The 144179-nt window shown below is 47.7% G+C and overlaps 1 protein-coding gene across 1 annotated transcript; it reads left to right on the forward strand.

Moving 5' to 3' along the window:
• Positions 1-9737: 9737 nt before the first annotated feature.
• CNGB1 (cyclic nucleotide gated channel subunit beta 1) lies at positions 9738-70933 on the forward strand. Its single transcript, XM_064273509.1, has 32 exons — positions 9738-10034; positions 12597-12654; positions 12926-12990; positions 13729-13869; positions 13987-14029; positions 14284-14320; positions 15852-15927; positions 16231-16270; positions 16674-16833; positions 17791-17866; positions 19442-19478; positions 28193-28355; positions 29636-29719; positions 37239-37326; positions 38233-38269; positions 45349-45511; positions 47044-47151; positions 47502-47659; positions 48784-48939; positions 49977-50185; positions 51248-51298; positions 51763-51849; positions 54259-54323; positions 55207-55329; positions 58502-58643; positions 59377-59536; positions 59959-60056; positions 60150-60233; positions 62881-62999; positions 63920-64066; positions 67868-68087; positions 70646-70933. The coding sequence occupies exons 1-32, from the start codon at positions 9738-9740 to the stop codon at positions 70931-70933; spliced, it is 3780 nt and encodes a 1259-aa protein (XP_064129579.1).
• The last annotated feature ends 73246 nt before the right edge of the window (positions 70934-144179 follow it).

A 144179-nucleotide genomic window follows, 5' to 3' on the forward strand; every position in this document is an offset into this window, starting at 1 on the left:
CCCCAGCCCCCCAGGCCCCTGGATGTTCACATGCTGCCTCCCAGGAAAGAGTGCCTGAGCCCAGCACCCACAGCCCTGGGGCCTACCCACCATCCTGGTCACAGTATTAGAGATGGACCTCCAAGGGGAGGAAACCTGGGAGAGCCAAGCTTATTTGCATATATTGGCATGTGCTTTGCATCCACTTGCCCCTGGTGCTGACAGGTTCTGGGCCCTCCACTGTGACATACAGGTCAATTTTTTCTAATCCTGCTTTAAGTGAATGTTTACAAATCAAGTCAGTCTCTCATACAAAACCTTCTATACACTTACAGGTCAAATTTGATTCCCCAGTTGCTCCTCCTCCCATGTGCCATACAGCCCCCAGGGCAGCATCCCCAGGTCACAGAAAACTTTCCCAGAATCAACTCCACTCACCACCCCACCCCCAAATTATGTTTAACTCTATTATAAAGTTATAAAATATAACAATACAGAAAGTGCATACATACATAATTTAATAATTTATTAAGTAAAGCCCCCATATCACTACCACCCAGGTCAAGACATGGGGCAATATTTTGGAAACAGTTTATTGGTTTCTTAAAAAGTTAAACTTGAATTTGCCATAGGATCCAGAAGTTCTACCCCTAGGAACCTACCCAAGAGAAAGGAAAACGCTTCTCCGCACAAAGATTTGCCTACAAATGTTCACAGTGACATTTATAAGAGCCCCAAAGTAGAAACAACCCATTTGTCCATCAGCAGATGAAGGGATAAGCAAACTGTGGCATATCCGTACCATGGGATATACTTTGGCAATACGAAGGCTCAAAGGATTGATACTTTGCTGATGATTCTAAGAACCAGTCACAAAAGATCACATATTACATGATTTCATTTACATGAAATGTCCAGAAAAGGCAAATCTGTAGAGATATAAAGTAGACGTGGTTGCCAGGGGTGCAAGAAATGGGGAGTGACTGCTATTGAATGGAGTTTCTTTTTGGGGTGATTAAAATGTTCGAAAATTAGTATATGGTGATGGCTGCACAACTCTGTAAGCATACTAAAAACCATTAAACTGTACACTTTAAAGGGGTGAACTTTTTTTTAAACTGTGGTTTGTTTTTATTTTTTAATTTTTATTGTGCTTTAAGTGAAAGTTTACAAATCAAGTTAGTCTCTCATACAAAAATTTATACACACCTTGCTATATACTCCTAATTGCTCTCTGCCTAATGAGACAGCAAACTCCTCTCGACTCTCCATTTTCGTGTCCATTTGGCCAGCTTCTGACCCCCTCCACCCTCTCATCTCCCCTTCAGACAGGAGATGCCAACATAGTCTCATGTGTATACTTGATCCAAGAAGCTCACTCTTCACCAGTATCATTTTGTATCCCATAGTCCAGTCCAATCCCTGTCTGAAGAGTTGGCTTTGGGAATGGCTCCTGTCTTGGGCTAACAGAAGGTCTGGGGACCATAACCTCTGGGTCCTTCTAGGCTCAGTCAGACCATTACGTCTGATCTCTTTACGAGAATTTGGGGTCTGGATCTCGCTGCTCTCCTGCTCCCTCAGAGGCTCCCCGATGTGCTCCCTATTAGGGCAGTCATCAGTAGTAGTCGGGTACCATCTAGTTCTTCTGGTCCTGGGCTGATGCAGTCTCTGGTTTATGCAGTCCTTTCTGTCTCTTGGGCTCATGATTACCTTGTGCCTTTGGTGTTCTTCATTCTCCTTTGCTCCATGTGGGTTGAGACCCATTGCTGCATCTTAGATGGCCACTTGCTAGGTTTTAAGACCAAAGGGGTGAATTTTTATGGTAAGTAAATTATATCTCAATAAAACTGTTGAAAAAAAGAAAGACATAGCCTACATTAAAAAGTGGCTAATCTTGATTTAGGAGCCCTGGTGGTGCAGTGGTCAAGAGCTCAACTGCTAACCAAAAGGTTGGCAGATCAAATCCACCAGCTGCTCCTTGGAACGGTATAGGGCAGTTTACCCTGCCCTACAGGATCTCTATGAGTTAGACTCGATGGCAACAGGTTTGGGTTTTTTTTGGTGGTGCAATAGTTAAGTGGTTGGCGGCTTGAACCCACCCAGGAGCTCCTTGGGAGAACAGATCTGGTGATTTGCTCCCATAAAGATTACAGGTTAGGCAACCCTATGTGGCAGTTCTAGTCTGTCCTATAAAGTCACTATGAGTCAGGAAGGACTTGATGGCACACAACTACAATCTTGATTTTCTTATGTTTACCCCCACACTCCAAAGGTGGTTAACAAAGATGTGGAGTCCCTGGGTGATGTAAATGGGGGGCGCTGGACTGCTAACTGAAAGGTTGGAGGTTTGAGTCTACCCAGAGGTGCCTCAGAAGAAAGGCTGGGTGATCTACTTCCAAAAAATCAGTCATTGAAAAGCTCCAGGTGCACCAGCCTCAGGACCTTTACCCTTGCTGTGTCCTCCGCCTGGAACACCTTTCACCTGAATCTTCTGACGGCTGGCTGAGCCTTTCTTGCTCTTCATGTCTCAGCTCAAGTGTCTACCTCTTTCCTGAGTACCCCATTTAAAGATGCCCTCAGCCCCAGGTCCCTGCCTTGACCGTTTCTTGCATGGCACTTAGCATAATTTGCAGTATATATACTTTTTAGTTTTTAATCTTTTTAAATGAGCTCTGGTGGTGCAGTGGTTAAAAGCTTGGCTGCTAACCAAAAGGTCAGCGGTTCAAACCTACCAGCTGCTCCGTGGGAGGAGGATGTGGCAGTCTGCTTCCATAAAGACATACTGCCTTGGAAACACTACGGGCAGTTCTACTCTGTCATGTAGGGTCGCTATCAGTTGGAATTGACTTGTCGGTGACAGGTTTGGTTTAGTACGGGAATCTTTTTTATGTCTGTCTCTCCATTGGAATGTAAACTCCATGAAGGCAGCACCTATGTCTGTCTTGCTCAATGTGCCTAGGCAGGCACGCTGCTGGACACATAGGCAGAGCTCAAGACATATAGTAGCCAATCAAGTATCTGCGGCTTTGCTGAACACGCTTCCAGCCTCCACCCCACTCTGGGTCCTGTCACCTCATTGAGCCCCTCCTCGCTGGTACCCTCCCTCACAGGCCCTCTGTTCCTCACAGCCCCTCTCCTTTCCTCACAGCCCCTCTCCTTCAGTCTCCCCTGTCGAGCCTGAGCCCAGGTCACAGGGTGGGCTCAGAGGCAGTCAATCATCCCACCGGTCCTTGCATCCTTCCTAGAGGCCCAGGGACCACAGCCATTCTGGCGGTGCCAGAGGCAGGGTGCTGGGGCCCTGTCGAAGCTACAGAAGGCTCCAGGCCAGAGAGAACCTGCCTGAGTTCTGGCATTTGGCTGGAGAGCCAGGGTGAGCCTCCTGCCACTACTGCTGAGAGTCGACAAGCCCCTGCCACCTTGAAGAGTTTTCCAGAATCGCAAGAGGACTCCATGCCAGCATCCTCCCACTAGCCATTCTGGGGTTCCGCCAAGGTGTGCTGCAAACCTGTGCCTCATGGGGCCCCTTCCCTCGGGGTAAGGTCCCCACTGGTCCCTAGGAGGAGAAGCAGCTGGCTCCCTGGGCTCAACCCCCCTTCTCCACCCGCACCCTTGTTTGGTACCTGCTAATCCTTTGCACACGGCCTAGCTGCTCCCAATTAATCCCTGCCATGTCTGAGAGGTCCAGCTATAAGCAGAAGGGAGAAGACAACTCCTGGCTGGTGGTCGGCATCTGAACAGGTAACTTGGGATAAGGTGGAGGCTTGACGGGACCCTGGATGGGACCCCCGTGATCCCATTCTAGCAAGGCCTTTACAAACAGGCAATGACGGGGAACACTGGGGCTTTTTCTCCCCCTGTGGGGCTCAAACTTTCACCTGCATCAGAATCTCCAGGGCAGCTTGTGAGATGCAGATTCTAGGTCTCCACGAAGGGTCTCAGGAGCCTAAGAATCTGTATTTTCCCCAGATTCCCAGAGGATTCTGAAAAGACTGGTGGTCGAAGCACCACGGTTCCCTTAGGCTGCTCCTTCTAGGTCCCCTTTCCTGCCTCAACCTCCCTCATCAGAGTAGAACCAGCAGGGACACAGCAAATAGGTGGGGGGGCCTACACAGTCTCAATCCAGGAGGAGATGGCTGTGTCTGGGGGCAGAAGAAAAATTGGAGTTGGGGAAGGCTTCCCTTGTCATTTCGGAAGGTTCAGAAACGCAAGCCAGAATTGCTGCCTGCTGGGAAACGGTCTGCAGAAGAGGCCAACAGTACCACCCAGGGTAGGTGCAGAAAGTCTGGAATCAGGCAGACCTGGGGACAAACACAGCTTGCTGCTTGCTGGCCGTGTTGCCTTGAGCAAGTTTATTGACCTCTCTGTGCCTCCATTTCCTTAGCTATAAAATGGTGATGAAGATACTTACTTTACTGGGGGTGGGATGTGAGAGAGAACTTGAGCATGATCATGGGTGGTGAGCTCTTGGCTCAGTTCTGGCTTGCAGGGAGCACTCACACGGGGGCCACTGGGGCTGACTGGGACTCTGGAATCTGTGAGCTCAAACATCAACCTTAGGCTCTACAGGTCTTGGAAATCACTGTGTCTACCCTTTACCGTGGGTCCCTGAGTGGCACAAATGGTTAAGTGCTCCACTGCTAACCAAAAGGCTGGTGGTTAAAACCTATCCAGAGGTGACTTGGAAGAAAGGCCTGGCAAACTCCTCCTGAAAGGTGATGGCCTTGAAAACCCTATGGACCAGTTCTACTCTGTACACATGGGGTTGCCATGAGTTGGAATAAACTCAACAGCAATGGGTTTTGTTTTGGTTTTAGCCCCCATCCACCAGGGAATTCCCCCACACATCTGTCACTTTGCCGTATGTGAGGGCTTTCACATTGCTGTGATGCTGGACACTATGACACTGCTCTTCAAACACGAGCAGGGTCACCCATGGTAGACAGGTTTCAGATGAGCTTCCAGACTAAGAAGGACCTGGTGGTCTATTTCTGAAAAAAACTAGCCAGTGAAAACTTTATGAATAGCAGAGGAACATTGTCTGATATAGTGCCAGAAGATGAGCCCCTTGGGTTAGAAGGCACTCCAAGTATGACTGGGGAAGAGCTGCCTCCTCAAAGTAGAATTGATCTTAATGACGTGGATGGAGCCAAGCTCTCAGAACCTTCATTTGCTGATGTGGCACGACTCAAAATGAGAAGAGACAGCTGCAAACATCCATTAATAATTGGAACCTGGAATGTATGAAGTATGAATCCGGGAAAATTGAAAATCGCCAAAAATGAAATGAAACACATAAACATTAATATCCTAGGCATTAATGAGCTGAAATGGACTGGTATTGGCCATTTTGAATCAGAAAATCATGTGGTCTACTACGCCAGAAACGACAAACTGAAAAAGAATGGCACTGCATTCATCATCAAAAAGATCTATCCTGAAGTACAACGTCGTCAGTGATAGGATAATATCCATAGGCCTACAAGGAAGACCAGTTAATACGACTGTTATTCAAATTTATGCACCAACCACTAAGGCCAAAGATGAAGAAATTGAAGATTTTTACCAACTTCCACGGTCTGAAATTGATCAAATATGCAATTGAGACGCATTGATAATTACTGGTGATTGGAATGTGAAAGCTGGAAACGAAGAAGGATGGAGAGTTGGAAAATATGGCTTTGGTGATAGAAACAATACCAGAGACTGAATGACAAAAATTTGCGAGACCAATGACCTCTTCATTGCAAATACCTTTTTTAGTAACATAAATGGAGACTGTACACTTGGACCTCAGCAGATGGAATACACAGGAATCAAATTGACCACATCTGTGGAAAGAGACGATAGAAAATCTCAGTATCATCAGTCAGAACAAGGCTGAGGGCTGACCTTGGAACAGACCATAATTGCTCATATGAAAGTTCACGTTGAAACTGAAGAAAATTAGAACAAGTCCAAGACAGCCAAAGTATGGGTTTATATATCCCACCTGAATTTAGAGACCATCTCAAGAATAGGTTCGACACATTGAACACTAACAAATGAAGGCCAGATGAATTATGGAATGACATCAAGAACATCCTACATGAAGAAAGCAAGAGGTCACTAAAAAAGCAGTAAAGAAAGAAAAGACCAAAATGAATGTCAGAAGAGACTCTGAAACTTGCTCTTGAATGTAGAGAAGCTAAATTAAACAGAAGAAATGATGAAGTGAAAGCTGAACAGAAGATTTCAAAGGGCAGCTTGAGAAGACAAAGTATTATAATGACCTGTGTAAAGATCGGAGTTAGAAAACCATAAGGGAAGAACATGCTCAGCATTTCTCAAGCTGAAAGAACTGAAGAAAAAATTCAAGACTTGAGTTGCAATACTGAAGAATTGTATGGGCGAAATATTGAACGATGCAGGGAAGCATCAAAACAAAATGGAGGAATACACAGAGTCACTGTACCAAAAAGAATTGGTCAAAGTTCAATAGTTTCAGGAGGTAGCATATGATCTAGAACTGATGGGACTGAAGGAAGGAAGTCCAAGCTGCACTGAAGACATTGGCGAAAGACAAAGCTCCAGGAATTGATGGAATACCAAATGAAATGTTTCAACAAATGGATACAATGCTGGAGGTGCTCACTCATCTACGTCAAGAAATTTGGAAGACAGCTACTTGGCCAACTAACTGGAAGAGATCCATATTTAAGCCTATTTTAAAGAAAGGTGATCTAGCAGAATGCAGAAATCATCGAGCAATATCATTAATATCACACGCAAGTAGAATTTTGCTGAAGATCATTTGAAAGTGGTTGCAGCAATACATCAACAGGCAACTGCCAGAAATCCAAGCCAGATACAGAAGACTAGGAATGAGGGATATCACTGCTGATGTCAGATGGATCTTGGCTGAATGTAGAGAATACCAGAAAGATGCTTACCTGTGCTTTATTGACTATGCGAAGGCATTCAACTGTGTGGATCATAACAAATTACGAATAACATTGCAAAGAATGGGAATTTCAGAACACTTAATTGTGCTCATGGGGAACCTGTACACAAACCAATAGGCCGTCGTTTGGACAGAACAAAGGGATACTGCATGGTTTAAAATCAGGAAGAGGGTATGTCAGTGTTGTATCCTTTCACCACACTTATTCAATCTGTATGCTGAGTAAATAATCCCAGAAGCTGGACTATATGAAGAAGAACACAGCAACAGGACTGGAGGAAGTGTCATTAACAACCTGTGATATCAGATGACACCAACTTGCTTGCCGAAAGTAAAGAGGACTTGAAACATTTACTGATGAAGATCAAGGACCACAGCCTTCAGCATTACACCTCAAACACCTCAACATAAAGAAAATAAAAATCCTCACAACTGAACCAATAAGCAACATGATGATAAATAGAGAAGAGATAGAAGTTGTCAAGGATTTCATTTTACTTGAATCCACAATCAACACCCATGGAAGCAGCAGTCAAGAAATCAAAAGACACCTTGAATTAAAATGTGAAAAAGCAAAGATGTCACCTTGAAGACTAAGGTGCTCCAGAGCCACACCATAGTGTTTTCAATCGCTTCATATGCATGTGGGAACTGGACAATGAATAAGGAAGATTGAAGATTTGACACCTTTGAGTTATGGTGTTGTCAAAGAATATTGAGTATACAAGGACTGCCAAAAGAACAAACGAATCTGTCTTGGAAGAAGAACAGCCAGAATGCTCCTTAGAGGCAAGGATGGCGAGACTTCATCTCACATATTTTGGACACGTTATCAGGAGGGACCAGTCCCCGGAGAAGAATATCATGCTTGGAAGAGCAGAAGGTCAGTGAAAGAGATGATGGCCCTCAATGCGATGAAGTGACACACTGGCTGCAACAATGGGCTCAAGCATAACAATGATTATGAGGATGGCGGGGGTCCAGGTAGTGTTTCATTCTGTTGTACATTCTGTTGTGCATTGAGTTGCTATGAGTTGAAACTAACTCAAGGGTGCCTAACAACAACAACGACAGGGAATTGAAAGCCGAGATAGGTTATGTCTGGCCCCAAATCATTTTTTGGGGGGTTGATCCAGGGATCAGACTATCCACGCAGAACTCTGTCCTCCACCCCAGTCTCTCATGGGAGAAGCAGTGTCATGGCGGTCAGAGAAGGGACAGAACTGTGAGCAGAAGGGCCCGCTGCATGGCGAGCAGCAGTGAGGAACTGAGCCCTGCACCTGCTCTTTTTAGCCTGGGCCCAAGGTCTCTGGCAGAAGGGAAGCACAGAGACAATCTGTCAGCTCTTTGGCTGCCATGGTTGAGGAAGCAATGGGGGCCATCTCTGCTGGACATGGCCTGAGAAGGGCCCTTCCAGGGCTTGGGAGTTTGGATACATTGACCTGCATGGTGCCTCCTGGGTCAGGCCATCATGAGGGCAGGGGCTCACCGTTTTCTGAAGATAAATGATACCAAAAACTGAACCCATTTACCCTAAGACTGAAATATCATAGGGAACCATGAAAAGGAGGTTTGCCTGGCATTTCAATCTTCCAAAAACAAAACCCACTGCCGTCGAATCAATTCTGACTCATAGTCAACTTTATAGAACAGAGTAGAACAGCCCCATAAGGTTTCCAAGGAGCAGATGGTGGATTTGAACTGCCAACCTTTTGGTTAGCAGCCAAATGCTTAACCACTTTGCCACTAAGGCCCCCATTTTATCTTAAAAAAAAAAAACAAAACATGGAAATAGGCTTATTTTCTTAAATTAAACAAAACAAATTATCCAACCATATGCTGGTCGTAGTGTTGTTCGTAGTTGTGTGCCGTCGAATCGATTCCGACTCGTAGCGACCCTATGAGACAGAGTAGAACTGCCCCGTAGAGTTTCCAAGGAGCTGCTGGTGTATTTGAACGGCAGACCTTCTGATTAGCAGTCAGGCTGTTAGCCACTACGCCACCAGGGCTCCACTCATAGTGTATATGTATGTACTCATTTATAATGAGATTGTGCTGCACAGGATGTTCCAAAATTATGTAGTCCTTTCACTTGATACCACATGATAGTCATAGCCATTTATTAAGCCCTCAGCGTGTGCCACTCACTGTTCTGAGTACATTGCACTTCTCAGTTCATTTGATCCTCACAATCACCCCATGATAGTAGGTATTATTAATATTCCCATTTTATAGACAAGCACACTGAGGCACAGACTGTTTAACTGATTTGCTCATGACTTGCTTCCAGAGCATGTATATCTTCCCACGTTAGTTCAAAAGCATTTGCTTCTTTCTTAACAGCTCCGTAATATTCCATTATATGAATGTATTGAAATTTATTTAATACGTGCCCTTCTTACAGGTGAACATTTAGGTACTTTCCAATAAGCAGTCCGCTTTGGTGGATATTTGGGTATCTTTTACTTTTTGCTATAACACTTTTGAAACCAACCTGTTTATACATATATGCGTATGAGCTTGAGTATTTCTATAGGGTACCTACTTGGAGGTATAATTGCAAAAGTCTTTCTAAAGATGAGAGAAAAGGGAAATGTATAACCCACACACACATACACACATACACAAAAACCGTTGCTGTCGAGTTGATTCCCACTCATAGCGACCCTATAGGATAGAGTAGAACTGCCCCATAGGGTTTCCAAGGAGAGGCTGGTGGATTCAAACTGCCGACCATTTAGCCAGCAGCCATAAATGGTGGGAGCAGCTGTGAGCACTCTGGGGAGGTCTAAGGACTCTGTCCTTTATAGGTATCAGGATGTTGAGCTGGGTCCAGAAAGCGCTGCCTCAGCCTCCAGTGACCCCTCAGAAGACCAACATGGAGGAAGAGGAGGGGGCGGAGCCGGAGCCGGAGCCGGAGCCGGAGCCGGAGCCGGAGCCGGAGCCGGAGCCGGAGCCGGAGCCGGAGCCGGAGCCGGAGCCGGAGCCGGAGCCGGAGCCGGAGCCGGAGCAGCAGGCAGGGCCAGAGCCGGAGCCGGAGCCAGAACTGGAACCAGAGACAGAGCTGGAGCCCGATACGGCCCCTGAGGAGACTGAACTACAGGATGAGCCCTTGGTGAGAAGAAGAGGGCAAGGAGGATCTTGGGCCACCTGCCCCCCGTGGACCTTCCACTGCCGAGAAATTGTTGGAGCCAGAAGGAAACGTAGAGGTCTCCTGGTCCAGTGGCCTTGCTGTGCAAATGAGAAAACAGGCCCAGAGAGTGGACAAGACTTGCCCACGACTAATTGTTTCTCTGTAAAAATCCAGATAAATACTTTAGGCTTTATGGACCATACTGTCCCCGTTAATTACTCAACTCTGTCATTGTAGAGTGAAAGCAGCCTTAGAAAATATGTAAAGAATGAGCATGACTATATTCCAAAAAAACTGTTTTGCCAGATCCGGCCAGCCGGTCACTGTTTACTGACCTCTAGAGTCTCGAACAGTGCCACTCAAAGTAGCCTCTTCAGGAACTGTTTGTAACCAGTCTATGATGAGATTAGAAGCTTGCACCAGAATGTAAATCTACTAATGTAACTAAGCACACTGCTTGGTTCAATGGATGTTTATTTTGTAGGAAGGCTTTCTCCATGAAGGAAGCAATGACTCGACTTAGTCATTGTAGACCAGTAACACTTGAAGACTGGCACTGGTCTATGGGCTACACTTTGAGCAGCTTTGCTTTACAACTTTCCTTCAGGTGCATGAGAACTTGCCAGTTCTGTGCCTCATTCATTCAGGAGCCTGATCACAACTAATTCAGCAGCTCAGTCACAGATTTTTATTTAGTTCCTCATTGATGCCAGGCTCTATGCTTAGTGCTGGGTGTATAAAGGTGACTAAGGGATTGCCTCTAGGAGTCAGCAAACAGTACCCAATCAGCTCATTCCACCAGGAGACCAAGGGTGATGAGGGGATGTGGTGAGCTACAACATTGGCCTCAGCTGTACCCTCCTGGGGGCGCTAAATAGGCATGCAAGACTGAGAATAAGGGAAGCCTCAGAGGAGGGAGAGAGTCATCTAAACTTTGGAGATTGGACACTGGTGGACAAGTGTTTCCTAGACACAGGGGTCTGGGCAGAATTTTAACTGGAAGACATGGGAGGAAGGCATTCCTGGCTAAGGAAAGGCCATTATGGGGGTGGTGCAGGCTGTGTTTAGGAAACGGTGGAATGCTCAGGTATAAGGCTTGTGCACATATGTCTGTGTTTGCACAGGCACACATGTGCATGTATATCTGTGTGCCTCATATCCTTGGTGGTAGGTCTGCGTGCGTATGTGTGCGTATGCATGCAGATTAGGTGTGCAGGCTTACACATGTGCACATGTATATGTGTGGGTGCACCTACGTGTGTACACACATACATTTATAAGTATCTGCACATGCATGAATGTGTTTGTGGTTTCATGCTGTGTGTAGTGTGCCAGTGTGCATAAGTGTGTGTATATGCGTATATTTCAGTCTGTGAATGTATTCACATGTATGCATGTGTACTCACACGTCTGTGTGTACGTGCATGTGTGTGCATATTTTCATGCCTCTGCAGGCATGTACATCCACATATTCTGTATCTGTGCATGTATGCACGTGTTTGTGTATATGCACATGTATGTGTGATGGTGCATATAAATGCAGGCATGTGTGTACACATAGTCCTGTGTCTGTGTATATGCACAGGTGTGTATGTGTGTGCATATGCAATTGCTTGTGTTTCTATGTGTGCATGCAGGTATATACATGTGTGTGCATCTTTGCATGTATGCATGTGTGTGTATATATATACACACACACATGCTTGCCCATGCCTGTGTGCACATGTATATGTGTTGGGGCCTGTATGCACATGTGTGTGTAATGTATGTGTACATGTATTTGTGTCTGTGCATGTGTATATGTGTGCACACACATATTTTTCTGCCTGTACATGTATACATGGATATATAGGCACAGGTTTGTGTGTCTGTGTGTATATGCATGTGTATGCGTGTATATGCTCGTGTTTGTGTTCCTGTGCAGGCATGTAAATGTAGGTTAGAGTGAGTATGCCCAGATTTGTGTCTGTGCACATACGCATGTGTATGCTTGTCTGTATATGTGCGTGTATGTGAGTGTGTATATGTACATATGTGCACCCAGTAGCAGCAAGTGTAACTGCAGAGAGGGGCAGCTGGTAGAGGCCGAACTCCTCCTGGCTACTAGAAGGGAGTGAAAGGCTTGGCCCAGGAGGCAAAGGAGACACCTGGTTCCCTCTTCCCCTCAGTTTGCCTAAGTCTTCAAAACTCTCCCCAACTGTTCTTCCCCCCTTCCAGAAGGCCACTGAAGCTCCCTGGAAATGTGATAGGTCTGAAAGGCTAAGGGGCCGCCTGGGTGGGGCATGGGGGGCACCTTGGGAGGGGGAGGGCATTAGCCCTGGATGAGGGACCCTGGGACTGGGAGGTAGGGAGTGTCCCAGTTTGAAGGCGAGGCCACCAGGATTTACAAAGACAACTGAGTGTGAGAATAGAGCTGTGTGTTTCTGGGGGTGGGAGGTGGGGGGTGGTGGTGGTGGGAATCCCTCCTGAGTAAGTCAGGGGCTATCCCTGCCTGAACCAAGAGGTCTTACTGAGGGCTTACATGGTCCTGTTTGAACCCTCCAGCCACCCGAGGAGCCATTCAAGGAGGAGGAAGTGGCCACAGCCGGCCCAAGCCCTGAGGGTGAGTGCTGGAAGCCCAGGCTGGCAGGGCAGGGGGCTGTGTTCTCCCCTCAGAGCCTCCCAGCAGCTCTCAGGCCCATTTCACAGATAAGAAAACTGAGGCTCAGAGAAGCTAAGGGTGGGCTCCTGGGACTGAACTGAGCTGGAACCTGGCCTTTGGGCCCACTTGGAATTCTCCTCTTCTCCCCTGCCTCTGACTTAACCTCCCCAGCAGGGTAGAATCCGGCTCTCTCTGAGGCCCCAGACCTAAGGTATAAGGGATTCTTTTCCAGAGACCCAGGAGGCCGCCCTTAACCTGCCCACTTCCCTCCAAGCCCAGGTCGCTGTGGTTCCAGAAGTGAACAGGTACAGCACAGCCCTTTCCTCAGCTCAGTTCCAGCCCTAACCTACTGAGGATCCATGGTAGGGGGGAAGCATACTGCCCTCAGGTCTGTGGTCATTACCCGCTGAAGACACTGGAGCACCCTGGGAATTGGCTAAAGGGAGCTTCAGGCAGAGGGTGGAGGTCTTCTGGTCTTCCAGAAGCTTCTCAGGGCTTATGTGAAACACAGGTATGATGTGAGGCCAAAGCTTCTGATTTTCCCAACAAGCCAGAAACCCACGTTTTTACATGACATCTCTCAGGTGGCTCAAACATGTCAGACCACAGTACGTGTCAAAACCAAGCACGTCTTAGGCTGGGGCTAGTCTTGTCTGTGACCCTCAGATTAAGGCTGATCAGCTTTAGCCACAAGGGAAACACCCCCAAGAAGCCTTCAGCCCTCCTGGGGAACAGGGTGTGTGGACAGCGGGGCAGAGTGCCCCTGGGCTGTGATCGGGGTGGCAGGGGATTACAGAGAGCACTCAGCTGCTCTGTATCATGCACTGAGTGGGCTGGGCTTGGAATGGCACCAGGCAGCTCTGACCTCATGGGTTGATGCCCCCATTTTCCAGAGAGGGACACAACAAGGTTCAGGGGAGAGGTGACGTGCCCAAGGTGACAGCGGAGGTGGTCTGGGGTTCAAACCCAGTTCTTTAGGATGCTGTGGACTTGGACCAGGGAGGGTCAGGGGAGGGTGAAGGGAGGTCAAGGCAGGCAAGTATCTCTGTCCACTGCAGTCCCCGCAGCTGGGTGCTGACCTGGCTCAGGAAAGGGATGGAGAAAGTCGTCCCGCAGCCCGTCTACAGTGGCGGGGCAGCCCAGAATGCCACTGCTAGCTTGAAGGACCCTGCTCAGGTACTGGGGCAGGGAGCTGAGGAAAGGTCAGGTGGGAGAGGGGCCGGCGGGAGCCCACGCAGCCTGAGCTTGAGACCCTGGTTTGGCCCATGTCTGTCTGTCTGTCTGTCCTCGCAGGCTGGAGCACAGATGCTTGGGCACTGCAGCACTGGGGGCCCAGGTAAGGCCAGGAGGCAGGATGGCTTTTCGGGGGTGAGGGATGAGGGTGCTGTTGGGATGGACCCAGCCCTGGGGGGGGGCGGTCCAAAGGGGCCAGAGCTTCTTATCTGCCTGGGCCTGGCTTTGAAGCCGGGTTTGTGCTGCGTTCTTGCTGCCTGCTCCAGGCAGATTGGGTGGGGTAGGGTGGGGTGGGGGTGCTCTGGCAGGCTTCCTGCTGCTGACCACCTTAATTTTCTGACTCCACAGGGTATGCAGATGAACCCAGTGAGGCCCCCAGGGCCCAAGACACAGGGTGAGTCTCCATCACTAAGCACTGGTTTGCGAGTCCCCAAGCCTTGTCTGTAGCGCGTGTGGTAGGAAGAGGAACGTGCCCAGGGCCGAGGGTTTTGGGTTTAGGAGCAGAGTCTTCTGCCAACTCAGTGTAGCCTTGGACATGCATCTGGAGTATTCTGGACCTCATTTTTCTCATCCGTGAAATGGGGATGATGGGCTCTTTCCTGCCTATGGTTTGTTGTGCTGACTTCTGGGAGATCCTGGTGGCAGATCTCCCAGAATGAGAAAAGACATGGATGAGCACCTCGCAGAGGGGTTTCATGGAGGTGGGCTCTGTGTGGAGTCCTGAGGCAGGTCCCGGACCACTGTGGGGGGCACAAGGTACTTGTGTTGGCCTCACAGTTGGCGACAACTTCTGACTTTTAGAGCTGGTGGAGGGGGATGCTGCCTGGCCAGTGAGGGTGGCAGGCAGGGTGGGGACTGTGGCAAACTGGGGAGCGTGTGCCCTGCCACAGGGCGGGGGGGGGGCCTGCAGAAGGGTCAGCCCAGGGTGGCCAGATCCTCCAGTTTTTCAAGAGAAGTTAGAAATATAGGTTTTTATGTAGAATCCTCAATTTTTACACATTGCCAACTAATTGAAAACTTTCCAGAACACAAGCCCTAAGGCTCTGTTTGCGATCTTCACTGGAAGTCCAGGGTCATGCACTTGTCTTCATTCATTCATTCACCAGACTGCTGGGTCGTTGAGGGCAGGGGCTTTTGACTTGGCCACTGTTGAATGCCTGATGCCCAGTGCAGTGCCTGCCATAGAGTGGGGGCTCAGCACACGTGGGATGAGCAAATGCATGCATGGATGAATATACACAATCCACATTCATTCATTCCTCCAGCTCACTCTCTATTTCTTTTGCTTCCTGGAGGCTGTCCAGTCCGGGGTCCCCATGGCCGCTCGGCTGACACTTGGGGCCATCAAACAGTTTAGGATGAGGGCACCCAGAGGACTTGCCGGCTTTCTTTTGAGCCAGACCCAAGAGAGGAGCTTCACTGAAGAGAGTGGGGCTCCCTGGAGGGCAGAAGGGTCAGGGACCCACCATGTATTCCCAAGACCAGCTACTAATTTGTGGAGCTCAGGCACCATGTTAAAAAGTTGTGAAAGATTTCAAGACTTTAATAGCAGAGCAGTATGGAAAGCCAGGTCCCCTTCCAAGCGTGGGGTCTTGTGTGACTGCCTGGTCTCATGCTCTTGAAACCGTTCCTCTCTGTCCCTGTCGCAAGAAGCCTCTGTGCTGCACTCAGGTTCCCAAGCAGCCCCCACCCAACCTGCTGCCCCAGGAGGCTGTGGCTGGTTCCAGAGCCTGGCCAAGCCCTGGGTCAGAATTTGAGAGCGGCCGAAGCTCCCCCATCACCTTGGGGCATTAGAGGGCATTCACTCCCAGGCCCCACTGGGCAGAATGGAAGCCAGGGGTGAGGAAGGGCTGCTCTAGGCCTGGGCTCCAGGGGTGTGGGCCCACTCCTCCAGGTCACTCGGCTGACCCCTAGCCCCTCCACAGGCCTGGGTCCTGGCTGCTTAGGTGGTTCGAGCAGAATCTGGAGAAAGTGCTGCCTCAGCCCCCAAAAACCTCCGAGGTGAGTTGGGGAGAAGAGGGAGCAGGCAGCTGACCACTGGGAGGGTTTTCTGGGGCCCCAGGAAGGACCTGCCTACCCTGGGAGGCTATCTGCAATTCCAGGACTCACAGAGTGGGGTGTGTTCCTCCTTGGAGGGGCCTTGAGGGCTAAGGTCTGTCTGTCTGGGGAGAAATGACTTTGGGGTGGGGGGTCATGGAGGGATAGAGCCCCCTGCCACCTGTCCTGGCCAGGGCTGAGCTGTCCAGGGGAGGGAGAGCACAGGGCTTGCTTTGATCCGTGGCCTGACTCCTGTTTATGATCCAGAGCTGGAGAGACGAGCCTGCAGATGCTGCCTTGGATCTAGGTACAGGGAGGGGAGCCTGGGAAGGGGCTGCCTGGGAGGGTCCTGGGCTGGGCTGGGGGAGAAACTGGAGTCTGGGGGAGTCTGGGCAGGACAGACAGACCTCAGCCCTTACCCAGGCTAGGGAAACATTTGGGTCTTCCCAAGGGCAGGTTGTTGGGGGGACACTGGAACCCCATTCCCAGCTCAGGCTGGGAAACCAGAGACCTGGGACAGACTTGTGAAACTCTCCCCTCCCTGGGCCTCAGTTTCCACATCTGTCTGATGATGGGGGTGGTTGGGGTTGGTTCCAAGGTGCTCCCTACTTAACTGTGTTGGCGCCTCAGATCTAGTCCCCATGCCCTTGAGGGGCTGCGTGAAACCAAGCTGTGGAATTGATCACCTCCTGCTCTCCCTGCTACCATAGAGCCTCCAGGAGCCCCCTTGGAAACAGAGCCTGTGCTGCAGGCCCCGGAGAGCCCCTCCCCTCCCACCCCCAGCCCCCAGGAACCGCAGGAGGAGCCGACTCCAGAGCCTCTGCCCAGCTTCCAGGCCTCCTCCCTGCCGCCACCCGGGGACCCTGCCAGGTGAGTCACCTGAATGCCACGCCTCCACAGGGAGCAGGATGCGGGCTGCCCCAGACAACACCCAACCTTCACAGAAGTTTTTAAATTACAGAAGTAACACATGCACCTGGGGAAAATTCCAGCAGCTTTATAGGGCCGATCCCCAGGGCAACCTCGTTAGCAGCCTCTTGTCCTTTGCTGGTTCTCTGTACACATAAACAAAATTACACATACGAGCATGTATTTCCCTTTAAACACATACTGGACGGTAGCAAGCTATAGGTACTGTCCTGCATCTTGCTTTCTGCACTTAAAAATATATCTTAGAGATGGTTCCATTTCACACGTATAGATCTACTTCATTCTTCCAGTAGCTGCATGATACTCTATCATATGGATGGATCAGCTTTGATTTAACCATTTGGTGGACATTTAGGTTTGTTTTCACTCCTTTGCTGCGATCGATAAGCTTTTACACGCACCATTTGGCTCATGTACAAGTAAACCTGTAGGATGAATGGCCAGAAATGGAGTTGTAGAGCCAAAGGATACTAACATTTACAGTTGGAATGAAAACCAGTTGCTGGCAAGTCAGTTCCGACTCATGGTGACCCCCTTTGTGTCACAGTAGAACTGCACTCCCTAAGGTTTTCATTGGCTGATTTTTGCAAGTAGATTGCCAGGCCTTTCTTCTGAAGTGCTTCTAAGTGGGCTCAAACTTCCAACCTTTCAGTTAGCAGCCAAGGGCATTAACGGTTTGCACCACCCAGAGATTCCACAATTCGGATAGGTATTCCCCACAGTGAGAGGGGAACCTGAGCCTTTGGCTGGGTCTGAGCAGCAGTCAGAGGCTTGCCTGGTAGCGGTGGTGCTGGTCTTTGAGGCTGGAGACGTGGGTTCTTGTCTGCCTCTGACCAGCTTGCTGTTGGCCTTGGGAGGGATGCCTCTGGCCTCAGCTTCCTCTCTCTCCCACCGCAGGTTGGTGGCGTGGCTCCTGCACAGGCTGGAAAAGGCCCTGCCGCAGCCGGTGATCCATGGGAAGGCCAGGGAACAGGTCAGTGTGGGGCTGGGGAGCTGGGGGGCTGCGATGTGGTGGTGGTGGTGGGAAGGGCCTTGGGAGTGCAGGGGAGGAGGGATGGTCACCCTGTGACCCTGGGGGTGGGGGTGGTGCACAGCAGGAAGGGAGCCTGCCAGCGGGAGCCCAGCCCACCTAGCCTCCTGTCTGCTCCTCAGGCATTCATTCCACACATGCTCTCTGAGGCACACATGCTCTCTGAGCATAGGGCTCAGGTGGGCTGGCCCTGCCCTGTCCCCCTGCTTCGATGGGGGAGGTTGGAGAGGATATGGAGCTTAGAGAAGAAGCCTCCAGGGGCATCAAGGAAGGCTTTCCAGTGGAGGTAGCCTCCAATCTGAGACCTGAAGGAGGGGTAGGAAGGAGGAGGGTGAAAGCGAAGGGCATGGTGTAGGAAGGGCCTTTTAGGCAGAGATCAGCATGTAGAAAATCCAGAGGCAAGAGCACCTGGAATGTTCTGGAAAGGAGTGGAGCTCCCAGGAAGCTAGCGGTGCCTGTGTGCCCTCCTGGGAACCCAGGGCTCTGACACTGGGTCCTGGGGCCTGACCATTCTCCCCTTGGGGACAGTTGGGCTTCTTCACAGATGTACCTGGAGCTGTAGCTGGGAGATGAGAGGCTTGGGTTTTAGCTCTGGCTATGTCACCTTGTCCTGGCCCTGGCCCTCTGGGGACCTCAATTTTTCCACCTGAGTAATGGGCCCAGGGTTGTGAGAATGCAGGAAAGGAATGAAGATATCCAGGAACAGGAGAGAGGAGGATCTTGTCTTCTGGGTCATGTAAGCCCCGGCCTGGCTCCTTTTTGCAGGTGCCCATGCTGTGACTCTCTGAGGCCACCCCTCTTTCCTCACCTGGCTAAGACTCAGGCTCTCAAAGTCCCCCCACTCCCTCGCCATCAATCCCCTCATTGGCTCTGGGCACAGCAGGACCCTCCTCCCCCTTTTGTGAGACAGCTGAGGCCCAGACAGGTGGGCCACTTGCCCCTCTTCCAGGGCTGGGCCAGCATGAAGTGCGGGGCGGGGGTTGCAATGGGAGGAGGGCAGGGGCTTCAGGAGCCCCTTCCTGCAGGCTGAGCCCTCAGACTCCTGTTCATGCGTCCTCTCCAAGTGGCAGAGGGAGAGCAGTTCAGAATCTTCCAAGAAGAGGTGGAGGCCTGGTGGCAGGAACACTCAGTCAATGGGGGAAGGAGGGCCGTGGAGAACAAAAGTGGGGTGGGGAGAGCGTGGTGCTGAAGGGGCGCCTTTGTGGAGGAGCAAGCCCCCAGTGAGGGAAGGGAGGAGGCCTTTCATACCTGGGGAGCAGAGGGGAGGGGCTCCCAGGCAGGGCCCAGCTAAGCAAAGGTGGCTGGAGCAGAGGGGACCCCTGCGGCAGGAGAGCTGAGGCAGAGAAGAGCCCAACCTGATGCAACAGGACCTCGCAGGGCATCCCAGGAGGGGGCTAGGGAAGCCCTCTGGCCCCTGGTGTATGGGGCGGGGGCGGGGGGATGGGTGAGGGTGGCTGAGGCTGGTGATGAAGCTGTGGCAGGGGTTTTTGTCTTCCTTTTCCTTTTCTCCCCATCCAGGAGCCTGACTCCCCTGTGACATGTGACGTGCAGACCAGTAAGTGATGCACTAGTGGGTCCTTGTGTGTATCTCAGGGTGGGTTGTCTGGTGTCCTCTGGTCTGAGTGGGTATGACCAGTGGGGCTATCCTTGGCTGGGCCTGGACTCACTTAGGGGGCCCAGTGGGGACCCCTGACGTGGAGCTGAGAGAGCCCTACTCTCGACAGCCTGGCCTCTGGTCAACCATCCCAGCTGCCAGAGCCCGGTGGCTGGTGGAGGCCCTTCCTGGACGCTGGGGAGAGACACTATGGGGGGCCTAGTGCTTCCAGTTTCTAGCAAGAGAAACAGTCCTGAGGCCAACTTGGTGGGCCCCCTGCCTGCTGGAACACCCAGAAAGAGCTCCCACCTTCCGCTTGGCAGCTGGATAAGTGGGTTTGCTAAGCAGGGTCCCTGGTGGATGGGCAGAGGAGAGAGGGGTGGGGCCTCCCTGGAGGAGCCAGGCCCCTGAGATTCCAGCCCCCTTGGGCTGGGACAGCCTGCCCATCACTGCAGCTGTGTTGAAGAAGTATGTGCTGCCTTTCGTCCCAGTCTCGCATCAGGAGTGAGGTTGGAACTAGGAGGATGGGATAGCTCCTGGAGTACAGGGGTCATGGCTGGGTGGAGGGGGAGCAGAATCAGCTCTTCCTTCATTTCAGGCCTCCAGAAAGGCATACAGTAGACAGGATATTCATTTATTCATTTGTTCAGTCATCAACAAATAATTATGGAGGGTCTGGGTGGTGTAAATTGTTAACGTATGCTCGACTGCTAACTAAAAGATTGGAGGTTTGAATCTACCTACAGGTGCCTAGGAAGAAAGGTCTGGCAATCTACTACTGAAAAGGCAGCCATTGGAAACCCTACGGTGCATAGTTCTGCTCTGACTCACGTGGGGTCACTGTGAGTTGGAGTCCATTCATCTGCACCTGGTTTACTCTTTGCCAACCCTGTGATGGGTTCTGTAGTGAGCAAATAGGAGTCAGGCCTGTGGGCGGTGGCGTACCCTGTTCCAGCCAGGACACAGGCTCCTTAGACCGTGGGCCTCAGTGTTCCAGGGCTGCTCACTACCATGTCTGCAAGGCTATGAACCTCATTAGGCCTATGTTGGTCACAGTGAACTCTGGGGCTGGGGTCACCCACTGTGGCCTGGAGCATGGACAGACAGCCTCTGGAGCTCGAGTCTGTCGGAGGCAGCGTGGGAGATGATGGGGTCCATAGTGATCATAATGACAGCATGAGGAGGAGGGTGCTACCTGGTGTGGCCAGTGTGCTGGCCTTCAGAGCAGGGCACGCTGTCTCTCATGGCGCCCATGGTACTCAGGGTCACCCTGGGACAGTGCAGGGCAGCCACTTCCTCTGCTGTTGGGGCTGGCAGGGGGCAGAGCCTGAGGCTTGTCCAAGTTGACAGGGCAAGTTCTCGGTGGACAGGACAGCGACTAGAGCCCACTGACCTGGCAGCAGTTGCTCAGGCAGGCAAAGACTAGAGAGGCTGTTACCACAAAGAGACCCTCCAGAGGCCACGGAGAACACCGAGGATGGGGTGTCATCCCCCATCTTCCTCCTTGCACCTCTGGAAGGAGGCAGGATCTCAGCCAGCACGCACAGGGCCCCCCCCGCAGCTCCTGGAGTGAGGGGGCCATGGCTGGGCGCTGGGGCAGTGTGGGGGCAGATGCAGTACAGGAGCCAGGGATCGGGGTGACGCTGAGGGGCTGGGGGTGAGTCTCCCTCTTCTTCCTGCTCTCTGCCAACTCCCCCAGCATTCATTCATTCACCCCCTCATCCATTCATTCCCTCCGTCTGTCCATCCAGAGGCCCATGTGTCTGTCTTCTCCTTTTGTTTCAGGGGAGGTGGCAGCTGGAGGCCTCTGAAACAAGGGAGAAGGGAGCCTGGGAGAGCGTGGATGGACAAACGGATGGATGGAAGGAAAGAAGGGTGCTCAGAAGAGAAGACCTGCATGGGAGGGGGAGGCGAGGTGGCTGGCCAACCCCCCACCCTACTTGAATAGGCCACCCCTGCCCCTCCAGATGCCCCCCGGCAGGGGTGAGGGGCCAGAGTCACCTACACCAGCCCCAGAGCCTCCTCTAGGGAGCCTGGTGGGTATGAAGGACCAAGACCAGCCACTTTCCATCAGCAGGAGGAAAGGCGTGAGATTTAGGCTAGACGGGAGGGGGACTTCTCCGCTGGAGGGCTGTGGAAAAGCCCCGAGGAGGACTCTACACACTGAGCCTAGCACAGGTCTGGCACAGCCAGTACTCCTCCGACAGCATTTCCCTAGAAGAGCTTCTCCTTGGGCCTGGCCACATGCTTACCCTCAGGGTCAGAACACCAGTGGACAGTGACAAACGGTTTTAACACTTAAATTGACATTAAAAAAGCATAAATTAACATATCAAACCTGCGATGCCATGATATTATTGCTTACCCATTGCCCGTAGGGTCAGTTCTGATTTGAAGAGTATGGAGAGTCTGGGAATCTGCATTTTTGAGAAGCACTCCCTCCCCTAGGTGATTCTGATGATGGGGGTGGGAGGCTGGGACCACACTTTGAAAAACATGAAGTTAGCGAGAGAACAGTGTTTGGGGCCCAGGGGGCAGGAGATGGGTGCAGGGCCAGGGAGAGGCAGAGGGATGGGGTGTCATATCCCAGGCCTGGATCTGGGGACCCTGAGGTCATACAAGAAGTTGCCAGGAGGACTTTCCCCACCTCCAGTGTTTGTTCAGCCCCAGAGTAATCTTTGTCCAGTTACTCCTCTGCTCTACTACCTTCAACAGCTTCCTATTGCCTACAGCCTTTGTTGCTGTTAGGTGACATTGAGGCAATTCTGGCTTATAGTGACCCCATGTACAACAGAACGAAACACTGACAGTCCTACACCATCTGCCAATCATTGCTATGCTTGAGCCCATCTTTGCAGCCACTGTGTCAATCCATCTTGTTGAGGGTCTTCCTCTCTTTTGATGACCCTCTGCTTTACCAAGGATGACGTCCTTCTCCAGGGGACTGGTCCTTTCTAATAACATGTCCAAAATACAGAAGACAGAGTCTCGTCATTCTCACTTCTAAGGACTATTCTGGCTGTACTTCTTCTGAGACCGATTTGTTCTTTCTTTTGGCAGTCCATAAAAAAACAAAACAAAACAAACCCATTGCCATCGAGTTGATTCCGACTCATACATTCGATATTCTTGGCCAACACCACAATTCAAAGGAGTCAATTCTTCGGTCTTTCTTATTCATTGTCCAGCTTTTGCATGCACGTAAGGTGATTGAGAACATCATGGCTTGGGTGAGGAGCACCTTAGTCTTCAAGGCGACGTCTTTGATTTTCAACACCTTAAAGAGTCGTTTGCAGCAGATTTGCCCAATGCAACGCACTGTTTGATTTCTTGACTGCTGCTTCCATGGCTGTTGATTGTGGATCCAAGTAAAATGAAACCCTTGACAACTTCAATCTTTTCTCCGTTTATCATGATGTTGCTCACTGGTCCAGTTGTTGTATGTTGAGTGTACGCCATACTGGAGGCTGTGGTCTTTGATTTTCATCAGTATGTGCTTCAAGTCCTCTTCACTTTCAGCAAGCAATGTTGTGTCATCTGCATATCACAGGTTGTTAATGAATCTTCCTCCAATTCTGATGCCATGTTCTTCTTCATATAGTCCAGCATCTCAGATTATTTGCTCAGCATATAGATTGGATAAGTATGGTGAAAGGATACAACCCTGACACACACCTTTCCTGATTTTAAACCACACAGTATCCCCTTGTTCTATCTGAACAACTGCCTGTTGGTCTGTGTACAGGTTCCTCATGAGCACAATTAAGTGTTCCGGAATTCCCATGCTCCACAATGTTATCCATAATTTGTTATGATCCACACAGTCAAATGCCTTTGCATAGTCAATAAAACACAGGTAAACATCTTTCTGGCATTCTCTGCTTTCAGCCAAGATCCATCTGACATCGGCAATGATATCCCTGGTTCCATGTCCTCTTCTGAATCCGGTTTGAATTTCTGGCACTTCACTGTCAATTTACTGTTGCAACCACTTTTGAATGATCTTCAGCAAAATTCTACTTTCATGTGACATTAATGATATTGTTCAATAATTTCCTCATTCTGTTGTATCATCTGTCTCTGGAATGGGCACAAGTCTGGATCTCTTCCAGTCAGTTGCCAGGTAGCTATCTTCCAAATTTCCTGGCATAGAAAAGTAAGCACCTCCAGCCCTGCATCTGTTTGTTGAAACATCTCATCTGGTATTCCATCAATTCCTGGAGCCTTGTTTTTCACCAAAAATGCCTTCAGTGCAGCTTGGACTTCTTTCTTCACCACCATCCGTTCTTGATCATACGCTACCCCCTGAAATGGTTGAAAGTCGACAAATTCTTTTTTGGTCCAGTGACTTTGTATATTTCTTCCATTTTCTTTTGATGCTTCCTGCTTCGTTCAATATTTTGCCCATTGAATCCTTTGATATTGCAACTCGAGGCTTGGATTTTTTCTTCAGTTCTTTCAGCTTGAGAAATGCCGAATGTGTTCTTCCCTTTTAGTTTTCTAACTCCGGGTCTTTGCACATGTCGTTATAATACTTTACTTTGTCTTCTCGAGCCACCCTTTGAAATCTTCTGTTCAGCTCTTTTACTTCATCATTTCTTCCATTTGCTTTAGCTCCTCTACATTTAAGAGCAAGTTTCAGAATCTCTTCTGACATTCATTTTGGTCTTCTATTTTTTTCCTGTCTTTTTAATGACCTTTGCTTTCTTCATGTATGATATCCTTGATATCTTCCCACAACTTGTCTGGCCTTCAGTCATTAGTGTTCAGTGTGTCAAATCTATTCTTGAGATGGTTTCTAAATCCAGGTAGGATACATTCAAGGTCATATTTTGATTCTCTTGGGTTTATTTTAATTTTCTTCAGCTTCAACTTGAACTTGCATATAAGCAATTGATTGTCTGCTCCAAAGTCAGCCCTTGGCCTTGCTTTGACTGATGATACTGAGCTTCTCCATCGTCTCTTTCCACAGATGTAGTCGATTTGATTCTTGTGTATTCCATCTGGCGAGGTCCACGTGTATAGGCGCCGTTTATGTTGTTGAAAAAAGGTATTTGCAATTAATAAGTTGTTGGTCTTGCAAAATTCTGTCATGCAATTTCTGCCTTCGTTTCTATCACAAAGGCCATATTTTCCAGTACCAACCCCTCTTCTTTGTTTCCAACTTTTGCATTCTAATCACCAGTAATTATCAATGCATCTTGACTGCATGTTTGATCAATTTCAGACAGTAGAAGATGGTAAAAATCTTCAATTTCTCTATCTTTGGCATTAGTGGTTGATGTGTAAATTTGAATAATAGTCATATTAACTGGCCTTACTTGTAGGCCTACAGATATTATCCTATTACTGACAGCGTTGTACTTCAGGATAGATCTTGAAATCTTCTTTTTGATGATGAATACAATGCCATTCCTCTTCAATTTGTCATTCCCAGCATGGTAGACCGTATGATTGTCTGATTGAAAATGGCCAACATCAGTCCATTTCAGCTCACTAAGGCCTAGAAAATCAATCTTTCATTTTTGACGACTTCTAATTTTCTTAGATTCATGCTTTGTACATTCCGTGTTCCAATTATTAATAGATGCTTGCAGCTGTTTCTTCTCATTTTGAGTCATGCCACATCAGCAAATGAAGGTCCTGAAAGCTTGACTCCATCCATATCATTCAGATCGACTCTACTTTGAGGAGGCAGCTCTTCCCTTGTCGTGTTTTGAGTGCCTTCCAACCAGAGGGGCTCATCTTCCGACACTGTATCAGACAATGTGCCGCTGCTATTCATAAGTCTTTCACTGGCTAATTCTTTTCAGAAATAGGCTGCCAGGTCCTTCTTCCTAGTCTGCCTTAGTATGGAAGCTCTGCTGAAACTGTCTACCATGGGTGACCCTGCTGGTATTTGAAATACCAGTGGCATAGCTTCTAGCATCACAGCAACATGCAAGCCACCACAATACAACAAACTGACAGACGAGTGGTGGGCCTACAGCCTAGTCCCCTAAAATCAGGAGCTGCTTTGTCTTTAGCATCAAGGACCACTCTTCCACATGCCCTCCCTCTCCTACCTCCAGGCATTTGCTCACTTTGTTCCCACCCCAGAATTGCCCTCCCCCCCCCTTTTTTTTTTACTGCCAGTTTGAGGAGCCCTGGTGGTGCAGTGGTTAAGGGCTTGGCTGCTAACCAAAAGCTTGGTGTTTCAGCTGCTCCATGGGAGAAAGATGTGGCAGTCTGTTTCCATAAAGATCACAGCCTTGGAAACCCTATGGGGCAGTTCTACTCTATAGCGCATGGAATCACCCTAAGTCTGAATCAACTCCATGGCAATGGGTTTGGTCGGTTTTTTGGGAAGAGGCCTTGGCCTCACATCTGTGCCCTGGGGCGTCTTGTTTGCAGATCCTGGAAACAGGGCTCCTTCCCCAGACCAGTAGCTGGCCTTCCCTGCCGGGGTCAGGACCCCATTCGATGGCCTGAGGGACATCCTAGGTTGGCAGAGAAGATGCTGGTCAAAAAGTAGTGTGCCTGTGAGGGGCTCCAGGGGCACAATTAACATTCCAGGTGGAACAGCAGTTTCCATGAGACCCTGAGCACCTATAGTGCCTCAGTGGTCCCACCTGTGACCTGGCAGTAGGAGAGAGGAGGTGGCGGGGGGAGGGCTGGAAAAACCCGGAGCACTTGACCGAATGCCCATGGAGAGGTGCTCAGCTCCTCTGCCAGGTCAGGTGGGTGTGGCAGAGTCTGTGCTCCCTGTCCATCCCGCCTGGCAGGAAGTGGGGACAACGTAGGGCCCACCCTGCAGGCTTGTCTCAAAGATGAAATGAGGCAACTCTTGTAAAAGTCTTGCTTACTAAACAGTGCCTAAAAACAAAAGATTAAGGCAAACAAAAGACTCGTAAGCAAGGGCAGCCTCAACTCTTTACACTGAGTGCTGGGTTAATCCATTACACAGTGGCCGCTAATGCCAGTGCTGCGCTCACAGGGCACGTTTGTCATTTGGAATTGCACGCCATTATTTGGTATCAGGAGACCTGGCGCTGCCTCCGGCTTCCTGTGTGGCCTTGGACAAGTAACCTGACCTCTCTGAGCTGGATTCCTGGTCTATCAAATGGGAGAGCACTGTTCTCACCCTCTGGGGTTGCTGCCAAAGCTAACGAGCTCACGGGCAAGGGGATGTTCTGCCCCCTGGGTGTCCCCTGCTAGGCCTAGGCAGGAACTTGCACCCCGAGTGGCTGCTTGGGGTGGAGATGCTGCACCATTGCTGGACAGCAACATGTAGCACCACACACAGCAGTCCCACTACCGGATTCAGGGCCACACATGGAGGCACCTCCCTGGTCAAGCCGTAGGCCATTCGCTGAGCCAGAGGCAGCCAGGATTGGCCGTGGAAAGGGCTAGGTCAGGATGCATTGGGGTCTTCCTCGGAGAGCAGGGGCTCCCTCTGTGACAGGAGGATGACATCTGTTGCCTGGGAGCATGGGGACGGTAGAGGGAGGTGACTCTAAGAAGACAGATGACCCAGTGCCTGGCCCATGGGAAGCATCCCATTAAAGAAAGCATCCCCTAACCTGTGTCTCAGGTTGCTCATCTATAAAATGGGAAAGAAGGAAAACAAAATGAGGATAATCATTGTTCCCACCTCAAAAGACTGATCTGAGGGTTGGTCAAGTTAATCCACATAAGCCACTTAGCACCAGGGCTGGCACGTAGTGTGCGTGCCGTAAATGTGGCTATTTATTGTTATTATTGTGCTGCACTACAAACAATAACCTCCATAATCACGGGTCACAGCATAGAATTCGAGACCAGCCTCCACTTAAAGTCACAGTTACTAAGTCATGCTCGGCCTGAGGGCCCCCAAGGCTCCTGAAGCTCTTTGGAAACACCTGGTATTCAGGCAGTCTCCTCTTTCCTCCCTAACAACTGCCTGCAAGTGGGCTTGGGTTCCTCATGAGACAACTCTGCACCTACTTCTGCCAAGCCCACAGCCCCACAGTGTTTTCATTGTTAGGGACCACTGTAAGCGGAGAAATATCAGAAATCACAGGCTCCTATTCACAGGTGGAACCACCTTCACCCAGAAAGCCAAATTCCCTTGGCTGGTGGAACTTCTAGGTCCTGGAGGGATAGAAAGTCTCTCAGGAGTGGGTACTGAGATTATAGGCATGTGGTATACTGTCACCAGGGGATGGCATCTGGAGAGCAGACAGTGAACAGGCTCTCTGCATCCCTTGGGACAATCCAGGCCACCCTGCACCTGGATATGACAAGGCAGACTCCAAGCCTGGGTCTCTTGGCATCACTTGAGTTGCTGTGATTAGAAGAATTTCCTCTAGTGGGGTCCTGAGCTGGTTGCCCTGGGTCCCAGTTGGCCCACAAGTATCTTTGTTTGACTTCCACACAAACCTCCCTGAAGGAGGCCCCAGTCAGAACCAAACTTGATCAGCTCTGGCTTAAGAGGAAAAAGAGGGGGGAAAAATGGGAAGAGACAGGGGAATCATTGTAGCCTTCAACCCATAGCTTTGCCCTGATTTGGTTGTTCACTGCCTTGCTGATAACAGACTTTCCCCCGCTGCTTGGCTGAGAGAGCACCCTGCTGGTGATGGCCAGAGTTCCCTCTGAGGGCCTGGGCTCACTCTTCCCTGCACCCCTCAGATGGCTCCTCCTGTGTTCCCCCGCAGTCAGCATCCTCCCTGGAAGGCAAGCAGAGCCCGAGCTCATCCTTGAGGAGGTGGACCCTCACTGGGAGGAGGCAGAGCAGGAGGAAGGCAGCGCCAGCCCAGAGGGCGCAGAGGAGGCTCTGGTTTACCAAGAGGAGCTCAGGGCCGTGGAGGAGATGCCCAGGTAGGGAGCTGGAAACACCCTGAAAAAAAAAAAAGTTATTGTTTGAGAAGACAATAGGCACATGGTGTGAAATCCCAAAGGCATGAAGGGGCACAGAGGGGGAACCAGGCCTGTCCCTCCTCCCTGGCGCCCAGACAGCTGCCCCTTCCTTATGGGCAACCATGGCTTCCAGGTTCTATGTGCACATCCAGAGACAGTCTGTTATACACAAGAGTAGATCCCCCTCTTTTTTAAATTTTTTATATTTTATTGTGCTAAAAACATATATCACATAAATTTTGCCACTTTATTTGTAAGTGTACAGTTCAATGGCATTAATTACATTCACAATGTTGTATAACCATCACCACCACCATCTATTTTCGAAACTTCTTCATCACACTAAGCAGAAACTTTATATCCATAAAGCAATGAGTCCCTTTTCCCTCTGCCCCCTGCTCCCCAGCCCCTGGTAACCTCTAATGTCCTATCTGTCTGTAGGAATTTGCCATAATGGATCAGTATTTAGCATGAATGGGATCCCCGTCTATTTTTGCACAAAATTTAGCATACCCCGTGCACTGTTCTGCACCTTGTTATATTCATTTAACAACGTACCTTGGGGTTTTCCCAACTTGGTACACAGAGATCATACTCATTTTTTTGTTTTTTACAACTATATAGTCTTCCGTCTTATGGAGGGACCATAATTTATTTAACCTGTCCACTGTTGAGGGACATTTTGGTTGATTCCAAAATTTTGTCACTAGAAACAATTCTGCAGCCAACACTCCTGTGTGTGTGTGTTTGCACTTGAACCTGAGTACAGCTGCAGGATAAGTTTCCAGGGGTGGGGTTCCTGGGTCCTAGGGGTGGGAATGTGCCATGTGGTAGTGATGGCCACAATGCCCTCTACAAGGATGTAACAATTTTCACTCCGAACAGCGGTGTTGGGTGACAGCTGTCCAAGCTGGGAGGGCGCAGAGTCTCAGACATGCACAAGCCCAGGGCCTCCATTGCACAGATGAGAAAACTGTGGCCCAGAGGGGCTCAGGGACTGGCCTCACGTCGCCACCAGGACAGTGGGGGCTGGGACAGTGAAGAGGCCTCATTGCTAGAGAGAACTCAGGGTTGCTTACGCGGTGCCCCACGTCTGAGCTTCAGGTGGGGCTCCCAAGGCTGGGTCTTGAGAGTGGGCTGGGGCATTCTGTAGATGGGCCATCCTACAGAAAATGGGGCAGGAGGTGGGCTGGGGAGCCAGCTGCAGGTGGACTTACCTCCTGCCTCTGATCCCGTCTCAGGGAGCTGCCCCAAATTAAAGAGGAGGATGAAGATGAGGAGGAAGATGGAGAGGACGAGGAGGAGGACGAAGAGGAAGAGCTTGAGTAAGGCATTTGTCCACCTGGTTCTGGCTCTGCTTGGCTAAGGGTTGCCCCAGGGAGGTGGGGCTCCAGAGAGGGGCTAGGACTGCTTTCTGCAGCTCAAGGGGTCTCCTTTTTTGTTCTGTGCTGTGTGCCGCTGTGCACTGACCCAAAGAGGCTGGGGAAAGTTGGGGAGCTCCCCACTGGTGCTTAAAATGTCTCAGGACTCAACCACCCACCACTCGACACCCCCTTCTCACCATACATACACGAGAAGGGAACCTCCATGAGGGTTGGGATTTCTGTCTTTTGGGTTCACTGCCATGTACCCTGAGCCCTGGTATACACAGTAGGCACCTAGTAAATGTTTGTTGAATGGATGGATAATGGGTGGTTATATACAGAGGCTTATGGTTCTCCTCTATTATTAACAAAGCCATAGCATAGGGATGTCCTTCCCCCCTACACCTCCCTGTGGTCCCATGGTTGCCTCTGATGTCTTCTAAGGCTTCTCTAAAACATAAAACCAAACCAATTGCCATCGAGCTGGCTCCGAACGTATGGTGACTCCGTGTGTCAGAGTGGAACTGGGCTCCATAGGGCTTTCAATGGCTGATTTTTTAGAAGTAGATCACCAGGCCTTCCTTCCAAGGAGCCTCTGGGTGGGCTCAAACCCCCAACCTTTTGGTTAGTAGCTGAGCATGTTAATCATTTACACCACCCAGGAACTCCTTAAGGTTTCCCTGGGGCTGCTCTATTGTCCATTAATGGTTGATGCTTCACCTACATCAATGCAGATTTCAATATTAAAACATGAAAATAGTTCCGTTAAAATAAAGGTTAGAAATGGAGATGAGGGAGGGGCTGTTAGGAATGTGGGTGAACAGAGGACAGATGGACCAGCCGACAGACATGCAGATGAAGAGTAGGCAGCTGCACCTGAGCCTGGAGTTAGCACAGGGAAAGGCTGGACCGAAGATGTAGATTAGGTCTGGTCCTGTGGGTGGGCTGAAGGAGGTGTCCTAGGGAGGGAGTGTGGGTGGAAGAAAGGGCAAGGTCAGAGAGAGGTTAGGCTCCGAGGAAGAATCAGTGAAGGGCTGAGGAGGAGCCACTGGTGGGGTGGTTGGAAGGCAAGGAGAGAGTGGAGCCCTGGAGCCAAGTTAGTAAGTGTTTCAAGGAGAAGGGGTGGTTCACTGTGTCAGGGAACAGTGGCTGGTGGAAATGGCGGGAGATTACACTGCAGAAGCAATGGGGCCAGACTGTAAAGTCCTTGGACTTGATTTCCTGGGAGCAATGGGGAGCCATTGAAGGTCTGTGACACAATCTGGCAGCTGTGTTGGGGAGAGATTGAGGCAGGGAGAGCAGTGAGGAGGCTGTTATCACAGATCAGGCTATCCGTCCCCTTGCCCTACCCCCCCCTTGCGTTGTTCCTTGTCCCTGCCACTCTGCCTACCCTGCCACCTCCTGCACTACACCCTTCCTCACTGAGTGTTAGGAGCATGGACATTGGCACCAGAAACCCCAGCTTTGCTCCTCTTAGCTGAGTGACCTGGGCAAGAGCTTCGCCTCGCCTCCGGGTGGGTAAGTGGGGATAATAGTAGTCCCCCTGCAGAGTGATGTCTTATGATAATGGATGTGGTAGGACCCGGCCTGGAGTAAGTGCCTTGTTAATGGTCACTCATGTTCTTGACCCCACGAGGGTCACTTTTGGTCCTGGTCAGGAAATAGTTAAATCATGAGGTCAACACAGAGCTTAGAAGCTGGAAGCCTACTCAGAGTCATCTGCTGTTAGTGCACACTTGTCCAGTTCACATGTAATCATTCCATCACAGTCTGTACTTGTTTGCCTCCAGTGATGGGGAGCTCATGACCTCCCAAAGGCTGTCCATTCCATCCAAGTGTACCTCTGACTTATGAGTCTATGTAGAGCATGTAGCTGAATCCCTCCTTCCACTAACCCTGTGCACCTAACACACAGACCAGGAAACTTTTTATTTGCCCTGCCCTTGAGCTGAATCACCTTGAAGGCCAGTGTTAAAACGAGCTCACACATATGCACATGTACTAACTATGCACATGTACAGAGTGCGCAGTACACACAGGTGCACACGCACGTATCTGCACTGTACACATACATGCCAGCACATAGACACAGACACACACACCAGGTTATGCATGCATACATGTGCAAGCATGCACATGCTTATAGCCACACATTCTGCGTATATACACCCATAGACACGTATTACATTCATACACTTGTTCACCCATACATGCACATACACAGGTACACAAGTACACACTTGCACACATACTCACACACACAAGCACATGCATACGGAGTTAGCTGCATACAGTGCAGCCATATCCATGCTCCTGCAAATAAATATTCCTCGAGTGTTTTTTTAAAATAATTTCTCTTATTTTTTTAATAATTTCTTTTATTTTTGTTGTTGTCGTTGAGAATATACACAGCAGAACATACACCAATTCAACAGTTTCTACAATTCAATGACATTGGTTACATTCTTCAAGTTGTGCAACCATTCTCAGCCTCCTTTTCCCAGTTGTTCTTCCCCCATTAACATACGCTCGCTGTCCCCGAAGTTTCCTATCTAATTTTTCGAGTTGCTGTTGTCAACTTGATCCCATATAGATAGATCTTAAAAGAGTGCAGTGCTCAAGGCAGACATTCTTTTTAAAATTTTTATTGTGCTTTAAGTGAAAGTTTACAAATCAAGTCAGTCTCACATACAAAATTTATAGACACCTTGCTATATACTCCCAGTTGCTCTCCCCGTAATGAGACAGCACACTCCTTTTCTCCACCCTGTATTTCCGTGTCCATTCAGCCAGCTTCTGCCCCCCTGCCCTCTCGTCTCTCCTCCAGACAGGAGCTTCCCACATAGTCTCATGTGTCTACTTGATCCAAGAAGCTCACTCCTCACCAGTATCATTTTCTATCCTACAGTCCAGTCCAACCCCTGTCTGCAGAGTTGGTTTTGGGAATGGTTCCTGCCTTGGGCTAACAGAAGGTCTGTGGACCATAACATCTGAGATCCCCCTAGTCTCAGTGGGACCATTAAGTCTGGTCTTTTTACGAGAATTTGAGGTCTGCATCCCACTGTTCTGCTCCCTCTGGGGTTCTCTGTTGTGTTCCCTGTCAGGGCACTCATTGGTTATAGTCAGGCACCATCTAGCTCTTCTGGTCTCAGGCTGATGTAGTCTCTGATTTATGTGGCGCTTTCTGTCTCTTGGGCTCATGAATACCTTGTGTCGTTGGTGTTCTTCATTCTCCTTTGCTCCAGACCAATTGATCCATCTTAGATGGCCACTTGCTAGTGTTTAAGACCCCAGATGCCACTCTCCAAAGTGGGATGCAAAATGTTTTCTTAACAGGTTTTATTATCAAGGCAGACATTCTTTACTAGTTAAACTAAACCATTTTTTGGTTTTAAGAAGACTTTGGGGGATGTTTTTGGTTTAGGTCAAAGGTTCATCCCCCAGAGTTTTTAACTCAGGGAACTTTTGGATCCCTGTTCCCAGGTTGGGACAAGAGTGTCCATGGTGGCAGGGTGAGCAATCCCAGAGCCAGAGAGTGTGAGGCCTGGGGCAGGTGGAGCTGAGCTGTCATGGGCTGGGGAGGCCTGCTCTGGGCCAACTTTGCAGAGGCACAGAGGTTACTGATGACGTTGAGTGCCCTGGAAACAGGCAGCTGGTCGCCTAGCGACCCTGTCTCTGCCAGCAACAGTTCAGCTTTTCCTAGCAACTGCTGCCTTTTGGTCCCCACCTGGCCTCCCTGGGGGAATTTCCGCAGAGTTCCCTGCACATCCCCATCATCTGATTAGAGTCAGGAAGGACCAGTGGCTTGTCTGCCACCAGCCAGACTGGCTCCAGCTCCAGAGCTGTTCTCACAGGCGTGGGGCTGGCTGGGGCTCTCCAAATTCCCCACTGCACACACTGCCCCATGACTGGGATGAGTGTCATGGCCCCCAGCTGAACACTGGCACCATGGGCATCCTTGCTGGCAAAGACAGCGAGACCCAAGTAGGTACCTGCTGCTCCCTACGGTCCCCTCTTTCCCTTCTTCCTTCTTGGGATACGGGGTAAGGGTCTGCGAAGGCAACAGTGAGGACCTTTTACCTGGGGGCATGGCCTGCTGGGTGGTTTAGGGGAGGCAGAGTAGGCAGGTCACTGCTCATAAACTGGCTACTGCCACTACCCCCCAGGCCTTTAACTCGGCCAGTCAGGGGGACACTCGGGATGCCCTTTTTAGCCAGCCTCTGTCTGCCATTCTGCTTGGAAATCCTCAGGACTTGGGAACTTGCCAGAAGTTGCTGGCCTGCTGCTTCTGGGCTGGGTAAGAGGGAGTCTTGGCAGGCACTGGGCACGTCAATGAGCAGGGACAGTGTGGCTTTAGTACAAGACCCCCAAGCAACCTTTGGTTATACTGACGGGGCCACCGCTGGGCTTGTTAGCAGTCCTGATAGCTGGGGATGTTTGTGCAAAACATTCCCCCACCCACGTGGGTGACTTCATAACCCAGCAGATATTCTCTTCCTCTGGGGTTAATGATAGCAATTGTAAGACCAATAATAATAATAATACCTGCTGCCATTTGGTTATTGCCACTTTTTTCCCCCATATCAGACACTGTGTTAAGGGCAAACTGAGTGGCAGATTCTATTACTAACCCCATTCCACAGATGCAAGAACTGAGGTCCGGAGACGGTATTCTGCATGTGGAAGAGTGCCCTGCCAGCAAGTGCAGAGATGAGAGTCTATCCCAAGTTGGGCTGGCTCCAAAGCAAACCCTTGGTACAACAGACAGGGAAGGCTGCTTACCATTTTTTGAGACAGAAGACTCGTAAGAACAATGCCTAACATGGAAGGTCCTTTTTGACTTTCCGTGAGATTCTCACTGGCTCTTGGAACCCCTCAAATATGTCAGGCTGTACAGGCTGGGCAAGACTGGCTCCACTTGACAGATGAGCAGACAGGCAGCCCAGGGGCCTCTCGGTGACTCACCCAAACCAGGCAGTGACTTGGTGGCCCCAGCTAGAATGACTGAAGCCTGAGTGAACGGAACCCCAGGCAGCCTCTGGCTGGGTCTGTGAGCAGTTCATTTCCCAGGCTTTTGTGCTCTGGGCCCTGAGAGCTGAGGAGGGTCATGTCTGTGTCGGGCAGGGGGAATCAGGGCAGCCCCTCCCAGCGGACGGCCCATCCCCGATCCTTCTGCGCAGGGCCGACTTACCCTTTCGGCACGGTAGGCACAGGAACCTCAATACTTTAATCAGTTGAAAGCTGAGCTTGAGTTATGGGGAACCCTGTGTGTGTCAGAGTAGCCTCCACAGCGTTTTCAGTGACTGAGTTTCGGAAGTTCTTGCCAGACCTTTCTTCCTAGGTGCCTCTGGGTGGACTTGAACCTTCAACCTTTCTGTTAGCAGCTGAGCGCATTAAACATTTGTACCACCAGGGATTTCTAAATACTTTTGGGGCTTTAATTTCTTTTTAAAATGAGAAAAAAAAACTTTTAGATTGAAGAGAATGTTCTAATATATAACATTAATTTATTAATCTTCATATAAATGCGATCATAAAATAAAAATTTTAACTTTTTTTTTTTTTTTTTAATGACGGAAGGGGTCTTTGGAGGCTGCAGTGCCCGGGACCCATGAAAGTCATTCTGTGGCCCAGCTTTGGGGACTTGGGTCTCTTTAAGAAAATCTGTTTCTTCCTGGGCAGGGTGGGGAGTATTGCTCTGAGAATTTGGGCCCCTCAAATGGAAATACCTATATAACAGACGAGAAGACAGCAAATGGGTGCTTGGGTCATGGAGACACCTGTCTTCCTGCTTGATGTCACGTGGGGCCATGTGGGCGCTCAGAGGCAGGCGTGGAGTGGGGTGTTAAGGACATGGCCTTGGAGGGCAGGAGTGGTCATTGGAGGCTTGTGTGTTGCTATAATGCTGAACAGGTTTCAGGGGAGCTTCCAGACTAAGGCAGAATAGGAAGAAAGGCCTGGTGATCTGCTTTTGAAAAATCATCCTGTGAAAACCCTCCGGATCACAATTGTCTGATCCCGTTGTGCATGGGGTCGCCATGACTTGGGAGCCAACTGGATGGTAGCTGACAATAAGAACGAAACTTCCAAAATGCAGCTTAAATAAAGAACACTGAGATGGCATCAGAGACACTGGAGTTCCACCTAGGCTGGGCCTCAGACAGGCGATGTGATGGGGACAGGCCATCTGACCTCTTTGGGACTCTGTTTTCTAAGCTGGAATGGGACCCGTCACAGCCCAGGCTGGCAGGCTTATTTGGGTGAGGATTCAGGAGACACTGCAGGCAAATTGTTTGACCCAGTGCCTGGCACACTGCTGTGGGTGCTGCTTTGCCATCTGATTACCACTGCTTCCTGCTTGCTGGCTCCCAACCACCCAGAGCTGCAATCCTGTGTCCACATCTTCTCCCCCTCCTTGGCCCTCTGGGCAGAGGGTGTGTATGCCGTGATGAATGGTAGGTTTGCTGGGTGGCAGACACATCATGGAGCACCCTCTGTGAGCCCTTCAGGGGCAGGGAGCCTTGGGGTGGGGTGGGACCATTAGGAAGCCAGATGTAATTCTAATTATGAAAATCATATCGGCCCCTGGTTCTGAGCCATCTTTTAACCCAGAGGTTTCACATGGCCTCCAAGGGCCCTGGAAACAGGCTGTTTTAGAGATTTATATATATATTTGAATTCATTATCAGCATCTAAAGATCAGGTTTCACCTAAGAAACCTGAATTTCAGGCTCCCCTTGAAATCGGAAGATCTGGCCACCCTGGGTGGGCCCCATTCTAAGCAGAGTGGGGCCACCACCTTCAGATAGGCACAGGTTCTCTGACTTGCCAGAGTACCCCTGACTCCCTGTAGCCTCACCCCAGCCTGCCACCCAGGGATTGCCTGGGCCAGGGATGCCTGCCCCCCTCAGCTGTTGCACTGGGCTCTGAGCTCACAGCACAGAAAGACCCAGAGGCTGGTTGGAGTTTTGCGTGGTTTGGCACAGTTGCTGTGTATTTTTGGCCAGCTCTGTTCACCTCTCTGGGCCTCGCTTTTCTCATCCTCCCTGGCCTGCCTGCGTCACCAAGGTTGCCCGAGATTCTCAGTGGGATGTGCTGCACGGGCCTTTACCTGCTGTCATGCCCTTTGGGCCACACCCCAGGACGGTTCCTCAAACCACCCTCCACGCTTTTCTTCACACGGGCTGTTCCCCTTCCTGCACACCCTTCCCCTTTTCTCCTGTAAACTCATCATCCTCAAGGCCCGGCTTGCCCGCCACCTTCTCTGGAAAGCCCTCCTTCCTAGGCAGGGCTGTGGCTGTGTGCTTTGGGCCTTGTCCTGGCACATATCTCAGCCTGGCTGGCAGTTAGCAGAGCCTGGGAGCCTTCTGAGGGCATCTCTGTGACCCGGCTCCTGGCACAGAGTCTCACACTCAGCAGGGTTCAGGAGGCCTTTACCACTCCTAATCCTAGTCTTTCCTCCTGCCCCTCGGTGTTACAGTGTCCTGCTGGATAGCTGTCTGGTGGTGGAGGCAGGCACGGACCAGAGTGGAGTAGGCGGGACTCAGCACCAGAGGGCCTCACACCAGGTACACAGAAGCCCTTTTGACCCCACAGACCAGGTTTCAGCCTGGTATTGGGGAACCTCCGGGGCCTGGGCTGGTATCAGAAAAAGGGGCTGAGGCCCTGCCCACTTTGTTTATGGGGGGATTTTCAACTGGTGAGATACCCATAGGACAAAGAGGAGCAGAAAAAAAACAAACCAATCCAAACCCGTTGCTGTTGAGTTGATTCCGACTCATAGCGACCCTGTAGGACAAAGTAGGACTGCCCCATAGGGTTTCCAAGGAGTACTTGATAGATTTGAGCTGCCAACCTTTTGGTTAGCAGCTGTAGCTCTTAACCACTATGCCACCAGGGTTTCTGGAGGAGCACGGTACTGGGTAATCGGTAACTCTGCTTATAACAGGGATCAGGTGGTACTGGAAGGCATTCAGATGGCACGGGCTTGGATGGAGAGTCAGGAGGACTGGGGCCGGAGTCTTCACATGGCTGTGCGGCTCTGGGCAAGTTGCCTCCTCACTCTGGGCCTCAGTGGTCACCTTGGTAAAATTGGGCTAAAAACACTTCCTGGGGTTTAGTAGGAGGAGCCAAAGGGCTTGTACACTGTGCAGTGCGGGGCTGGGTGGGGAGAGCCCCGGCGGCTGCTTTAGTTGCTTTGTGTCCACGTGCACAGGCTGCAGGGGGAGTTCCCCCCTTATACCTGACAAGTCCAGGTGTTGGGGCCTGGGGCTCCTGTGTGCACCGCCCTTTGCGGTTTGTTGGCCACCTCCCTGGATGCCCCAGGAGGTGGACTGGCAGGGTCTGACTGGGTGGGTGGTCAGGGCAAGGAGGAGAATTGGGGCCCAGGAGTTCTCCTGAGGGCAGATCTCCTTCCAGGGCTGAGTTAGACTAGGGCCGGGAGGCGGATAAAGTATCTGCTTTATTTTTTCTAGGAGCTGCAGGAGGAGGAGGTGGCCACCAGCTCAGGAGGTAGGTGTGTGTGGTGGGGGTGGGGGTGGTTGGAGAGTAACATCCAGGTACCCTCAGGCCAGGTGCAGCATCTGTGCAGGGGTAACCCCTTCCTGCTCCTCCATCTTCCCACCCAGCCCCTCCCACCTCTACTTCCCCAGGTCCTCAATCAAAACCCATCCTCCGCACCTTGGCCTGATGAAGTATTTCGATGGCCTAAGGGGAACTGCAGCTGAGGCCCCCAGGACTCCTGGTGGGCCAGGAAACCCTACTCCCACCTCATCCCTCAATCCTGAGAACTCCAGGAACAGTGGGGGCAGAGTTGAGGGGGCCACAGGATAGCTGGGCCATGGAGCCGGACAGCTAGGTATGGATGGAGCCCTGACCTGCAGGGACGTGTGCCTTGCACGCTTCCAGACTTCTCAAACTGCTGCTGCTGTTCCTCAGGAATTGAGGCTCCCCGTGTGGCTGGATTAGGCCAAGAGATCAAGGGCACAGACCTGTGCTTCACTCTTGGCTCCATTCTTGTCTTTGCTGTGTGACCCAGAGCCAGTTCCTTAACCTCTCTGAGCTGTATCTCTCAAGTCAAGAAAAACAGGGGAGTAATAGTACTGATGCACAGAGTTGTTGGGCAAAGAAAGGAAGAGGAAGTGTAGAAGGTGCCTGCACTGTGGCTGGCACTGAGGCAGGGGACTGTAATGGGAACAAGGATGCTTGTGTCCTAGCCAGCAGCAAGCTGGATTGTCACAGGCAGAGGAGGAGGACAGGGCTCTTGCCTTAGAGGACCTGAGAGCTCAGAGTCTGCCCTGGTCTGTGTGGAGTCAAAGTCTCAGTGTTTGCGGTTTACCAACTCACCGGCTCACTGTTGGAAAACGTAGCCGCTGGTGCCTTCCCCGAGTAGGGTTGTGGTGGTTGCTCCCGGGGCATCTTGGGTGCGAGAGGTGGAATTTGGTAGCTGGTGGAGTGAAATCTGCCCCCCGCACCTCCGGAAGTCACTATCAGGTACAACCCCGGGATGTCCTTCCCCCGCCAGGACCCTGAGTTCCCACACTCCTGCTCCATCTAACCAGGCCTCGAGAAAGTCCTGGCACAAAGGGCCCTCTCTGGGGGTGGGGCAGACCCCAGCCATGCCCCTGCAGAGCCTGGGGTGTGGCACAGAGCATGCAGGGCACCCTACCCTGTCCAAGGCCCATGGGGGAAAATAGCTTCATTGTGGGTGGGGCTCTTCTGCCTGGTGCCTGGAGGCTCGCCATTAACGTGTCTTTTATTGAGCTCTGCCCAGGCCAGCTCAGTCGGAAGGGTGGAAGGAGGGTCCCCCTGCCTTGAAGAAAATTTTATTCTTGTAGGGAGCGCCAACTCACTCCCTTGAGAGAATTCCAAATCACACAGGAAGTTAACTAATTCAGTCTCCAACCTTACACAGAAACTCCTCTGTGGTTGACCACATGGCTGCCCTGTCTTTAGGCCATTGTGTTTCTGGGCCAGCTCAGCAGGGCCAATACCCTTTAGCTAATATTAGTTGCACCATCAGCTCGGAACACCTTTTAACAGGCTGCCAGTGTCCTGTGCCACCGTGGCGCTCAGTCTCTATGTGTTCAGTAAATAAATGAGAGCGGCAGCTTCGGAAGGTCGTGAGAGACCCCAGGTCCTAACAGTGGCGATCCAGAGCAGGGCTTCTCAAACTAAGCGGCATCAGGATCACCCAGGTGCAGATTCAGGGTCTGGGGGGCTGGCAGGGGTGGCTTCCAGTTTTCCATGCCTTCCCCCAGGTGATCTAGAGGCAGGTGGTCTGGGAACCCCACTTTGAGAAACATAGAGACATGTCCATTTGTCCATCATCACTCAAAATGGTATGGAACCAGCAGCTTTGGCATCACCTGGGAGCTAGTTAGAATGCAGAATCTCGGGCCCCACCCCAGTCCTGCTCAATTGGAGTCTGCATTTTAACAAGATCTGGCAATTTGTCTGTATGCTTAAGAGTTGGAGAGGCACTGGCCTCGAGCCCTGGTTCTCAGACTTGCCTGCAGGTTGGGCTTATTTGGAGAGATTAAAAAGTCCTGGTGCTAGACCTCACACCAGACTATGAAATCAGAATGTCTGGCGGGGATAGGGGTGGCCTGGGAGTCAGAAATGGTTAAAGGTCCCAGGGGATTCCAACGCACAGCCTAGTGCGGGAACCAAGGCCCAAGGAAAAGTTACTGCTTCTGGTTGGAAGTGGAATTAATTGGCTTTAGGATGGAAAATTCTACCAGGATAAGAATGTGTGAGTCCCAGGTTCTGTGGGTCTCAGAGTCTAAGTTTCTAGGAGTTCTGGGTTCTTTATTCCTAACCTGTTTTGAGTCTGAGATGGGAAACACTGCAGGTGGTTGGTTAGCAGAGAGAGCAAGGAGTCAGAGGCTCCGGGCTGTCCCTCGGAGCTGTTGGGTGGACCGGCTACGTGGTTCACAACCATGTTAGACCTTAAGCTCCAGGACAAGAGCGATGCTTCAGACCTCAGCGGAGCTGCTGTGGGCTCTGCCAGGGACCAGGCTGTATGGTTGGCTGCGGAGAGAGGGCTCTTCCTATCTCCCTCCCCCAACTCTGCTCCTCATTGCAGTGCCTAGGGGCCTGCCTCTGCCGGACACCCTCTGGCCCTGGCACCATGGCTAATCCAGGTCGGGACATGGAGCTGAATCACCTGGTCCAGGACCAGCCACCTGGCCAGGTGGCCCCTGGGCCCGCCCCTCCGAGCCTGGAGGAACAGCTCCCTAATGTGCCCAGCTACCGCCCCCCAACCACCCGCATCCCCATCCTCATCTCCCGGAGGACGACCTTGTCCAACTCCAGCTTCGCCAAGCAGACCAGGAGCTCCATCCGCCACCTAGGTAGCGTGAACTTGCCTGCCCAGCATGCTTGTACCTATGGTGTGTTGCTTCGGCATGGCTTGTGCTGGCTTCCCTCGTAGGTGCCATGGTGGTGGTGCGGTCTCGTGGAAAGACACCTCCTCTTGCTTTGCTGATCAATGCCTTCATCCTGCTCTGTGGTGCCCAGTCAATGCCATTTCCGGAAAGGAGAGGCCCCCTGGGTGCAGACAGGCAGGCTAAGAGGAGAGGCGTCCTCAGGGACCAGAGGGAGGGCCAGTCTGGATCTGGTTAATTGTGACAAGGTCCCTGCAGTGGCCTTCGGGTTCCTGCTGCTTGCTGCCTAATGACAAAGTGCTCAGGGACACACTGGCGCCTCTGGGCTGGTCCCTGTCACTTTCTGCTTTAATTCAAGCCAGACCTGCCCACTTTCCCTTTTGCTTTGTTTGGTTGCTTATTTCCTCCTTTTGGATGATACCATCCAGTATCAGTCCCAGCAGGTAGAATTGAACATTTCAGGGGAAGACACCCACTGGGGTTCTTCTCTCCTCATCCTGGCTTGGGGCAGGCATAGAGCCGGGGAGATGGCACACAGACATTCCCCATGACAAAGGATGATACCCCAGGCTCAGCCTTCCAATGGGTATGCCCTCGGTTGACTCACTTCAAAGGATTCCCAACTTCCACCCCCACCAGGTAGCACTCCCTGATTTTTCCTGTTTTCTATGCCGCCTCTCCTTTGACTTGCTCACTGTTTTTCTTCAAGGAGCTCTGGTGGCACAGTGGTTAAGTGCTTGGCTGCTAACCGGAAAGTTGGTGGTTTGAATGCAATAGTCACTCTGCGGGATAAAGATGTGGCTGTCTGCTTCGATAAAGCCTTGGAAACCCTGCGGGGCAGTTCTACTCTGTTCTATAGGGTTGCTATGAATTGGGATTGAGTCTACTGCAGTGGGATTTTTCTTCAATGGACTCACTTTTTTTTTAGTTAAATGTATTTAATGGGAAGTTTGATGTTACTATTTAAAGAGAGAACCAGTACTGCCTGCCGTAAATAGAGGGCAACTATAACTACCAATACACAGAATACAAATAGTGTTGAAAGGTTGCGGTGAGATTTGGAGGCCTGCTGAAGGCTTGCAGCTGAGGCCTGCTCTCCTAGCCAAAAGGAGGATTAGGACGAGTCAGAGAGGAGGTTGGGCCTTGAGCACTACCCTGAGACTTCGCTGACCTGAGACAGAGTTGAAACGGGAGTAAGGGTCTCATGCCACATTCTCCTTTGCCTTGTCTGTACCATAAAATCATTTTGTGTCTTCCCTGCTACCTGGGAACCCTACACTCAGGGAAATGTACCCTGTAAGGCACACTGGGACAGTGGACTGAACTGGCTTTATTGTGACATGTCATGAATTAGGTGCTACACACAAGGCAATGATAACACGGAGTGAGAACCTTGTTGCCCTCTCAGTGGCTCTACTTGGGGCCTCCTGAGCTGGGGTTTCATTTTGACAGAGGCTCCAGCTTGGCTGGCCACCAGCCTCAGGGTGGGATTCGGAGAATCTGTGTGGTGTGATGAATAAGAGTGTAACCTGTGGATCCAAATCCTGGCTCTGCAGCCAATTTCTTAACCTCTCTGTGCATCAGTTTTCTTCTCCTGAAAATGGGGACATTGATCACAACTACCTCACTGAGCAGCTGGGAAGTTTAAAAGAGTTAATATAGTGAAACCTGTGAGAGCCGGAACTCGATGGAATTGTCTTGTTTTTCTGGGTCTTGCAAGTTTTCTGCCTCTGACAGGATGCAGTCTTATCACTTTTCTGTTGCTCTCTATTAGTGGAAAATATTTACGTTTTCCTTCTCTGGCAGGTTTCCGCCTTACACAGGTTCCGGCTTTCGCAGGTTTTACTGTATAAGGGTTAATATATACAAAGCAGATAGAGTTCCGTGAAACAAATGCCTGGCAGGCACATAGAAAGTGCTTAATGGCAAATATTATTATTCTCTAAGCCAATTTAATACATACAATGTTATTCTTCATATTTTTAACAATATTACTCTTATTCTCTAAATCAGTGGGATATAAACCAATATCATTTCTATTTTGAGTTCCCTCTGCCAAGCCAGTGGGAAATGAAATGTCAGTCCTGGGAGTGATCCAGGTTGCAGGGCCTGGCCTAGGACAACGCATCTGCCCCTCCCAGGCTCCCTGAGATGTCCTCCTGGATGCTTGAGACCAGCGGGGGAAAGGGGGTCACACTGGGGCCCTGAGCATTTTTAAGGGGCTGCCCTTGCATCTGCACCCTCTCCCCTCCTCCAGCTCAGCTCTTAAGGTCTGCCAGGTAGTAGGGCAAGGTCCCCTCTGCCTCACACGCTGTCCTTCCCACAGCCTGGGGATCCCTTGTTTGTCTGGGCAAACATTCTCCCTTGATTTAAAAAAAATTCTCAACTCCTGCTCATCCTCTTCCATCGAGGGATTAGAGTTTAGTCAAACAAATGCTAAAAAGTCTTTTTTTTTAATTTTATTGTGCTTTAGATGAAGGTTTACAGAACAAACTAGCTTCTCATTAAGCAGTACACATATTGTTTTATGACATTGGTTAACATCCCCATGGTATGTCAACACTCTCCCTTCTTGACCTTGGGTTCCCTATTACCAGCTTTCCGGTCCCCTCCTGCCTTCTAGCCCTTGCCCCTGGCCTGGTGTCCCTTTAGTCTTCTTTTGTTTTATGGGCCTATCTAATCTTTGGCGGAAGGATAAACCTTAGGAGTGACTTCATCACTGAGCTAAGAGGGTGTCTGGGGGCCATACTCTTGGGGTTTCTCCAGTCTCTGTCAGGCCATTAAGTGTGATCTATTTTTTTTTTTTTTTAGTTAGAATTTTGTTCTACCTTTTTCTCTATCTCTGTCCAGGACCCTCTATTGTGATCCCTGTCAGAGAAGTCAGTGGTGGTAGCTGGGCACTGTCTAGTTGTACTGGACTCAGCCTGGTGGAGGCCGTGGTAGTTGTGGTCCATTAGTCCTTTGGACCAATCTTTCCCTTGTGCCTTTAGTTTTCTTCACTCTCCCTTGCTCCCAAAGGGGTGAGACCAGTGGAGTATCTTAGATGGTCACTCACAGGCTTTTATGCCAAAAAGTCTTGAGGCCTCCTTCTATTCTTTCCACCAAACTATAAAAGAAGGTTAAGCAACTCTGCTACACCCTGGATTTTCCCATGGTGACCATTTCAATGCATTTAAAAATATGTATCTATATCCATATCCATCTATATCTATCTCACATATATCCACTTATTTTAAAATGTCTCCCCCCCCCCCATTTTGGAGGGTATATCCTTGCTTTTGCTGGTACCCAATACCTGTGCCTGGGTACTATTGGGTGGTCCTACCCAGGTATGATGGGGAGCGGGGGTGGAGGACCATCCCAGCCCCTCAGCATCCTTTAAGCTTGGCCTTAAGGCAGACCTGTCCCCACAGTCCCTGGAGTGGGTAATGGAGCCTGAGACAGCGCCACACTCAGGCTCCCCAGGAAGGACGTGACTCTTGGGACATGGGACATGGCACCAGGCCTCTCACAAGCCCAGGGAGGAGCTGGGTTAATGAATTTTGGGGGCACCTGTCATGTATAAAAACAAGGCAACGTCAAAGCAGGCACCCAAATAGATGGTATTATAAATGCTAACCTTACAAATAAACACACACCCTAAGAAGACAGTCTGTTACCCTTGACTGGAGGAGACATTCAAATGTCTCTGTGTGAGGCTCTTCCAGATGTGAGGCCACGTGCTCTTCAGGTCTCTCCCCGACAGGCCTGGGAAGGCATCACCTTGGGAAGGGGAAGCCAAGGCTCAGAGAGGGGAACCAGCTGGCCCAGGGCCACGTGGCTGCACTGGTTCAGGCCCTCAGGACTACAGCTCCCCCAGGCTCCCGGTGCCCTCTCTGAGAGCTGTCCCCCCATCCCAGGACCTTAATGTGGTTTCCAGGCTCAGGAGAACTGGACTCTAGGCTGTGTCCAGGAGTTTCTGTGGCATTGTGGCTCCTCTCGTGGCTCTTGGGCTGGTGGCTGGGTGGCCGTGGACCTCAGAGGGCCATGGGATCTGAATGCTTGCATCCCTTGCATGGTGCTTTCCTGTGGGCCTGTTGAAAGGTGAAGCTGCCAGAGGCCTCTCTGATCATACCTTTTGTGGCTTTCTTCAAGGGCACAGCAAGGCTCCTGAGGCCTTGGCTTTTCCCTCTCTGACGGTCTCTCCCCCTTCCTCTCCCCAAGTGCCTGCCACGGAAGAGCACCCAGAGGTGCAGGTGGAAGATACTGATGCGGACAAACTCCCACTCATCGTGGAGGAAAAGTCACCCTCGCCCGTCTTGCTGCCACCTTCTCCTGCCAAATCTGACACCCTCACGGTCCCAGGCTCAGCAGCAGGGACCCACAGGTCACCTTTTATGCTTCTCTTGGGCTTTTAAGCACTGTGATACATGTCCCTTTGACAGATGCGGAGACTGAGGTCAGAGAGGTGAAGCAGCTGGCCCGAGGGCACACAGCGTGTTGGTGTCAGGAGTGGGACTACACTCCTAACTCCTGGCTGAGGGCTCCTTACAAGAACTCTCCAAGGAACACCTGTCCTAAAATCTCTCAGCTACAATTTAGAAAGGGCAATAAATGTGATAGGGCTAATTTCTGCTCCCCTTTTTATATTAAATAATATAACGAAAACACCAAAGAACACTAGAAAAATCACCCCAAACACTAGGTAGTGTTTTGTCTTTTTATTGAGTTGTAAGAATTCTTTATGTAGTCTAGATACAAGTCCCTTGTCAGATATGATTTGCAAATATTTTCTCCCATTTGGTAGGTTGTCTTTCCATTTTCTTGATGGTGTTGTTTCAAGCACAGAAGTTTAAAATTTTGATGAAGTCTAATTTATCTTTTGTGTTTCTCAGTAAAGCAGTCCATTCTCACTGTTGCGAAGGAGGGCGGGAAAACCAGAAAAGTGAATTAGCCCCTCAGATACCGCTGGAAAACAATGCCAGAAGCAACACCCTCCTTCCCCCAGTCAGACTGTTCAGACTTCAACCTGCTGACCTCAGGCTGGAGTGGGGGCGGGGGCTAGAGAAGGTTGGACAAGAATCTTCTTGTCTCTGAAATCCAAGTGAACATACGCAAACCGTCAACCTAGACACTACCTGCTCCCAAAAGCAGCAATCTGTGTCAGACTTAGGCTTCCTGAATGATAGGGGAACCTTGGAGACAATTTAGTTGTTACTCTGCAGATAGGGAACCTGTCGCTCCAGGGGGAGGATGGGCCTTGCCTGAGGTGGAGGTGGGCCGGGCTTGGCTCCATGGCCCACGGGCATTTTCTCTCCACCGGAGCAGCTCTAGAAGGGCTGGTGAGGCTGAGCTCTGAGGAGAGTTAACACAATGGACGATGAGGTTTTAGGCCTTCTTTAGAGACTGGACACTAAGGAGGATGTGATAGAAAAAGTGGAGGGTGACTTGGGGAGAGGTGACTTCAGACTAGGAGGGGAGAGGAAGGACCTTCAAGCTGAGACCTGATTGAGTGGTATCTCATTTAGTTGAGGTTAGCCTCATTTTTCAGAGGGAGAAATTGAGGTGGCTCAGAGAGTTTAAGTAAGTAGCCCAAGGTCACATACTGGTAAGGGTCAGGGATGGGATTCACATTCAGGTTTGCCTGATACCAAGTCCATGCGGTTAACCCTTGTGCTGGCCCATTGAACAGATGTAGAGACTGAGGTCCAGAGAGTACCTGTGCCCCTCCCTTCTACTGTTTTTTTATAAAGATGATTTACCCACTAGGCACAGGAGGACTCTTTGGCAGCATCCTTATCCCCACCCAGGAGCAGGGGGTGGGATGCAGAGGATCTGGGTGACCTGAAGGGGTCAAAGCAGTTTCCTGTCCCCTGGGCCCTGCACGGGCTGAAGGTACTGCCACTTTTTTCTGTGCAGGAAGAAGCTGCCCTCCCAAGATGATGAGGCCGAAGAGCTCAAGATGCTGTCTCCAGCAGAGTCCCCTGTGGTTGCCTGGGCAGACTCCTCCACCCCACAGGGGATGGAGTAAGTGGGGCCACCTCTGGGGTTTCAGGGAGCCAGAAGGCTGGGTGGGGTGAGTGGGAGAGGGAAGCTGTGTGTGGGGTGAGTGTGGATGGTTTGGAGCTCTCCACCACAAGGCAGACTTTGCCAGTGGCTGGGTCTCCTGCTGCTTCTGGTCGGCCTAGAACACTGCAAAATCTGCAGAATGGGCGCAGACTCTGAGCCCAGCTGTGTCTGTGGCCAGCAATGTGGTCTGATGTTTCTGACGTCAGAGGAAACCGGGGCAGGTGGCGGCAGACACTGCCTGGCTCTTGCCCAGGGCACAAGGGTCTCTTCCTGCTCAGCCTGTTCACTTTTGGGTGATAACCCCACAGTGACCAGGACCGAGCTGCCTCCTCGGCCAGCCAGAACAGTGCCATTATCAACGACCGGCTCCAGGAGCTGGTGAAGCTGTTCAAGGAGCGGACGGAGAAAGTCAAGGAGAAGCTCATCGATCCTGATGTCACCTCTGATGAGGAGAGCCCTAAGCCCTGTGAGTCTGGAGTGGGAAGTGGCCTGTCTGGCCAAAGGTAGGGTGGGAGCCCCAAATCTCCCTGTCAACTCATGGTGAGGTGGCCCCAAGGAAATGGCTAAGGAGCATGAGAGACCCCGATCTCCATTCTTTGGATTTTGGGCCTTGAAAGTACAGATATAAACCCAGGGGAGGTGAGAAAGTCGAAGTTCTAACCAATGGTCCAGTTGCACTTGACTCCCTCTCCTGCAGGTCAAGTGCCCTCATTGACCTTTCTGCCTACTTCCTGTTGGCTTGTGAGCAGTACCATCCTGGGACGACATGTCTCAAGGTCTTGCACTCAGATAGTGTCCACAGCCCACCCTGGAACTAGGAAGTCTTATTTTTCAGAGGCCTTGGTTTGCAGTATTCTTATGGTGCTACATGGAAGTTACCTTACTTCCAAGGTATCAGGAGGGAACCGTCCCCCTCTTGTGAGAGAGGGTTTTCTAGGTCTTCCCAGAGGGCAGCTGTACCTTTGAACTCATGACCCCCTTGATGGACCTAGCAAAGCCTGACTTCACAGTCTTAAAGCTAGAAACATAGCCGTACCGAACCTATAAGAGCCAATCCCTATGTCACCAGTAAGAATCACCATAGATGCACAGGGAAACTGTGATCCCATCTAGTCTCTCATTTTAGAGGTGAAGAAGCTGAGAAACCTGGAGCATCATTTCCCTGATTTTCACATGCCCTGGGCCCCTTCAGCACTCTGACTTTGGGTGGCGAGAGCCCTAGGTACAAAATGCCCCCAGCCCACCAGAGAGAACCAAGGGGGCGCAAACACAGACACATAAGCAGAGGCTGAATAGAAATATCCAGCTTACTCAGAAGCACCTCATTTTGGGCAGCTCCCAAGAAGCAGTTCCAGACTGGTATCTGGTGAGAGTTTCTGGGTGGGCACTCAAGCTTCTGTTGAGGAGAGAGCTATGGACTTACTCCAGGGGAGTGCCTTGGTTTCTCCCCACAGAGCTGGCAGTGGGTTGTGGGGTGGTGCTGGGATCCCCTCAGCTCCAGTTCCAGGGTCTGTGGTTGGGAGTCTTCTCTCTGCATCCCATGCCTGGGCCTCAGAGCTGGGTCAAGTGGTCACCAGTGTCGTCCCACAGCCCCGGCCAAGAAAGCCCCCGAGCCAGCCCCAGACGTGAAGCCTGCAGACACGGGGCAGGCAGAGGAGGAGCACTACTGTGAAATGCTCTGCTGCAAGTTCAAACGCCGCCCCTGGAAGATGTACCAGTTTCCCCAGAGCATCGACCCGCTGACCAGTGAGTGCTGGGTGGGGTGGTACAGTGGTTAAGAGCTATGGCTGCCAACCAAAAGGTCAGCAATTCGAGTCCACCAACTGCTCCTTGGAAGCCCTATGGGACAGTTCTATAGGGTTGCTATGAGTCAGAATTGACTCTACAGCAATGGGTTTGGTTTTTTTGGTTTTAATGGGAGAGGGGCCAGAGAGCGGAAAGGTGATGGGAGCGGGTCAGGGGAGCGTGATTGGTCAGTGGAAGTGATGGACGGGCAAGGCTCAGGACCACTTACACTTTGCAAACTGATTCCACACTTCCTCACCTGGTTCTTAAAAAACAAAAAATTCCTGGGCTAGGAAGATAAGTCGCATCCATCTCATGGATGAGGACGTTAACTGACCTGTAGACACAACTAGCGGCAGGCCCAGGACCAGAATCTCCTGACTCTTGGCCAAGTCTTCTTTCTACTCTGCTCAGGCTGGTTTCTTCCTGGAGCTCCTGCTCTGAGCAGAAAAGGACAGAAGTTCTTCAATGTCTAAAGTGAATTCCTCTCACTTCCCTTTAAGTCCATTCTACATTCCTCAGGATAAAATCCCACATATGTGCACAGCGCTTTACAGTTTACAAAGGACCTCCCTTCCTCTCTCATCTGACTTTTTCTTGAGACTTCTCTGAGGGCAGGACGGGTGCCAGGGAGGGACTTTTCCAAGGCCATACAAGAAGTCATTTGGGGGCAAGAGTCCAACCCTGGTGTCCTAAGTCCTGGGGCTTTGAACACCTGTCCAATGGGCCTCTAAAATGACCGAGTGAACTATAATACCATCATTCATCCTTCTGTCTATCCATCTGTCCACTCATTCGTCTGTTCATCCACCCACCCACCCACCCATGCATCCACCCACCCACCCATGCATCCACGCATCCATCCATGCATCCATGCATGCATCCATCATCCGTCTGTCCATCCATCCAGATAAATGGAAAAGTAAGCCTCACCCTGACCCCACTGGCGAGGAGCCCCTTCTCCGCTGACCTTCTAGCACGTCCCCCCCGCCCCGCAGACCTGATGTACATCCTGTGGCTGTTCTTCGTGGTGATGGCCTGGAACTGGAACTGCTGGCTGATTCCCGTGCGCTGGGCCTTCCCCTACCAGAGGCCGGACAACATGCACCTCTGGCTGCTGATGGATTACCTGTGTGACCTCATCTACCTCCTGGATATCACCGTGTTCCAGCTGCGCCTGCAGTTTGTCAAAGGCGGGGACATCATTGTGAGTCACAGGCAGGTGGAGGGAGTGACCGGGGGGCAGACCCCGCAGCCACAGCCTTCAGGGGACTGACCCCCCGTGCTGTGACAGCCAACAAATGAATGAACAAGGAAATCTCAGGAACATCTGTGCTTGTTCAACAACACAGGTGCTTATTTTGTGCTCCTTTGCAATGTCCAAATTACAAACCTCAAGTATTGCCCGTTGGCAAAATGGTTCCTGGACCACCCAATGAAACTAAAGATGGGGAAGTGGTACAGAGAATGAATGGCCTTGAGAACAGGTGACCTAGTTCAATTCCTAGCTGCACCACAATTAGCTGTATTGCCTCTCAGCCTCAGTTTCCTTATCTGTAAAATGGGCACAGTAATAATTCCTACCTCATAGCACTGAGGATTGAGATGATGTATGTAGGGTCCTCAGCCAGGTAGCTGCTGGCAATCAGCATTTCCTGGGGGGCCTGCAAAGAACACACTGAGTTCAAGTGTCTGCTTCTTGGACCAGTTTGAGACCCTGTGCTCTGGTCCAGCCCCACTTGCCAGGGAGGAAACTGGGACCCTGACTGTCTGAAGGGGGAGGCACAGGCTGGTCCCCTGTGGGGGTCACTTCCCAAACTTCCACACTGGAGGCGCCAACTCTGCTGTACCCAGGAGAATTGAGGTTTGGTTTCCAGAACAATTTCCAGCAGAAAGGATTCTCTGAGCAACCTCTTTCCTGAACTGATCAGAGCAGTTGCCCATTTCTCAGTAAATAAATTTGCAAAAGTTCACTGCGTAAAGTTGGTTGGTTAAGGCCACTGTGTTCAATGGCCTCATATTCCACCCCAGAATCTAGCTGGGCCTTGGAGAGGTCCCTCCCTGCTTGCGGCTCCACTTCACCACTTGTAAAATGCAAGGGTTTCACGGAACCTATTCTGGTCCAGTCTGGCTCCACATTCATGGGTCTGTTACACCAACATAAAGGCGAGGGGTTTGGGGTTCTGTGGGGATTTCCATCTCTGCCCCCCATAAGGGCAGGAACTCAGCTCTAAGGCCATTTCACAGTCATGATCCCATTTTCTTCCAGACAGACAAAAAGGAGATGAGGGATAACTACCTGAAGTCTCGCCGCTTCAAGGTGTGTGCGAGGACACACGTTTCAGCACCCACAGGGTCTCGGAAGGTGGTGGCTTCGAGGGCCCTGGGAGTTCTGGGGCCAGGGTGACTTGGTTCCTGCCACACAGGGGATGCTGGTCCCATCTCCCACGGGAGTGTCCTCCAAACCCCAGCCCAGGGCCCCAAGTCCCAGGCCATGGTACAGGCTGGTGGGGCCCGTACTGTTGTGTCTGTACACCTCCAGCTCCCCCTACTGGGCACAGAGCCATTGTTCATGGTAATGAAGCCGCCCTCGGGGTTGCAAACGTGGCCTTTGAAGCCAAGCAGGGGCTTGTTGGTGGGGTTCCTTCTGCTTTCCAGTTCTAGGCCCTGCCTGGGGCATTCTGGCCTCATCTTGCCACTGCAGGTAGAGACCCCCTCCCTCACCCTGCCCCACACACCTGGGGTCACCTGTTCACACACTGTGGTGTCACATTGGGATTCCAGATGGACCTGCTCTGCCTTCTCCCCCTGGACTTCCTCTACTTGAAATTCGGTGTGAACCCCCTCTTTCGCTTGCCCCGATGTTTAAAGGTAAGACTTGTTAGCTTGTGGAGAAGTGGTACACACAATGGCCTTCAGTGCAGATGGACCTGGTTCAAATACCAGCTCCAACACAACGAGCTGTATTACCTCTCTGAGCCTCAGTTTCCTTGTCTGCAAAATGGGGATAATAATATTTCCCACGTCACAGCACTGTTGTGATGATTGATGGAGATGATGTATGCACCAGCCCTCACTTCTTGTTGGTTGTCCTCAGCAGCACTGGGGAGGGGGTGGCGCCTGTGAAGGGCCTGAGGGGAGGTGCTTTCGCTGCACACATGCCTCAGTGGGAAGCTCATTACAATTGCTGGTACTCTGTGGCCCTATATGTTAGGCGTTGTTCCCGGGGCTTCAAAAGTGCTTACTCCTCAATGTATAAGGTAAGTGTTATTGTTACCACCCTCTACAACTAAGGAACAGAGAAGTTAAGTGACTTTCCCAAGGTCACCCAGGTAGAAAGGAGTCCAGATTTGAATCCAGCAGTCATTCTCCACAGGCTGTGCTTTCAGTAATTATAGAGGCTCTCAAGAAAGTTGCGCCTGACTCATGGCAGCCTCACGTGTTGCAGAGTAGAGCTGCTCCATGGGTTTTTTTTTGGCTGTAGTCTTTACAGAAGCAGGTCACCAGTCCTTTCTTCCGTGGTACTGCTGGGTAGGTGTGAACTGCCAAACTTTACATTAGCAGCCAATTGCAAACTGCTTGTGCCACCCAGCCTCCTCTCAAGAGAGGGGCCTCTGCTTTATAATGGTCTCCATCTAAAGGACAGAGGAGAGCTTGGGTGACTTGCCCAAGGCCGCAGGATCTAAGAAGTGCCCAGGATGAATTTGAAGGTGCAGCGTGACATCTGGTTTGTCATTGATCAGTGCTTGGTGACACACACTGGGCAGAACAGTGTCCCAGAGAGGGTCTGGAGGATACAGCATGGAGAACACAGCTGTCTGACCACGGTGGATAGGTGGTCAGAGCACACAGGGTGCCCCAAGTGGATTTTGTTGACTGACACGTTAAATTCAATTCTGTCTCCTTATATGATGCCTCTTCCCAAAAACAGTAATGAGGGAATTTACAAAAGAGGCAAATGCAATAACCCTAATAACCCAGAGGAACAGGGCAGAGAAAAATAGGAGGAATGTAAGTTCCCAATGAAAAGAGAACACACATTGCTGGAACTGAGCACAGAAGCTGCTTCTGAGCCCCCTGGCTGTGAGAAGAAGGGGGCTGCCAGCCTCTGGGGGCTGCAGAGGTTGCATTTGAGCCAAATGTCTGGGTGAGGAAGGCTGGCCTCCAGGCCAAGCTCTACCCCAAATGTAGAGGTGAGTTCATATCTCAGGCCACTTGGTGGTCCTAGTGAGTGTGTGTAACTCGCGCCTCTAATATCCAGCATGACTCAGGATGCAACTCTTTGAGCCTAAAGTGAGGACCCAAGGTCATGGTCCTTTGCATTCAATTTAAACCCTGAGTAGAAATTAGAATAAACACTTGGACAATAGCATTATTTTCAAATGTCAAAAGATGTATATATAGAGATCTAGAGGCAGTGTAGCACAATGGAAAGAGCTTGCAGTTTTGAGTCAGATCTGGTTTCGAATCCTGGCTCTCTCTGTCACCCTCTGCATGCTTTGGGCAAGTTACTGAGCTTCCATGAATGCCCATTTCTTCTCTGTAAAAGGAGAATGATAATACCTACCTCGTATAGAAATAAGTAATAAGAGAAATGTATACGTATAAAGTGCCAGTCATATAGTAGGTGCTCAATAAGGGAGATTACTAGTATTATTATTATAAGTGCAAGGTTGGTGGTTCAAACTCACCTAGCGGCACCAGGGAAGAAAGGCCTGGTGATCTGCTTTTGTAAAGATTATAGTCCAGAAAATCCTATGGAGCAGTTCCACTCTGTAACATATGAGGCTGCCATGAGTCCGAATCAACTGGATGATGGCACTGGGTTTTGTTTAGGCTGGGTTTTATTATTATAAAGTGACTTTGAAAGATACAGGTGAGCCATGTGAGGGAGGCTGTTTCTTTACAAAACTGTCTTCTTTTTAAACACTTAAAACAGGGTCCTTATCCTGGGGGCATGTACGTCTCAAAGTTTCATGATGGGATTCAGAGGGAGTAGGAGCCCCTGAAATGCCATGTGAATTGTGAGCACGTGATTGTATGCACTTTGTAAGGGGAGAGGGCTGTAGTTTTCATCAGATTCAGAAGCGGAGTTTCTGACCTCCACTCCCTAAACGGCTAAGGACCTCTGATCTTGAATGCACACTGTCCATCCCCCTCCTTCAGGGGCTGTGGAAAGGGCCCTCAGTCCCAGCACCCAGGGGAAATGGGTCTGGGAGGTGGGGCAGCATGCCACCCCGCATACAGTGGCCTGCCCTGATGCCTGGCTTTTCCTCCCAGTACATGGCCTTCTTCGAGTTTAACAACCGCCTGGAAGCCATCCTCAGCAAAGCCTACGTTTACAGGTGAGATGCCTCTATACACACACACGCACACGCACACATGTGCACACATGTGTGCATACATGCACACACACACACAGAGGACATGGGGCCTTTGTAGCAAGAACAGAATCAGCCGACCTCTCCTCCATCACTTCCCCTTTGTAGCCCCTGGCCCCCCAGACCTCCTCCCACCGGAAGCTGGGCCTCTTCCTGGCCTAACCTCCTCTTCTCCAAAAGGATGTTTGTGTTTTAGAGAACTAGGAATGTCCCGTTTCCCCCAATTGTGATGAGGACCCACATAGGTTGACACGTGTGTGTCACCAGCGTTTCCAGTGAGCTGGGCCTCATTTTGGTCTCAGCCCAAGGAACTGAGCCCCTAGCTCAACCATGGGGGGACGGTTGTAAGGGCACAGTGGGCTGTCTTGCAGATGTCCATGGGTGGGACGGAAGACCAGCCAGGTCGCACTTGGAGGACAAGGTTCCTCTCCACATCTCTCCTGGAAGACACAGCCTCCAGCTGTCCCTTCCTTGCTCCTCCCCAAGAATACATCCCCACCGCCCCCCCCCCCGGCTTGTCCATTCCTCCAGGACTTGTGCACATGTGTGGCCCTGCTACCCTGTGCCAATTCTGGGCCCAGGTCTTGACAACTTTCCATTCAAGAGTCACCATCCCTAATTGGCATAGTCTCAAAAGAGCATCCAGTTGGCCCACCCAATTGATCCCATTGGCCAGCTATCCATCTTGCCAGGCAGCTAGGCAGGGCTGTGCAGTTCTCACAAGGGCATCTCTGCAGTGGACGTGGAGGAGGTGGTGACAGACTCATTCTCTGCAGTCCTGACCCTGGGGTGAGATGTCACCACCACCCTTTCTCTGCTATGTTCACACCTTTTCCTTCTTTGGCAGGGTTATCAGGACCACAGCATACCTGCTCTACAGTTTACACTTGAATTCATGTCTGTATTACTGGGCATCAGCCTACGAGGGCCTCGGCTCCACTCACTGGGTTTACGATGGCGTGGGAAACAGGTGAGCCACAGCCTTCCTGGGGGACCGTGCCTGGCCGACATTCGTGTTCTTTATCACTTATGGTACAAAAGCGTCTCATTGCCACCATATTGCTGAGGCTGCCTTGTTCCCAAGGAGTCACTGATATGATAAGATTCAAGGGCATGTCTCTGCGTCTCACTAAGCTGATGTTCCCTGAGCACCTGTCATGTGCCAGCCTCTGTGCCAGACAGAGGGGGGTATACATATGAACAAGACCGTCTAGAAAGACCCTTTCAGCATCCCAAAGTCTAGGAGGGTTGGCAAGTACACTGCACATCTGTGGCCACACCTCCACCCCACGTAGATAGCTGAGTGGGAACGAACCACAGAATGCTACTCAACACAGCAACCGCCCAGGCATCACTAACAACCGGGGAGCTGGAAATTAGGGGGAACCTATGTGCCCATCCAGAGAGCTGCCATACTTATGGAACATGCTGAAATAATTATGATGATGACAACGATGACAATAACAACAGTAATAATGGCAGCAAGCATTATAGAGCACTTATATGTACTAGTCCTGTTCTAAGCACTTGGCATAGTAACTTGTTTAGCCTTAATAACAACCACATACAAACCAGTTGCCACCAAGTCAGTTCCGACTCGTGGTGACCCTAGGTGTGCCAGAGCAGAACTGTGTTCCACAGGGTTTTTAATGGCTGATTTTTTGGAAGTAGATCTCTAGGCTTTTCTTTCCAGGCACCGCTGGGTGGAATGGCCAGCCTTTCCGTTAGCAGCTGAGTGTGTTAACCATTTGCACTACCCAGGGACCCCAACAATCACACAAGATAGGTACTGTTATCATCCCCATTTTACAGATGAGGTAAGGGATGTGAAGTGACTTTCCAAGGTCACACAGTTCATAAGTCAGCTGGATTTGAACCCAGGCACTGTTGGGGTGGCTGTAGCATCATAACCATTGTCCCATCAGCCTCAACTGAGAAAAAAAAAAGGTGCCAGCTTGGTCCCCAGTGCTGTAGAGGGGGCGGGGAAGGGATGTGTGCATGGCCAATTCTGCGAGAGTTAGTTAGGCGAGGCTTCGCTGAAGAGTTACGTTTGATCTTGGCCTTGATAGGTGGAGAGACGAGACAGAGACTCCCTGGTGCAGGGAACAGCATGAAGAAAGGTGGGGAGTTGTAAAATAATGGTGGAACCAAGGAACCGGGGCAGCCCCATGTGGCTAGAGGGGATGCCGTGTGTAGAAGTGACCAGAAAATAGGCAGGGTCAAGTGGCCGAGAGGACTCTCCAAGTTCATTTGAGGACTTTGAACTTTACCCTGTAGAGCAGCGCTGTCCATTGAGATTCCTCAAGAATCCAACGTCGTGGTTAATAATCACTTCTGAAACAGCTACCATTTGTTGAGTGCCGACTATGTGCCAGGGGCTTGAGGACCTGAGTGCCTACCTATGCTGGGTCCTTCATTCTGTCCCACATCTCTCCCACTGTGGTTCCGCCCAGGCTGGGGCATGGAGGGCGTGGGGGACACCAGGACCTTAGGGAGGCCCCTAAGAAGTGCCATGCCAGTGGAAGATTCCTGACCAGGAAGGGTTTGAGGAAAAGCCGGAGTTTTGTGGACATCTATCCTGGATCTTCTCCCAATTCCTGGCACAGTGGGAAGAACACCCACCTCTAAGAGAGCAATCTAGGGGTTTGGGACCCAACCACAGTTTGGCTAAGGGCTGCCTTGGGCGCCCTCTGGTGGTTAGGACCAGTATGACTGTGGGCTTGGCGAGGCAGGGGAGGTTCAGAGAGACTCGGGGGCCTGTCCAAGGCAGAGCCCATCACCACACTCCCCAGAAACCTCTGCATCCCTCTCCCAGCTCTCATTGCATGTTCGCTTGCCTGTCCCCACCAGATGGCGCCCTTCATGAGGACGCTGGCGCGTCCATTCTGTTCCCACTGCAAGCACATGGCAGGCACGAAACGATGAAGATACTGACTCTGACATTTACTCAGGGCCCATAATGTGCCAGGCACTTGTCTAGCTCTATTGACATCCTCATTTTACAGAGAAGGAAACTGAGGCTTGGAGAGATTGGGTAATTTGTCCAGGCTATGGAGCGGGAACGAGGCAGAGCTGGGTCTGAGCCCAGGTGGTCTGTCCCCAGGCTCCGTGTTCTAACCACAACGCTGCATAAATAGCTGGTGGACGGAGCCCGGCGGGGGATGATTTTGGGGTTATTGTCAGACTGGATGATTTGCCAACTGAGTGATGGTCTTGATTTCAGAGCTGAGTGTGGACCCTGAGCACATCAGAGGGTCAGGGCAGGCTCAGATGGCTCCTGTGCACCCTGGGAGTGGGCAGGAAGGCACAGGAAAGCTGGGCAGGAAGGCACAGGAAAGCTGGCCAGGACTGGTCAGTCCTGTGTCTTCATCCTCTTTTGATCCCTGGAAGGATCAAAAAAGTATATGAGGGACTCTGGCTGCTTTGTAATACTTAGACAAGCTTGGGGTATTTCCTATGCCTTTTGCCACCCAGTGGGATCCCAATACTCATACCCCATACCTAGTGGTTCACTTGCTTATATTGGGGGGTTACTGATGGTGGGGCGATAGGTCAGAGAAGCAGACAATGCCTTAGGTTCTATTCCAGCTCTGGAGCTCACCACCTGGTGACCATGGGTGCTCCTTTTCCTTTGGGACCTCAGTTTCACTATCTGGAAAACAGGTGGGCAAGAGGGAAGATCAGAAAAGGTGATCCCCCAAGATATCTTCCAGCCTTGATGTTGGGTATCTCCCGGGTTTCCTTGCTTTCCACGAGCCAACATGATGGTGGATGTAGGAGACTGTAGAAACTGCAGGAATATTGCCTCTTTGAGGGAGGAAGTTGGAAGACCCCTACCCTACTGATGACAACTCTTCTGAGCAATCCCTTGGGGCTTCACTTTTCATATCTGTCAATAGGGATGACAACATGTCCCTACAGGGTTGGGACAGAGCCACAATCAAACCAGACAGCATTTGCAAACATACTCTGCAAACTCTGAAGTCTCGTGCACATGTGGGGTTTGGCTTCTGGCCTTTATGAGCTGTCAGGGGTTTTCTCTTTTGCACACATGCACCTATTGGAGGTGTTCAGCCAGGCCATTCAAGGTTGGCAGGGTGGGACCTGTGATGACCACAGTCCCCTCTCTCTCCTCTCTCCAGTTACATTCGCTGTTACTATTGGGCTGTAAAGACCCTCATCACCATCGGAGGACTGCCCGACCCCCAGACACTCTTTGAAATTGTCTTCCAGCTGCTGAACTACTTCACGGGTGTCTTTGCTTTCTCCGTGATGATCGGACAGGTAGCTGGGTCACCAGGCTGGCTTCCTGCCTGCCTGCAAGGCCCCACTCCAAAGCCCCTCTCCCGCTACTGCCCGGGATGTCACCATTGTGCCCACTCCCTTCGGACTAAGCCTGAGAGTCAGATGCCTGGAGCTCCGGGACCTGCTGGTGAAGGAGGGTAGGGACCTGCTGTAGGTCCCCTGTCAAGACTCTGAGGCCTCTTCCCTTTGAGACTTCAGTTCCTTCGTGATGTCAGGGAGGCCTGAGGATTTGGGTGTTTCCTTTGAGGGACCCCCCTGGTGGTTTCTAATGTGCTGGGGGAGCACCCTGCGTTTTAGTCTGTGCATGAGGCGACAACCAGGTGTTCTCAGAATTACCTTTGGAGAGTCCTGCCCTGAGGGACATTCACCTGGTTCACATGTCCTCCAGCGTGGGCCCAGACAAGGGGCCACTGGTATCATGGGCCATGTTGTACCAGAACCTGCCCAGCCCAGTGCAGTGTTCCCTTCTTGCATGGTCCAAGGGAACCGAGGGCACCAGGGGAACCAGCAGCCTTGTTCCTCCCCGACCCGCATCCACATGGGAGCCAGAACATCCCCCAGCAGTAAAACCTTCTCTGTGTGTGGACATGCGAGCATAGGTACCCCTGGCCTGTGTAAAGTAAATACGTGTATGGCTCACGTCCACAGAGCCATTTAATAGCCCTGCACTCTCACCCGGAAGCTTCCTTGACACCTCCAACCATTTCCCCAGATGAGAGACGTGGTGGGGGCTGCCACCGCGGGACAGACCTACTACCGCAGCTGCATGGACAGCACCGTCAAGTACATGAACTTCTACAAGATCCCCAGGTCCGTGCAGAACCGTGTCAAGACCTGGTACGAGTACACCTGGCACTCCCAAGGCATGCTGGGTAAGACTGGCCTCCTTCCAGCTGCCACATGAACCAATTACACCACCCAGGGACTCCCAGATATATGGTAGCACTTGCTGATGTTATTCTAATAGAGTGAGTGGGAAAGACAGAACATTCCCAGTTGCAGTAAAGGGTGTAGTAAGTGCTACAGTGCAAGGGTACTAACATAGCTGCTGGGTGGGGGATGTCAAGGGAAGGCTTCCTGGAGGAGGTGACATTTGTGCTGAGCCTCGAAAATGAGTAGGAGTTAGGAAAGTGCACGAGGGCACTCGTCGCAGCGGGAACGGCATGGGCACTTACTCTGACCCAGAGCAGCTCCATGTGGCAGGACAATGTGTGCCCAATGTGCACCCAGTCTGGGTGTGTGCTGGGGAGGGGCTCTGGCCTAGCCTCTGAAAAGCCCAGGGTCTTGCTCACAGACGAGTCAGAGCTGATGGTACAGCTTCCAGACAAGATGCGGCTAGACCTCGCCATTGATGTGAACTACGACATTGTCAGCAAAGTGGCCCTCTTCCAGGTATGGCTCACCCAACATCCCATCCCCTCAGGGCTCTGGGAGGCCCCAGCCACACCTGCCTTTACATGGGGCTCCTTCTCCTCTCCGGGACAGGGCTGTGACCGGCAGATGATCTTTGACATGCTGAAGAGGCTTCGCTCTGTTGTTTATCTGCCCAATGACTACGTGTGTAAGAAGGTGAGTGGCAGGAGGCAACTGTGGATGTGGTCGGGATTTACAACTCCGCTACGTACCTCTCAAGGAGCTGGGCTGGAGAGTGTGCCTGCAAAGGGGCCAGAAGACAGCGGAATTGCTGGGAGGGAGGAGCGGCTGCAGCTCCACATACTGGTGACCTGACCGAGAGCTCCCGGTGTGGGTGGGATCAGGCGGCTCCGGGCAGTGACCACAGATGTGCCTCACACTTTGCCAAGCATTTCCGCAGCTCCTTCAGACATGGGACCATGGAGGTCCAAGGTGAGGATGCCCGCTTTACAGAAAAGGAAAGCAAGGAGTCTGAAGAGGCGTAGGGCCTTGACTGTGTAAATGGAACTCCTTCTAGGTCTCAGTCTTCCCATCAGGAAAATGGGGTGTGACAAGATCAGAGGTTGCAAACTAATGGCCCTTGTGTACAATCCAGCTCACAGGTATCTTGTGAGTTTTTTTTTTTTCTTTTTTCAAGTTGAACTAATTCCCAACCTTTAAAAATGGGGAAGTTTCACATAAAAATCCAGATTTCTATCTTTGCTTGAAAACTTAGAAAATCTGCTGATGCTGGGTCCTGCTTTCTCAAATAGTGAGAGTCAGCTGGGGTGGAGGGGGGGCTGCCCCTGCAGGAGGGCATCATGCTCTCTCCTGCTGCCACAGGCCCCACCACTCCCTACCGCACCACACCAGGCTCCCTTCACCCTTTATGTCACCCACCTGACCCCAGGAAACATTTGGGTTTGAATCCCAGGACTAGATAGTGTTTAGGACCCTTTCCGCTCCCACTCTTTGAGATTCACAGAGAGATGAAGGTCACTTGGTGAGTGAGTGGTTGGGGGTACAAGAACCCAGATTGCAGACTTCTTGTGCAGAGCTGTTAACAAGGCTGGATGCGTGTGTAGGGGTGAAAGTGTTGCCCAAGCAACCCCTATAAGACTCAGGAACCCCGCTAACCTCAAGAAGACCCCTGTGTCCAGGTTGTGTGCTGTGTAGCAGTGAAGTTTCTGGAAGCAGAGAGCCAGGGAAAGAAGGGAGGGGGATGCTGCAGATGGCTGAGAATTTAAACCTGCAGCCTTAGAGGCCAAGAGGGGTTTGGCAGCAAGACAGTGATTTGTCTGACGTTGGAGTCATTTCCTAGCTGTGCAGCCTTGGGCAAGTAGCTTGCCCTCTCTGAGTCTGTCTTCTCTTGGGTAAAGTGGGGATATTGATAGTATCTCCCTCATGGGGTGACTGTGAGGCTTGAATGAGATGTGCATACAGAGTTCGGCACTGTGCCTGGAACAGAGTAGGCACAAATGTGTTGCTATTATCTTTGCAGGTTATGTGGGATTTGCTTTAGATGAGAAAAGATTAATCAGGTTGCTGGGGTCCTCTGCACTGAAAGTGGAATTGAGTCGTTGATGTGTACTGTGAACCGCGTCCTCTGCTGGCCAGTTTTGCTCTGCGCTGATCTCACTGAGAACACCAGAGCCACTCCGGGGCCGCTGAGTGAGGCGAGGGTGGGCTCCTTACATCCCTCACAATTGGGCCCTGTTTCTCAAATTGGACACAGAAACAGGGAAATGAAACTTTCTTCCTCTTTGTTATGAGGACCACTCACGTGTGAGATGCACAGGAAACATTTGTTGAATGAATTGAAAGTATAACCTAGTTGCCTGTCCTTGGCCTTCCCCCTTTAAATGTGCCAAGTGCGATAACAGGCAGGGGGTCAGGGCAGAGGTCCATTAGGGTGTGAGCACTGGAAGGTCCGTGGCAGGCTGGGCATGTCTGACTGCACTCCAAAGCAAGCTATGTGTTCCTTCCTTCTTTCATTCATGTGGTTTAACTTAGCATTGAGAGAGGAGCCCCGGTAGGACAACACTTAAGTGCCCAGCTGCTAACTGAAAGGTTGGCAGTTCGAACCCACTCAGTAGCTCTTTCCGTAAGGATTACAGCCAAGAAAACCTTATGGGGCAGATCTACTTTTACATGGGGTCACTGAGTCAGAATCAACTTGACAGCACCTAACAAAGACCGGGTTGAGAGTATGAGCGCTAGAACCAGATTTTCTGCCTGGGTCAGCCTCAGCCTAACTTTGAGACCTTGGGCAAAACATTCCTCCCTCTGAGGGTTGTTGAGGATTAAGTAAATCCAACCACACGAAGCACTTAGAGCTGTGCCTGACCCGGAAGAGTGCCACTGAAGTGCTGGATGACATTGTCGTTGTTGCTAGTTGTTATTACCGTTCTTATCTCAGTTAGCAAAGGCTTCCTAAGCTCCTGATACATGTTAGGCATAAATAAGAGTTTGTTGTGTGGACTACTGTTAGATTTTCCATGTTCCGGGCCCTCCATCCTTGTGTATGCTTGGGAATTGGCAGGATACCATTATACCTGCACCTCCGAGCTCCCCTAGCACCCTAGAATTTTCCTTCCACGACAGCACTCACTCCCCATCATAAAGCTGTCAGTTAGGCAGGGCAGGGCATGGTCAGTCTCCCCAGTCCACATACGAGGAGACTGAGGCCACGAGGGGAAGTGGCTGGTTCCACACCACACGTCCGGTGGGTGGCAGGGCCAGGACCAGAGCCGGGCTCCTCCTCGCTGTGGGCTCAGCCCTTGCTGCTTCTCTACATGGGGGACTGGCCCCCTCTCTGTTCCAGGGGGAGATTGGCCGTGAGATGTACATCATCCAGGCGGGTCAGGTGCAGGTCTTGGGTGGCCCGGATGGGAAGTCCGTGCTGGTGGTGCTGAAGGCTGGATCCGTGTTTGGAGAAATAAGGTCAGAGAGGAGGGGTGACGTGAGGGGAGCTGGGCAAAGCCTGGGGAGGAGCAGGGAAATGTGGGGGGCGCAGACCACACCTGGTGACACTGTCAGAGGGGGGTGGCACCAAAATGACTGTCTGTAAACTTTTTGTGCACTGTTTCACCAGAAATTTTTTATTTTTTATAAAAATATCCCTGCAGTTAGTTATAACAACAAAAATATTTCTCGTAAGCCCAGCTTACATGTACCAATCTACCTACAAGGCTAAAACTCTATGCTAATTTGCTTTTTTGAACCTTCTAATGCCCTTGGGTCAGAGCTGTCATTATTACCCGTTACAAAGAAAAAAAAATTATTACAAAGACACTTCGTCAAATCACGTGATTTCGTCTGCCTGCCCTACAAGCACGTGCTGTTGTTTTCATTGCTGCCGCTGTGTCTATAGTCATAGATTTTGTCAAATTTCCTGGAGCTTTAGCTACGTTATTGTGTTAATTAGTATTTGTGAAGCGATATCAATAACTTTTTTGACAATGAAGTAGTAATTAAAGGAAAAGAAGAGTGATAAGCGGGAATCACGATTTATGAGTCACGCTAGTACAAAAAAACATTACTAAGGATTCTTTACGGTCTGGTCTGGGAGGAGGTCCATGGTGGGGTGACACCATGAGTTACCACACTGGGCGACACCAGCCCTAGTGATGCCATTGGGGAGGAGAATGGGGGACATGGCCATGTCCTTGAGAGCTGCTTTGGTGGGGCTGAACGCCCCGCTTTGAGTGCAACCCAGCATCTGTGGACATATGCAGGGTGGGCCCAGGCTCTCAGATGCGTAGGCCGCCATTGTGCTCCACACAGGGGGGAAGATGAAGATTTTAATACCATCAAAACCAACGCCTCTGGATGGTCTCACCTCCTTCTCTTCTCTGCCTCAGCTTGCTGGCTGTTGGGGGCGGGAATCGGCGCACGGCCAACGTGGTGGCCCACGGGTTTACCAACCTCTTCATCCTGGATAAGAAGGACTTGAATGAAATTTTGGTGCATTATCCCGAGTCTCAGAAGTTACTCCGGAAGAAGGCCAGGTACATAAAAATAGTTTTGGTTTTTCATTAAAAAGTCCATATATTCCTCAGTGTGCATTTCCTAAGAACAAGGACTTTCTCTTATATAACCAGAGTGCTTTTATCAAAATCAGGATATTAATACTGAGACAATACTATTATCTCATCCATAGTCCATATTCAAATTTCACTAGTTGTCTCAATAATGTCTTTTATAGCTTTTCTTTTGCTCTTTTCCATTCCTGGATCAAATCTAGGATCACCCATGGCATAAAGGTGCTGGGTATCTTTAATCTCCCTTAATCTGGGTAGTTCCTCGGCCTTTTTCTATCTTTAGTGACCTTGGCTTCTTTGAAGAGTAACCCAGTTGCTGTCAAGTCAGCTCTGACTCATGGCGCCCCCATGTGTGTCAGAGTAGAACTGTGCTCCACTGGGTTTTCAATGGCTGATTTTTTGGAAGCAGATCACCAGGCCGTTCTTCCGAGGTGCCTCTGGGTGGACTAGAACTGCTAACCTTTTGATTAGCAGCCAAGCATGTAAAGTATTTGCACCACCAAGGACTCCACAGAAGCCTTTAAAAGGCCAGTCATTTGAGCTTTTCCCACAAAATCCACCCACTTCTCCCAGCCATGTCAGCTTTGAGTGCCAGTCCCTAGTCTTCTGAGGGACAGGGAAGTATATGTCCGAGAACTGTCATCAGACTCCCTGACACTCTCTCTCTCATCCCTGTGAGGGGAGCAAGGCTCAGGAAAGCCACGCTGGTAGCTATCATCCCATCCCTGTGGCTCAGTTAGGGTGAGGGTCTGGCAAATGAACTGGGGCCCCTCAGAAGCCCCCCAAGAGCAGTGCAGGAGCCTCTACTCCTGGGCAGTGCCTGTGGTGAGCCTGCGAGGCAGCGAGAGAATGAGGAGGCTGATGAGCCCTGCAACATGCAGGCGCTGGAAGCCCTGGGCTGTCGGATGTGGCGTAATCCCTCTGAGTGGCTGGCTCTCTAGACAGAGGAGCTTGAGGAGAGAGGCGAGTATCACATTCACTATCTCTGAGAACCACAGGGCCCAGGATGTCTGTGTTGGCGAGAGCCACCGGTGGGATTCTGTCCAAGCTCCCCATTCTACAGAGGGGTTACCTGAGGCCCCAAATCAATGAGATGCTCACATTTCTGACTTGCCACTCCAAGAGATGGGGTTGAAACTGGTAAAAATGCCAGCCTCTCCTGGGGTGAATTAAAAAAAAAGCCAGACCCATGGCCATTGAGTCGATTCCAACTCATGGCGACCCATGTGTTATAGAGGAGAATTTCTCCGTAGGTTTTTCTTGGCTGTAATCTTTGTGGAAACAGATTTCCAGGCCTTTCTTTCACGTGGGTTCGAACCAACAACCTTTAGGTTAGTAGTCAATCGAAAACCGTTTACGCCACCTGGGGCGAAAGCTCAATCCTAATTACAGGGCCAGGTGTCATCTGAAAATGAAGATGGATTTCCTTAATCTGGAAATGTCACGGGAGCCGGCTCAGTGTTTCAAAACAGAGCCGGCCAGTATTGGTCAGTGAAGGTCCTCTAGGCTGTGCTTTTTTGTCATTTCAGTACCATGCTGAGCCTTCCCCAGGTCTGTCATGCTGTGAATTATGGACTCAAATAACACAGGTGACGGTGCCAGGCCTGCGAGAGGCCTCTGATGAATTATCATGTTTGTGTTCCCCTGCGGGAGCCCCAGCTAGAGAATGCATGTCTTGGGCAATTAATATCAATATGCACAACTTAAACCCATTGCCTCTGATTAGATAAGCAGCCAGTAATAGCCTCCTTTTTAAACAAACAAGTTCCGCTGGAGCCCTGATGAATGGATTTGCCACTTAGCAGTCTAGGCCCGCCAGATTGCCTTCGAAACACATTTGTTCTTGAGCCAAGCCACTCAACACATGAAAAAATTTCATGAAAAATTCCTTGTCAAAGCTGGGGCTCTGTTTGATGGAAAATTCTATCCTCATTTAGAGATACAGGGTGGCACGTGCGTTTAGAAGATCTGGGTTGTAATTCTGCCTCTGCCACTTCCTAGCAACACTGGGCATGTCACTCTACCCACTCTGAGTCTCAGTTTCCCCTACTGTCATAGGCATAATAATCACAGCTCTCTTCTTCTCAAGGAGTGTTGTCAGCTTCCAAGAAGACAATGACCCTGGTGTTGTCATCGGTAAGATCTGGGATATGGGGCCAGAGGCATGGATTTGAATTCCACCTCTGCCACTTCCTAGCTGTGTGGCCTTGGGCAACTTATTCACCCCCCTCTGGACCTCCATATCCTCATTTGGAAATGAAAGCGAATAATAAGACCTACCTGTGAGGGTTGTACCCATTGCCACTGAGTTGATTCTGACTCATGGCAACCCCACGTGTGTCAGAGTAAAACTGTGCTCCACAGGGTTTTCAATGGCTGATCTTTTAGGAATAGATTGGCAGGCTTCTCTTCTGAGGCACTTCTGGGTGTACTTGAATCTCCAGCCTTTTGGTTAGCTGCTGAGCACGTTAGCCATTTGAACCACCCAGGGACTCCAGGGGGTTATAGTGAGACTGAAATGAGAAAGTGTGTGTTAGTTATCTACTGCTACGTGACAATATTAGCACGAACTTAACAGCTTAAAACAGCACACATTTCTTATCTCAGAGTTTGTGTGGGTCAGGAATCTGGAGCTGGGTCCTCTGCAAGCCTGGAATCAAGCTGTCACCCAGAGCTGGGTCTCATGTCAAGTCTCAGCTTGGGAAGGACCTGCTTCCAAGCCCACACGGTTGTTGGCAGCACTGTTTCTTACAGCTGAAGAGCTGGTAGCCTTGGTTTCTCACTGTGACAGAGGCTACCCTCACTTCCTAGGTAGTTGCTGGCCAGTGGCTGCCCTCAGTCTCCTCCCACATTGGCTTCATCCAAGCCACGAGGGGAGAGAGTCTTCTTGCAAGACAAGGTCACAATCCTAGGTATTGTAATCCCAGAAGTGAGATCTCTTCAGTCTTGCTTTACTCTATTGATTAAAAGCAAGTTACAGGTCCTGCCCACCCTCAAAGGGAGAGGGGTCACACAGGGAGGTGTACACCAGGTGGTGGGAATCATGGGGCCACTTTAGGGTTTTTCTACCTCAGAGTGCCTGTGAAGTACCGAGCACAGGGCCTGACACATATAGACACTCAATAAGTGCTGGCGATGTTGATTGAGGGTGATGATGGTGAAGCCATGACGAAGCAGAAGAAGGAGAAGCAAACAGCTTCGGATCCTTTAGGGTTTTTCATTTGGGTATGCTATTTCTGGAGTCCCTCGGTGGTACAAATGCTTAATGTGCTCAGCTGCTAACCAAAAGGTTGGAGGTTTGAGTCCACCCAGAGGTGCCTCAGAGGAAAGCCCCGGTAACCCGTTCCAAAAAATCAGCCATTGAAAACATTTTGGAGCACAGTCCTCCTCTGGCACACATGGGGTCACCACGCGTTGGAGCTGACCAGTAGCAACTGGTATGCTATTTCTGATCCTATATGTTAACGTGTCCCCCAACATTTCTTAACTGTGTGAGCTCAGACAAGTTACTCAACCCCTCGGAGCCTCAGTTTCCTCTCTATAAGGCGCAGACAATAAGATGCATGTCATCATGATTGTTCTGCTCATTCAGTGAGATGTTACGTGTTAAGTACTCAGCACTGTGCTTGGTACAGGAAAAGCACTCAGAAATCATTAGCCACAAACCACCTCCACCACACAATTCTAACTTAAAGGATTCTATACAAATGAGGCTTTCTTCTCTCCCAGAGAGAGCTTGTGATATAAGCGAGCGCTGCTTTCTTGCAGGCGCATGTTGAGAAACAACAACAAGCCCAAGGAGCAGAAGAGCGTGCTCATCCTTCCTCTCCGGGCGGGCACCCCCAAGCTCTTCAACGCTGCCCTAGCTGCAGCAGGAAAGCTGGGCGCCAAGGGGGCAAAAGGCGGCAAGCTCGCCCACCTCAGGGCTCGGCTCAAAGAACTGGCTGCGCTAGAGGCCGCTGCAAGACAGCAGCAGTTGCTGGAGCAGGTAATGCTGTCAGGAACCTGGCCGTCCTGTGTATTTCTGCTACGTGCCAGGGAGAAAGCAAGGGGACACCTTCAGAGAGGAGACCATACATTTAGTTTTAGGGTTATATTTTTTTTACTCTTGTTTATATCAGCCAGGATTCATTTGGTTGCAAGTGACAGAAATGGAAGTTACAGAGTGCAAGCTCAGCTTGGCTTAAGAAAACAGGGAATTTATTGGGTCAAGTAAGACTGGACTCAGGGACCCAAAGGATGCCAAGAGGACTTGTTTTCTCATTCTCTCATCTCTGCTCTCCTTGGTGATGCTCCATTCCCAGGCACGGCCCCAGGAGCTCTAGGGTTACATCCTCCTAGTTTAGCAACTCCAGCAGAAAGTACTTTCCCATTGATTCTAGCTAAAGTCCCAGGGCTCACTCTCATTGGATAGAATCGGGTCACATGCCAATTCCTGTACTAATCACTGTGGCTAGGGAGATGCAGTGCTCTGGAGAGGTCTGGGCAACATGCTCATCCCCAGACAGAGCGGGGGAGGGACGGCTCATCAAAGGGAAGTCTTGGTGCCGCTGCAGCGGTAGGAGGAGTAGGTGTGAGCAGGACACATCCCTCCCCAGATGACGGTGACATTCCATATTTATTACTGTGTTGTTGGCAATTTAAACGATTTGAAAGGCAAAACCCCACAGACAGGCACGGTGCCAACTGCTCCCAGCCCAATAAATCTAAAGGGAATTTGAAAATTAGTTCTGGGATTTTTTTTCTATGACTAAAGCCAAGAATGCCAATTAGAATGATGGCATTAAGTATAGCTGTTCATGACTGTCCTTCAGGGAGGCTGCTGGGAAAGGGGAGATCTGGGATTGGGCAGGATGAACTCAGTCTCAATACAGGCTGGTGTCAGAGCCCAGGGGATCTATCCAGGGGGCATTTGACAGCAGAAGTCTGGTGAGTGACATCAAAGCCACCAGGGGTTCCCAGACATTCTCTAGACACAGCCACTGATGGCCCCCCTGAGGAAAGACATGACTGCCTGGTTCACAATGTGTTAAGGGCAGGGTCAAGCCAGTAACATGAAGTCTTTAGTGCTGGCTGCTGAGAGGGGCTGGGAAAGTCAGAGAGTGGACATGACTCTGGAGTGGACTCCAAGATCTTCTCTGTATAGCGAAAGGCTATATCTGATACGGGGCTTGTGGCTCCTGGATGGTAGCTTTTTTCACTGAGGCAGCTTGAGGTGTGAATTAAATTTGCATGAGAGTTGCGATAAAAGGTGATGTAATTCACAACACTGGAATAGAGTGGCAGAGTGCAAAAAAAAAAAAAAAAAATAGGAGTCCAAAGATCTATGCGCAAATTCCAGCTCTGTTACTCGCCAGCTCCATGACCCCAGGGAAGCTCGTCATGCTTTCTGAGACCCAGATTGCTATATGGATACCTCATGGGTTTGGAACGATCAAGTAGGAGACCTTCTGTAAAAGCATTTTGAACATGGCGGAGCATTTCCCATGATTCTCTAGTTCCATGCATAGCCTGATGCTTCAGGGGTACCACGTGGCATCCTCCCCTGGAAGTGGGTGGTCAGAGTTTAGAGTGGACAAGGAAGGTGGAGCAGATGCTTCAACAGATGCCAAAATGCCAAGACAGAGAGAGCAACAGGTTCCCAGAACTTCGTTGGGTTCTAGCAATTTCTTTGCTCCCCCCTCTCTGCTTCCTTTCTTCAATATCCCATGACTTGAGACAATTTCAACGAGTCTCTATTCCTCACAAGCACTCTGGCTACTCTGTTTAAATTCACTCCCATCACCTCAAGTGGGGCCTGGGCGGCTGAGGACCACATAGACTTCCTCCTCTAGGGGCCAGTTCCCTCTCTGGGTTCCTTCTGTGTAGAGATGGAGCCAGACAGAGTAAGGGGGTTCTTGAGTGTCCTCAAAGGCTTGGTTTTTACCGCATTCCCTCCTGATACACAGACCATGGCCAGTCTATGGAGGCACCACAGACTGGCCACCCATCAAGTGCCCAGACCCGTGGCTCATCTCAGCCTAATGCCAGTGGTGCCCAGCCCCATATCTCAACTTTTGAGACCTCCCAGAAAGGTGGCCATGCCACCAGCTGTTCCTCCCCTCATCAGTTTACCTTGTTTGCTTAGATTTTTTCTCACTCCCTCCAAGAGCGTCCTTCCCTGGCAGGGCAGGCCAGTTCAGCCTGGGTTCCACTTGGTGGCCCGATGCATTCATGGTCACAGCCTGGGCATTCGGTGGCCTCTCCCTCAATAGGTCACCCTGGCTTCCAGCCCCCACAACTCAACAAAAATCTAAAATATTGCCAAGACCTTCCACTAAATCCAATGGGGGCTTTGAATTCCTCAGCGTTATCATAACATGTTTTATTCTACTAAATAACCCTGATGAGGCTCCGCCCCAAGCTCCTAGATGCCACCCGCCCCGCGCGCGCTCCTCCATCTCCCCCTTGGGGGCTGAGGAGGCGGGGACAAGATGGGGTCACCCAGTCTGCAGACCCCTCGAACGTTCCGCCGGTGCCTCACCAGTCTCCCTTTGCCGATTCCAGGGCAAGAGCGCTGAGGACGCCGCCGGAGAGGCGGGCTTGGCAGGCGCAGAGCCCCCCGCGGCCCTGGCGGAGGCCGCCCCGGACCAGCCCGCGCCCCCCGCGCCCCCGCCGCTGGATCCGCCGGCCCCAAGCCCTCCGCCACCCGCCTCCGCAGGGAAGCCCGACGGAGGCGCGGAGGGGGCGGCCGAGCCCGAGGAGCCCGCGGTGCGGATCCGCATAAGCCCCGGCCCGGAGCCCGGCGAGCAGCTCCTGTCGGTGGAGATCCCCGAGCAGAAGGAGGAGGAGTGAGGCGGCCCCGGGCGCCCCTCGCCCCAGGCCCCGCTTCCCGCCCGACAGCCCGCACCCGGCACTGCCCGCTGGACGAGTCCCCAGGAGAAGCTTGCCCGCAGTAGTGGCCTCGCTCCCAGCTGACCACCCTGCCCACAGCGCTGCCCTGACACCCGCTTCTCAGGCGCTTGGCCTTGAAATCAACTTACTGTCTTTAAGAACAAACTTAACTTTCTATCTTTAAAGATCTTAGAGGCAAGGGATAGACTGAGGTCCCAAGAAGCTTTTTTGAATGTCTGGTTTTTCCCCTGAGGGATTTCCTGCCCCCCGCCTTTTTTTTCGGGACAGAAACCATTTCAGCGGAAAGGACGGCTGTCGTGCTGTTCATTTGGCTTAGTGGAAATTATGGCAATTCTGACCTGACCCTTGCATGCTGTTTTTCTTCGCTGAGCAGTCACATTAATTAGGATGGGTATCGATGTTAGGTGCCCTTGAATCCAGTCGGACTCATAGCGACCCCAGTGACAGAGTAGAACTGCCCCATAGGGTTTTCTTGGCTGTAATCTTTATGGAAGCAGATAGCAGATTGCCAGGTCTTTCTCCCGCGGGCAGCTGGGTGGGTTCATCCTTTCCGTTAGCAGCTGAACACTTAACCATTGTGTCACAGCGCTCCTTGTTAGGATGCTTAGTATTTGTTGATCTTTCCCAGACCACTGTTCCACTCTACAGCTGATGCAGTTGACTCAGACCAGATACCACAGCAAGGAGCAGCCAGGAAGGCTCAGCTTCCCCAGCCACCTGGAGGAGCCACATTTCCGGTCAGCAGCGTTCCATTTGTTACCACAGAGATGATGGTAACAACCTCCATTAATCCTGGAAGATGAAACCTCACAGCTGATGACACCACTTAAGCTCCCCCAAGTTTCTCCAGATCACACCTCAATGTTGTTTTTATGATTCAAGAAATGGAAGAAGGGTCATTCAGTCAATGAATATTTAGTGAGAGGGTTTTATTTGCATACCAGATGACTCTTAGGGGAGCCAGTGATTAAAAATACAGTCTCATATTGGGCCATTTCTTTCCACCAGCAACACAAAATTCCTGGAATCCCAGCCAGTACTGCCCATTTTCCTAAAACGACTGTCCTTTGTCAAGAGCGTTGGGAGCTGCTGAATGTGTGTGTTTGTTCATCAAACTAAAAGCAGAACATTACTTTCCACTGTGAAAAATGAGATAGTATGGCAGCTCCAAGGGTGGTCTGTTGTTGTTGGATGCAGGTGAGTCAATTTTTGACTCATAGCGACCACATGTGGCAGACTAGAACTGCCCCCATAGGGTTTCCTCGGCTGTAATCTTTACAGGAGCAGATCACTAGGTCTTTTTCCCTGGGAGTCAATGGATAGGTTGGAACTGCCAAACTTTTGGTTAGCAGTCAAGCAGTTAACCCATTGCGCTACCAGGGCTCCTTCAGGCTGGTCTAAGCATTCCTAAATCCCCGGGTGAAGAAATTTATCTAGTTCATGACATATCACGTGATCGGGATAATCATCATATTGAATATAATGATGATCAACATTACTGTTTTCTCCTTTGAATAATATTTTCTTAATTTATTTTAATAGGTAATAAGATATTTATATAGGTCAAAATTCAAAAGGTACAAAAGGGGGCCTAGTAAAAATTCTCTCTCCTACCCCTAGTCCCAACCTCCCTGGAGGCAACCACTGTATCAGTTTTTTTCTTATCCTCTCAGAAATGTTTTATGCTTACACGAAGAAATTTGTAAAGTCATTCTTGTTGCTTTCCTTTTTTTTTTTTTTTTAAACAGAAATGTTAACATACTAGAGCCACTGTTCTTTTCCATTTAATTTATTTTGGAGATAATTCTCTATTAGTGTATAACCCAAAACCAAACCAAACTTGTTGCTGTTGAGTCGATTCCAACTCATAGTTACCTGATAGGACAGAGTAGACCTGCCCCATAGGGTTTCCAAGAAGCAGCTGGTGGATTCGAACTGCTGACCTTTTGGTTAGCAGCTATAGCTCTTAACCACTGCACCACCAGGTCTACATTAGTATATAAAGGCAATGCTCGTATTATCATTACTGCAATCTAGTCCGTTGTACCATGTACCACCCTGGTACCGTAACATTTCACCACTCTCCCACCCATGGGCATTTGTGTTGTTTCCAATCTTCTGCTGTTAAAAATAATGCTGCAACAATCTTGTACAGACCTAATTTCACTGATCAACACTGTTTTTAAGTAGAGGAAGTCTGGAGGATTTGGCAGCTTTGTTTTGCCTTTACCATCCCCATTTGTTGTTGTTAGTTGCCATTGAGTTAGCTCCAGCTCACAGCAACCCCAAGTATGATGGAAAGAGACGTTGCCGGTCCCTTGCCATTTTCGTGATTGTCAGTTATGTTTGAGTTTCTTGTTGCAGCTACTGTAGTGCCTTCCAACCTGGGGGGGGGGGGAGGGCGGGGCTCATCTTCCAGCACTATACCAGACAATATTCTATTGTGATCCATAAGGTTTTCACTGGCTCATTTTCAGAACTAGATAGCCAAGCCTTTCTTCCCAGTCTGTCTTAGTCTGGAAGCTCTGCTAAAACCTGTCTGCCATGGATGACCCTGCTGGTATTTGAAATACTGGTGGCGTAACGTCCAGCATCATAGCAACACACAAGCCACCACAGTATGACAGAATGACAGATGGTAGTGGCCATCCCATTTACCATTCCCATATCTGCACTTCATATTTCAATATCCAAGCATAGCAAATACTTCCATCTTTAGCAAGTATTTCAGGTGTATTTATAAAGTAACATATTGTCCTTCAATAGTTGGCAGAGTGCCTCAAGGGCACTTTCACTGTGAGATTCTATTTTAAAAAAGGAATCTTTTTATATGAGTGTACTTAGATATCAAGCCTTGAATATATACTGCTTATTATAAAGCAAGAGATTCTCGAGGTTCCTAAGAATTGTCCTGGAGGGAAAATTGATTTTGAAATGAGATTAGCAGGGTCTTAATTTCACTGAGGTAGTATCTCCTTAAACTTGACACTTTCACAAACCTTGGATATTAGGTAAATTGAATTTGAGGCTGGCATTGTTCTGCAATCTCAATTAGACTAGTTGGTTGCCAAGGCCTGGATGGCACAGCTCTGAAATTCTGTAATTCTGCAGCTGAAACAAGACCCTTATTTATTCATTTTGAATTTCTACTAATTTGAAGTGTCTCAACACTTGCTGCATTTTGGTAGAAAATGAATAGCAGGTTATTTTAACTATGTAAATATTTTAAATAAAATTCAAACCAAGAACCTATTCAAAATTTAATTAAGTTCATTATCCGAGTGTATTCAGCTACCTGGGATATTCTAATCTGTTTTATTAGTAAACATGAACACTATATTTACACTCTGGTTTTCATATTACAATGCACTTTAATTAAAGTATTTTGACAAATACTAGTGAACCTTTTGGTCTCCCTGAGCCAACTGCTTACAAATTCTCAAAGCTCATCATCATGGCAACCCCATGTATTTTACAGTAGGACCGTTCCATAGAGCTTTCAATGGCTGTGATCTTTCCGAAGTAGATTGCCAGGGCTTTCTTTCGAGGCATGTCTGAGTGGGTTTGAACTGTCAACTTTTCAGTTAGTAGCCCAGTGCTTAACCCCAGGTGCTCCCAAAGCCCACTAGACTTGTTTGATGATGCACTAACGAACTTGGCTCTGGGTTCAAACTGCCTGGCTTCCAACCCCAGCTTGACCACATGCCATGCATGACTATGGGCCTTATTGAGCCCTGATGACCTCATGTGTAAAATGGAGATAATGCATTGTACTGTAGAAGCCACTATAAAGATGAAATAACCAGTTGGCATTGCCAAGTCTGAATCAGCATGAGAAAAAAAGCTTACTTGCCATCGCCCTTACTCTGTTACACCTGAAGTGGGTTGGAAACCCCTTGAGACTCTGTCTTCTCTGAATTCTGCCTCTGCCCAGGGTTATTATCCACACGGAAGGGGTGTGATCACTTCTTTCTTTGCTTTTTAACTGAAAGTTTGTACAGACGGCTGGGCAGATGTTAAATTACAATTTAAATCATAGCTTCCCCACCATCCATGAATGTATTTAATCCAGTCTCATATATAAACAGACACTAAAACACCCCTACCAATGCTTACTCTCCTGGGGCGCTTATTCCATCCTGGGCTAGGTGCAGAGCCGGCTTCATGGGTGTATGACCTGTGCAGTCACACAGGGTTCTGTGCTCGGGAAGGTCCCCTGCTTGGTTTAATGCTGTACTGTCACTGCCTTGATATTCTTAATAATTTTTGAACAAGGGGCCCTTGTTTAAAAAAAAAAGTCATTTTTGCATTGGGCTCCACAAATTATGTCACCTGTTCTTGGTACCTAAAAAGGCCAATGGGAGAAGGAGGTGGCGATGTACCTGTTTTGGCATTCAGTTTCCACCTTCCATCTTTTAGCAATAAGACCCTGTTTCCCTTTTGGAAGATTACTTTTCAGGGAAGGTCCCCCATGTTGTCTTGACCATGGTGACCCAAGCTAGGCTCATTGGTTTTCTTTCCCAGAGCTTTGAACCTGGAGCCCTATGGCAATACTGTATGGTGCCAACCAACAGCCATTCTCCATTTTTCCTTGCTAACGGAGCACTGGTTTAGTTTCAGGCAATGTCATGGATTGAATTGTGTTCTCCCAAAATATCAATCAACTTGGCTAGGCCATGATTCCCAGTATTGGGTGATTGTCCACCATTTTGTCACCTGATGTGATTTTCCTCCCGTTCCCATCAATTCCGTTGCCGTCAAGTCGATTCTGACTCATAGCGACCCTATAGGACAGAGTAGAACTGCCCTATACAGTTTCCAAGGAGCACCTGGTGGAATCGAACTGCTGACCTCTTGGTTAGCAGCTGTAGCACTTAACCACTACACCACCACGGCTATGTGTTGTAAATCCTACCTCTATGATGTTAATGAGGCAGGATTAGAGGAGTTATGCTGATGAGGCAAGATTAGGCTGTGTTTTAAGTCAATCTCTTTTGAGCTATAGGAAAGAGAAGCATGCAGAGAGACAGGGAGCCCTCATAGCACCAAGAAACAAGAGCCGGGAGAATAGCGCATGTTTTGGACCTGGGGTCCCTGTGCTGAGAAGCTCCTCGAGTAGGGAAAGATTGATGACAAGGACCTTCTCCTAGAGCCAACAGAGAGAGAAAGCCTTCCCCTGGAAATGGAACCCCGAATTCAGACTTCTAGCCTTCTAGACTGTGAGAGAATAAGTTTGTCTTTGTTAAAGCCATCCATTTGTGGTATTTCTGTTATAGCAACACTAGATCACTAAGGCAGACAGCAGTGTTGCCTGTCTTAATTATCTAGTAGCCAAGGAAATGAAGTTCAATTGATCTAAATCAATTATAGCTGTCCTGTTCCTTTTTGCCAGATACTTGCTTTCCCAGCCTCTCCTGCAGCAAGTGGTGGCCATTTGATCCATTTCCAATCGATGGATTATAAGGGGAAGACTAACGCAAAGCTTACTTAATAAAAGAAAAGCCCCTTATTACAGTAGCTCTTCCCTCTTGCTTGGGATACTGATGCGAGGACATGATATCTGGAGCTGCTGCAGCCATTTTGGGATTGAAAGAAAAGACAAAAGAATGGCAGAGGTACACACTTGAGTTGCCAGACCAAGCCTGGGAGTACTTCTGTCCACATTATTTGTTATATTAGATAATGAAATACTTTTCTTATTTAAGCCATTCAGCTGTTACCTGCAGCTGAAACGCAGAGAGAAAGAAAGAAAATGGAAGCAGATTCATCACAACTCTGGCTCCCGGGCCGCACCGTTCATTAGTTCCTGTTGCCCAGATTCTAATTACTACCTGTGTTCCTTCCCTTCCTGGCCCAGTCTTCAGCTTTTCCCTAATGATGCGAGCTACCTCATATGTTTTGAAAGCTCACCTGCTGCTTGAGGTGGTCAGCATCTGTTTCTGTTGCTCACAATGAAAAAAAACCTAACAGATGCAGACACGCTAAAAGTACTTCTGACAACTTCCTGATTATTTCAGACGTAGGCCACCCATTCCGGGTGTGATTTTTGACTTAACACAGGCATATGTGGTTTCTAAATTCAGACTTCAGGAATGGAGTCCCTTGGAGAAGGGAGTAGAGGAGAAAGGATGGTAAACTACTGGGAGACAATGATTTATCCAGCAACTTGGGCATCAGGCTCATGAATACATTTCATCCAATCTCGTATAAAACACCCCGGCAAGGCTTATTTATGCTCTTGCTCCTGGGACACTCACTCCATTCTGGAATAGACTCAGTCCTGGATTAAAAAAAACAAACAAACAAAAAAACCTGTTGGTATGTAAATAAAATCTCTCCAGGAGCTAGATAGTCTCAAGCTTCTCTGCTTTTACCACCTAAAAAGAAAACCCAAACCCACTGCCATCGAATCGATTTGGACTCATAGGACAGAGTAGAACTGCCGCATAGGGTTTCCAAGGCTGTAATCTTTAGGGAAGCAGCTGGTGGGTTCAAACCATCAACCTTTCAGTTAGCGGTCAAGTGCTTAACCCCTGCACAACCAGCTACTTTACCACCTTTGGTATTACCACCTAAAGATGTCTCCAAATTCTGGGACTTCATTCTTTTGACATGTAAATACCTAAAGAGAGTGCTGGCGTCTTCCTGGCACCTGGGGCTTAACCCAGGGACCTGGGCTCAGCTTTAGCCATTTGGCCTTCCCTGGGAGATAAGAGAAGTTTTATTATCCTTTTGGATGAGAGCAACTAACCAGACAAACGGCTCTGGGTCTAAATGTGAAAAGCCTCAGGAGGGAAGGGCTTCTTATAAAAGCACTGAGAAGCTCAGGAAGTCTCACTTCCCCACAGCCGGTTTGTATAAACATGTACTTGTAAACTGCTGTGGTCAGGCCCACCTTTCACGGTTCCAAATTTCTGAAACAAAAAGTGTTTTGCTCCTTGATGAGAAGGGGAAAAACCTTGAAGTGTTTCCAGATGGGTTGAAAAGGAATTTTATTTTTGCAGAGTAATTCAGATGATACTGAAAACTTCTACATATAAACCTAGATTAAGAAAATGGTTTTAAAATCAGATTGACCATAATATATTGGATGACTTCCGCCAAATTGGTAGTGAACACCCACCGCAAGGAAAAAAAGCTGCTGCCAGGAAGGAGTATGAGCCAGAAAAGTTTGTACCAGAGAATAATACTTTGTATTCTCTCAGAATCTAAATTTACTTGGAAGGATCAACCAAAACCCCACTGCTGTCAAGTTGATTCAGATTTACAGTGACCCTACAGGACAGAGTAGAACTGTTCCATAGGGTTTCCAAGGAGCAGCTGGTGGATTTGAACTGCCAACCTTTGGTTAGCAACCTGACCTCTTAACCACTGCTCCACCAGGGCTCCATTTAGAAGGATTAAAAAAAAAAAATCCATTGCCATCGAGTCAATTCCAACTCATAGCAACCTTAAAGGACAGAGTAGAACTACCCCATAAAGTTTCCAAGGAGCACCTGGTGGATTTGAACTGCCAATCTCTTGGTTAGTAGCTGTAATACTTAACCACTACACCGGCAGGGTTTCCTTTGGAAGGATAAGACCGAGGGTATATGTGTTGTTGAGTGCCATCAAGTCGATTTCAACTCATAGCAACCCCATAGGACAGAGTAGAACTGCCTCATAGAGTTTCCTAGGCTTAAATCTTTATGGGAAAAGATCGTCAGGTATTTTATTCCATGGAGCTGTGGGTTCGAGCTGTTGACTTTTTGATTAGCAACCGAGTGTTTAAGTACTGCATCACGAGGGCTCCTGAGGAGGTACGTAGGTCTCGTGTTTTTAGTTACCCCAGGAACATTACATGATGGCTCTGGGGAAGAAAGACTAGATAGAAGAGGAGATTAGAAAGTTTGTATGATTCAGATTTGAATTATTCATTGCAATCTGTGGTAATTGTTCCAGGTATGAGTAATGCCGCTGAAGACAACAAACTGAAACAAAGACTAATGCTTATTGAATCACAGAATTTCTTAGACTTGCTTGAAGGAAATCAAAAGGCACCCAATTTTAAAGAGAAACTACTGAGTGGGAAAAAAATTTTTGGCAACAACATATCTGACAATTCCTGAAGACTATAGAATACTTTAACCCTTCAATAACAAAAAGCAAATATCCAATTAAAAAATGGGCAAATGATATGAACAGATACTTCACCAAAGAAGACATTCAGGTGGCTAACAGACACATGAGGAAATGCTCTCGATCATAAGGCATTCCCACCACACTGCCGTCTTAGAGAAATGCAAATCAAAACTACGATAAGATACCATCTCATCCTGATGTTACTGGCATGAATTAAAAAAAAGAAAACAACAACTATTGTGTTATGCACTGCTGGTGGGAATGTAAAATGATACAGTTACCATGGAAAACGATATGGCACCTCCTTAAAAAGCTAGAAATAGAAATACCATACAATCAAGCAATCCCAACTCCTAGGAATATATCCTAGAGAAATAAGAGCCATCGCACAAATAGACATATGCACACCCACGATCATTGTAGCATTACTCACAATAGCAAAAAGACGGAAACAACCTAAGTGCCCATCAACAGATGACAGGATAAACAAACTATGATATATACACACATTGGAATACTTCACATCGATTAAGAACAATGATGAATCTGAAAAACATTTCACAATATGGATGAATCTAGAGGGCATTATGCTGAGTGAAATAAGTTAACCACAAAAAGACAAATATTGTAGGGGACCACTATTATAAAAACGCAAGAAAAGGTTTACACTCAGAAAGAAAACAATTTTTGATGGTTACAAGGGAGGGGAAATCACTAACTAGATAGTAGACAAGTGTTATCTTTGGTGAAAGGAAAGACAACACACGACATAGGGAAAGTCAGCACAACTTGACCAAAGCAAAGCCATAGAAGCTTTCTACACACATCCGAACACCTTGAGGGTCTGAGTTACTGTGGCTCAGGGCTGGGGACCATGATCTCGGAGGACATCTAGGTCAGTTGGCATAACACAGTTCGCAAAGAAAATGTTGTATATCCTACTTTGGTGAGTGGCGTTTGGGGTCTTAAAAGCCTGAGAGCAGCCATCTAAAATACATCTACAGTAGCCCCCCTTATCTGCGGTTTCTCTTTTGGTGGTTTTAATTACCTTCGGTCGACTGTGGCCTGAAAATGTTAAATGAATAGTGTGATGAAATCTCACAGCGTTTCTGCTCCATCCTACCTGGGGACCACATTCACATAACTTTTATTACAGTGTATTGTTATAATTGTTCTACGTTATTATTGCTGTGTTGTTAATTTCTTACTGTGCCTAATTTATAAATTGAACTTTATCATAGGTATGTATGTATAGATCAAAACAGTGTGTGTGTGTGTGTATATAGGGTTTGGTACTATCCTCAGTTTCAGGCATCCATGGAGGGGTCTTGGAATGTATCCTCCCGCAGATAAGGGGAACTACTGTATTGGTTCCATCACGTTCGGAGCAAAGCAGAATGAAGAAAACCAAAGACGCAAGGAAAATATCAGTCCAAAGGACTAACGGACCACATGAACCACAGCCTCCACTAGCCTGAACCCCGAAGAAATAGACGGTGCCCAGCTACCACCACCTACCACTCTGACAGGGATCACAATAGAGGGACAGAGTGGGAGAAAAAATGTAGAACAAAATTCAAATTCACACAAAAAAATCAGACTTGCTGATCCTTCAGAGACTAGAGGGGCCCCTGAAACCATGGCCCCCAGACACCCTGCTAACTCAGAACTGAAGCCACTCCCGAAGTCCACCTTTCAGGGAAAGATTAGACAGGTCTATGAAACAAACAATAATACATGTGAGGAACATGCTTCTTAGTTCAGTCAAGTGTCTGAGACCTGCCCAAAAGCAAAGAGAAAGCAGGAAGAGAGAGGAAACCTGGGCTAATGGACACGGGGAAACCCAGGGTGTAAAAGGAAAGAGGGAGAGTGCTGACCTATTGCAAGATTGCAACCACTGTCACAAAACGATTTGTGTATAAATTTCTGAATGAGAAACTAATCCGTGCTGCAAACTTTCACCTAAACACACACCAAACTGAAAAAAACCAAACCTGTTGCCGTCGAGTGGATTCTGACTCATAGCAACCCCATAGGACAGAGCAGAACTGTCTCATAGAGTTTCCAAGGAGCATCTGGTGGATTGGAACGACAGACTTTTTGTTAGCAGCCCAAGCTCTTAACCACTATGCCACTAGGATTTCCTAAACACACACACACAGCACCCGATTTTAATGAGCAAGATCCTAAAAAATATCTGCATGATATTAGTAATATCAAAGAAAATAACATTTCTCTTATTAATTTGTCAGCAAATGATATAACATTGAATGGCACAACCAATAACACCCAAAGTTATGTATGGTTGGGGATCCGGAGTGTTCTATTCAGCAATTTCTCTTCGGTGTTTGTAAAATACCTAGCGGAAGAGTCATTGTAAGATTATTTGTGGACAACCAATCATAAGCACTTGGCTGCTAGCCAAAAGGTTGGTGGCTCGAACCCACCCAACAGCTCTTTGGTGAGAAAGGTCTGGCAGTCTGCTCCCATAAAGATTACAGCCTAAGAAACCCTATAGGACAGTTCTACTCTGTCCTATTGGGTTGCCATGAGTCGAAAACCGACTTAATGGCATCTAACAACAACAATCTTTTAGAACAATATAACAAACTGAGGAAGTTGTCAGTGATAGGGACTTTATATTTGTTTCATCATAAACCGGTTGCTGCTGGAAAGTTTACTTAAATCCCTTTTATATACCATTCATTAGTAAGCTGTATATTTGCTGTATTTTCATTGAACTTTCTTATATTGGATTCAATTGAGTGTTTTATTATTTATACTTACCACAGAACTGCTGTCCCCATTGCCTTTAGAACATTCAGGGATGACATCTGCAATGTGCATTACATTGTCAAAAACAAACAAAAAAAACAACCAAACCCATTGCTGTCCAGTCAATTCAGACTCATGGTGACCCCATGTGCTACAGAGTAGAACTGCTCCATAGGGTTTTCTGGGCTGAAATCTTAATGGAAGGTCCCCGGGTGGCACAATTGTTTTGTGCTTGGCTGCTAACCCAAAGATTGGTGGTTCAAACCCACCCAGTGGCTCTGTGGAAGAAAAGTCTGGCAAACTGCTTCCGTAAAGCTGTTGTTGTTATTTGCTGTCGAGTGGATTCTGAATCATGGGAATCCCATGTGTGCAGAGTACAGCTGTTCCACAGGCAAAGATAATAGCCAAGAAAACCCTAAAGAGCAGTTCTACTCTGTAGCATGTGGGGTTGCCATGAGTTGAAATCCAATCAACCATAATAGGTTAATCTTTTAAAAATTGAAACAAGTCCATAAGAACCAAAAGACAAATTTGAGTATATCCTACCTGAATTTGGAGACCATCTCAAGAACAGATTTGACACTTTGACCACTAATGACTGAAGACCAGACGAGCTGTGGGATGACATCAAAGACATTATACACGAGGAAAGCAAAGGTCATTAAAAAGGCACGAAAGAAAGAAAAGACCAAAGTGTATGTCAGAAGAGACTCTGAAACTTGCTCTTGAACACAGGGTAGCTAAAACAAATGGAAGAAATGATGAAGTAAAAGAGCTGAACAGAAGATTTCAAAGGGCAGCTCCAGAAGACAAAGTATAATGAAATCTGCAAAGACCTAGAGTTAGGAAACTAAAAGGAAAGAACATGCCCAGCATTTCTCAAGCTGAAAGAACTGAAGAAAAAAATTCAAGCCTCGATACCCTTGCAATACTGAAGGAGTCTATGGGAAAAATACTGAATGACCCGGAAGTACCAAAAGAAGATGGAAGGAATACAGAGAGTCACTGTACTAAAAAGAATTGGCGACGTTCAACATTTCAAAAACAAAACAAAACCCGTTGCTGTGGAGTCGATTTTAACTCATAGTGACCCTATAGGACAGAGCAGAACTGCCCCATAGGGCTTCCAAGGAGCACCTGATGGATTTGAACTGCTGACCTTTTGGTTATTAGGCGTAGCTCTTTTTTTTTTTTATTGTGCTTTAAGTGAAAGTTTACAAATCAAGTCGGACTCTCATACAAAAATTTATAAACACCTTGCTATATCCCCCTAATTGCTCTCCCCCTAGTGAGACAGCACACTCCTTCCCTCCACTCTCTCTTTTTGTGTCCATTTGGCCAGCTTCTGATCCTCTCTACCCTCTCATCTCCCCTTCAGACAGGAGATGCCAACATAGTTTAATGTGTCTACTTGATCCAAGAAGTTCATTTCTCACCAGTATCATTGTCTACCCCATAGTCCAGTCCAATCTCTGTCTGAAGAGTTAGCTTTGGGAATGTTTCCTGTCTTGGACTAACAGAAGGTCTGGGGACCATGATCTCTGAGGCCATTCTAGTCTCAGTCAGACCATCAAGTCTGATCTCTTTATGAGAATTCGGGGTCTGCATCCCACTGCTCTCCTGCTCCCTCAGATGTTCTTTGTTTTGTTCCCTGTCAGGACAGTCCTTGGTTGTAGCTGGGCACCATCTAGTTCTTCTGGCCTCAGGCTAATGTAGTCTCTGCCTTATATGGCCCTTTCTGCCTCCTGGGCTCATAATTACCTTGTGACTTTGGTATTCTTCATCCTCCTCTGCTCCAAGTGGGTTGAGACCAATTGACGCATCTTAGATGGCCGCTTGCTAGCATTTAAGAGCCCAGACGAGTAGGTATAGCTCTTAACCACTATGACACCACGGTTTCCTCAACCATTTCCGGAGGTAACATATGATCAAGAACTGGCGGTATTAAAGGAAGAAGTTCAAGCTTTACTGAAGACATTGGCGAAAAACAAGGCTACAGGATTGACAGAATACCAACTGAGATGTTTCAACAAACAGATCCCACACTGGAGGTGCTCACTTGCCTATGTCAAGAAATTTGGAAGACAGCTAGCTACCTGGGGAACCGACAGAGAGAGATCCATATTTGTGCCCATTCCAAAGAAAAGTGATCCAATAGAATGTGGAAATTATCAAACACAATCATTAATATCACCTGCAAATAAAATTTTGCTGAAGATCATTCAAAAGCAGCTGCAGCAGTACATCAACAGGGAACTACCAAAAATTCAAGATGGATTCAGAAGAGGATGTGGATTGAGGGATATCATTGCTGATGTCAGCTGGATCTTGGCTGAAAGCAGAGAATACCAGAAAGATGTTTACCTGTGTTTTATTGACTATGCAAAGACTGTGGATCATAACAAATTATGGATAACATTGAGAAAAATGGGAATTCCAGAACACTTAATTGTGCTCAGACAGAACCTGTACGTAGACTAAGAGGTAGTTGTTTGAACAATGCAGGAGAATACTGCGTGGTTTAAAATCAGGGAATGTATGCATCTGGATTGTATCCTTTCACCGTATTTATTCAGTCTGCACGCTGAGCAAATAATCCAAAGAGCTGGACTATATGAAGAAGAACGGGGCATCAGGATTAGTGGAAGACTCATGAACAACTTGCGATATACAGATGACACAACCTTGCTTGCTAAAAGTGAAGGGGACTTGAAGCACTTACTGATGAAGATTAAAGATTATCCAGTCTTCAGTACGAATTACACCTCAACATAAAGAAAACAAAAATTCTCACAATTGGACCAATTAGCAACATCATAATAAATGGAGAAAACAGTGAAGTCAAGGATTTCATTTTACTTGGATCCACAATCAACACCCATGGAAGCAACAGTCAAGAAATCAAACGACGCATTGCATTGGGCAAGTCTGCTGTAAAAGACCTCTTTCAAGTGTTAAAAAGCAAGATGTCACCTTGAAGAGTAAGGTGTGCCTGACCCAAGCCATGGTATTTTCAATCCCCTCATATGCATGCGAAAGCTGGACAATGAATAAGACCGAAGAAGAGTTGATGCCTTCGAATTACAGTGTTGGCAAAAAATATTGAATATACCATGGACTGCCAGAAGAACAAACAAGTCTGTCTTGGAAGAAGTACAGCCACAGTGCTCCTTGGAAGGGAGGATGGTGAGACTTTGTCTCACGTACTTTAGACATGTTATCAGGAGGGACCAATCCCTAGAGAAGAGCATCATGCTTGGTAGGTTAGCCCAAAAAAAAAAAAAAACCCCGCTGCAGTCAAGTCGATTCTGACCCGAGAGGACAGAGTAAAACTGCCCCACAGGGCTTCCAAGGAGCATCTGGTGGATTCAAACTGCTGACCTTTTGGTTAGCAGCTGTAGCTCTTAACCACTATGTCACCAGGGTTTCCTGGTAGGTTAGACGGTCAGCAAAAAAGAGGAAGACTCTCAATGAGACATATTGACACAGTGGCTGCAACAATGGGCTCAAACATAGCAACAATTGTGAGGATGGTGCAGGACCGGGCAGCGTGCTGTATATGGGGTCACTATGAGTCGGAACCAACTCAATGGCACCGATCAACAACAACAACAAGGTTAGTAGTTGAGCAGAAACTGTTTGCCCCATGTAGGGACCTTTCTACATGGCTTTTGAGTTTTTTTTTTTAATTGGGTTTTTGACATTTAGTCTTGATGTTGCTCAAGTGTGGTTTTTATGTGACCTAAATGTCTCTGAACCTTCTATTCCTCGAGTTTGGGTTGATTGGTCCAGTCTGCCAGCACTGGAAGCACCTTCTGCCTTCTTTTCATTGGATGTTGTGACTAGCTATCTTGGCTCTTATTATTTTATAACATCTGTTTAGATTTTTGTGGTTATGGAAGTTATGCATGCATATACTCAAACTCTGGACTTTTGTCAGAAACCCTGGTAGTGTAGTGGTTAAGTGCTACGGCTGCTAACCAAGAGGTCGGTAGTTCAAATCTGTCAGGCGCTCCTTGGAAACTCTATGGGGCAGTTCTATTCTGTCCTATAGGGTCACTATGAGTCGGAATCGACTCAATGGCACTGGGTTTGGTTTTTGTTTGGTTTGGACTTTTGTCTTTTGAGGTCTGCATTTTGCACATATTCCCCCATGCATTAAAAGACTATTTTTTTGCTCTTCTTCTTTTGTTTCAGCCCCAGTCTGGCATTTGGTGCTCACATGAGTACTTCTCTTTATTCACACTGTGGAATACATTTTTGGGAGGTGGTCTATAGTTTTATAGCTTTGGGTTCACTAGTCTTCATAATCCTCTTGAAGTTTATTCTACCCTAAGGGTTATATAATTTTTTCAAGAATATTATCTGTATATAAAAGCTTAGGATAGCCCACATTGTCGTTGGTGGTTGCCGTCAAGTCGGCTCCAACTCATGGCAACCCCACCCACAGCTGAACAAAATGTCTGGTCCTGCGCCACCTGTGTGATCGTTAGCATGCTCGAGTCCATTGTTTCGGCTATTGTGTATCTTGAGTAGCTTCCACCTCAGGGGGCTGATCTTCCAGCGTTATATCAGACAATATTCTGTTGTGATCCATAGAGTTTTTATTGGCTAATTTTCAGAAGAAGGTCACCAGGCCTTTCTTCCTAGCCTGTCTTAGTCTGGAAGCTCTGCTAAAACCTGTCCACCATGGGTGACCCTGCTTGTATTTGAAATACCGGTGGCATGGATTCCAGCATCATAGCAAAGTGCAAGTTCCCACATTATGACAAACTGACAAAACGGGTGGTGGAGACTAGCCCATAATTCTGCTCATGTATAACCTGAGAGCTCTAATTCTTCCACTAAAATGGAATTTTACCAGCAACATCAAAAGTACAAGCAAAACTGACCACCAAGGCCCATGACCTTAACTTTTAACTGATTCTATGTTTTTGACTTTTGAAAACAAAATATTTTTCAGTTAAGGACTTTTTTCCCCCTCTTTTAAACAACTCTATTTTTGCAAGGCTTTAATCTCCAGGCAGAATCTAGAAAAAAAAAATCATTTGTATTGATCTATACATTGATTTAAATGGTTTGGCAGCAGTTTAGCTGACAGGAGAGAAAAACGGAAAAAAAAAAAAATACCCATCATCTGAAGCACATTATTTGAAAAAAACAAACTAACAAACAGAAATCATTTCTATGGAATGAAATAATTCAATTATCTGTTTTAGTGTAATTTTCCTTATTATTAACAAAACCCCAAACGAAGTACTAGTGTACCTGGGAGGCACACAAAGCTTCTAAACCAGAAGAGCTTGGACAACCAGGATAAGAAGTGACATTGTTCAGGCTGAGCCTTTGTTGGTATGATATCAGCTCAGCCAGTTGGCGAGTCCATTAATCAAGGGACGCTAGCATCTAAAAAAAAAGCTGAAAAGACAGGCCTGAATTGCTGAGTATTCATTACAGGAAAAAGAACTCTTATAAAACACCTCTAAGCAGAGCATACTTCTCAGCAAAAAAAGGAGTAATGACTGTGACACCTATGGATATAAAGAATTTCCAAACAGAATTTCTAGATGAAATGGGGGAGTTTGGAGAATCAGAGCATATTTACATTTCAATGGGTATGAATTCAGAAGGTAATTTTTTCACATTAACCTAATATACACTCCTCACTTATTGACAGGGTTAAGTTCCTGTTATGGATTGAATTGTGTCCCCCCAAAAGGTGTGTCAACTTGGCTAGGCCATGATTCCCAGTATTGTGTGGTTGTCCTCCTTGTTGTGATCTGATGGGATTATCCTATGTGTTGTAAATCATAATGAAGTAGAGAAAATACATTTTCTGTCGTGTTTTAATATTAAAATAAGAGAGAATATATTTTCTAGTTTAGCTGTATAAGCTGTGATTAAATCTTTAGTCTTTGAAAACGTCAATTACTTGCTCTGGAATCTGTCTCACGATTATGCCTTTGCAGAAAAACAAATTCCATCGTAGAAAAACCAGGTAATCAAGATTTTTTTGTTGTTGATTAAACCATGTTTCTCTCCCAGGGGGCAAAAATAATGAGTGATAACATCAGGACCCAAGATAATTGAGCAAAACCTAGACCCGTCTTGTGACCAAAACTAGGATGGCATAAAGAGGCCTGCAAGACGTCAACAATAGGAATCAACATTCCTGGAAATCTCTAAACCCTGACCTTCTCCCTATAAAACCCTCCAGTTAGCCCTTTTGGGGCAGACAGAATCTGGGGGAAATTTAGCACCCTCTGTCTCTTGAACACAGTGTTCAGCAAAGCCCTCTTGCTGCTTACCTTCTCCTGTCTCAGTATTGGCTTTGCGGCAGGCAGCAGGTAGATCGAATCCTCTTGATTTGCAGTAACAATAACCTCTGTGATGTTAATGAGGCAGGATTAGAGGCAGTTATGTTAACCAGGCAGGACACCATCTATAGCATTAGGTTGTATCTTCAATCTCTTTGAGATACAAAAGAGGAGGGAGCAGAAAGGAGAGGGATCTCATTACCACCAAGCAAGAAGAGCCCAAATGAGCAGAACGCATCATTTGGACCCAGGGTCCCTGCACTGAGAAGCTTCTAGACCAGGGGAAGATTGATGACAAGGGCTTTTCCCAAGAGCCAGCAGAGAGAGAAAGCCTTCCCCTGGAGCTGTCATCCTGAATTCTGACTTCTAGCCTCCTAAACTGTGAAAGAATAAATTTCTGTTTGTTAAAGCCATCCACTTGTGGTATTTCTGTTATAGCAGCACTAGGTAACTAAGACAGTTCCAAAGACCAGCTCATTATGCAAAAAGCGGCATTATGTAAAATACAGGGTAGCCTAGGCCTACCCAAGGGGTGATCTGAAACAAATGAAATTGTCTTCACCTTACGATTCCTGACTAAATCTTGACTTAAGCTTAATATTGTACATTTTAAGGTTCAGTGGAAACTCAACGTATTAGATCTTGGCTTATTGTATACAAAAATATAAGCGAAATACAGTCTAAAATCACATTTTACAATAATACAGTACAGGACAACAAAATTAATCAGATATAAACCCTTCGAATGATAATTTGTCTGCATTTTCGGAGTTGTCCGTAAAGCTACAGCTGGTTGATGGCTGCGAATTATCTGGGGTTGTCGAATGTTCCTGAGCTTGGGGTTTACAATCCTGAGGTGGGACTTAGAAATCATGAGAAAACTGAATCGTTTGGTTTGAACAGTGTTTTTCTTTTCCTCTCCATATATTTCATGATAACACTTCATGATTTAATTCATTTCACGTTCTACCTTTCTAAAACATTCGACATTTGGGTCCATGCTTTCTAATTCTGATAAAGTGTTGTTAATATCCATAAAAATTTTAGGCAATTTTTTTACACTAAACATTTTTGGCTCTCTTTCCACTCTTTTTTGTTCTTCCTCTTCCACATTCCTCTGTGTTTCCAATTCTTGTAGCTCAATCAACTCTTTGTTTGAAAGCTCTCTTTCATTGTAACCTATCAAATCATTCACGTCACCTGCATCAACCTCTAACTAAAGGCTTTCGTTAGCAACAAAATTTTACTATTTATTTGGGCCAGCGTTTCTTTTTGGCCTAAACCTTCCAAGTTGTTAACAAATGCAGAGAAATGTTTCAGACCTTTTTTCCAAATCCCTTGCATACACTTTACACTAACACCGTCCCATGGTGCTGCAATGCTGTTGATGCAATGGAGGATATTGTAGTCTTTCCAAAACTCGCACAATGTCAACTTACCATCCTCTGTTATAGCTATAGCTTTGGCAACTGTTGTTTGTGAATAGTGGGCTTTGAACCTTGAAATGGTACCTTGATCCATAGGCTGTAGTATAGGGGCGATGTATTCAGTAGATAAACTACCTTTTTACGTGTGGGTGGAGATTGCCTAGATTTGGTGGACGTCTAGGATGTCAAGGAGCAGGAGACTCTTACAAGGAATTTCCTTTTGCATTTAATACTCCTTTACCTGGGTTATGAAGCAATTGAAAAACCAGTCTTTGACATCTGGGGTCTTAAACGCTAGCAAGCGGCCATCTAAGATGCATAAATTGGCCTCTACCCACCGATTTCTGTTTTTTTTTGTATCCACCCGGAGCAAAGGAGAGTGAAGAACACCAAAGACACAAAGTAGATATGAGCTCAAGAGACAGAAAGGACCACATAAACCAGAGACTCCATCAGCCTGAGACCCTAAGAACTAGATGGTGCCTGGCTACCACCGATGACTGCCCTGACAGGGAACAGAACAGTGAATCCCAGATGGAGCAGGAGAACAGTGGGATGCAGATCTTAAAATCTTGTAAAAAGACCAGGTTTAATGGTCTGACTGAGACCAGAGGGACCCTGATGGTCACGGTCCCCGGACCCTTTGATAGCCCAAGATTGAAACCATTCTCGAAACCAACTCTACAGACTGGGATTGGCCTGGACTATAAGATAGACAATGATGCTGATAAGGAGTGACCTTCATGGTTCAAGTGGACATGGGACTATATGGGCGACTCCTGTCTGGTGGCAAGAGGAGAAGGAAGAGGGGTATAGGAGCTGGCAGAATGGACACAGGGAATACAAGGTGGAGAGGAGGAATGTGCTGTCTCATTAAAGGGAGAGCAGCTGGGAGTGTATGGCTTTTTGTATGAGAGATTGACTTGATTTGTAAACTTTCACCTAAAGCAAAATAAATAAATTAAAAAAAAAAAGGAAAAACCAGTTCTCGAAGAAGGCTTCTGTCATCCAAGCCATCCAATTGGATCAGTGGTAAACCGGCAATGCGTGCTTGGTTATTTTCTTGAATGCACATGGATTATCTGCTTTATAAATTATAAATGGCTTCAGCTTGAACCGGACAACATGTCCACCTAATAACAAGGTCACTCTGTCTTTAAATGCCTTAAATCTAGGCATTGCTCTGGCCTCTTTATGGATGCAGGTCCAATCAGGCATTTTCTTCCAGTATAATCTGGTGTCATCCACATCAAATATTTGTTCAGGCAAATAGTCCCCTTCTGAGATGATTTCATTGAATTCATTTAGAAAGACTTTGGCAGCTTCTTCATCGGCACTAGCAGCTTCACCTTTTAAGTGTGTGTTGTGGTAACTGAATCATCTCTGGAATCTCAGAAACCAGCCATGGCTGGCCTTGAACATTTCATTGCACTCCTCTCCTGCACGTTTCTTAAGAGTATCAAAAATGCTGCGTGCTGGAAGCAACCAAGGTGTCCATCAACGGATGAATGGATAAATAAATCATGGTATATTCACACAATGGAATACTACCCATTGATAAAGAATAGTGATGAATCTGTGAAACATTTCATAACACGGAGGAATCTGGAAGGCATTATGCTGAGTGAAATTAGTCAGTTGCAATAGGACAAATATTGTATAAGACCACTATTATAAGAACTAGAGAAATAGTTTAAACAAAGAAGAAAATATTCTTTGATGGTTATGAGAGTGGGAAGGGAGGGAGAGTGAGAGAGGGGTATTCACCAATTCGATAGTGGATAAGAACTTTAAGTCACGGGAAAGAAAGCACACAATACAGGCGAGGTCAGCACAACTGGACTAAACCAAAAGCAAAGAAGTTTCCTGGATAAACTGAATGCTTCAAAGGCCAGTGTAGCAGGGGCAGAGCTTTGGGGACCATGGTTTCAGGGGACATCTAAGTCAATTGGCATAATAAAATCTATTAAGAAAACATCCTGCATCCCACTTTGGAGAGTGGCGTCTGGGGTCTTAAACGCTAGCAAGCGGCCTTCTAAGGTGCGTAAATTGGTCTTAACCCACCTGGACCAAAGGAGAATGAAGAACACCAGGGACGCAAGGTAATTATAAACCCAAGAGACAAAAAGGGCCACATAAACCAGAGACTGCCTCAGCCTCAGACCAGAAGAACTACATGGTGCCTGGCTACAGCCAAGGACTGCCCTGACAGGGAACACAACAGAGAACCCCTGAGGGAGCAGGAAAGCAGTGGGATCCAGACCCAAATTCTCATAAAAAGACTGGACTTAATGGTCTGACTGAGTCTAGAAGGACCCCGGTGGTCATGGCCCCCAGACCTTCTGTTGGCCCAAGACAGGAAGCATTCCCAAAGCCAACTCTTCAGACATGGATTGGACTGGACAATGGGATGGAGAGGGATGCTGGTGAGGAATGAGCTTCTTGGATCAAGTAGACACTTGAGTCTATGTTGGCATCTCCTATCTGGAGGAGAAATGAGAGGGTAGAGGGGGTTAGAAGCTGGAGAAATGGACACGAAAAGAGAGAGTGGAGGGAGGGAGTGGGCTGTCTCGTTAGGGGGAGAGCAATTGGAAGTATGTAGCAAGGTGTGTATAAGTTTTTGTGTGAGAGAGAGCTTGACTTGATTTGTAAACTTCCACTTAAAGCACTATAAAATTTTTTTTAAAAAGTGCTGCGTGCTTCAGCTTGAATTATAAGAAGGCCAGTTGGCATCTTCCTTTGTATTTGATCCTCGATCCAAAGTATTGGGAGCTTTTCAGTTTCGTGGGTTAGACCTTTTTGGCGTCTTGTTATCACAGCGTTTGTTCCTGGTGATTCTTTCACTGCCTCGATGATCCTTTCCTTATCCTTGAGAATGGTACATACAGTAGAATGCGCCATGCCTTGTTCTCAGGCTATAGCGCTCACTCTCTTCCCTGATTCATATGCTTTTACGATGCTCATTTTTATATTAAGATCGATGGCATTCTTATGCTTCTTGCTGCTACTTTCAGTTGAACTAGTTCTGTTCTTTCTCTTTGAAGACATCTTGCTATGGGGTAAAACGCCACACAAATGATCAAAAATACAGGCAAGCTATAAGAACTTCTTATTGTAATGGCTGATCTTGTACACCGAGAGAGAGAGACTGAGTCTCAGTGAGCTGTGTTGCTGCCAGTTTGTTCATCTAAAGTTATCATACGGCTACCCCAGTGTCTTAGGTTGGGTTCTCTAGAGGAGCAAAACCAGTGAAATGTAATTCAAGGAAATGGCTCACGAAGTTGTGGAGGCTGGCAAGTTCCAAATTCGTGGGTCAGGCATCAGGCTGCTGGCTTCTCCTGACTCAGTGGTTGTAGAGGCTGAGAACCCAAAGTTGGCAGGTCAGACTGCAGGCTGCTGACTCACAGCGCTGTGTATTTTTAATTCCAGGCCTTGAAATTAATTGCGAGTGTTTTCCTGATTTGAGTTTTACCATGAAGTTGATAGCTTTGAGCAGAACTGGTGGATGGATCTTCTCCTGATGTACTTTGGTTATCTATTTAAGCATCATTTGAATTTAAAATTTTTATTTAAAGTTCATTTTTCAAATTTGTATGTTTGAAACTCTTTGTATTTGTCAGATGGAATTTTGTGTAACTGTATCAGGCATAAAGGAGGCACATCTATTAAGCATACGGGTTGAGGCATATATTTAATGGCAGATAAAATATAAAAACCAGGCACAGACCTGCCTCCTAAGTCCATCACCCATAACTCACTCACTGTTTTATGCTGTTAATGCCTGAAACACTTGTGCCCAGGGAGCCATCCCTTCCTTCAAAGTTGTCTCCAAAACTAACCCATTGGATTCTCGTTTTGATTATAAAAACGCTGACTTGTTTTTTCCTTCTATAGTTTCTGCCTTTTTCATACACTTCTAGATTTTAAATCTCCCAAGAAAGAAATCATTTGGAAGTGATATATACTGGCAGTCTTGGTTTTCCCTTTGTCTCTATGTGCCCATTCTTGTCACTAAAACCAAACCAAACCCATTGCTGTCAAGTCGGTTCCAACTCTTGGTGACCCCATGTGTCTTGTCACTACACATGGCCTTATTCTTAGTTTGGAAAATATGGTCACTGCAGGGACATGGCCTAGTTTCAATGCTGTACTATATTGTTTCTGGGGTTATGCAATAATAATCACTGCATTATATAATGTGATATCAGTCAGCAAATATTTCCCAAGGTCCGACCAGGCCCAAATGGAGTATGATGTCTCAGAATGGATTTATAAGGTAATGTGCTATGCAGGTGTAGGTTATTATCTGCAAACATAACCATGCACTCTAGTGGAATCTCACTTTAGGGAAGGTTTAAATGTAGGACTGATTTGACTTGCTCTTCACTTGAGGGCCTTCATTTACCCAAGTGTCTACTTGCCCCCTTCAATATCTGTTTTGCCCAGAAAATGGCCTCAGGACATGGCCCTGGGGACAGCATAGTCCTTCTTTAAATATTCAATTTTTTAAATTTTTTGTTGGTTTGTTCAAGTGGTTGATTGAGTCTTATTCTTATTTTTGGCAACTAGAAAGTAATTTAGAAAGCAAATAATCGGTTATTACAAGTTTTCAGGTTGGTAATTTGAATGGAACTTTCATTTGAGCATGATTTAAACACTTGTTTGTGTTATTGTTTTACTGCATCACTAAGGATCGTCTTTAAAATTTTCTATAGTGTTACAGGTCCGATTTAGATCTTTAATGTTTCTTATTACAGTCCAAAGTAGGTAAAGAAAGAAATTCGAGAAATATGTATCTACTCTTAATGAAATACTGAATTTGTGGTTTTACTGAGTCATTAGAGTCCTATGTCATAGGTTATTGAAAAGTACATTTCCTCCCAAAGAAACAATTTGATTGAAATAACAAGCTGTACCTTGATAAATGAACAAGAGGACCATCCAACCCCACTGCTGCTGAGTCAATTCCAACCCACAGCGACCCTGTAAGACAGAGTAGAAGTGCTCCATTGGGTTTCCAAGGGTGTAATCTTGATGGAAGCAGACTGTCACATCTTTCTCACTCGCAGAGCGGTTGGTGGCTTTGAACCACTGATCTTTTGGTTAGCAGCTGAGCGCTTTCACCACTGCACCACCAGCACCAATTTCTGCAGATATCGTTTTGTGGTCTTTTTCATGTTTCAGGCATCCTAACTGACTGCTTTATACATGTACTGAGGTTAATTCATTATTCCATCACTAGGTCCCCGGGTGGCGCAAATGGTTTGGGCTCGACTACTAACTGGAAGGTTAAAGGTTCAAATCCACACAGCAGCACCAAGGAAGAAAGGCCTGGTGATCTGCCTCCACAACATTACATCTGTTGAAAACCCTGTGGAGCATAGTTTTCCTCTGAAACACGTGGGGTCCCAGTGAATCGGAATCGGCTTAACGGCAATAGGTTCGGGCATCGCCAGGATACTTTCAGGGCTCCAAGTCGCTGAAGCCAGGCCTCTTGTTTAACCTCATATTTTCAGTTTTGACCTAATTTCTTTCTTACTGCCCCATAATATAGTTAAGCTTGGGTTTCCTTCTCTTGCTGCTCCCTCTTCCCTTCCCTGGCCTTTCCCCTCACTGCTACTGTGCCTCTTTTTCACTAGATGGCACTAAGGCTCGGGTTATGGTTGCCAGAGACTCTAATAGGAAACAGTTGTTCCCGGGCCAAGCCAGCTGGAATTTGAGACCTGGAAGATACCTTCAAAGCTCATCCCGGCAGCACTTTTGTTTCACAAATGAGGAAACAGAAACTCAATGAAAATAAGTTATTTGCCAGAGTCTTGTAAATCTCTCTCCTCCTTTTTCTTCTTGTTTATTGTTACCTCCCAGTGTTAGTTACCTCATCACACAGGAAGGAGTCCAGGAAGAAATGTAGCTCAGAATAACAAGGTCAGATTTACTTTTCAAAAAGAGCATGCCGGCAACTGTATGGTACCCTCCATTCATTCATTCAAGAGCCAATTATTGAATACTTACTCTTGGTTTTGCACTGTGCTAGATATTGGGGGTAAAAACAGGAGTAAGAGGTCGACCTTAATGACGTGGATGGAGTCAAGCTTTCGGGGCCTTCATTTGCTGATGTGGCATGACTCAAAATGAGAAGAAACAGCTGCAAACATCCATTAATAAATGGAACCTGGAATGTACGAAGTATGAATCTGGGAAAATTGGAAATCTTCCAAAACGAAAAGGAACGCATAAAGATCAATATCCTAGGCATTAGTGAGCTGAAATGGACTGGTATTGGCCATTTTGAATCAATCATATGGTCTACTATGCCAGGAATGACAACTTGAAGAGGAATGGCGTTGCATTCATTGTCAAAAGAACATTTCAAGCTCTATCCTGAAGTATGATGCTGTCAGTGACAGGATAATATCCATAAGCCTATAAGGAAAAAAAAAAAATATGGTTCTTAATCAAATTGATACACCAACCACTAAGGCCAAAGATGAAGAAATGGAAGATTTTTACCAACTTCTGCAGTCTGAAATTGATCAAATATGCAATCAGGATGCAGTGATAATACTGGTGATTGGAGAAGAAGAAGGGTCGGTGGTTGGAAAATATGGCCTTGGTGATAGAAACAATGCCGGAGATTGCATGATTGAATTTTCTAAGACCAATGACTTCTTTATTGCAAATACCTTTTTTCACCAACATAAACAGCTACTGTACACATGGACCTCACCAGATGGAACACACAGAATATTCTTTTAGGGCATACATAAATGCAAAAAAACAAAAAAAAAAATCATACTCTTAATCAAAGATGCTATGTTGTGTGTGTTATAGAGTCAATTCCAACTCATAGTGACCGTATATGACAGAGTAGACCTGTCCCATAGGGTTTTCTTGGCCCTGGTGCCTCAGTGGTTAAGAGCTACAGCTATTAACTGCAAGGTAGGCAATTTAAATCCACCAGCTGCTCCTTGGAAACTCTATGAGACAGGTCTACTCTGTCCTATAGGGTCGCTGTGAGTCAGAAGTGACTTGACAACAATGGGTGTGGTTTTTTAATCTTTACAGATTAAAAAAATCACTAGGTCTTTCCCCTTTGGAGGGACTGGGTGGGTTTAAGACACTGAGTGCTTAACCATTGTGCCACAAGGACTCCTTAAAGATACCATAACAAAGGTCATTACAGTATTCGCTGGTCACTTACTTGAGAGATTTGCAACCAGCTAGCTGCTTGAGGAACTTAAAAGGAAGATTTTGGTGAGATAGCAAAGGGGCCTGAAGGACACACAGAATCTTACAGGCAGAGAAATGGGAGAAAGGGCATTCCAGGCAGGCAACAGCATGGGCGCAGGTTAGAGAGGCTGAGAGGCATGCTGGGGAGCAGCTGGCTGTGGTTGACTCCTCAAGTACATCAGGCAAAATGGTGGGTTGGGTCCTGGAGAAGAGGAAATGGACTGGAAAGCCCTCTTCCATGGTATCATGCTCAGGAATTTGAACTTAACCTGAAGGCTACGGGACAGCCCAGAAAGGAGTGTAGCTCAGAGAGTGGCCAATCAGATCTACTTTTCAGAAAGACCCATTTGGCAGGGTCATGGAGGCCTGGAGGCAAGGGGACCTCCAGACCAGAGGCTGGTGTGACAGAGTGAGTGTCCGAAGCGGCAGTGCAGCAGGGTGGGAAGGGCAGGCGCGCTGGAGATATTTCAGCAGTAGAGCTGGCAGGCTTCTCTTCGAAAAATGGATTGAGATTGCAGCCAGCATCCTTAGAGAGCTGTTACAACTCCAGTGCTTGAATTACTTATGAAGCATTGAAGGAATTAAATTTTAATTAAATGCACATGTTACTTGATACAAATTTTGAAATGATTTTAAAATGCAACTTAATGGTCTTCCAAATCGAGGTGCAGAAAATCCTCCTGTAGAGCAAACCCCCACGTAAGGGGTCATGAAGCCCCCATACTGACAAATGATAATTGGCAACAAACAGGCCTGTCATTTCATCTGGGCCACCTGCCTCCTCCTCTGGGGCGGGTCGCTGATGTTTTCCTTTTACCTGTCCAAGTCCTGTTTCCACCAGAGCCCTCTTCCTCTGGCTGCCCCCACTGATGACCAAGGACATTATTTCTCTCCTGTGGACCTACCATGGGAGCCCCGGTGGCGCAGTGATTAAGCCTTCGGCTGCTAACCAAAGGGTCAGCAGTTTGAATCCACCAGCCGCTCCTTGGAAACTCCTATAGAGTCTCTATGAGTCAGAATTGACTGGACGGCAATGGGTTATAGGGTTGGGACCCACTGTCACCAAGACTGGTCCGAAATCATTCTTATTTGCTGCTTTATGCAAATAGAAATAAACAGTGGAGACAAACTGTTGTTGGGTGCTGTCGAGTTGATCCTGACTCATACTGACCCCATGTGACAGAGCAGAACCGCCCCCTAGGGTATTCTAGGTTGTAATCTTTATGGGAGCAGATTGCCAGGTCTTTCTCCTGTGGAGCAGCTGGGTAGATTTAAACATTTCAGTTAGCAGCTGAATGCATAACCCTTGTACCACCAGGGCTCCTTGCCCAGACCAGGCTAAAGTGGCCTTCTCAGTGGGGAGCTGTGCCTTCCCTTGTGCCTGAAGGGGCAGAACTCCTGGGGCTGCTGCGGGCGCTGTTCTGGGTAGGTCCTGAGCTGCCCCTTGCCTCTGGAGAGACATGTCTTCTTAGGAATTTCCAATCCCAGAACCATCCTGTTTTTCTTTTGTTCTGCTCATGCACTAATTATAGTTATTATTGCTATTTATGTCATTTGACACCCAAAATTAAAAGTTCTGTAAACCAAAATCATATTTCAAATGCAGCCAGGGGGCTGCGATGGGACCGAAGTGAAGCAAAAGCTTGGAGAAAGTGAAGAGCCTTTAAACGTTTTGTTATTGTTTGCTGCTGTGGATTTAATTCTGAGCAAAATGGTGCCCGGTTCTGTGTCATCCTTGCCATTGCCAGCATGTTCAAGTCCATCATTGTGGCCACTGTGCCTATCCATCTCACCCGGGGTCTCCCTCACCCCTGCTGGCCCTCTACGTTGCCAAACACAATGTCTTCCTCCAGCGATTGATCCCTCCTGATGACATGGCCAAAGGAAGTGAGTCAGACAATGCCCTGTTGTGATCCATGAGGTTTTCGTTGGCTCATTTTTGCAAGTAGATCACTAGGCCTTTCTTCCTAGTCTGCCTTAGTCTGAAAGCTCTGCTAAAACCTGTCTGCCACGGATGACCCGGCTGGTATTTGAAATATTAGTGGTATAGTTCCCAGCATCACAGCAATACACAGGCTGCCACATTACGACAAACTGACAGACAGGTGGTAGTTAAATCTTTTAAGATTCCATAATTTCTTTGCTTTGCATAGACTTCCAAGTCTTGGGTTTTCTCTAAGAGGTGAAGATAACATTCCCCAAAAACCCAAACCCACTGCTGTGGAGTCAATTCTGACCCATATTGACCCTGTAGGACAGAGTAGAACTGTCCTGCAGGGTTTCCAAAGCTGTAAATCTTTATGGAAGCAGAGTGCCGCATCTTTCTCCCAAGGAGCGGCTGGTGGGTTCAAACCGTTGACCTTTCAGTTAACAGTCAACTGCTTTAACCACTGTGCCACCAGGGCTTCTAGAGGTAATGACAGCTCCCATTTATTAAGGGCTTCCTATGTCATAGCAGGTAGTTTTCAGCCTCCTCTGCCAGGAAAGCCCGGCTCTTCGGCCCACTAGTATACTCCCAGAGTTTCACTCAGTGCTGGCCTGTGACAGGGCTTAATGTAGGGCTGTGAAGGATATTGACACTCCTCATTACATGTGAGGAAACTGCAACTGAGGTGAGGGACTCCATTTCTATATTCGTGCATGAATTAAATTAACACTTACTGTAGATGTTGTCAGGTGCCGTCTGATCAATTCTGACTCACAGTGATCCCATGCGACAGAGTAGAACTGTCCCACAGGGTTTTCTTGGCTGTAATCTTTACGGGAGCAGATCGCCAGGCCTTTCTCCTGAGGAGCCACTGGGTAAGTTCGAATCACCCTTTCAGCTAGCAGTGAGCGCTTAACCATTGCACCACCAGGCCTCTCTGAGAAGGTGACACTTGAGCTGAAACATGGGGATGGGAAGGAGTTGTCAGAGAAGAAACAAGCAAAGAGCTTCCCAGCCGAGGCAACCGTTAGCAAGCACATTCAGCCAGGGTCTGCACCCATGTCGGTCACCCCAGAAGCCCACCCTTATTCTCTGATGGATGCTACACCTGACCGGCAAGTACTTTTACCCCCTGAGCTTGCAAATATTTTAGTTTTGGGAAAAGGTGGTTTTGATCACACAATACCCCTTTCCCTCCTGCCCTCAACACCCCCAGAAAAGTATCATGAATGTCCTCTGGGAAAGTGCCAGCTGCTTGCTCAACAGTTCTCGCTGCCTCTTGCAGTGTTTCCTTGGGGTCTTCCAGGACAGTCATTCCCCTGGTCACCTCTGTTTGTTTTAAGAGGTTGACAAGTTAATGATCTGAGTTTGCATGGTGATAGAATTAGAGGGAAAGGCGTTGAGAGGGGATGTTGACGATGCTGAAGAGTGCAAATGTTACCGTTGTCAGCGGCTGTTGAGTCAGCCTCTGACTCATAGTTACCCCATGCACAATGGGCCTGAACCATTGTGATCCATAGGGTTTTCACTGGTCAATTTTCTGAAGTAGATCTCCAGGCCTTTCTTCCTAATCCATTTTAGTTTGGAAGTGCCACTGAAACCTGTTCAGCATCTGTGTTGGTTAGGTTGTGTGTCAGCTTGGCTGCGCCATGACTCTCAGTGTTTAAATGTGATCACCCCATGATGGGATCTGCTGTGAGTCACCGGTCAGTTGAAAGGGAGTTTCCTTGGGTGTGTGTCCTGCATCCGAATGTAAGTGGACATTCTGGCTTTTGTCTGCTCTGGATCCTGTGGCTGCCTCCTATTCTTCTGACCTCCAGTTCTTAGGGCTTGAGCTAGCAACTTATCTACTGATCTTGGGATTCCTGGATCTTCACAGCCTGTGAGCAAGAGCCCTGCTCTCTGACCTGCCAATCTTGGGTTCACCAGCCCCTGCAGATACGTGAATCAGGAGAAGCTTTGCAGTCTTGCCTGCCGATCTTAGGATTCATTGATTTTCACGGCCTGAGAACAAGAGCCCTGGATTCTGACCTGCCGATCTTGGGTGGGCCAGCCACTGCAGGCTACGTGAATTGGAAACTTCTATCTTGATCCACAGACTTGGGATGTTCCAGCCTCCACAAACTCGTGTGCTGTTTCGTTGATATAAATCTCTGTATATATTTTTACACTTCACTGATTTTGCTTCTTCAGAGAACTCAGCCTAAGACAGCGTCATAGCAACACCCAAACCTCCATTGGCAGTGGGGTGGTGGCTGCGCTTGAGGTACATTGGCTAGAAATTGAACCCAGATCTCTCGCATGGAAAGCGAGAATTCTACCACTGGAATATCATAATTTCATTTGTATTGTTCAGTTTGATTTTCTAAACTTTACTCACTCTGCCCTTGTATAATTCCCCTGCTTTTTGGATTAAGAGGTCTTCATCTGCTGTGTTTAATTTTTTTTTTGTTATGTATTTTGAAATTTCACCAATAGTTTAGTTTTTAGACAGTTGCCCTGCCGTCATAACTGGTGTATTGCATCAGGAATGAGGGTGTGGGAGGAGAATTGTATTAGGGAAATTTCTAAGGCCAAGGTAGACAACATAATCTTGGGGTCTATGGCAGCTCAGCAGGAGTGGGTGAGCTCCCTGGTGGAATTTCTGAAAGCTGGGTGAAAACAGTTTGCTATAATTAGTACCTCTTTAAATAATAATCTTTTTATTCTTGACTTGTCAGCATGGGTTTGGTTTTGGGTTTTAAAGTCATTCATGCCATTTTAACCACTCTAATCAAGCATTGAAAGAAGGGAGGCAAGGAACACAGCCTTTTCTTAAATCAGGAAGTGGAGGCAAGGAAAAATATTCAAGCAGAGAACATACATTAGCAAATCAATTGTCTATATATCTATCTATCTATGCAAAGGCATTTGACTGTGTGGATCACAACAAATCAAATTATGGATAACACTGCAAAGAATGGGAATTCCAGAACACTTAATTGTGCTCATGAGGAATCTGTACATAGATCAGTCGTTTGAACAGGACAAGGAGATACTACATGGTTTAAAGTCAGGAAAGGGTTGTATCCTTTCACCATACCTATTCAATCTGTTTGCTGAGCAAATAATCCAAGAAGCTGGACTATATGAAGAAGAACAGGGCATCAGGATTGGAAGAAGACTCATTAACAACCTGCAATATGTAGATGCCACAGCCTTGATTGCTAAAAGTGAAGAGGACTTGAAGCATTTACTGAAGAAGATCAAAGATTACAACCTTCAATATGGATTGCACCTCAACATAAAGAAAACAAAAATCCTCACAACTGGACCAATAAGCAACATCATGATAAATGGCAAAAATATTGAAGTTGTGATGGTTCAGGTTGTGTGACAACTTGGCTGGGCCATGATTCTCAGTGGTTTGGCATTTATGATGTAGTTTGCTAGCTATGTAATGATGCAGTCATCTCCATAATTAGATGTGATATAATGTAATCACCTCCACGATGAGATCTGCTATGGGCGGTCAATCAGTTGAAAGGGACTTCCCTTGGGGGTGTGGCCTCCATCCAATATATGTGGGCTTTCTGGCAAAGCTCACTGGCTTTTGCTCACCCTGGATCCGGCAGCTGGCTCCTTATTCTGACCTCCTGTTCTTTCGACTTGAGCTAGCAGCTTGTTGTTGTTAGGTGCCGTCGAGTCGATACTGACTCATAGATACCCTATGCACAACAGAACGAAACACTGCCACCTCCTGCACCATCCTTACAATCATTGTTATGCTTGAGCTCATTTTTGCAGCCACTCTGTTAATCCACCTCGTTGAGGGTCTTCCTCTTTTCCACTGACCCTGTACTTTGCCAAGCACGATGTCCTTCTCCAGGGACTGATCCCTCCTCATAACTTGTCCAAAGTAAGTAAGACGCAATCTCGCCATCCTTGCTTCTAAGGAGCATTCTCTTGCACTTCTTCCAAGACAGATTTGTTCATTCTTTTGGAAGTCCACGGTATATTCAATATTCTTTCCCAAAGCCACAATTCAGGGGCTTCAATTCTTCTTTGGTCTTCCTTATTCATTGTCCAGCTTTGACATGCATATGATGTGATTGAAAATACCATGGCTCAGGTCAGGTGCACCTTATTTTTCGAGGTGACATCTTTGTTTTTCAACACTTTAAAGAATAGGTCTTTTGCAGCAGATTTGCTTAATGTAACGCGTCTTTTGATTTCTTGACTGCTGCTTCCAAGGCTGTTGATTGTGGATCCAAGTAAAATGAAATCCTTAACAAGTTCAATCTTTTCTCTGTTTATCATGATGTTGCTCATCAGTCCAGTTGTGAGGGTTTTTGTTTTCTTTATGCTGAGGTGCAATCCGTACCGAAGGCTGTAATCTTTGATCTTCATCAGTAAGTGCTTCAAGTCCTCCTCGCTTTCAGCAAGCAAAGTTGTATCATCTGCGTAATGCAGGTTGTTAATGAGTCTTCCTCCAATCCTGATGCCCCGTTCTTCTTCATATAGTCCAGCTTTCCTGATTTTAAACCACACAGGACCCCCTTGTTCTGTCTGAACAACCGCCTCTTGATCTACAGGTTCCTCATGAGCACAATTAAGTGTTCTGGAATTCCCATTCTTCATAATGTTATCCATAATTCGTTATGATCTACACAGTCAAATGCTTTGCATAGTCAATAAAACACAGATAAACGTCTTTCTGGTATTCTCTGCTTGAGCCGGGACCCATCTGACATCAGCAATGATATCCCTGGTTCCACATTCTCTTCTGAATCTGGCTTGAATTTCTGGCAGCTCCCTGTTGACATACTGCTGCAGCTGCTTTTGAATGATCTTCAGCAAAATTTTACCTGCATGTGATATTACTGACACTGTTTGATAATTTCCATATATATATATATATATGCTTCACTGATTTTGTCTGTAGAGAACCCAGCCTAAGATAGAAGATGTCAAGGATTTCATTTTACTTGGATCCACAATCAACGCCCATGAAAGCAGCAGTGAAGAAATCAAACAAAGTATTGCATTGGGCAAATCTGCTGCAAAAAGCCTCTTTAAAGTGTTAAAAAGCAAAGATGTTACTTTGAGGACTAAGGTGTGCCTGACCCAAGCCATAGTATTTTCAGTCGCATGATATGCACGTGAAAGTTGGACAGTGAATAAGGAACACCAAAGAAGAATTGACACCTTCGAATTATAGTGTTAGCAAAGAATATTGACTATACCATGGACTTCCAGAAGAACGAAAAAAATCTGTCCTGGAAGAAGTACAGCCAGGATGCTACTTAGAACATACTTTGGACATGTTATCAGGAGGGACCAGTCCCCGGAGAAGGACATCACGCTTGGTAAAGTAGAGGGCCAGAGAAAAAGAGGATGACCCTCAACAAGATGAATTGACACAGTGGCTGCAACAATGGGCTCAAGCATAACAATTGTGAGGATGGTGCAGGACTGGGCAGTGTTTCATTCTGTTGTACGTAGGGTCGCTATGAGTTGGAACCAACTCAACAGCACCTAACAACAACATCTAGCTAGCTAGCTATCTGTCTATCTATTTTTAGTGTATAAAAAACAGGAATCTTTAGTGTAGACATTTCTGGAGAGGCTTTAGGCTTAGGCTGAATATTATCTTTGCTACCCACCACAGTAAGAAGTCCTAGTGCAGCCGTGGCTTTCTGAAAACGTAACTCTGACTTCCCCAGAACAGAAACTGTTAGAGTATTTTCTGAAGTGAAGAGGTGGATATGGGCCTGCGCACTATTTGAAGACTACCAGAGTGTAGAGTAAAAATATCTTTTTGTTTACCTTCTTTTGTCACAAAACCAAAGAATAGTTCATAGAATATTTCTCTATTCATCTGTCTGTCTTGATACGCATGGAAATTAAATTTGTTACGAGAATTCAGTTACGTATTTTCATTTAAATTTGTTCAGGGAGGGGAGGGTTAAAAACAAAACAAAACAAAACACGTTTGTGAATTAGTGAGCAATAGGAAGTAAATGACATTTAATTATACACCTGGAGCAGAATACCAGAGAAAGACAAGTCTGGCTATTATGATGTTCCTTTTGTTTTTCTGTGAATAGTTCACAAACCTCACATTGGATGTCTTTCTGCTATTTAAATGTGACATGAAGTTAAAAAAAATTAAAAAAGCAAAACCAGAAAACTAAAACTGGGTTCAGCTGCTTCTGCGTTCGGGGAAAGAAAGCCTTACACACACACATAGTTTCCAATGGACTCTGCAGGGTCCCATTCTTAAATACGAATAGGAAGTCAAGGGTCATGTAGTACTGAAAAGCAGAGACCAAAATAAAAAAGCAGGGAAAAAGAAACTCAGAGAAAATTGACAATCCAAGGGAGCAGAAGGGGAAAAACAAACAAATAAGTGCTGTAATTAATAGTTCCCTGGGCAATGAGATGCAATTATACTCTTGAAGTGCTATTTAATTAGTGAAAAGTTAAAAAAAAAAAAAGCCAAGAAAAGTCTCTGAGGAATTAAAAATATAATGTGAGGTAAAAAATCAATGAGATGGGTTGGATGACGAAGTTGAGGAAATTTCTCAGGAACTAGAAGAAAAAGGCACAGAGAGGTGAAAAATAGAAAAGATAGAAAAGTTAGAACCAAACCAGGGATTCCAAAAACTGACCAAAAGGAATTCCTGAGAGAATAAAGACAACGGAGGGGAGGAAAATATCAGAGAAATACCACAGGAAAATTGCCCACCACTGAATCACAGGGGTTTGTTTCCAGATTGAAAAAGGCCCTCTGAGGGCCCAGTACCATGGATGAACAAGACACACCTAAGAACTCAGCTATCTTAGACATGACCAGGTGTTTTCATGGTATATTTTACTCAGATTTCCACCATCAAGAAGAGCATAAGTGTGGGAAAAAAAAGCTTCCCACTTGAAAATTTTTTCCATTACAAGCAAGAGTAAAGCACTCAAAATCACTCTGTGAAGAACGAGGACTCATTCTGAGCACCTCTCCTCACATCTTCTATTCTAGAAGCAGCGAGCTTATGTTTGTGCTCAACTACTGACCTAAAAGTTGGCGGTTCAAACCCACCCAGCAGTGCTGTGGAAGAACGGCTTTGGCGACCTGCTTCCATAAAGATCACCACCAAGAAAACCCTACTGTTAACTCTGTAACACATGGGGTCGCCTCCAGTCGGAATCAATATAACGCAACGGGTTTGGTTTTGTTTTGTTTCCTCTTTGTAAAACAAAGAGTACTAACTCTGGAGTTGAAAAGACTCTACTGACTTTCAGATCCTCAGAGAAGTGCCACCACGCGCCTGCTGAGCGCTTAATAAGTAATTCCCTCAGTAAGGACAAAGCAGACACACACACAGCGGCGGTTGGTTTATCTCAATTGATCTGGTGTGTGTAAGTTTGCATTGTTGTTACCTACAAGGTAATTTGTCTCAATTAAGCTGGTCTATTTTTTTTATAGGGGATAAATCAATGGGGGAAAACCGAGTTTCACTGTTGTGCTTACTTTTCTACTAAGATGACCAATTATCAAGAAACTGCTATGGTATTTGCCTTGAATTGGTTAACAGGGTTTTTGTCTCCAACAATGGGACCTAATCTCAGACAAATGGAGCTATAGGTATAAACCTCTAAAGCTTATTGCTGACCCCTGTGCTAATCCCCTGCACTATCAAATCACTCAGCTACTCTTGTTCTGTGGTTGTTATAAAGCACATAAAAAGTGTGTTACTTATTGAGACGTCTAAAGGAAAAAAACTGGGATTCTAGAATTAATGTTTCATTGAGAGCACAAAAGAGAGAAGAAAGTTAACCACCATAGAAATTCTCTCACAAAGCTTAATCCCCTCCCCACTCCCACCCCCGCTACAAAGCTTAATTTTATGTGAACACTTTCTGCCTTGAAAACAAAACAACATTTAAAGTCACTGCCTCTGGAGAACCTAAGTTCTTTAGATTTTTTTTCTAACTCAAAATTTGGGCAACTTTGAAAAAGTATGTTTAAACCTCCACAGTTTTTGCTTATGGCTAATTGAAGGAATCACAAACATAAGATCCTAAGACACGGTAAGTCTTTTTCATTAAAAACACTAGGTAGTCATTCTGTAGGTCCTCGGGTGATGCAAGTGGTTTGAGCTTGACTACTAACCCAAAGGTTGGTGGTTCAAACCCACCAGCGGCACCTCAGAAGAAATGTCTGGTGGTCTGCTTCTGTTAAGATTATAGCCAAGACCTGAAGTAACAGAGGAAAAAGGAGTCAGGAACAGGGGGCAATGGAATGTGTGGCTAACTGCCTCCATGAACAGCTGCTTCCTTTGGCACGAGACTTGAAGAACTGGGTGGTGCCCAGCTACAATTACTGAACATTTTGATCAAAGATTCTACAGAAGATTCCTGATCAAAAGGGGGAAAAAGTAGAGTGGAATTTCATATCCTCATGTACTCTAGACTTTCTGGAGTCATGGAGGCTGGATAAACCCCTGCAACTATTGCCCTGAGATAATCTTTAAGCCTTAAACCAACAATATCCCCTGAAGTCTTCCTAAAACCAAACAACAGTTTAGCTCAACTAGCAAAAAATGTCTACTTTGAGCATTATGCTCTTTTAAGAACTATAAGGACCAAATTGACAACAGCAACTAGAAAGATTAGATAGGAGCCTTACTAGGGTAGTGAGTTTATGTCAGTAACGGAGAAACAACTCAGAAAAGGAGGGTGAGAATGGTTTGTACAACTCGAAGAATGTAATCAATGTCACTGAACTGTACACGTAGAAGCTGATGAATTGCTGTACGTTTTGCTGTGTACATCCTCAACAACAACAACAAAAAGATAGCCCAGAAAATCCTATGGAGGAGTTCTACTCTGTAACACATGGGGGCGCCATAAGTCGACATGGACTGGATGGCAACAGGCAGGTATATTCACCCTTTATACTTGTTTAGCAAGCAAGACATTTCATGGTCTTCACACAGAAATGAAAATTAGATTCATAAGGCATCTTAATGCTACCCCTGATTTTTAGCTCTCTGTGTGGTCTTCCTTAAGTCAGTTAAATCATTTCCCCTTCACTGCCAGTTTATACTGAAGAAAACAATGACTAAATCACAATGCTGCCTGGGCACCTCTTAATTCCCAAGGGCATCATAAAAAGAAATGAGTGCTCATCTGGGCCAAATGAGCAGGTAGCTTTAGTAGACTCTTAAAAATCTACAGTGATTCCAATGCATCAGATACAAAATAAGAACTTACTAAAAAGCTTTGGCTTCCGATTTATTTTTTAGTTAACAACAAAGATGCTCCGGCAATAATTTTTCAGATCATTTTGAATTGTTTTGCAAAGACTCTTCTGTAATCTGGACTCAATCTAAAAACACATACTCTTTTTGTGGTTGTTGAGGCCATACCCAGCAAAACGTACACGGATTCATCAGTTTCTACACGTACAATTCAGTGACATTGATTACATTCTTTGAGTTGTGCAACCCTTCTCACCCACCTTTTCCGAGTTGTTCCTCCCCCATTAACATAAACTCACCGCCCCCTAAGTTTCCTATCTAATCTTTCGAGTTGTTGCTGTCGATTTGATCCCATATAAATAGATCTTAAAAGAGCATAATGCTACGTATTCAAGGCAGACTGAAAACACACAGTACTCAATGAACAATAAGGCAAAGTGAAAAAAGTGTTGACTTTCTTTTACACAGGCATACCATCTGCAAATCCTCTTAAAGGACTCACCTTTCTCCTTATAACAGAAAATCGTGCAGCCCTGGGATTGCTTGAAGTTGTTATTGTGTGCCCTAGAGCCGATTTTCAACTCATAGCCGCCTCATGTGACGGAGTAGAATGGCCAAATGATGTATACAGACTCTATTTGGAATCCAAAAGAAAAACAAAATCCTTTTCATTGCTCATTTCTTTGTTTTTCTCATGAAGAGTTAGCCTGGATCATAGCCGAGTTCATGAAATTCATATAAGTATAAGGGTTTCCCAAAACCTAATACCTGATTGTGTGTCTGGGGAGGAAATTGGATCTGTCAGAATGGAGTGTCTGTGGACTGGGGGTGTGCCCTGAACCAGCCACTTAGGTGACATTTTTAATCTGCTTTTCTCTTTTAACACCCAGATGGGGATCAAGAAAGGAGGGGTGACCGACTGGCTGTGACTGGCTCCATTAAAGAGTTGAGATGGAGATGGTTTGAACTGGTGACCAGAGAATTTGTACCCATCTGGGCTGAATGGTGTCGCTCTTTCGGTCTAGGTTCCAGCACCTGAAGCGAGCCCATGTCTATGATGATCCCTCTCTACCATTCACCTTCTTCAGAAATCAATATTTTTATCTAGAAAGCCGAGTGCCTGGAAGCCCCAGACTGGATTGGCAGGAGCCAGGAGGCCACAGGTAGGGAAAGAACCTGTCCAGCAGCTCTTTCTGTTTCTCCCAGCCTTGTTTTGGATCTGGAGCCAGGAGCCCCACAGAGATCTCAGGGCAGCTGGCGACCCAGAGAATGGAGGTCCTTCGCCACCCAGCCTCACCCAGGGACAGGGATGGAGCGCTCCCTCTACCCAGCCTCCTGTCCCTGGAGGTCAAGGACCTCTGTTGGGGTAGAGAGGGAACAGGATTACAAGTGTCAGGGCTGTGATGGGTGGGTGCCTGGGTGGGGCAGTCTCCACAGGGGCTTTGTCTCCCACCCCTCAATTCATCCCCCTCCCATATGATATTCTTACCAAAAAAAAAAAAAAAAAAACCTTTGCCATAGAGTCAATTCTGACTCCTGGCGACCCCGTGTGTTATAGAGTACAGCTGCTCCAGATGATTTTCTTGGCTAGAATCTATACGGAAACGGATCACCAGGCCTTTCTTCCGTGGTGGCACTGGGTGGGTTGGAGCTGCCAGCTTTTAGATTAGTAGTTGAATGCAAACCATTTGGACCACCCAGGCACCTGAGGGTCAGGAAAATCCTGTTCTCTTTCTGATCTGTTCTGACAAAAATCCCATGTCCCTCTGTCCTCCCCTTCATTTCACAAATCTTTATTGAACCCCTTTCATGTGCCAAGCTCTGTACCGACTGCCCGGGATACAGTGGCAAACAACATGGATAAAGATTTCCTCAATTGCACCCTTAACAGGGGAAGGTAGTAAATAAACAATAGGTATTAAAAATCAGTAAGTCATTTAGTATGTTAGAAGGTGATAAGTGCTCTCCATGGAATAAGGAGAAACCAGAGCAGGGTGGGGACTGGTGAGAGAGTGTGGGGGTGGGGAGGAGGCAGAGGATGAGGGTGAGGTGTGGGTTGCAGTTTTAACCCTTTGGCAGCCCAATTATTTTCTGCTTTGAATTTTTTGTTGCTACTGTGTGTTTTCATTAATGGAAGCATGCTGAATCATTGCGTGTGTCTGAATGTTTGTTGCGCAGTATGGATTTATTTCTTGCCCCCTCCCACAAGCCTACATCTACCCTAAGTGTTTAGTGGTACATATGAAGTACCACTAATTATACCCCAGAGTCCCTACCAGGTTCTATTGGTACATATGTGTAACAAATAAAAATTTTCAAAATTTCTATTTTTCCTATAAAAAATTCAGATGCCTCATATAGTCCCCTATAAAAACAGTAATTTGTGGCACATACTTGTTTCTTCAGTTTCAAACAGTCATAAAGGGCCCTGCCTTGCAACAGCACATACTGTCAGTGGTGCAGCAGCTTCCCCATAAACCCCGGAGGCTGAAAAAGTTCGTGGTCGTTATATGCACCACCGGGCATGAAAGGGTTTAAATAAGGTGGTCAGGGCCGAGCCTCCTTGAGGAAATGACATCTGAGCATGTGTGAGGGAGGGGAGTGAGTGGGCTTGCGGATATCTGGAGAACAAGCGTCCAGTGCAAAGGCCCTGAGGGTGTGGATTTGAGGGTTGAGTGGAGGAGCCCTGGGGAGTAGTGGGAGGTTCGAATCCAAGAGGAAGGCAGCCGAGCAGAGGGGTAGGACCTTGAGGGCCACTGTAAGCCTTTTGGCTTTTACTCTGAGTGATCTGGGAGCCGCTGGAAGGTTCTGAGCAGGAGAATGATGGGATTTGACTTCAGTTTTAACAGGATGGCCCTGGCCATGTGTGGAGAGAACTGGGTCCCATTGCGGGGGGAAAGATGGTGGTGGCCGTGGAGGTGGTGAGAAGCAGTCAGATTCTCGATCATATTTCCAAGTGTGGCTGGCAGGATTTGCTAAAAGATAGGGTATGGGGTGTGAAAGAGAGTAAGAGTCAAAGATGTCTGCCAGGTTTGTACCTGAGTCACCAGAAGGATGCAGCTGGTATTGGCTGGGTGGGGAAAATGGGGGTGAAGCAGGATTTTTTTTCTTTTTTGTGGGGGGTGAAAATTAAGACTTAATTTAGAATATTTTGAGCTCCCACTTGAAAGTTAGGAGCCAAATTGGCTTTACTTTTGGCCCCCTGCTATAACAATTCTAATTCTTCTCAAGACTCTACAGACTGTGGAGGAGACACCCTGGCTAGAAAACTCAAAGGGCAACATTTCGAGACCCCTGCTTGGGACCCGAGCCATTCCCTGGAAGCTGAAGGAGACCCTGTCCTCAATGCCTTTTAATTGCTGAGCTAAAGGCTGAATGCCCGCCTTGTTCAACACCAAAGCCACTGCTGGGTCCAACTAGGAATTGGTGAGCCAAGCAGAAAATTCCAGGGCACAGGCTGCTGTGCCTCCAGCTTGGAAGATTCTGTTCCCACAGCCTGTCAGAGTGAGCTGGGCCACGGGCTGCCATGTTTGTGGTTCCAGCCCTGGTGTGGCTGAGCTCTAACAGCTGGGCCCTGTGGAGCAGGTGGAGAGACCCCAGCACAGGCCAGCAGGAGGCCCCTGGCTGTCATGGCCAGCACGGGCCTGGCCCCAGCACCTCAAATGAACTCCCAGCCCCCTCCCCTGGAAGCATCCTGGTCTCAGAGACACCGGGGCATGGCTTACAGGTAAGGAGCAGAGCGAGCGGAGGTACCAGACCATGCCAAGGCTTTCATGTTGCCTTTAGACAAAGAACCTTCTCCAGGGTGGAGGACTTCAGGCCCTGCAACGTGTCTGGAGGTTGCCAGATTTAGGCATTAATTAGAAAAGGATCCTTTCAGATAAGTTGTCTCGGAAAGATATTTTGGAAAAGTGACAAACTAAAATATTGAGAAGGATACAACAATGCAAAAAAGGGGGAGGGTTGGGGATGGAGCTGTCTGCGTGTTTATGTGCATGCCTGTTCTTTGTTGTTGTTAGGTGCCGTCGAGCCAACTCAGAGCGACCCTGTGTACAACAGAATGAAATACTGCCTGGTCCTGCACCATCCTCACAATCATTGCTATGCTTGAGCCCATTGTTACAGCCACTGGGTCAATCCGTCTCGTTGAGAGTCTTCCTCTTTTTCACTGACCCTTTACTTTACTAAGCATGATGTCCTTCTCCAGGGACTGGTCCCTCCTGATAACACATCCAAAGTATGTGAGGCCAAGTCTCACCATTCTTGCTTCTAAGGAACATTCTGGCTGTATGTACTTCTTCCACTTTTATTTGGAGGAATTAAAATATAATTGTGTGGCCTGGTGTTAGGATCCTGGCTCTGCCACAAAATGGCTGTATGATCTCGGCAAAGTCAGAAAACATCTCCTAAACCCTAGTTTCTTCCCCTATTAAAATGGTAATAATGGACCATACATCATAGGGCTGTTATGAAGAGAAAATGAGAGAGTAAATCCAAAGGGCTTTGAATAAATGCCCAATATGTCCTTAGTATTATTGAATGGCTTTTATTGAATTGTTGCATTATTATTGAGTTGTTATGATTGCTATTATTGTTGTTCTTATTATTGATAAAATGGTAGAGCCTGAGATGGGGGTTGGATATTAGTTTTTTGAGTGATTTCTGCTTTGCTGCACTGGAGAGCATTAATTATTTACAAGTTCATTATCTCGCTGTACTTGATGGATTGATTCCTTCACTCAATAAATATGTGTTGAATGTTTGCTCAATACCAGGTCCCCCCTCCAGGCACAGCAGAGTTGGTTGTGCACAGGCCGACGTGGCTCTGCTCACTTGGAGCTTACATTCCTAGTAGGGGAGGCAGAGAGAAAACAATCTATTTCAGACAGTGATAAGAGCAATATAACCCAAAACAAAACCATTGCCATCAAGTCAAATCCAATTCATAGCGATCCTATAGGACAGGGTAGAATGGCCCTATAGGTTTCCAAGGCTTTAATCTTTATGGAAGCAGACTGCCACATCTTTCCCATGTAAAAGCAATGATGGAAATAAAACATGGAGAGAAGGCAGGTGATGGGGGGCTGGTGGTGGCCTGGGAAGGCCTCTCTGAGGAGTGACGTTTTTAAGACCTGGAAGGATGGACAGAGCCAGGCTTGGGGAGAGGAGAAGAGCTGAGAGTGAGGACGGTGGCCCAGACAGGGGAACAGTGAGGGCAAAGACCCTGAAACAGGAAAGAGCCTGGCATGTTGACACCCAAGAGAGACCCAGGTGGCTGGAAAACTGGGACCAAGGGGACAGGGTGTCAAAGAGATCGATGGAGCAGACCCTATAGAATCTCATGGGTGATGCTCAGGAGTAGAGGTTTATATTAAATGTAGCAGAAGCCTCAATTCCTTACTATGGACTGTGAGGTTCTATTTGGGGTAATTTAGGGGCCATTTACTGAGAGTAGGAAGGCAGAAGAGGGAGGGATCCGAGAAGGGACAATTTGAGGAATCCATTAGACAGCTAAGAGTGGAGCTGTCAGTGGGAAAAGATGGTAATGAAAGTGCTTAAAATAGTAGAGAAACTGTCAAATCGGGAAATATGAGTTGCTTAAGTATCATGGAATTTTAGATTCAGAAAAAAAAAAGCTCTAAAACCTAAATCTGGGTAAGCTTGGGTAAATAAATCTGACACTTTTATTACATTCAGATACAGAATATTAAGGAACAATGTCAGCTAAAAGGCCTGTATTTTCAAGTCCCAATGAAATTTTAAATGAGGTAATAAGAATGATAACGGGGGAGGGCTCCAATTTGTAAGTTTTTTTTTTTTTTTTTTAATTTCAGATACAGAGACCTTTACAGAGTCTTTCCTATTTAGGAAGGGTAGGTTCCTAGGAGGTACAAAAGGTTTACACTTGACTGCTAACCAAAAGGATGGTGTTTTGAACCCACCCAGTGGCTCCATGAAAGAAAAGGCTTGGGAATCTGTTTCTGGTTAAGATTAAAAAGATTATAGCCAAGAAAACACTATGGAGCAGTTCTACTCTGCAACACATGGGGCCGCCATGAGTCGGAATCGACTTGATGGCAACTAGCAACAACGATAACGTCACCCCAAATAAGAGTTATCTCCCAGAACACTGTTCTCAGTTTTTAGGAGGAAGCCAAGCGTGTCTTCCCTCCCCTGCACGGTGATGTCCACGCATCCCCCACATTTCCCCAGGGCCATTTCCTCCACATCACCTTTCCACCAAGGGCTGAATTGCTTCTGCACATGGTGGTGCCTTTTTGTTGTTTGGTTTTCACACACACAGGCGCTATAGATTTTAATATGAGACTTGTGATCACTACAAATGGCTCAGGAAGCGAAGACAGCAAGGCAAAACTCATGGAGAAACCAGCAAAGCTATGGATTAAGCAAAGCTGTGATGAATTATAACCTCAATAGAGCTCTTAGAAGCATTTTGCTTCTTGAAAAATGGAAGCTGCAACACCATAGCCATTTGAGCCTGTTCTTCCCTCACAGGGAAGTCATAAAAGCAATATTTTCCACCTAAAGATTTTCCTGTCACCACGAACATGATTTGTTGATGGCTGAGATTTCCTAACACGGGCTGTGCTCTCTGAACACTGGCTGGTCTACATAGGCTTGGTTGCAGATACAGTGAAGCCGAGCCTTTGAGAGAAATTGCTGCAGACAACAGCAGGCAGGGCTGTAGCCAGGTAGCCGTGTCGGGAACTCCTAGGATGTGTTTAGTATTCTGTGTGCGTTGTCCTCGGAAACTGTGTGGCTGTGAGGACGAGCCGAGGCTGAACATCTCAGGGCACATGAATTCCAAATCTCAGAGGCTGCTTGGAGGAGGTCTGTAGCTCAAATATCAGCTGCTTTTGCAGGTAAATCATAGTTTAATTCCATCCCTAATGGCTGAGCTTGGGAATGCAGCTTGTTCTTTGCCTTTTGGTGGCAGATTTGCTGGTAATACACAGTTTGGTGCAGAAAACGGCTGCTTCTTGAGAAGGGAAAAGGGGGCCTATTGACAGTTTAAAACTATGGTGTACTGTCTGGAGTCCCTGGGTGGTGCAAAGGGTTAACACACTCCCTGCTAGTCAAAAAGTTGGTGGTTCGAGCCCACCCAGGGCATCTTGGAAGAAAGGCCTGGTGATCTACTTCTGGAAAAATCAGCCAGGGAAATCCCTAGGGAGCATAGTACTACTCTGACACGCATGGAGTTGCAATGAGTTGGAAGTGACTCAATGGCCACTGGTTTGCTTTTTTTTTTTTTTTTTACACTGCCTTCTCATTCCTTTTTCAACCATTTACTTGACCCTGGCTCAGCAAGCCAGTCTGAAACCAATTGCCAGGACTCAGTGGACAGGAGTCCTGGCCTGGCTCTTCCACAGCATTCTGTACGACTTTGGGTGGTTCACAACTCCCTTCCTCCTGGCCTCAATGTCCCATCTTGGCAATGAGGAAGCTCCGGAGTATCATCTCCTCCATCTCCATTACTCTGCGATGTTGGCTCTGCCTGATGATCCGAGACAGAGGGTTCTCTGTGTGCTGACTGTTAAAGACCCTGAGTCGAAGGGCTTTACCTGGGAGCAGTACCAGCTCCCCAGGGAGAAACACAGACAACAGAAAATGGGCACACCCTCATCCTCACACACCCCTGAGGACACGTGTGCTGCCCACACCTGCCCAGAACAAATGCTAGGCAAATGGAAATGTCAATTAAATGGTTGCTATGGCAATCTGATCTCATGTTTGCTGCCACACTTTCAGTGTTCTGATGGCTTTTTCTATCAAGTTGAATTCCTCGGTTGTTGAGTTTGGTTATTATAGGTTGGAAGCTGAATTGTTTGACCAAATTAAGGCTTCGTTGGTTGCCACCCTGCCCTCCGAAACTCTGTCATCCTTTGAAAAGATGCATACACACATACACACATCATAGATACACACTCGTTTGTAAAGACTGACAGAGCCAATGATACATCTCGAAAGGGGCTGACATGAAACCCAGGAGAAACTTTTTGGAGCAAGACAAACACTTCTGTTCTTTTTGCATCTATTTTGGGGGGTAGTTCAATGAGCTATAGAAGATTGCAGTCCAAGGCCAGAAAAATTCTGTCACTAATTCCATTCTTGACCTTGGATAAGCTCTCCAAATTCTTGAGCCTGAAGCTTAGCTCTTTATCAAGAGAATATAATGCTCTTAGCCCCGCCAAAGGGCTTTGGTAAAGACCAAGGAGAAAATCAGGAAAGGTGTGCAGCAGGGTTGTATCCTTCCAGCATACTTATTCAACCTGTATGCTGAGCAAATAATCCAAGAAACCGGACTATGTGAAGAAGTGTGAGGTATCAGGATTGGAGGAAGACTCATTAACAACCTACAATGTACAGATGACACAACGTTGCTTGTGGAAAGTGAAGAAGACTTGAAGCACTTACTGATGAAGATCAAAGATTACAGCCTTCCGTATGGATTATACCTCAGTGTAAAGGAAACAAAAATCCTCACAACTGGACCAATAAGCAACATCATAATAAACGGAGAAAATATCAAAGTTATCAAGGATTTCTTTTTACCTGGACACACAATCAATGTCCACAGAAGCAGCAGTCAGGAAATCAAATGACATATTGCATTGGGCAAATCTGCTGCAAAAGACTTCTTTAAAGTGTTAAAAAGCAAAGATGTCACTTTGAGGATTAAGGTGCACTTGACCCAAGCCATGGTATTTTCAATCACCTCACCTGCATGTGACTAAGGAAGACTGAAGAAGAATTGATGACTTTGAATTATGGTGTTGGCAAAGAATATTGAATATACCATGGACTAACAGAAGAATGAACAAATCTATCTTGGAAGAAGTACAGCCAGAATGCTCCTTAGAAATGAGGATGGTGAGACTTTGTCTCATGTACTTTAGACATGTTATCAAGAGGGACTAGTCCCTGGAGAAAGACATCATGCTTGGTCAAGTAGAGGGTCAGTGAAAAATAGGAAGACCCTCAATGAGATGGATTGACACAGTGACTGCAACGGTGGGCTCAAGTGTAACAATGCTTGTGAGAATGATGCAGGACCAGGCAGTGTTTTGTTCTATTGTACAAAGGGCTGCTATGAGTTGGAACCGACTTGACAGCACCTAACAACAAGGAGAAACTGCCTGTACCAATCTTTGAGTTCTCCTGAGAGGAGTAACGGGAATATTGGGTAGTAGCTGGGTTTCACTCTGCAGTCCAGGGTGTCCTGGGCTAGGAGCAAGGGCCTGGAGGCAGGTGCCTGTGTTGGAAAAGAGTTTTAGTAGCCATGAATCTTTGGGTAAGTCACTTAGCTCCTCTGTTTCTCATCTATAAAATGGAGCAACAAGAGTAGTGCTTACCTCACCACGTTGTTCTGATGATTCAGTGAAATAACACGTAGAAAATACTGGCACGTAGCAAGTACCCAAGAGATGTTAGAGGTTGTTGTATCCATATTAACCACTGCAGGAAATCTACAAAGGGAAACTGTATTGTCAAATTGTCATAGTTGGAAGTAAGTGCTTTAACGTCCCAGATTTGTGTCTTCACTGCTTTTTAGAATGCATTCAGCTTCATCTGTGAGGGCAGGCTGGGATGTAAAAAACAAACATTCAAGTTTTCCCCGTCTCAATCAATGAGCTAATTAGATTTTGATATTTTTTTAATTTTGTTTTGTTTTTAAGAGAAGCTTCTGTTTGCTGCTGACAAAACCTTCTGATGAAATCACTACCATGGACTCAAATATCAGTGCTGAAGTGCCTCTGGGAGGGGTTGGGGGAGAGGAAAGCAGCATCTCTCCCATGACGGTGAGCTTGGAACAAAAGAGGGAATCGTCCTCTCTTCTTACTCACAGGGTGGAGGGGCCTGCAGGGATTCAGCCAGCCTTGGCAAAGAGGAAAACATGAGAAGGAAGCTTCCCACCACCCCACTCCTGACTTTTACTGTCACATCCAGTATCTGTTTCCTAGATCTACTTCTGTGGGGAAACAACCTGGGGCAGTGGTGGCAGCAAAGGCCCGACATTGCTAATTATGCTGAGTCAGCAGGTGTGAGACCTTGGGTGGGGCAAATAGTTTGCCTGAGACTACTAACCTAAAGGTCAGAGGTTCAAACTCACCCAGCTTCTCTGTGGAAGAAAGCCTTGTGATCTTATTCGTAAATATTACAGCCAAGAAGGTCCTATGGAGCAGTTCTACTCTGTAATACATGGGGCCGCCATTAGTCAGAATCGACTTGATGCTGCCACAGGTTTTCTTTTTCTGCAGAGTGCAGTAGAGAGATGCCAATAGATAATACCCATTCTAGATGGCATCTAGAAGTATTTTTATTTTACGAAAACTTCAGAATGTTAATACTTCAAAAAAAAAAAAAGGTCATGATAAAAAAGGATACAATGAATGTGTATGATAACCTTTGCAATAATGTTTTTTTTTCATGTTTTAAAAATGTCAGGGAGTGCATTTTGCTTGGGGACTGATGCTTCCTTGGCTTGGAATATCTGAGACAAAGAGAGTTCCGCTGAGAAACAGCACTGAGAGACTGTTTTAACAGATGGTAACCTTTAGCAATTTTTATTTGATTTGATTTATTTGATAATGTGTTCCTAAACTACAGTACCTGTATTACTTTAAGAGTAAAATGGTAGATGTCTTCCTAAACACTGAGTATCATTAAACTAAGTATATGCGGTAGGCATGACTCTCAGTCCACAAGCTCAAATCAAAGATGGCTACCGGTGCACTGTAGTACTGACCCCAAGCTCCCTTAGAGAGGTGGCAGTGGTTGTTAGTTGCCGTTGGGTTGATTCTGACTCAAGGCTACCCTGAGTGTGCAGAGTAGAGCTGCTCCATAGGGTTTTCAAGGCTATATGTGATGTTTCAGAATCAGATTGCCAGGCCTTACTTATGAGGCTCCTCTGGGTGACTTTGAACTGCTAACCTTTCAGTTAGTAGCCCCACACTTACCTATTTGCACCATCCAAGGACTCCTCTTTGGAGAGGGATGGCTGTAAATTCCTATTCAGTCATTTTTACCCTTCCAGGTATTACCAGGGTGGGGAACTCAGCAACACCAGAGAAATGGCAGTGGGGATGGAGGGGCTTTGCACTTCCATGTCATGGTCTCTGAAGCTGACATAGTGGGTGTGCTGTTCCTTTGGGGCCCCGGAGGTCTGTGGGGTCTGTTTCCAGGCAGAATGTGATTGGGGCAGGGAGCCCAGGGTGCTCAGTGGTAGGCACACCCCTGTTCCCCAGAGCAGGACTTAACCCCACCGGAGGACTCTCTCACAGGGTGCTCAGATCTGCATCCCCAGAGAGCTCTGGTGAAGTTGTCCATGTTCAGGAATTAGGGCAGCGGGTCCTGGTGAAGTTGATGGGAAAACTGAAGACCCGGGAGATTTCCTCTGGTGCCATCATGTTCCCCCCACCCCCAGTAACCTCCGGACCCCAGCACCTAGCATAAGATGAGAAGGGGGGGCTTATATTTTTTATGAGAGAAAAAAAGAGCCACTCCAAAATGATTCTGCAAAAATCTTTATTTTAACATAATTTTCCATAAGCCAAAGAGGGGAATTTGCAAGGTGGCAGCCAGGAGCAGATGTGACAGGAGAGGACCCTGCTTTATCTGGAACCGCCTAGATTTTTAAAGGTGTCTGACTTTGCAGGGGTACGCTGGGAGAGAAAAGAAATTGACCCTTGGATAAATTATCCCACCACAAATGTTTACATTAAATTTATTTTGCACCTCATCCCCCCCCCCAAAAAAAATCATGAGGGATCTAGTTTATAGAAGTGATGCTGGTCTCTTGAGTCTCAAGCTTGGGGCTCCCTGGCCTACCTGGTGAAGGGCAACCCAAGGCGTCCATGGGACCAGTGGTGTCCAGGCCATCCCTGCTCAAAGTGTGAGAGGGACCAGTGCATTGGCATGACGGGGAGCTTGTCAGAAATGCAGACTCTCAGGCCCCTCCCCAGACCCACTGAAGCCTGAGCCCCATTTTAACAACACCCCAGGTGATTCGTGGACAGGGGGCAGTTTGAGAAGCGCTGCTCCAGCCCAGGGGGTGGGGAGAGCCGAGGAGTGAGGCGTTGTCTCCTGAGGAGGCTGCCTATTGCCAAGAGTTTCTGGAATGCCCGAGAAGCCTCCCTGTCGGGTTAGCAGGGTTCAGCCTCCTGTGTGAACAGATGTGGTTCTAACTATAGTGCTGAGCCTGGTGGTAGGACAAGCCCTCCTGCTGAGCGATGCTACTTACCTGGCGGGAACCCCCAGTCTGCTCATTGCTCAGGCATTTGTTCTCATTTCACGGTTTCTGCCTTGTGTTGTGTAATCCTGGACTTTAAGGCACAGCGCGGCGTAAGTCATCAGAGCCGATGCATTTCTGACTCTGGTAACGCCTCAATTGGAGCGTCTCGCTCTCCCTTTCTTTCGTAAGGTTACTACCTATCATCTGTCTCGTCTGTCTAAACTGTCCCCTCAAAGAGCTGGAGGGGAAAAGAGGCTGACCTCATGGTGAGGCCTCAGTAATGGCCACTTCCCCAAGTTTATCAACGTCTCAGACAAGCCCACAGCCTAGAAATTACTCAGACCCTAGGGATGTCAGGATCAAGTTTTTTGTTTGTTTGTTTCCCAAACAAATGACAATTCTGGCTCTATTAGTTGCAACCACTTGAGTGTATAGAAAGCATTTAGTTTCAACCAATTCTTACTACAATTCTATAAGGGACGAGTTGTTATTAATCCATCTTACAGAAGGGAAAACAGGGCCAGAGGGGGAAAGGAACTTTCTCAAGGTAACACAGCAAACCAAGTGGCACAGTGGGGACATGAACTCAGGTCTGAAAGACTCCAAACCCATGCTCTCTGTCCACCTGAGAGGCACCTGGACTTTCCAAGGCAGAATTCCCACGCTGGAGGCTTTCTATTGTTTTCTTTCAGGTAAGGTAGAAAACTGGAATGCTCTCCGGTATGATGCTCGTCATTCTTCTCCTGCGTCTCTCAGCTTAGGGCAAGCACTTCTGGGGCTCCCATTGTTCCTTGAATTCTCCCCACAAATGGCTTGGCCCACAGTGTGACTACTCTGCTCCCATGGCTTCTTAGAAGGCTGGAAGGCCAGGAATGGAGATGGCGCCTGCCCACCAGGCTTCCTGGCCAAGGACCATTCTGGCAGGGGCCTCCTGGGACAGACGCATGCTCTGTAGATCCAGAACTGCTTTGGGGTGGGGGTCCTTTGATGCTGGGGAGAGGCTGGAGGGTTTCTTTGACAGCCATGGTCTTTGGATGGGAGCAGATCTGAGTTCAAGTGCTGCTTACTCAAGGCTGCATGATGACTTTCATGAGCCCTCAGCACTTTTGCCTTTCTATGCTCCTCTTCCATTAAAAAATAAATTTAAGGTATATTTTACAACTGATGCTGCTAGTTGCCATTGAGTTGATTCCAACTCATGGCAACCCCATGGGTTACAGAGTAGAACTGCACCATAGGGTTTTCAGGGCTGTGACTTTTCAGAAGCAGATTGCCAGGCCTGTCTTCCAGGGTACCTCTGGGTAAGTTTGAACCGCCAACTTTTGGGCTAGTAGTTAGAGGTTAACCATTAGCATCACTCAGGTACGACCTTATTTTACCACTACGCTGGTATAGAGATGAATATATTAATATTATATATTAAAACATTTTCTTTGATCTAAAACTTTTTCCTTTCTGATTTTAAGTAAAATTAAAATATTTCTGTGAGCCCCTCAAAGTATAGCGGGCCCTAGGCACTGTGCCTACTATGCCTAATGCCTTGTGCTTACTGGATTTGTGGTGACCTTGAGCAAGTTGTCTGACTTTCCTGAGCCTCAGTTTCCTCATCTGTAAAGTGGGTATAGTGACCATGTTTGCTTTAATCCATAGCAAGTAGTGCCAGTAGAGGATGGTACCTGGCATCTAGTTAGTGCTATCAGTGGTGCTGTTGTTACTGCCCTCTGCTGGGGAATGACGGGTTTGTACACGGAGGGCTGGGCTTGCTGGGGAGAGGGGGGCTGCTTCACAGGCACTTACTTAACCCGTCGCTGTGGGTAGGGGTTTATGCTGTCAGCCCTGCTTCCTGCTCCTGCATCACAAAGCATTAGGGCCAGAAGGGTCCTCAGAGCCAGCCCTCCTTCCCGGTCTGTGAAGAATTTAGAACTGTCAAGGCAGATTTGGGACCAGAACTTAGGCTCTGACCCCAGTCCAGTGCCTGGGCCTCTCCCCAGGCTGTCTTGTGTCTCATCAGAGGTTGCAGGTAGACAATTCCAAACAGACCTCCTTGACAAAAATGTAGACAAGGCTTTGCCACAAACCTTCCTCCCTGCCTCCTGCCACCCATGTTGCCCCTTTGGCCTTTCCTCACTCCGTTTCCTCACAGCCATGTCTGCATGTGGGCTGCTGTGGGCTGTGCTCATCCAGGGCCTGGACTGATACCTGGCTCCACCACTGACTTGCTGGACAAGTTGCTTAATCTCACAGAAACTCGGCTTCCTGGCCTGGGAAAGGGACATAACCACAGTTCCTACCCCATGGGGCAATTGCCTAGATGACATGAAATGACGCAGGTAGAGCACTTGCGCCACGAGCAGGTGGAGGACAGACATAGGGCTGCGTCTTCCAACTCTGTCCTTGTGACATTCGCCCTCCATTTGCCTTTGAGGAGGCTGCTCGGAGAGCACACCCCTCTGGAAAAGCTCCTGAGAAGTCCACGGGCAAGGTGGTGGCTGCCTGAGTTAAAAATCCCAGATGTGTGACTTACCAGTGGTGTGACTTGGAGCGAGTACACCACTTTTCTGTGCCTCAGTTTCCTCACTCGCAAAATGAAATAATAGTAGAATTTACCTCAAGGAGTTGTGGAGAAGAATGAATGAGTTAATGCGTCTAAAATGCTTAAATCGGTACACGATATATAGTAAGTGCTCAATACATGTTCAAACAAACAAACAAACAAACAAACAAACCCATTGCCATCACGTCGATTCCAACTCATAGCAACCGTATAGGACAGAGTAGAACTGCCCAATAGGGTTTCCAAGGAGTGGCTGGTGGATTTGAACTGCCGACTTTTTGGTTAGCAGCCAAACTCTTAACTACTGTGTCACAATACATGGTAGGTATTTTTTTCTTGGTAAAAACCACAGATGAAGAAATGACTTCATTCTTTAGAATGGAACTTTCTAGAACATACATGGGGTTCCAGAAAGCAGAGTTCTCAGTTCCTTCCTCCCCAAAGTGGCGTGTTTATACCTCAGGGAGTTGATGGGAGTTTCTGACCATCCACAGCCTCATGGTTGCTAGGGCCTAAGCTGCTGACCTCTCCTCAGCCTGAGAAAATGTCCATGTTACCAGGAGGCTGTGGTCCTGAAAACCTTCCTGACATGTCATATAGACAGTATGAGGCTCTGGGGAGTGTTTGACTCTAGGAACTCTGAGGGAAGTGGGCAGGAAGGGAACGGATAACTGTGTCAAGTGTCTCCTCCATGCCAGGCACCAGGTGGCTTTTTGGCTTGGCTCTGGATTTGTGGAAACTACCCTGTGTGAGGCTCTGTTGGGCAAACAGCCTGGCAGTCAGCCAGGGCACCTCAGTTCTCTGGCCTTCACTCTTGCCATGTGTTCACTCTGGGCAGTGCCTTCTGACTTAGAGCCAGCTGGAGACTGAGATGTGACCTGTGGCCATGGCTCCAGGCAAGCTACTGGCTCCCAAGGGCGCTGAAGTTAGACCCTGAGCCCACTGACAGGCCCTGACCAGCTGTTCACAGCTCTGTTTCCTTCTAGCAGTTCTCTTGTGGAAGTTCTTTAGTCAGATATGGAGTCTGAAGGGGAGTCGATGGAGGCTGTAATTTCTGTTCAGTGCCTTCCTACGGAGACTTGTTAACCCAAGTCCTCATTGGCTGCCGGCATAAAATATTAATACCTAACTGAGCGTGTGAGCTCCCGAGCCTTCCTCAGGCAGGGTCCGGTTTCAGTTCTCAGGCAGCAGCTGTAGACAGGGTCTACAGGCAGTAGGCCACAGGGCTCCAGCGTCTCAGAGCACCCCTGAGGAGCAGGCCCCCAGCCCAGCACTCCTGCTCAACAGCAAAGCCCTGAAGGTCTCAGGTTAAAGAGCATGATGAAGCCGACGAGAGGTATGTGCCCTGGTGGATGGAGCATGATAAAGAATCTGACTTCTGGAATCTGAACTGAACTCCGCTGGGTGTTTGTGTGACTGTGGGCAGGGAACAGCCTGGCTGCTTACTGCGTAATGACCGAATCAGCACACACACACACACCCCAAGTGATGGTCAGGTATACTTTTCTTACACACAATCTTCTCCCCTAGACCAAAACTTCTTAATGTGGAGTCTGTGAACCCTTCTTGAGAAACAGAATGCAAAATAATTGCACAGATCTTTTTTCTAGAGAGAGTTATTTTTCATTAGCTTCTCAAAGAGGTTTGTGCCTCCTACCCTAAATTTAAAAATGATAATGATAATACCTACTAAAACCAAACCAACTCATGATGACCCAATGTGTTACAGAGTAGAACTGCTCCATAAGCTTTTCTTGGCTGTAATCTTTATGGAAGCAGATCACCATGCCTTTCTTCCGAGGTGCCACTAGGTGAATTTGAACCATTAACCTTTAGGTGAGTAGGGAGCGCAAACCATTTGCACCACCCAGGGAGCCGGAATACCTCGTACTACTACTTATAAATGAGAACGAAGATCCCGTTTGTGATTGCAAAAGGCTAGAAAGAGCTCAAGTATCTGTGAAATCAGTTGGATACATTCACCCTTTGGAAGAAGCACGACCAGAGCTGAGGCAAGTCTGTATGTGACGTGGAGGACTCTCTAAAAGGTTTAAATAAGAAAAGCAAAGTGCAAAACAGTTTGTGTAGTGCACGAACATTTGTGGAGGGAAGGGGGCCATTGATTAAGGTAAGATTGTATAGAGGGACTATTTCTGGAAGGATCCAGCAGCCACTGGTCATCGTGGTTGTCTCAGAGAAGGAGGATGGGGGCACAGGAGGCAGCGGGAAGGGGAGACTTACTTCCAACCACAGTTTGTACTGTTTGAACCTGTATTGCTTCAAAACAGTCAAACAGGCAAACGACTCCACAGTGCAATGTCCTGTCTTGGTTTTCAAAGGAACCTAAGCAGAGAGAGGCGTGTGAGTGGCGTGGCTGGGCTAAATGAGGGGCAGCTAATTTGGGTGGGCAGCTGCCACTCCTCTAAATTAAGAAGGCTGCCGAGGTCAAAGCCTGACTCACGGCTGGCCCAGCAGCAGCCACAGGACGCAAGTGGAGCGGCGTCCTTAGCTCGGTTGTTTAACAGCTTGCTGCATGCAAGCTCATATCCTTGTCATAATCAGAGTATCTGGGGCTTTTGTGGTTGAAGCTCAAAGTTGCCCTCCTCAGAGCCTTCGAGGCTGGGGGGGCAGGCCAGAGTCTTGCTCAGCAGCTGAAGGGCAGGGACAGGAGGGAGGGGACAGGCCATTGGTGAGGACTGACACAGGTACCTCTCCCCCTCCTCGCTCAGGTAACAGGAAGGAAGCTGTAAAATGCCTGCCGCGGACTGGCAGTACCCCAGGAGGTCATCCATGCGGCAGAACAGCCCGGGATTGCCCACAGGCCGGCCTCAGGCAGCCGTCAACCTGCCGAGCAGGCCGGGCTGGGGTGAGTTGTGCTGTGGCCACACTCCTTGGCCGTGAAGTGCCCTGTTGACAGGGCCAGAGGTGTCCCTACAGAAAATAGCACCCATGGCAAGCACTGAAATTGCACTCCTCAGTCTACCGTGCTTGGGGAAGGACATCGGGCCATACCAGGTTAATAGAAGCTGCTTGGTGGTGCCCCCACCTCAAGTGGCACCCAGGGCACATGCCATACCTGCTGTATCTTAGTGCACCTCTGCCTGGGTTGCTGACGTCCATCCATCCTTCACGTTGGGTTCCAGCTGCAGTGACAGCTGAGGGGGCTTCAGATACAGGTTAACTATTTGCCTGAGGCCAGGGGAAGGCTGGTCAAAAGGTGCCAGTCAGGCTGAGGTATCCTTACCATCAGCCTCACTCCACCTGTGGGGCCTCCAAGCTGAGCCCGGCAAAGGGCCGTTTACCTACCTTGAAATCTTGTTGTCTGATTTCATTTTGCCTGGCTCTTGTGGGCAAGATGGTGCAGGATCAGGCAATGTTCTGTTCTGTTGTGCATAAGGTCGCCATGAGTAGGAGCCGACTTGACGGCAACTAGCAACGCTAACAATTTGGGTGAGCTGAGGTATCCAGTCAGCACTCTGCATACTCCAACCCTGCCCTGGCTGAAAACAGCCTCCTTGGCTCCATCATGGCGGAGAGGCTCATGGGACCAACAAAGGCTCGTTATACACCCACAGTATTCATCCATAAAGTTCACCTGGAAGTAGGGAGACCAACCATCCCTGTTTGCAAAGGTTTGAGGGATTTCCCAGGAGGTGGAACATTCAGTGCTAAAACCAGGACAGTCCTGGGCAAATCTGGGCAGCTGGTCACCCCTCCTGGAAGCGTGCCAGTTTTGTCATACCTATCCCAAGAGTTTGTTTCTTTGCATCCTTTCAAGGGCACGGGGCACACATTTCTGCCTTTTTAGAAGTATTTTTATTGTGTTTTTGGTGAACGTTTACCTAGCAAACTAGGTTCCCATTTAACAATTTCTATGTAATTTGTTCAGTGACATTGGTTACATTTTATACAGTGTGTCAACTATCTCATTATTTCCGTTCTGGTTGTTCCCTTTCCAGTAATCTGGTTTCCCTGCCCCCTTGCCTCTTTGTCTTTGCTTTAGAATAAGTGTTGATTGTTTGGTCTCATTTGGATGATTTTGTTTAGTTTGTTTTTTAAAGGAGCTCAGTACTCATGGGTAATATTGTTTATTTTATGAGCCAATCTGATATGTAGCTAAAAGATGACCTCGTAGAATAGTTTTGGTTCAAGGCTAAAGAGTATATCAGGGCGATAGTCTCTGGGAGTCCTCTAGTCTCAATTGTCCAGTAAGTCTGGACTTTTTAAGAATTTGAGTTCTATAACACATTTTGCTCCCATTCTATCATGATCCATCTTTCGTGGTCCTGATCAGAATTGTTGGTAGTGGTAGCCATGCACCATCTAGTTCTTCTGGTCTCAGGGTAGATGAGGTCAGGATTTGTGTAGACTATTAGTCCTGTGGACTAGTTTCTTCTCTGAGTCTTCCTTTTACTCTGGACGTGTAGAGACCAATAGCTGTATCTTAGCTGGCTGCTCGCAAGCTTTTAAGATCCCAGATGTTACTCACCAAACTAGGATGTAGAACTAAACTTTATATGCTTTTTATGCCAATTGTCCAAGTCATCCCATGAAACTATGGTCCTAAGTCTTCAGGCCCCATAAACCAATCCCACAAGGTGTTTAATAATTATCCATGTTCACACCCCCTCTGTGCTTTATTATATATATGGATGCATACGCTTACATATACATACGCCTGCATATATATACATCTGTATGTGCCCACCGATCTACACACATATACATACCTTTACACTTTACGCATACATACCTACAATGTGCACACTGCTGGTATTTAGTTGTTGTTGCACAGTTGTGCATGTCCCGGCATTTACCAAAAACATCATTTTGTCTATTTCTTAGTGACATCATTTACCTTGGTCAAGCTGTGCATCCTTCATCCATATTTGGTGTTATATTGCCCATCCCCCCAAATAACAAATATCTACTATCTAGAGAGTGACCTCTCCCCACCCCACACCTTTCTCTGCTAACCACCAGTGAATCTTGGCTTTGGAAGGTATACCTAATCTTGTGGGGCTACACATTTCTTTGTTCTTTTTTTTCCTTACATCATTGCAGACTTCCAGAAAAGTTGTAAGGATAATACAAAGAATTGCCAGATCACCTTGACCCAGATCCCCTGAGTAGTAACATTGACTACGTTTGCTTTATCCTTCTCTCTTTCTCTCTGGACTGTTGGAAGAGGTTGCAGACACGATGTCTCTTTACCCCCAATACTTCAGTGTATAATTCCTAAAAACAAGGAATTCTCTTTTATAACCCTGTACAATTACCTTGATGGCCCCATGAGTCAAAATCGACTCGACAGCAAAGGGTTTGGGTTTGGAATTTGGTATAATTACCACAATCAGGCAAATAATGCTGAAGCAAGACTTTATCTAATCCAAGATCTTACTGAGATTTTGTCAGTTGTCCCAAAAATGTTCTTTATGGCACGAGGAAATCCAAAATCAGGTTTCGTATTCAGTTGTCAGGTCTCTTTAGTCTCCTTCACTCTGGAACACTTCCTGAGGATTTTTCCCCCCTTGGTATTTCATGACATTGCCATTTTTGAAGAATAAAAAACTAGTTGCCGCCGAGTCGATTCTGACTTGTGGTGACCCATGGGTGTCAGAGTAGAACTCTGCTCCATGAGATTTTCAAAGGCTGATTTTTCAAAGTAGATCTCCAGGCCTTTCTTCTGAGGCATCTCTGGGTGGTCTCAAACCCACAACCTATCAGTTAGCAGCTGAGCACATTAACCGTGTGCACCACCCAGGGACTCCTTGAAACAGTACAAGTCGGTTCTTTTGAAGAACGACAGACCCTCCAGCAGGGCCTGGCATGTGACTACCATGTCTTGAGCATCTACTGTATGGTACCATTGTTGTGTCCTGTCGAGTTGGTTCTGACTCATAGTGACCCTATATGACAGAGCAGAACTGCCCTATAGGGTTTCATATACTGTAATCCTTATGGGCACAGATCGCCAGGTCTTTTCTCCCACTGAGCCACTGGTGAATTTGAACCACAGACCTCTCAGTTAGCAGCTGAGTGCTTAACCATTATGCTACCAGGGCTCTTTTACTGTATACTAGGCTCTTCATGTGAGCTCTGGTGGTGCGGTCATTAAAGCACTCGGCTGCTAACCAAAAGGTCAATGATTTGAACCCACCAGCTGCTCTGAGGAAGAAAGATACGATAGTCTGCTTCCATAAAAATGTACAGCCTTGGAAACCCTATGGACAGTTTTCCTCTGTCCTATAGTCGGAATCAACTTGACGTTAGTGGGTTTGGTTTTGGTTTTGTTGGCTCTTCATATACCTTATCTCAGCCATAACTTCAACAACCCTTGAGAGACAGGTGATAGGTTTGTCCTCCTTTTGCCCATGAGAAAACAGACTCAGGTTGGTTACCAGGCTTGCCTAAGGCTGCACAACCAGTGAGAGGTGGGCTGGGATTTTAGTCCATAGCCCATGCTGGCAACCACTGCACCACTGTGCCTTGGAGAATTGTTTCAGCGTTTTACATGCAGGTACCACTTCTTTTCTCAAGCTGAAATAATTGAAGAAAAAATTCAAGCCTCAATTTGCAATATCGAAGGATTCTATGAGGTAAATGGAAACCCTGGTGGAAAATATTGAATGACACAGGAAGCACTCAAAGACCCAGACAAAAAACCAGTGCCCTCAAGTCCTTTCTGACTCATACCGACCCTATAGGATGGAGTAGAACTGCCCCATAGAGTTTCCAAGGAGCGCCTGGAGGATTTGAACTGCCGACCCTTTGGTTAGCATCCGTAGCACTTAACCACTACGCCACCAGGGCATTCAAAGAAGATGGAAGGAATACAGAAGTCACCATACCAAAAATATCTGGTCGACTTTCAACCATTTCAGGGGGTAGCATATGATCAAGAACGGATGGTACTGAAGGAAGAAGCCTGAGCTGCACTGAAAACATTGGTGAAAAACAAGTCTCCAGGAATTGACATAATACCAGTTGAGATGTTTCAACAAATGGATGCAGTGCTGGAAGCACTCACTCATCTATGCCAAGAGATTTGGAAGTCACCTACCTGGCCAACTGACTGGAAGAGATCTGTATTTTTGTCCATTCCAACGAAAAGTGATCCAACAGAATGAAGAAAGTATTGAACAATATCATTAATATCACAGGCAAGTAAAATTTTGCTGAAGATCATTCAAAAACAGTTGCAGAGGTACATCAACAGGGAACTGCCAGGAATTCAAGCCAGATTCAGAAGAGCATGTAAAATGAGGGATGTCATTGCTGATGTCAGATGGATCCTGGCTGAAAGCACAGAATACCAGAAAGATGTTTACCTGTGTTTTATTGACTATGGAAAGGCATTTGACTGTGTGGATCATAATAAATTATGGATAACATTGCAAAGAATGGGAATTCCAGAATACTTAATTGTGCTCGTGAGGAACCTGTACATAGATCAAAAGGCAATAGTTCAAACAGAACAAGGGGATACTTCGTAGTTTCACATCAGAAAAGGTAAGCGTCAGGCCCAATTGTGCCTTCCCACCAATCTACAGTGCACAGTTTCACCTGTCCCCCACCACATCAAAGTATGGTGAAACCCCTGTGAAATTACTCACCACAGATTAGCCAGTAAATACAACTAAGTTCATATATACCTCGCTCAATGCAAGCCAGTACATACCGTACTTACTGGTTAATCTGCCACTGGTTGTATCCTTTCACTACCCTTATTCAATCTGCATGCTGAGGACATAATCTGAGGAGCTGGACTATATCAAGAATGTGACATCAGGATTGGAGGAAGATTCATTAACAACCTGGGACATGCAGATAACACAACCTTGCTTGTTGAAAGCGAAGAGGACTTGAAGCACCTACTGATGAAGATCAACGATTACAGCCTTCAGTATGGATTACACTTCAACATAAAGAAAACAAAAGCCTTCACAACTGGACCAATAAGCAATATCATGATAGAGAAAACAGAAAATATTGAAGTTGTCAAGGATTCATTTTACTTGGGTTCACAATCAAGACCCATGGAAGCAGCAGTCAAGAAATCAAACGACATATTTATTGCATTGGGCAAATCTGCTGCAAAAGACCTCTTTAAAGTGTTAAAAAGCAAAGACGTCACTTTGAGCACTAAGGTGAGGCTGACTCAAGCCATGGTATTTTCAATCATTTCATACACATGTGAAACTGGGCAGTGAATAAGGAAAACTGAAGAAGAATTGATGCATTTGAATTATGGTATTGGTGAAGAATATTGAATATACCTTGGACTGTCAGAAGAATGAACAAATCTGTCTTGGAAGAAGTACAGCCAGAATGCTCTTTAGAAGCCAGGATGGCAAGACTTTGTCTTGTGCACTTTAAATATGTTATCAGGAGGGACCAGTCCCTGGAGAAGGACATCATGTTTGGTAAAGTAAAGGGTCAGCAAAAAAGAGGAAGACCCTTAATGAGGTAGATTTACACAGTGGCTGCAACAATGGGTTCAAACGTAGCAAGCATTATGAGAGTGGCACAGGACCAGGCAGTGTTTCATTCTGTTGTACATAGGGTCTCTATGAGTCGAAACTGAGTCCATGGCACCTAATAACAACAATCACTTTTTTTAGCTTCTGGAACTCTAAGGTCAGTAGATTGTCATCAAGGTCTCCAGCCATCCCCTACCCCATGCATTCACAAGATAAGAAGGCTGAACTTTATACTTTCTCTAAGGGCAATTAGCCCTCAGTGCCTGGAGGAGATAGTGAGCAAATGGTTGCAGTTGATTACAGGGTGCAAGTTCACTGTTTGAGTCTAAAAACCCTTGCCTCCTGATCAGAGTCCTTGTTAAGGACTGGGGTAGGATGTGGGCTAAGAACCCCTTCTGGTCTGGTTCCTATGGTTGTGGCTATAGTAGAAGGAGCAAAGAGTTCCCTGGCTCCCCTTCCTGCCTCCTGCTCCTGCCCAGAGCTGCAGCCAGAGGCAGTGTCCTCTCAAGAGCTCAGTGCACCAACCCCTGGTCACCCTCCTTCAGGAAGTCCTCCCTGCTCATGGCCCCAGCCACTGCCCTCTGCCCAGCAGAGCCAGGCAGCTTGCACCTTCTTTACCTGATCTCTGTCCCCATCTCCATCCCCTCCAGAACAGCCCTCCTCACTCACTGCAGCCCCCAGCAGAGCTTACAGTAGGGTCTGGATAACTATCTATGTATGAATGAATGAATGGGTGCAGGATGCCTTGGGGCCCACTTTTCGCTTGTCTCCCTGATGAGTAACCTTTGAGCTCCTACCAGCCTTTCCATGGTCTCACATGCCCACTGGTTGGCCACGAGGTCCCCTCTGCACTATTCTAGAGAAAACAGCCTCCTTTATGTCTGGCTCTTCCCTTGATCCCAGCCAGGCTGGGCACTTCATGGCTCACACACTCATCTCCTCTCCCTGGGATTCCCCCAACAGCTTCCACTTACTTGGGCTTCGCTTTCCCGGGCCGCTCTCCTCAACACATTTGCAACAGCCAGCTGGTCTTTCCCAGTCTTACTTTGGGTCCTCCAACTGTGACTCTGTGTTCTGTATTGAATTCATTCATTTATTCACTCAACAAATATCTATTAAGAATGTACTACATGCCAGGCACTGTGCTAGGTGCTGAGGTTAACAGAGACAAGAAAAAGCCCTTGTCTTCAAGACAGAAGGACAATTAAGGAGCAAACAATAAATAAACGGATAATTGCAGGTTTTGATAAGTGCCATGAAAGAAATGAAACAAGAGGATATGATAGGGAATGACTGGGAGTCACCGGCTCTGGATGGGTGGTCAGGGAGGGCTGCCCTGAGGAGGTGATGCTGAGCTTAGGATCCAAGGATGAGACCCCAGTGTGCACAGAGTGCTGGGAATGGCATTCCAGGCAGAGGGAATGTTGTGTGCAAAGGCCTGATGGCATGCTTGGGGAACAAGAAGGAAGCCTGCGTGACTGGAGCTGAGAAGAGGTGGGAGAGGTCATTGGGGCCAGCCCTGCAGAGCTTTGCTGAGGAGTTTGGATTCTGAGGTTTGGATTCTGTTGTAAACTCCTTGGGAAACCACTGGGCTTTTACGTCAGGAAGTGACTGCATCTCCTCTACGTGTTAAAACTTCCCTGGCTGCCGTGTGGTGGGGGACCAGGGAGGTCAGGACCTGCAGAAGTCCAAATGAGAGGTCCCCCAGTGTCCCACCCTCCTGCCTGTGTCCCCTCCTTCTGCCCCGCAGGGTTTAGGGAGTGCACCAGCTTGACCTGGTCCTCAGTGCCATCCTCCCTCTTGTGGATGCTCCCCCAGCTCTACCCCGTCCATTCCATCCACAGTGGCCCCTCTTGCAGCCTTTGCCCTCCCTCCTCCACCCCGCCCCCCGCCCCCCGCAGGTGCTTATCCCAAGTGAATGCCTTTCTTCAGAGAGACCCAGATGGAGGCTTTGGATGCAGCAGACCTGAGACTCAGGCAGTCTGGGTTGGTCACTCACTCACCAGACAGCAACCTCCCTCTGAGCCTCAGTTTCCTTCTCTGGAACAGGGGGCACGATGATCAATTTCATGTGTCAGTTGGCTAGTCTATGGCGCCCAGTTGTTTGGTCAAATACTAGCTGAGATGTCGCTGCGAAGGTATCTTGTAGGCGTGATAACATCTACAATCAATGGACTTAAAGTAAAGGTGATTACCCTAGATATTGGGATTTGACCTCAGCCAATCAGCTGGAGGCCTTAAGAGCAAAACTGCGATTTCCTGGAGAAGGAATTCTGCCTGAAGACTAACATAGTAATCTTGCCAGAGTTTCCAGCCTGCCTGCTTGCCCTACAGATGTTGGACTCGCCAGCCCCTACAACTGTGTGAGCCAGTTCCTTAAAATGAACCTCTTTCCCTCTCTTTCTCTCTCTCTGTGCATGTGTGTGTGTGTGTGTGTGTGTGTGTGTGTATGCGTCCACATAGCATATTAATTCTGTTTCCCTGGAAACCTATTTGGTGGGGTCCTTTGGAGGATTAACTGAGAAAATGCTGCATGGTGCCAGAGCCGTGCCTGGCACAGGGCTACCAGTGATGGCTGTCTGCATCTGGCCTCTTTTCAGTGGGGAGCTGGGAGGGCTTCATGGATCCTTGACCTGGTTTTTCTCCCCTTCGTAACTGCTCAAACAGCTGGTCTTGCTGCTAGCAGAGAACCGTCAGGGGACTAGAGGTTGAAACCTGAGGAGGTGGACTTAAGCCGCAGATTTATGATACCTTTTATGAGCTTGGCAGGTGGAGCTGAAGTGGGTGTTATCAGTAAACACAGCAATGCCATTGATCACCCTGGGGAAATACCCTCTGCTGGCTTAGCAAAGTCTTGGAATGTTCCGCTTATACAGCCCCATTGCAGCCTCCCTAGCAGAGTGTGCTGGGCCTGGGGTCAGGAGGCCTGTCACTTTTTAACTGCTTGGCCCTAGTCAGGTGAATTAACTGAGCCTTGGTGAGAAGAAAATGAGAGGATGGTCAGGGAAGCTTTGTGAACTGTGAATGGCTGGGCCTCTGTAGGAGGTGGTGCTGCTGCTAATGTTTGGGACAATGTGGTGTGGGTTCTAGAGTGAGGAGGCTGGGTTCCAAGCCCAGCTGTGTGACCTCAGGCAAGTTGCTTAACCTCTCTGACCCTCAGCTTCCTTATCTGTAAGATGGGGAGAAGAGTTGTATCAGGTCGTTAAGAAGATCACATGTGATAACGCAGAAGATGTGCTCAGTGTGGCACCTGGCAGGTAGTAAGCACTGTATAAAGGTTAAAACAAAACAACCAAACCTGTTGCTGTCAAGTTAATTCCGACTCATAGCGACCCTAGAGGATAGAGTAGAATTGCCCCATAGAATTTCCAAGGAGGGCCTGGTAGATTTGAACCGCCAACCTTTTGGTTAGCAGCCGTAGCAATTAACCACTATGCCACCAGGGTTTCCATATAAAGGTTAACAGTTAAAATTGTTGTCAATCATTATTGTATGTCGTTAAGTTGATTCTGACACACGGTGACCCCATGTGGTAGAGTAGAACTGCCCCACAGAGTTTCCTAGGCTGTAATTTTTATGGGCGCAGATTGCCAGGTCTTTTCTTCCACAGAGCTGCTAGTGGGTTCAAACCAGTGACCTTTCAGTTAGCAGCCAAAGCTTAACATTGCACCACCAGGGCTCCCTCTTATTCTCATTATTAATGGATTGAGATAGATTGTGATGGCCACAGACTTGATTAGGAGAGAGCCCTTCAAGCTCTCTGGCCCTGAGCTTTGCTGGGGGTGGGGGTGGCCGCTCTGGGCCATGGTCTCCTGTGAGCCCTTGCCTGGAGGGGTGGCTGGCTTCCATGAATCCTTGTGGGTGAGGCTGTGTGTCTCTGTGAGTCCTTTTTGGGGTAGGGATGGTGGCTGCCTGTGGCCATGGCCTCCTGTGAGACTGCCTGGTGTGGGAACAGCCCAGCCTGGTTTCTGGAGCACAGCTTGGCAGATGCCTCATAAACTTGTCTGGCAACAACATGTCTGCCGACACCCAGAGCAGTCAGCTGTCAGTCCACAGCCTGTTGCGGTTTTATAACGTGTAGACAGGGAACATCAGCTGTGCTGGCTACTCGGTGAGGCTGTGACTCACGTCGGTGGTGCTGAGCCCAGAGTTTCCCCTGTGGCTGCCAGCACCTTGCCTTTCTGCCCAGCTTCTGTTCAGGCACCAGAGCCGGGCCTCCTGAGGGCCTCTGGGATCTTCAGGTCGACTCCATTTCCTGACTTTGGTTCTCTGGGTGGAGTGGGCTCCCCTCAGGGCCTTGTCCCATTTGGGTTTGGGGCGAGGGTATTGCAATTTGGGTTGAAGATAAGAGTCAGCAGTGAAGAGACACGGCCTTAGAACCTGGTTCTGACATTTTCTTTGGAGTAGCTACTCCATCTTTTAGGGCCTCTGTTTTCTCATCTGTAAATGGGGTTGAAAGAACCCACTACCCAGGCAAGGACTCAAGGAGCTGTCAGAAGTAGAGGGCGCCACTTCCCCTCTACCCAGCAGTGTGAGGCACATTTGTTGAACGACTACAAGTAACAGGTCAAATGGCTCAGATCCACCGATGGGAGGGTTTGGCCACCTCCCTCTCTGTGGGTACCTGCGTATGTCGACTCACTGACATCAGGGCCGAGGAGGCTTCTGGGGGGAAAGGGACAGGAATCCTGATTGCCTTTACTGGAGCTGGGGCTTAAGGATGTAAAAACACAGCTGTCTCCTGGGCAGGGGGCGCCTACCAAGGCCATTGCATGAATGGACTCTAGGGCCCCCAGACAGCCCTTACCATAGGGCCAGACTTAATCCAGGTGCCAAGCCCTGGGTGGGGAAGTGGCTGAGAAAGGAATCTGGGGTGTTTGGGATATCTGTGATGAGTCAGAAGAACACTATGAATTCCAGGAACCCAGGCGCCTTTGCTGTGGGGCACGCCATGGCTGAACAGGTGTGCTTTCCTCACTCTCACTTTTGGACCCTAGGTCTCCAACATCAGGCACAGCAACTACTTTGGGGGGCCCCAGCCTCCCTGGTGAGGAGGGCTCAGGTATCAGCATTGACCATGGAGGCATCCTGGTAGACCAGCAGGCCAGGTGCTACTGTGGTTCCCAGCTCAGCCTGTGGAGACGATGGGGGAGAACCCTAGAGCTACTGGGGAACGTCTAGGGGAGGGGAGGGGGCCCTGAAAACACTGGGGTGGCTTGGAGCTTGGAGACGTGGAGCATTCTGCACTTGTGGCCTTAGCTGGCAAAATCAACCCCAGAGCTATGCTAGTTACGAATGTGCAGATTCTGCCCCTATTCAGCTTCCAAGGTCCCCCCAGCATCTCTGTCATCATTAACCCAGGAGATCTGTTTGCCGCGGGGCTCTGAGTATGGCAGGCTGGTTTGGGCAGTGTCTATGACCGTAGGTAAAGACTAGACTGACGGGAGACATGAAAGCAGAGCGCCCAGGTCCCCAGCCACCACTGTCTGCCAGAGTGAGGCTCCAAAGAGGGTATTGCCCCCCAGGACAGGGCTAGGCCTGAGTACCCTGCAGCAGGCAGAGCTCTGCTTCAGAACTCCTTTTTTCCCCCAAGTTCCCTCTCATTTTCATCCACACTTGAATTTAACAAACAGGATCTAAGTGTCTGCTGCGTGTTAAGTTTTGTGGCAGACAGAAAGAGTAGCAATAATGATAAATGGTGGTAGTACTAATGATAGTGATAGTTTCTTCATCTGTAACATGGGGATAATGATAGTAACCACCTCATGAGGGAGTAAGGATTAGACAAGATCATGCGTTTAAAGTACTTAGCACATAGTACTGGCATATAGTAAGTCCTCAGCAAATATTACCATTCGTGAGGACACTGAGGCTCAGAGAGGTTAAGCACATTCTCTGCGCTCACACAGCATGGGAACCTGAATCGGGGAACTCCTGTCTAGTGGAGGAGACTGAGAAGTCTCCCACAAGCTCCAGTTCAGTGTGCTAAGTGACTAAAGAAGGGTAGGTGGTCCTACTCTGTTTGGACAGTGTCAGGAAGGCCTCATGGACAAGTGATATTTCCATTGGGCCTTTTAAGGTGGATAAGCTGTCCTCACAGGGAAGAGCATTTCAGTGACAGTAACTGGAAATTCTGAAGCCCTGGTGGTGCGGTGGTTAAGAGCTCAGCTTCTCACCAAAAGGTCAGCAGTTCAAATCCACCAGCCACTCCTCGGAAACCCTATGGGGCAGTTCTACTCTGTGCTATAGGGTTGCTGTGAGTCAGAATCTACTCAAGGGCAACAGGTTTTAACTGCACGTTCCACTGCTATTCTAAGACCCTCAACGAGAGGGATTGACCCAGTGGCTGCAACAATGGGCTCAAACATAGCAATGACTGTGAGGATGGCACACGATGGGGCGGTGTTTCAGTCTGTTGTACATGGGGCCGCTATGAGTCGGAATTGGCTTGAAGGCACCTAACAACAACTGCATGTGCGTGAGACATGAACACTTGGAAAACTCAAGGACAGAAAGAGGGTGTCTTGGGGACCAATTGGAGAGAAGGCTGGGTAGGTGGGCTGGAGGCAGATGGTGAAGAGTCTTGAATGCATGCCAAGGAGTGACACTTGGTGACAAGGACTCCACTGACTGTCCCCTTGAGAAGCAGTCAAGTGTAAATGGTTCAAGACCTGGACTTTGGAGCCAGCCTGCCTGGGTCAAATCCAGCTATGAGCTGGGTGGCCTTGGGCAAGTTATGTAACCTCCCTGTGTCTCAGTTTTTCCTTCTATAAAAAAATTAAAAAAAAAAAACAAAAAACAAATCTGTTGCCATTGAGTCGATTCTGACTCATAGCAACCCTAAAGGACAAAGTAGAACTGCTTCATAGGGTTTCCAAGGCTGTAAATTTTTATGGGATAAGCAGCTTCAGTCCTGATTCAGTCTCTTCTGCGACACTCCCCCAGCTCTTCCGGCCTCCATCAATTTCTTTGCTGTGGGCACCACCCTCATTCTTCCAGGCGTGCCCCCCATCCACCTGCCCCCGACGCACACATACCTGCTTTTTGATCCATGGCTGCTGACCTGGAGCCGTTGCCTGCCACTTGGGCGCCTTCACACACACCGTCCTGCACCCTGGAGCAGAGGTGCTTGAAGGAGGGGTGCTTGGGGAGGGACCAGGTGCTGAGGGCCCCACTCCCAGAAAGCAAATCCCAAAGGCAGCTCTGGCCGGACCTCTGTTCAGGTCTGTCTTTCCTTCCTTTCTTCCTTCTCATCCTCCTTCCCTTCCTTCTTTCATTCCAGTCTTAAGTAACTTCAACATATCATAAGATTCGCCAGTTTAAGGTCCAATTCAGTGGTTTTTAGCATATTCACAGAGCTGTGTAACCATCACCCTTATCTGATTTTAGAGCATTTTTGTTATCCAAAAATCAGTCTCTCCACATTCTCCCCTCCCCCAGCCCCAGGCAACCACTAATCTACTTCCTTTGTTGATGTTTGTTCAGGAAAGGGCTGTAAACAGAGAGCCAGATCCCACCCCCCCCCCCCCCCCCCCCCGTGCTGAGCTGGAAAGGCTCCTCCCTTATCCAGGTCATCAGTTAGCCCCACTCAAAACCCCCTGCCTTTGAATCAATTCTGACTCTCAGTGACCCTGTAGGACAGAGTAGAAATGTCCCATAGGGTTTCCAAGGCTGTAAATCATTACAGAGGCCAACAGCCACATCTTTCTCCCTCGGAGCGGCTGGTGGGTTCGAACTGCTGACCTTTCAGTTAGCAGCTGAGTGCTTTCACCACTGTGCCACCAGGGCTCCTCATCAGTGAGCAGATTTCAGGGTCGCCCCTTCCAACTTGCCCACTCATTTCTTTGCGGTTCTTGTGCTGCAAAGGTCACGAGCCCATCGTCTTCATTTATTCAGGAAGAGGCATGAGACCCAGACCAGGAATGAAATCTGCCCAAGGTCACACAGCCGGTTGGGGCACAGCTCCTGCCCTGTACTACCGACCTTTCCAGCGCTCCAGGCTGCATTCCCTCAGTACCCCCTCCCACACACATTCATGGGCCTCCCCCTTGCCATTCTTATTACATAGTACCTCAGTTTCTCCATCTGTAAAGTGGGAATAATAATACCTACCATACATGCCGTTGAGGAGCCTTTGTGGTGCAAAGGTTAAGCATTCAGCTGCTAACTGAAACATTGGCAGTTCAAATCTACCCAGAGGCTCCATGGGAGAAAGACCTGGCGATCTGCTCCTATAAAGACTACAGCCTAGAAAACCCTATGAGGGCAGTTCTACTCAGTCACCTGAGGTCACTATAAGTTGAAGTGGATTCGACGGGCACCTAACAACAACAGCAACACACATGCTGTTGATAGGATTAAATGAAACCGAAGGCAATTCTGTACGTAAAGAGATCAGTACAGTGCTTGGCACGTGGCTGTCCCTCAATAGTGCGGGCTAAGTTTAGATTAAATTCCCACCCTGCACATTATGATTGTTTGGGATGGGCTCACTCTCCCCCCACTCCCCAAAGATGACAAATGGAGGCCACTGAAACTACAGTTCTTAGTCACTTCTCCCCTGTCACCTGGAAGCTGGTGACGTCGGCAGGGCAGATGGAAGGTTGAGACTTGTCTTGATGAGTAAGAATCGAGAGCTGGAGAAGTCTGGTTAATCAGCAGCGTCAAAACTTCCAGTTGCTGTTTGCAAACATGGGCCACCCCCAGAGGAGGAGGACTAGGCCTGCGGGGAGAGGCTGCCCCCGGCACGGAACCCAGGTGGGGCGATGCTAAGGTTTAGGGGCAGCGGCGGTGAGGCCAAGAGGCTGGCAGGGTGGTTGGGACCATGGTGCGGTTCTGTAGGAGCACACGGCTTCCCTCACCTCTGCATGGTGCCTCCTCCCCAGGAACAGGCAGTTAACTGCAGACATCAGAGCCCTGATGGTACAATGGTTAAGTGCATGACTGCTAACTGAAAGGTTGGCAGTTCGGACCCACCCAGTGTCTCCATGGGAGAAAAGACCTGACGATCTGCTCCCATAAAGATTACTGCCAAGAAAACCCAATGGTGCAGTTCTACTTGGTCACATGGGGTCACTATGAGTCAAAATTGACTTGATGGTATCCAACAACAACACAACAACAGGGCCTCTTGAGGGATTTTCTTTCCAGGGGTGACTGGTTGACTTATTGCAAGAAACCAGAATGGAACACCAAGAGAGTGTGAAGAGCTAGGATAACAGCAATGCTAATGGCCTCTACAGAATCTTTCATTTTAAAATTGTTCAGTGGATTCCTGGATGTCCGGCTTGTGGGACATCCCAGAACCCACCTGGGAAGGTGTCTGTGTTATCGCCGATGGCTGGGGCTTAAAGAGCAGGCAGAAGAAGAGAGCATGGACTCAGGTCTCTCTGCCCTGCCCTACCCTGCCCCGCTCAGCAAACAGAAACACTGTTGTTGCTGGGTGCCAGCTAGTTGATTTTCAACTCATAGGGACCCCCTGTGATGGAGTAGAACTGTCCCATAGGGCTTTCTAGTCTGTAATCTTTACGGAAGCAGATTGCCAGGTCTTTCTCCAGTGGAGCCATTGGGTGGGTTTGAATTGCCAATCTTTAACAGTCGAGTGCTTAACCATTGTGCCACCAGGGTTCCTTTACTCAGGGACCTGAACACCTGGCAAAGGAGCCAGACGCTCCCCTCTCTTGAGAGCCATCACTCAGACTCCTTTTACATACCTTCTGCTGCACAGGAGAATCAACCAGGGAGAGAATTCTAGATCCGAGAGAAAACCGTCAATGAATATGAAAAGTTGTCCTCGTCAGAGAGGCTGCCAACAGCAGTATAAATTTGGTATAGTTCTTCCAAGGGCGATATGGCAATGTGTTTAGAAAGTGTAAAAAAGATGCTCAGTCTGTTTATTCAGAAAGATTTTATGAAATGAACCCCTTTCCCCCAGGGAATGAACAGGCTGATTGATAAGAGTGAAAAAAATGGGAGATACTCAAATATCTGACCACATGGAAATACCTGACCTCTCAGTTGGGGCAAAGCCATTAGGTGAAATATTATGCAGCCATTTAAGATGATGCTCACTTTTTATGCTCACTTTTACTCAGTGCTGGACTCAACTACTAACTGAAAGGTTGGCAGTTCAAACCCACTCAGTAGCGCCCACCGAGCAACACTGTGGAAGGAAGGCCTGAGTCTGACACTCTGCTCCATAAAGACTACAGCCAAGAAAACCCTGTGGAGCGCTTCTACTCTGTAACACATGGGGTGGCCATGAGTCGGGATCAATTTGATTACAATGGGTTTTGGGGTTTGGTTGTGCCCCAAACACTAGGGCCCCAATGCTGAATGGGATCTGAGCCTCACGCTCAGTCTGGGGCCTGCAGTTCAGAAAAGAACAGTAAGAAAAAAGAAGCCCTGGTGGCTTAATGGTTAAGCACTTGGCTCCATGGCCGAAAGGCCTGGCAATCTGCTTCCATAAAGATTACAGCCTAGAAAACCCTATGGGGCAGTTCTACTGTGTCATATAGAGTCACTATGAGTCAGAGTCGACTCAACAGCACACAACAACTAGTAAGAAAAAGTAACTTGGAAAATGCTTATAACATAATTTAAAGGGAGAAATAGCAGAGTACAAAATTTTATCCACTCTCTGCCTCCTACCATGACAACAGCTACTGTTTGTGGAAGTCCAATTGTGTGCCAGATGCTGGCCTAGGAGGTTTGGTGCTTGTTCTTGTTTACTTCTCACAACAATCCAAAGGGTTAAGTACTAGTCTTTTTTTTTTTTCCAGTTGCTTTCAAGTCATTTCCAACTCGTGGCAATCCCATGTGTGTCAGAGTAGAACTGTGCTCCACAGGGTTTCTAATGGCTGTGATCTTTTGGAAGTAAATCACCAGGATTTTCTTTCAAGGTGCCTCTGGGTGGACCCAAACCTCCAACCTTTTGGTTAGTAGTTGAGCCTGTTAACTCTTTGCATCATCCAGTGACTCCTAAGTACTAGTATTACCCCCATTTTTACAGGTGGAAACTGAGGCACAGAGGAAGTGACCAAGGCAGGATTCAAACCCAGGTCTGGCTGGCCCTCAAGCCCTCACTTTTTTTTTTTTAATAGTTTATTTTATTTTTGTTGTTAAGAATATATATAGCAGAACACATACCAATTCAACAGTTTCTACTTGTACCATTCAGTGACATGGAATTGTGCAGCCGTTCTCACCCTCCTTTCAGAATTGTTCCTTCGCCATCAACATAAACTCACAGCCCCTAAGTTTTCTGTCTAATCTTTCAAGTTGCTGTTGTCAAACTGATCTCATGTATAGCACTATTTTTTTTTTTTTTTTTATAGATAGATCTTAAAAGGGCACAATGCTCAAGGTAGATGTTCTTTACTAGCTTAGCTAGACTATTGTTTGGTTTCCAGAAGACTTCAGGCCAAGCCTACACTTTTAAGCATTGCTTTGGAGTGTCTTCTTTCAATGTAGAAATCATGTCTGCTCAAGGTCAAGTACTGGAATGAAAATCTGGACCAATGACAATAAAATAAGGGTGGTGGGATTTGGGGGGCTTTTTCCTCCCGGTTTCTATTACATTTTTGCAAGAAAAAAAAATTAAATTCCTAAAAAAGAAAAAAAAGCTACCTAGAATTCGCAGCAGATGGGGAGAAATGGAGGAAGAAGTGGAAAAGGTGGGAAGGACGTTAATAACGCATGTCTTGGCATGGTTTTTGGCATAGAAGAAGGAGACAGAAGGATTTAGGAGCGTTTGGGTGAAGGAACTGAGGCGGCCACTGGAAAGGTCCACAGGAAGAGGTGAGTCAGAGGCAGAGGGGCAGAAGGGGCAGAAGGGGCAGGGTTTACCTCTGTGGCTGCTCCCACAGCCATCCTTGCTAAATCTTTTTATTGCCGGCGCTTAAGTACATATCTCCTCAGTGTTTGCATTCCTCTCATTTTTTAGACTACAGGAAATGATAAAGTGAAAAAAAAGGCTCATTCGCTTTTAGCCTTGGAGTGCCAGAAGAGGGAGACTCCCTGCCAAATTCCTCCTCCAGTCAGAGATGGGTTTTAGGTTCCCCTTACCTGAGAGTTGGGGAGCTCTGTTGAGGCCAGCCTCCCTGGCAAGTGCAGAAAGGTGGCCACTGTCTACATATTTTGAAAGAAAGCCCTGGCCATCTACTTCGGAAAAGTCAACCACCTCCTGCCGGAAACCATATTTCTACTCTGACGCAGGCGTAACTTGAAATAACGCATTGCCCTCAAGTCGATTCTGACTCATAGTAACCCAGAGGACAGAGTAGAACTGCCCCATAGGGTTTCCCAGGACAGAGTAGAACTGCCCCATTGGGTTTCCAAGGAGCACCTGGTGGATTCAAACTGCCGACCTTTTGGTTAGCAGCCGTAGCTCTTAACCACGATGCCATCAGGGTTTCCCTTGACTCATACATAGGGTCCCCCCTTGAGTGGGAATCAACTCACATTATTTTTTGTTTGTTTTCTGGTCTAGCTATTTTAAAAGGGAGCTCCGGTGATGCAATGGTTAAGCTCTTGGCTGCTAACCGAAAGATTGGCAGTTTGAACCCATCCCGTGGCTCTATGGCAGAAAGACCTGGCTGGCGATCTGCTCCCATAAAGATTAAAAAGCCAAAAAAAAAAAAAACCCATTGCTGTCAAGGTGATTCCAACTCATAACCCAGTACCCAGTGCTGTCGAGTCGATTCCGACTCATAGCGACCCTATAGGGCAGAGTAGAACTGCCCCATAGAGTTTCCAAGGAGCGCCTGGTGGATTCAAACTGCCGACCCTTTGGTTAGCAGCTGTAGCACTTAACCACTATGCCACCAGGGTTTCCCAAGTGGGTTCGAATTGCTGAGCTT

The sequence above is a fragment of the Loxodonta africana genome, chromosome 21, assembly GCF_030014295.1.
Source record: "Loxodonta africana isolate mLoxAfr1 chromosome 21, mLoxAfr1.hap2, whole genome shotgun sequence".
NCBI classification, from domain to species: domain Eukaryota; kingdom Metazoa; phylum Chordata; class Mammalia; order Proboscidea; family Elephantidae; genus Loxodonta; species Loxodonta africana.

What these genes read in the sequence shown, in the direction of transcription:
- CNGB1 (XM_064273509.1), top strand. Translation starts at nt 9,738, where the DNA reads ATGTTGAGCTGGGTCCAGAAAGCGCTGCCTCAGCCTCCAGTGACCCCT. An exon ending in AGGTCGCTGTGGTTCCAGAA is followed by an intron (nt 12,991 to 13,728) that starts GTGAACAGGTAC and finishes AGGTCAAGGCAG; the next exon opens with GCAAGTATCTCTGTCCACTG. An exon ending in ACCAGAGGGCCTCACACCAG is followed by an intron (nt 37,327 to 38,232) that starts GTACACAGAAGC and finishes TATTTTTTCTAG; the next exon opens with GAGCTGCAGGAGGAGGAGGT.